At 36.0% G+C, this 144,179-nt stretch overlaps 1 protein-coding gene across 1 annotated transcript; it reads right to left on the minus strand.

Moving 5' to 3' along the window:
* Window positions 1-56,608: 56,608 nt before the first annotated feature.
* On the minus strand, window positions 56,609-56,917 carry LOC148947859 (uncharacterized). The gene has a single exon (XM_089096025.1). It carries the CDS (start codon window positions 56,915-56,917, stop codon window positions 56,609-56,611), a length of 309 nt encoding a protein of 102 aa, XP_088952151.1.
* Between the last annotated feature and the right edge of the window lie 87,262 nt (window positions 56,918-144,179).

Here is a 144,179-nt window from a genome sequence, read left to right on the forward strand (position 1 = left end):
TTGTAAAAATATTTGTGTGTTATTTTGATGGGGTCACTTGTAAATACATTTTTAAGCAAAGTGATGGTTTTCAATACCGAAATAATATGAATAATATTGCTTACCTATTATTTGAGCGAATCAGAAGAGTAGTTAAATAGCTTTGTGGAACAATCAATAAGAAAAAGTCGACGAAAGTATGTTATCGGTTGATTTGGAAAGTACCTAAATCAACTTTTGGAATATATCCAAGTATTATACAGCTTAATTAAATAGTTCAGTATTGATATGTTCTGTTTTGACACAAAAGCAATAAGTATTTTTGTAAAAATTATTTTTGTGTTATTTTAATGGGGCACTTGTAAATACAATTTTTAGCAAATTGATGGTTTCATTACCGAAATAATATAAATAATATTGCTTACCTATTATTTGAGCGAATCAGAAGCCTATTGTATAAATATTTTTTTTGCTTTTGATTTTAGAGGCATCAATTGTAAATTTATCTTCTAAGTAAAGTGATGACATTCAATACCTAATTAATACGAATAATCTTTTTTACCTGTTATTTGAGCGACTCAGAAGTCAAATAACTAAGCTTAAAGTACGGCAAGAAAAAATCGATTCTACCGGTTGATGTTGTTAAGTACCTATCAAGCTATGGAAAATAGGCTAAGGGTTTTGTAGTGTGCAAACACATTTCAGTAGTGGTATGTTCAGTTTTGATGCGACAGCTATAAGTATGTTTGTAAAAATACTTTTTTATGTTATTTTAGTGGCCTCAGTTGTAAATATTTTTTATAAGTGAAGTGATGATTTGTAATAGCCTACCGTATTGACACGAACAAGCTAAGACAAATAACTTTGCGGAACGATCGATAATAATAAATCGATGAAGGTGTGTTATCGTTTGATATTGAGAAGTACCTATCAGCACGTGGAAAGCATGATCAGGATTTTAAGGCTGCTTAAATATGTTAGTATTGATATGTTAGTTTTGATACAAAAGCTATAAGTAGGCTTTCCTTGCAAAAATAGTTTTGTATTATTTAATTGGCCTTAATTGCAAACATATCTTATAGGTAAAGTTATTTATTAGATAAACCAAATTGGTGCGAACAATCTTGCTTACCTATTATTTGAGTAATATAAGAAGCCAACTCAAATAACTTTGTAGAATGATCAGTCAGAAAAAAACATGAAGGTATGTTACAAGTTGATATATTAAAGTACTTATAATCTGGAGAAAAAATATGAAGATTTTACAGTTCTTTTATATGTTTCCGTATGGTTGTACACTCGACCACATTCTAGTGCATCGAAAGCAAAATGGTCACTTTTCCGTGCTCCATCTTTTCGTACTTCATGTGTAGTCAGTGCGGTCTAAGAACCTATTTATGATGACCCGTTTTTGTTTTCTTCCTAGATTTTTTTTTTGTTTTTGGCAGAAAGTCTTCGCTCGTTAAATTTAATTTTCGTTTAATTCAATTCAATTCAATGGGTTTATTTACAAAGACTAAAAGTAAATCGCACATAATACAAAATACTCGGTCCATTTCTGGACGCCGAGAACCACAATCAATATCATTTCAACATAATACGCAAGTAGTAAGGGTGTGCACAGTATCACGGGTGATTGCGTAATATGACTTACCACGGGGCAGTCACCTATGCACTATCACGAGTGATTGCGTAATATCACTTACCACGGGCCATTTCATTTGCCTATTACAATGAACTCTACATGGGTTGGCAGACGGGTTTTCTATTATGAAATTCATTTTTTGGAGGTCAAACTCATGGATACATGTTTATTTTTTTTTTTTTTAAACTGGTATTTTTTCAATGAAGCCCATAACGCTTTGCAGAAACCCGTGAATGTAGGAGTGAAAGTCCATTCATAGTATATCTGAATCCAATTACTAATCAAGTTAGTGTGACCGCCATTTTTTGATCTGGTTAAGTGGGTATAATCTGGTTTGGTTCGTTATTGCGAGAGGATTACTCAATTTACATCTTAGTGTTAACTGGGCGATGACTTAGTCTAATTGCGTAGGTACTAAAGGAATATTTGAAGGTGGAGAAAAAAATGGGTAATTAGTGATTGGATCATTTTAACAAGAAATGACTGAAAAGTGTTTTGGAGGAGATGGAATGAATGTGTACTGTATAATACACAAGTGATGATTTGCACAATGTTGTCAATTTTAAATAGTTTAGAAATAAAAAATATTAACAAGAAATGGCTGAAAAGTGTTTTGAGGGAGTTGAGTTGCACGAGGGATGACTTGCACGAGGGTTCAGTTACATGCGGATTCAATTACACGGGGATTAGTTAAATGGGGTCGAGTTGCACGAGGATTCAGTAGCACGGAGGTTCAGTTGTACGGGGTTTCGGTTATACAGGGGTTCAGTTACATGGGGGGTTCAGGTGCAAGGGGGGTATCTGCTATAAAAAACACTTCTTTCTAAACAAATACGAACATTTTGAAAAGCAGACAAAAAATTGCACACTATAATCAGAATTATTTGATTAACATTTAAAAAGGGCTAATGAGATATGTGATCTGTATAATACACAAGTGATGTTTGATAAGTATTGTTCATTTAAAATAGGATCTAACGTTCCCTTCGCTCCCCCATTTCAGAGGGCAGGGTGGGGTGGGGTAAATTTTGAAGGGACAGCATCTGCATCAAGGGGAAGGCTCAGATACCCTTCGGTCCCACATTTCCGAGGGCAGAGGAGGGGGAGACGGTGATAGTATTCCAATGCAATAATTCAAGCATAATAGAATTTATGCTCCTAGTGGAAGCTCGTAAAACCCTTCCCCCTCCCCGCACTAGGATTATTGCCTGGCTGTACCTCTAAATACAGAGAATTAAGGTGATAGTATTCCGATACAATCAGTCAACTATACTAGTATTGCTGCTGCTCGTGGAAGCTCGTATAACCCTTCCCCCTCCCCGCTCTAGGATTATTGCATTGCTGTGACAATGGATATTACCTCTAAATACATAGAATTAAGGTGATAGTATTCCGATACAATAAGTCAAGTATACTAGAATTGATGCTCCTAGTGTAACCTCGTAAAACCCTTCCCCCTCCACGTGCTAGGGTTATTGCCTGGCTGTGACAATGGATATAACCTCTAAATACAGAGAATGAAGGTGATAGTACTCCAATAAAATAAGTCAAGCATACTAGAATTTATGTTCCTAGTGGGATCTCCTAAAACCCTTCCCCCTCCCCGAGCTAGGGGTATTGCCTGCCTGTGACAATGGCTATTATCTCTAAATACAGATAATTAAGGTGATAGTATTCCGATACAATAAGTCAAGTATAATAGAATTTATGCTCCTAGTGGAAACTCGTAAAACCCTTCCCCCTCCCCACGCTAGGATTATTGCCTAGCTGTGACAATGGATATTACCTCTAAATACAGAGAATTAAGGTGATAGTATTCCGATACAATAAGTCAAGTGTAATAGAATTTATGCTCCTAGTGGAAACTCATAAAACCCTTCCCCCACCCCACGCTAGGGTTATTGCCTGGCTGTGACAATGGTTATTACCTCTAAATACAGAGAATTAAGGTGATAGTATTCCGATAAAATAAGTCAAGTATAATAGAATTTATGCTCCTAGTGGAAGCTCGTAAAACCCTTTCCCCTCCCCGCGCGAGGACTAGTGCCTAGCTGTGACAATGGATATTTTCTTTAAATACAGAGAATTAAGGTGATAGTATTCCGATACAATAATTCAAGTATAATAGAATTTATGCTCCTAGTGGAAACTCGTAAAACCCTTCCCCCTCCCCGCGCTAGGATTATTGCCTGGCTGTGACAATGGATATCATCTCTAAATACAGAGAATTAAGGTGATAGTATTCCGATACAATAAGTCAAGTATAATAGAATTCATGCTCCTAGTGGAAGCTCGTAAAACCCTTCCCCCTCCCCGCGCTAGGATTATTGCCTAGCTCTGACAATGGATATAACCTCTGTATACAGAGAATTAAGGTGATAGAATTGATGCTCCTACTGGAACCTCGTAAATCCCGCCCCCCCCCCCCCTATAGGTTTATTGCCTAGCTGTGACACTTGATATTACCTCTAAATACCGATAAGTATGGTGATAGTAGTCCGATACGATACGTTCAGTATACTACCATTTATGCTCCTAGTGTAATCTTGTAAAACCCGTCCACCTACCACCTCGAGGATTATTGCATAGCTATGACACTGGATATTACCTCTAAATACCGAGAATTAAGGTGATTGTATTCCGATAAAATAAGTCTAGTAAAATAGAATTTTTGCTCCTAGTGGAATCTCGTAAAACCCTTCCGCCTCCCCGCTCTAGGATTCTTGCCTAGCTGTGACCATTGATATTAACTCTAAATACATAGAATTAATGTGATAGTATTCCGATAGAATAACTCAAGTATAATAGAATTTATGCTCCTCGTGGAATCTCGTAAAACCCTTCCCCCTCGCCCGCGCTAGTGTTATTGCCTATGTGTGACAATCGATATTACCTCTAAATACAGAGAATTAAGGTGATAGTATTCCGATACAATAATTCAAGTATACTAGAGTTTATGCTCCTAGTGGAAGATCGTAAAAACCTTCCACCTCCCTGCTCTAGGATTATTGCCTAGCTATGACAATGGAAATTACCTGTAAATACATAGAAATAAGGTGGTAGTAGTCCGATACAATAAGTCAAGTATAAGAGAATTGACGCTCCTACTGGAAGCTCGTAAAATCCATCCCCCTGAAAAATCTGAGCTAATAAGATTTTTTGACTGTAAACTCTAGTTTGTTGAAAGAAAATTATGGAAAATACAATTTTCTCGTTGAAATGTGAAACTTAAGTCCTTTTTTGGATTGAAAAATAAAACTATATCTGTAAAATCTGAATTAATAATTCAATATTTTTTTCATAAAAACAAACTATTTTTTTTTTTTTAAACTTCGAAATTTTTCAACTTTATTTATTGTTTTCTTTTTGTATCTATCTTAAAATGTCAAAGTATGCTTACGGTTCTAGCAATTGCGCTCTATGATTGGTCAGAGACACGATGTGGCTTTTCCACTGGTATTCTATGACCGCCTATCGTCACTAGCTAGTCTACTGCATGTATTAAATCCGTATTTTTTACACAGTAGAACGATAAACACATAAGTCATATCTTTAAAAACAAAAAAGTGAAGATGGAACATTTTAATAGAGTTTTTTCACATAACAAGGTTATTGTAGCATTGAATGCCAATAAGAAGAAGTATTTAACCTATGAAACAAGTACAATTGGTAGCACTATTGGAAATGTATGCATGCATTGTCATGACAGTAAGGAATTAAATTTCTTTGGGATACCGATAAAATTCAACTCTTATGATGGTGGTTATGCGAGATTGAGATCTCCAGAGATGGTTACACTCAAAAAGAATTCCAGCATAAAAAAAGTGTCGTTGATAGAAGAAAACTCCTTGCTACTTCTGTGGGTAGCACATTACGTGCAGATACATTCAATCATCAGATTTCGAGTAGTAGCAATCAATAGAAGACTCATAAAAAAAATACCTACATTGCAACTAATATCGTAAGCAATATCTTGTTTACGTGCCGAAACTTCTACCTGTGTAAAAATAATGTGTTAATAGACAGTGAAATTGCAAGAAAAATAAAAATGGCATTGTCAAAAAATATCACTACGGAATATAAAGATGAAGCGATGAAGAACAAACCCCAGCAAACATTACTGGCATTGATCAAACAGTCAATGAATCAAATAATAGCAAAGACGAAAAGCATATTGAGCCTGTTCATGAGACACCAGTAAAAATTGTGTATGATTCAAAATGGAATAATGATTATTCTACTGATTACGAACTAAGAGACGACAATAACTACAATAGCAAGAGAGAACATGGTGAACTATTTTATGGAACAGATTCAAAATGTCCAAAGTTAATCATTGATATTAATAATGTATCATAATATATTTTTGTATTAATATTCTACATAGCATTATTTCATTAAAAATATTACATTGTTACATTTTCATTATTTTTTAGAGTAAGCTAGCGTATCAAGCGTTTAGAATGTATATTAAAACATCGGAGATGTAGGAAAAGGAATTTGCGTACATCTATTGTCAGACACACTATTTGTGTAAAATCTTAGCTATAAAGGGTTTTTGACCGTAAACTCTAGTTTTTTTTTTGTAAGAAAATTATGGAAATACAATTCTCTGGTTCAAATGCGGAACTTAAGTCTATTTTTTTATCGAAAAATAAAACTATTTCCTTAAAATCTGAGCTAATAAGGCTTTTTCGACCGTAAACTCTAGTTTCTTGTAAGAAAATTATTTAAAATAAATTTTTGTAAGTATCTTAAAATGACAAAATATCATTCTTGAATTCACCTCTTGGATACACAATACAGAAATTAAAAAAAAAACTGTATTACTTCCCCCAAAACTCAAATTTTCTAAAATTCTACTATAGAAGCTTTTAAAATATTTTTAAAGCACTAATAGATAGAGTGCTAAAACATCAGAATCGACTTCAGAGGACACGTTATATCACGGAAAGAGGTTTTGAAAATCCCCTTCCCCCCAAACTCATAATTTTCCAGAATTCTACTTTAGAAGCTTTTAAAATATTTCTAAAGCACTAGTAGATAGAGTGCAAAAAAAATCAGAGTCGACTTCAGAGAACATGTTATATCACGGGAAGAGGTTTTGAAAATCTCCCTCCCCCCCAACCACAAAATTTTCCAGAATTCTACTTTAGAAGCTTTTAAAATATTTATAAAGCACTAATAGATACAGTGCTAAAACATCAGAATCTACTTCAGAGGAAAAATTATATCACGGGGAGAAGTTTTGAAAATCCCCATTCCCCCCAAACTCAAAATTTTCCAAAATTTTACTTTAGAAGCTTGTGTGTGTCTCTTTGGGCTTTTTGTGTCTCTCTTCGGACTGTGTGCATGTCTCTACAAATGTAGAAAAACCCGTGTGGGTGAGTTGAAATAAAAAAAAATTAACAAAAAATGACTGAAAAGTGTTATTCTTTGGTTCAAATGTAGAAAAAACCCGTGTGAGTTGAAATAAAATTTTTTTTTAACAAGAAATGACTGAAAAGTGTTTTGGAGGAGATGGCTTGATTGACAGAAGGATGTATTAGCGAAGTTATAGCGGAGGGCGACAATGTCTTCAAAGTCAAGGCTATAAGAAAAAAAAGTTCCAAATATTTTTGTCGGTTTGTAGTTTACGCACTAATATCAATATCAGTAATGATTCTATTTGAACTTTCTCCAAGTTGATCAAATTGGTCTCTAAACGGTTCATGATAAAAAAAATAGTTTGGGACAACAAAAAAAAAAATAAAATAATGTCATTAAATCATTTTAAACAATCAGAGAAGTTTTTTTTTTTTTTTGTAAGTTTTTATGTGGTTTTGTTTTAGTTGTGTGTGTGTGTGTGTATTGTTTTTTGTGTGTTTGTAAGTGGTTGTTTGTGTGTGTGTGTAATTTTTCTTTTGTGTGTGTGTGTTTATTTTTTGATGGGTTTTTATGTTTTTTTTTTTGTGTGTTTGTAAGTTTTTGTGTGTGTGTAAGTTTTTTTTTTTTTTTTAAATTTTTTTTTTTTGTTTAATTTTTTGTGTGCGTTTAAAGTTCTGTGTGTGTGTGTAAGTTTTTGTGGGTGTGTAAGTTTTTTTGTGTGTGTAAGTTTTTGTGTGTGTGTGTGTAAGTTTGTGTGTGTGTGTGTGTGTGTGTGTGTAAGTTTTTATGTGTATGTGTGTAAGTTTCTGTGTGTGTGTGTGTGATTTTTGACCATAAACTCTAGTTTCCTATAAGAAAATTATGGGAAATACAATTCTATCGTTCAAATGTGAAACTTAATTCCATTCTCTGGTTCAAATGCAGAAAAACCCGTGTGGGTGAGTTGAAATAAAAAAAAATTAACAAGAAATGACTGAAAAGCGTTTTGGGGGAGATGGTTTGATTGGCAGAAGGATGTATTAGTGAAGTTATAGTGGAGGACGACAAAGTCTTCAAAGTCAAGACTATAAGAAAAAAAAAGTTCTCTATATTTTTGTAAGTTTGTAGTTTACGCACTAATATCATATCAGTAACGATTCGAGGATATTTCCCCATTTATCAATAATCAGGCAATTTTCTCAAGCTCTTGGTCAGAAATAGAGGCTGTTTCCAAAGATTTAGAATAAGAAAAAAAAATTGTCAGGTGTGGGACTCGAACCTACGACCCCATTTGGGGTTGATGCTAGTGTTGTCAGTCAAAAGCTATGACCTTGAGAAAATTTCCTGATTATCGAAAAATGGGGGAAACATCCTCGAAAAGTCGACAGGAATGCTCCCCTCCAGCGCTTTCTCGGATATGTTGAATAAAATATGCAAAGTCGACATAGCTTTATTTCATTTTTTAAGGTTAATTTAGTTTATTGATAATCAGGCAATTTTCTCAAGCTCTTGGTCAGAAATAGAGGCTGTTTCCAAAGATTTAGAATAAGAAAAAAATTGTCAGGTGTGGGACTCGAACCCACGACCCCATATGGGGTTGATGCTTGTGTTGTCAGTCAAAAGCTATGACCTTGAGAAAAGAGCTTTATCAAATTATCTGATTATCGAAAAATGGGGGAAAAATCCTCCAAACGTCGACAGGAATGCCCCCCTCCAGCGCTTTCTCGGATATGTTGAATAAAATATGCAAAGTCGACATAGCTTTATTTCATTTTTTTAAGGTTAATTTAGACGAGATGACGTGCACGCACGTAACCTCGTCTAAATTAACCTTAAAAAATGAAATAAATCTATGTCTATGTTTATTTTATGTCTATGTAATAAAGCTATAAGCTATGTTTATTTTTCAATCCAAAGAAGGACTTAAGTTTCACATTTGAACCACAGAATTGTATTTTCCATAATTTTCTTTCAACAAACTAGAGTTTACAGTCAAAAACCCTTATTTGCTCAGATTTTACAGGGGGAAGGTTTTACGAGCTTCCACTAGGAGCATAAATTCTAGTATACTTGACTTATTGTATCGGAATACTATCACCTTAATTCTCTGTATTTAGAGGTAATATCCATTGTCACAGCTATGCAATAATCCTAGCGTGGTGAGTGGGAAGGGTTTTACGAGCTTCCACTAGGAGCATCAATTCTAGTATACTTGACTTATTGTATCGTAATTCTAACATCTTAAGTCTATTTATTAAGAATTAATATCCATTGTCATAGCCAGGCAATAATGCTCGCGCGGGGAGGGGGAAGGGTTTTACAAGCTTCCACTAGGAGCATAAATTCTATTATACTTGACTTATTGTATCGGAATACTATCACCTTAATTCTCTGTATTTAGAGGTAATATCCATTGTCAAAGCTAGGCAATAATCCTAGTGCGGGAGAGGGGGAAGGTTCTTACGAGCTTCAACTAGGAGCATAAATTCTATTATACTTGACTTATTGTATCGGAATACTATCACCTTAATTCTCTGTATTTAGAGGTAATATACATTGTCATAGCAAGGCAATAATCCTAGCGCGGGGAGGGGGATGGGTCTTACGAGCTTCCACTAGGAGCATCAATTCTATTATACTTGACTTATTGTATCGGAATACTACCACCTTAATTCTCTGTATTTAGAGGTAATATCCATTGTCAGAGCTAGGCAATAGTCCTAGTGCGGGGAGGGGGACGGCTTTTACGAGGTTCCACTAGGAGCGTGAATTCTATTATACTTGAATTATTGTATCGGAATACTACCACCTTAATTCTCTGCATTTAGAGATAATATCCATTGTCACAGCCAGGCAATAATCCTAGCTCGGAGGGGGGGAGGGGTTTCATGAGTTTCCACTAGGAGCGTCAGTTCTATTATGCTTGAATTATTCTATCGGAATACTATCACCTTAATTCTCTGTATTTAGTGGTAATATCCATTGTCACAGCTAGGCAATTATCCTAGCGCGGGGAGGGGGAAGGGTTTTACGAGTTTCCACTAGGATCATCAATTCTATTATACTTGAATTATTGTATCGGAATACTATCACCTTAATTCTCTTTATTTAGAGGTAATATTCATTGTCACATCAAGGCAATAACCTGTGCTTTTGGTGGTTGAATTGTTTTACGAGGATCCACTAGGAGCATCCATTCTACTATACTTGACCTATAGTAAATGAATACAGAATGCATACGAATCTGAATTTATATGTATTATACTGGGTCACAGATAGGAACTCATGATCTCGTGAGAGAGTGGGGAGTTTGTAACGATCTACCACAAGGAGCATCAATACTAGAATAATTTAATACAATACAAGGACAACTATAGCAAAAATTCTCTGTCTTTAGAGGAAAGATCCATTGTCAGAGCGAGGCAATAAACCTAGCGAGGGGAGGGGGAAGGGTTTTACGAGATTCCACTAGGAGCATAAATTCTATTATACTTGACTTATTGTATCGGAATACTATCACCTTAATTCTCTGTATTTAGAGATAATATCCATTGTCACAGCCAGGCAATAACCCTAGCACGTGGAGGGGGAAGGGTTTTACGAGCTTCCACTAGGAGCATCAATTCTAGTATACTTGACTTATTGTATCGGAGTACTATCACCTTAATTCTCTGTATTTAGAGGTAATATCCATTGTCACAGCTAGGCAATAATCCTAGCGCGGGGAGTGGGAAGGGTTTTACGAGCTTCCACTATGAGCATAAATTCTAGTATACTTGACTTATTGTATCGGAATACTATCACCTTAATTCTCTGTATTTAGAGGTACAGCCAGGCAATAATCCTAGTGCGGGGAGGGGGAAGGGTTTTACGAGCTTCCACTAGGAGCATAAATTCTATTATGCTTGAATTATTGTATTGGAATACTATCACCTTCTCCCCCTCCCCTGCCCTCGGAAATGTGGGAACGAAGGGTCTCTGAGCCTTCCCCTTGATGCAGATGTTTTCCCTCCAAAATTGACCCCTCCCCACCCAGCCCGCAGAAATGGGGGAACGAAGGGAACGTTAGATCCTATTTTAAATGAACAATACTTATCAAACATCACTTGTGTATTATACAGATCACATATCTCATTACCCCTTTTTAAATGTTAATCAAATAATTCTGATTATAGTGTGCAATTTGTTGTCTGCTTTTCAAAATGTTCGTATTTGTTTAGAAAGAAGTGTTTTTTATAGCAGATACCCCCGTGCAACTGAACCCCCCATGTAACTGAACCCCTGTATAACCGAAACCCCGTACAACTGAACCTCCGTGCTACTGAATCCTCGTGCAACTCGACCCCATTTAACTAATCCCCGTGTAACTGAATCCGCATGTAACTGAACCCTCATGCAAGTCATCCCTCGTGCAACTCAACTCCCTCAAAACACTTTTCAGCCATTTCTTGTTAATTTTTTTTATTTCTAAACTATTTAAAATTGACAACACTGTGCAAATCAACACTTGTGTATTATACAGTTCACAATCATTCCATCTCCTCCAAAACACTTTTCAGTCATTTCTTGTTAAAATTATCCAATCACTAATTACCCCTTTTTTTCTCCACCTTCAAATAGACTAAGTCATCGCCCAGTTAACACTAAGATGTAAATTGAGTAATCCTCTCGCAATAACGAACCAAACCAGATTATACCCACCTAATCAGATCAAAAAATGGCGGTCACACTAACTTGATTAGTAATTGGATTCAGATATACTATGAATGGACTTTCACTCCTACATTCACGGGTTTCTGCAAAGCGTTATGGGCTTCATTGAAAAAATACCAGTTTAAAAAAAAAAAAAAAAAACATGTATCCATGAGTTTGACCTCGAAAAAATGAATGTCATAATAGAAAACCCGTCTGCCAACCCATGTAGAGTTCATTGTAATAGGCAAATGAAATGGCCCGTGGTAAGTCATATTACGCAATCACTCGTGATAGTGCATAGGTGACTGCCCCGTGGTAAGTCATATTACGCAGTCACTCGTGATACTGTGCATACCCTTACTACTTACGCAGAGTGGTCACAGCTCATACTCCCAGATACAACATTACCTCTCATTAATCAAAAAAACAAATAACAATTACCTTCCTGCTCCTTTCTTTGGGGGAAGCCACCCCATCATAAATATAAAAAAATATACTTTAGTTATTTATATTTTAATCTTAAACTTTTTATTTATCATACTTTAAATTATTTATCACACTCTACTTTAACTTTTCTTTTGTAATGCCAATAAATTATTTTTACTCTTTTTTTAAATGACGCAAGGGAGCTCCTACCTTTCAGCTCTTTCGGGATTAGATTCCATATCTTTGTGCATGTTGTATTTGGAGCAAAATCCGATCGTACAGTCGGGGTGAAGAGTATGTGCCGGTTTCATGACGATCGAGTAGGCAAATCATGTTGGTCCGGGATAGGCCGGAATAATGTTTTAAATGAAAATGGCAGCTCACCAGCTAGAAACTTAAACACGAAGCTCAAGCATGACAGTTGATGCAGCGACTCTAGTGACAAGTTGAATTTATATGACATCCACCACATGACTAATATGGGAGTAAAGCTCATTCCTGATGCAAATGGATGTTATATTTAGATTGAGGATGCAATTCTAGGTATATATTTGCACATTAGAGGGGTGGGGGGATATATTCTGTGAATAGGCCTACAGGTTCTAAGAAATTTGTAAATTTCTTAGAAAAACTGGAAAAACAAGGAAAGAAGTGAAGATAACGACTGTCCTCCTGCAAAATGTGTTAACTAGGATTACAATTGTTTTCTTAATATGTTTCCTTATGTCCAGCTGAACTCCTAGGCTTAAAATACTGGTTGGTCAGTTGGCTAATTCAAAGATTTGTGTATATATACACTGTCAAATTAGCCATCTGGTGGTATCCCCTATTTATACTACCGTTGCGAAATAAAATGCAACTCCTCCCTTTCGAGCAAAAGGGGCAAATCAACTGATATCCCTCAATCTATCTAATTTCTGTCTTCATTTTGATTTAGTACTCCCTGCTTGAGGTTTCAAGGCTGGGCACAAGTTTTCCATGTTAAGATGGATAACGCATATCAGAAATTTGACGAATAACCGTTATATTTTTCTAGTTGAGCTTCGGTTAGTTATAAGCAGCCTCTCCACGAGCAAATTTTTCATAAGAAAACGAGCAGATATCTTACAATAAATGTAAATTCTCTTTATATTTTTTTTTTCTTATTCGTCTCATTTTTGTTATTTCTAAGCAAGCTAGAATAGTAATGAAAACTTTAACGATTTGATATTTTTTTTCCAAACTGAGATTTGTTTGGTCGGATAATATTTTTTTATTTTTTATTATTCAATAACCTTGTCCGTTCAAAAAATAAAAAAAAAATAAAATGCGTAACAGTAGCAAGCCGTTTAACAGAAGGTGACGCTTTTGCAGAACGAATAGAAGTTTTAAATCCACACAAGGGAACATTTCCGTATATTGACAAATTACCAAAAAGGGAAATCTTGAACTTCAGGGGAACTGACGTTGACATTTTCCTCGAAAGTTTTCAAAGAAATCTGTTTTGAAATTATGGGTGCCTTACGACACAAAAAAGGAGGAAAAAAGAAAACATGGAAAAAAGTACTTAACTATTGATATTTTTTATCTATCATTTCTAGTTGTCATTACTTAAAAAGTGTCGATACGTGACATTTTTTAAATGTCATATATATGACATTTAAAAAGGATTTTGTAAAGGAATTCTGGCAAATTCTCCCAGTGTAAAATTTCCCTGAAAATTTCAACCCCTGAAAACTTTTCTCCCCATGAAAAATCCTCCAAGAAGAAAATTCCCCCCCCCCCAACCGAAAAATGTATGCATACTTCTCAATACATATATATATATATATATATATATATATATATATATATATATATATATATATATATATATATATATATATATATATATATATATATATATATATATATATATATATATATATATATATATATATATATATATATATATATATATATATATATATATAACCTAAATGTTTGACACTAAAAGCTTGTTTTAAGAATACACCATTCAGACATATTTTATTATTTAAAATGATGCGAGTACCAATTCTACAAAAAGTGATATAATTCATCCTAAAAACATTAACAGATAGACAGCTACAGCTCGTAAGACCAGGGGCGGGTATAGGATTTTCTTAGGGGGGGGGGTAAAATAGGTTGATCCGATAAACTTGCGTTAGAAGATGAGATGAGATTGGTTTTATTTTCAACTAATAATTACATCATACTTAACTGACACTTACCACATTTTTTAAATAACATTATCAACCAAGCTTAGAAATGGTAAGAACGTGTGACGTTTTATTAAGCCACTATTGTGGCTTGAGTAGCGTAACACAATCTTTCATCATAAACCAAACTCCTTCACTGTTCCTACTCTTTTCGTACCATTCAATACTCTCAATATTCAAAACTCTCTTGAAAAAAAAGAAAAAAAAAAACCATAAAACAACCCCCCCCCCCCAAAAAAAAATATAACAAACAACAATCAAAAATATTTAATTCCCACCCAACAAAGACTTTTTTAATCTAATTTTAAACTGAAATTGGTCTTCTGACTCCCTAATGCTCTCCGGGAAATCCTTCCACAGATTAACTGCATAATTTATAATTACAAAACTATATCGACTCGTACTCCTTACTTCTGAGACTAAGCTTCCACGACCTCTAGTCCTATGATGATGATAATCTGAATTAAACTTAAAAAAATATCTAAAATATTCAGGAGATAATCTATTAAGCACTTGGTAAGTAAACACTCCCACCTGATGGCCCCTGATCTAATGAACATTTAAAATTATGAAACTCATAAAACATTCACGCGTGTGCTCATACTGAACAAACTCGCCCAGTACTTGGAAGTGCCTTATTCTGAAGAATCTGCAGTCTTATAAAATTTGAAGAAAAATTAGACGCATAAATACAGCAACCATAAACAATAAAAGGATGAAAAACAGTATGATATATATATTTCTTAAAACAGTTCAAGGTAACACGTGTTTTAAACGCCGCATCACTTTAAGACCTCGTGCAAGTAGAAGAAATCATATTAATGTGTTTCTCTCAACTAAAATTATTATCAACATAAAATCCCAAATATGTATTTTCAAAAACCGGCGAAAGCGACAAATTTTCAAATACTATAGAAGCACTATTTACAATTTTTCCTATCCTACTAAAAATCATATAATTTGTCTTAGAAGTATTAACATCAAGGTAATTCGAGGAGGTAAACACCAAAAGGTTTTCCAGCGTTCGGCTTGCTTTATCCATTAGTTCTTCCAATGACCGTGCGAAAATCGTCAAAGATGTATCTTCTGCAAAGGCTGTAACAGTGGTTTCAGGCATGTAGAACCTCAGAGTATCGACGTATACGAGAAATAGTAACGGACTCAGGACTGAGCCTTGTGGAACTCTACATTTTAAGGATAGACTCCACTAACGATGTCATCTTTGTTGACCTTCCATACAAATATGATTTAAACCAATCCAAACAAACATCTTGTATCCCCAGACAAGACAGGCGACACAGTAACAACACAAAATCCACAGTCGAAGGCTTTTTTGAAGTCGACAAAGATCGTTAAAGGAATAATACCTTTTTCTAGTGCTCCATTGACTACATCCAGAAGATGGTGAACAGCATGGCTAGTAGAATGTTTACTGCGGAATCCAAATTGGCTGTCACAAAATATTCCTAGTTTATCCAAATATTCATACAGAGTAGGAGCAAATTTAATTAACGCAAACTTGCGTTAATTAGGTAAATTACACTACTTTAGACTACGTTTGCAGAGGGAGCGTGCCCCCCTCATCCCCTTGATCCGCCATCGCGTAAAACTTGCCAGTTCCTTTAGGGCCTTATTTGCCTTTTCAATCAAAAGATTTTCGCAAGATGATGTTACTGTAAATGTAATTTCATCAGCAAAGGACGTTATTAAATGCTCAGGAATAGAAAATCGCATGATATCTACATAAATTAGGTAAAGTAGGGGCACAAGAACTAAGCCTTATGGAACTCCGCAGTGGACTCTATAACTTCTTGATTTGCTGCCATCAAGATTCACTTTAAGTGTTCTCCTTCTAAGATAAAACTCAAACTAATTCAAAGGTGCGTCCTAAACACCTAAAAAACGTAGCCTGATCAATAAGACCTTAAAAAGAGCAGTGTCCAAAGCTTTGCTAAAATCAATGAAAATTGTAAGCACTAACTCACCACGTTTATGTGCAGAGTTAACCAAATCTGTGAGATGGTGGACTGCATATATTGTAGAATGGCCTTTCCTGAATCCAAACTGTGTTTCTGCGAGAAATCGATATAGATTCAGATGGTAATACAGTCTTCTATGCATGATCTTTTCATATAGCTTTGAAAACAAAGACAACATCAAAATCAGTCTCCAGTTCAGAAGATCTGTCTTCAGACATCCTTTATGCAAAGGGATAACCGCGGCCTCTTTTAATCGTGAAGGAAACTCACCCTTTTTCAGCGATAAGTTAATCAAATATACAAGGCAGGGCAACAAATATCCCGTTACTAACTTAAATGTTTGCAGATTGAATCCATCACTCCCAGACGAATTTAACTTCATCAGTCCTATTATTTGCTTCATCTCCTGAAGATTAGTTTCAGTTATGTTCATGTTTACCCCCAAACCTATTTCATATTTAAGAGGTTCGGCAATTTTACTGCTATCATTATATGAAATTTCACTTACTGATTCACCTATTTTTGAAACATACTCACCCAAAACATCAGTAATTTTCTCCCTTACAACAACTATTCTATAGTCAACTTTTAGACTAGCTGGAATTCCATTCTTCTTGCCACCATTTAATAATTCATTAATAGTTTTCCATGTACCTTTCATGTTCCCTTTATTATTTTAAAATTTCATCCCATAATATTTTTGAAGACAAAATCGACGAAGCCGTAAGTTTCATTACGAAGTATTTTGAAGTGATTGAACAACTCCTGTGACTCTGAATTCAAATAAAGTACGTACAAATCATTTCTTTTCTGGATTAGTCGAAGAAGCTCCTCGGTTACCCATGGTTTTCTAGGAGTAGATTTCTTCAGCTTGACAGTTCTCATTGGACATGTTGATTCAAATATCGGTTGAACAATACCTATAAACTTATCAAATGCAGCGGATGGGCTTTCATATTCATCATAAGCCTCTTGCCGCGAAAGAACGCTCAGTTCTTGCCTAGATTTGTGAATATTCTCTTTTTTCAGTTGTTTTTTCTTTATTCTCTTTATTTTTGGCTTTTCTGTACGCAGGACGGAAGTAACTACCACCGCAGGAAAATGGTCTGCAGACTCACTAAATATTACATCAGCATAAGAAGTAGCAAGTAGGCGAGATCGAATAAATAGGTTGATTAATGTTGCGGAACGTTGAGTAACGCGCGTTGGAATTCCCACTAGAGGATGTAGATCATGTCTAACCATAAGGGTAAAAAGCTCTAAATTATCATTATTCAAACACAAAAGATAAAAACTAAAGTAACCCATGCAAATAAACTCGGAAGTACTCAACTGGATCTCCTCATCCAAAACTCAACCCAAACCAAGTGCAAACTGTTCCCATTGAGTACTCGGTGGCTTATATACTTCACTTATCAGAATCTGATTCCTGCCAATTTCCAGCTCAAAAGTAAGAGTTTCAACCTTGCCTTCTATCCAAATGGAATAATCCTCCATCACATTAGTCGCAAGATGCTCCTTAAACTAGAAATGCTAAGCCTCCACGTGCCATTGCCTTTCTATTTTTAACAATAAGCTGGTATCATGGAAAACTAAAAAGGGACAAAGAATGTTCTGGCATTCAAAAATTCTTACATAGGCCTATAATTTCAAATCTGCGATTTGTACTATCAAGCATCTACAGAGTTTCACGATACGATGACGTAACGTGACAATTCCAATGACCAAGACAAAACGAATTTTCATCAGCATTAATTCCCGAAGAAAGCAGATTTAGATAACAGCTATCTCTATTCGGTCAAAATGTGATAGAAGAGCGTCCCTGCGCAATATCAGCATTAAGAATATCTTCAACTTGGAACGGATTATTTTCAAAGGTCTTTAGTTTCTCACCACAACGATAAGATAACTTGGCGCAATACAACTTCTAAAAAAAACAAAAAAACAAACAAAAAACAAGTAGTGAAAATATAACGACTTTTAACTATTAGCACACACTATTAAGGAATATTGTCTATAGACCATAAACGACGTGGAAACGAATCATTAGCGAGACGTACATAAATCTGACCTTGGTTAGACCACACTTGCTTATTTCCCATATTTATCCCGTGCTAAGTTCAGAACATCGTGTCTTCGTTTCGTCAGATTTTCGGACACAAAAATACCAGTCCGAGCTAATTTTGACTTTTCTTTAAAAACTTTAGAAGCAAGGTCTTTAGACTTGAATGTTACAACTACAGGAGCAGTTGCATCATGTTTACTATTGCCTTTGCTTAGATTTAATCTTTTCATTTCGATCACATCTTGATTTGATATTTCTAGCTCCATTCTGTTTGTCACTTTATCTAGAAGTACCGACTTCAAGTCACTATTGGAAGTTTGTTTAACCCCGTTGAACATGAGACTATTTAATGTCTTTTCTTGTTCACACTCATCAAGCTTTAGCTCTGCAACTTTAATCAGTTCCTCATAGATGAACATTGATTTTTTGAATGTTTTAAATCATTGGATAATACAACAAATTTCGGCTCGAATTCAACAACTAATGCTCTGTAAATTTCACTTGAAATCGACGAGCTTTGCGCTTTGATTGCACTAACTGTAACTTAGAACATGACTGTTTGCCTCCAACAGCTGCTAATTTTTCATCTAATCTCTGATCTATTTTCTGAACAAGGTTTTCCATGACATACCGTTTTCTTGTTCCGTCGCTGTAATCTTGGTAATATGAGCGGTTGATCCCGAAAGGTTATGTAAATTGATATTTTCAGACGCTTGTCCCTTAAGCTTGTCTATGCAAATGTCTTTGTAGATGTCTGGTTTCAGCGCAAGTTCTTCAAACGCTCCTCTTACACCTTTTCTAGAGTTTTTAAGAAAAGCTGCATTTGAAAACGGTCCAAAAGAGAAAGCTCAAACTATTATAACAAATGTTCTTCAGTTGACTAAATAAAAAAGATCAAACGTTTTTGATGGAAATGCCAAATAAAACCTAGTTTGTTAGGTTGTGTTTAATGGATTTTTGTGTAATCATTTTTAAAAATCTTTTTTCTTCTTAGGTTACCCTAAGCCTCCATATTTTCTTTTAGCCACTATCAGCTCTCTACATACGAGTACATGACGGGCAAAGGGAGGGATAGGATCAAAAATTCGTCTTGGTGGATGTGACTTATTTTGGATAAAGGCTCAAATGTTCCTCGGGTCAAAATTCAAAGAAAGTCGTATTTCAGTTAGGACTAGCAGATCATCTTTTTTCTCTTATTTCTTCCATAAATGATAGAAGCCTAATGGATAGTCATTTGGGTAATTTTGTTGTCTATTTGTTTTTCATTAAGTCAGAGGGAGAGCTTTAAGAAAAAAGTGCCATATGACACGATAAATGATAAACTTTGGTGCCTATCTCATTTTTTCACCAGGACTAGCAGCCTGCAGGATGGTCAGAGGCGTGTAATTAAATTCTCATTTGGTATATATTTTATATTTTTATTGGATTTCTCATAGAAGCACTGTTGTAGAAGCAGAAGGAATTACATATGGTACACAAAATATCAACTGTCGGTGCCATTTTTTTCTCCAACACTAGCAGTTGTATTTAGGATGTATGAAGATTAGGATTATTTTTTCGGTATATCGAGTTTTTATAAGATCGCTATGGCGGCAGCTCAAAAATTGCCCAGTGGCGTAAAACAAAGTATGTTTTTGCTATCTTCAAAATTGATGACACTGACTGGGGCCAAAAAGCTGATTAGACAATCCGTAGAATCATCTTGTCAAGAAGATTCCTCAATCGATTGGTCTCTTAGGCACCGTTCGAAATGTAACGTTGTCATACGAATTGATCATATTTTATACTTAAATTAGGAAAATACTTGAGGTCTAGAAAAATGCTTTTGTTATCATTTAGATACTGATCAACAAGGCCGTATCCGTGTAAGGCTAGGGGGTTTGAGCCCCCTCTCCCTCAAAATTTTTGTCCAATTCGTAAAGACAATGCAAAATTGAACATAAACAAATTTTGATGCGTTTTTAATGTTATTTTGTACCCCCCCCCCCCCACAAAAAAGAAAACACTCCCCCCTCCTCAACAAAAATCTTTGATATGGTCCTGGTGATCAATTAACTTATGCAAAGATCTCTCTATACTACTCACCTATTTTAGTACGAGATTAGTGCGGGAACTAATGTTCCTCGGGTCAAAATTCAAAGAATACCATCTGCAGGGTGTATAAAACTCCAAGCTTAGTTAGACCTTCTTAGGATTGGTATTATAAAAAGTATTTCTTCATGTGAACCCAGGTCCTGCAGATTCACAGTGGGTTTGATTTTAGATAGGCAACAGGGGATCCATAGTTTGAATTTAGCAGCAGCAGCCACACACTTCAGGGCCTGGAATTTGATTCCGGTGCTGAGATTATGCTAAAGCGTATCAATATTAATCTAAACAACAAGAAGAAATGAATTTCCAAGTAAGCCAATTTTGAGATCTTTGCTTCTTGATTTAGGGGGTCATTCCTTTTTTAGGATTCTTTTCTCTGATCAAGAGTCATTGTTTTGTCGCTTGAATAGCAACAAACATATTCAAACGTCATTGCCTGATACAAGTTGTTTTTTTCCTCTATGATACACGGTGCAGAAGACGTTGCAACAGTAGTGGCAGCTGCTATTTGTAATCCTAAAATCACGCATGGCAACAGGTTTGAAAGTATAACTTGACATCAAAGGAAATATTTCACAGAGATTAGAAGAGTTATAGAAGTGAATGAGCTTTTCTAGTCTGGATTCATTTCTATAAATCTCTTCCGGAATGGGATTTTCCACCACTAATCATAGCCTATAAGATTTCTGAAGATTGGTTCTATTTGGGAGACTAAATCTTATTTCGCTCAGCTTATATATATGACCTATTACACCCAACCTCTAATCCAATATTTATTGACGATATTATTAATAGCTATTTCAAAACTGGGGATCAGAATTTAGGGGATAGTGTCTAATTTAAGTACTTCATATCTATCTGGTAAATCACACAATAACGATTAATTGCGTATTTTGTCTCTCATGTCTATTTGGTAAATCATAATAGATCGGCAATGTAAAACAAGCAATCCAGGGAAATCACAAGGGGCCTTAGCTCCTAATCCAAATCCTAAATTTTCTTAAATTTCTTGAAACTTATAATTCAAATTATCAGATAATCCTTTTTATTAAAATTACGCCACCTCCAAAGTTTTTTATTTTGTTACTTAGTCTTCCCCAATGCCAACAATAACTCCTGTGTATGTTTTTGGCCTAATTGTATTTTAATTTAGCATTAATTATCTCAAATCTTTAGATAAATGTTCTAGTGCATATTAGCATGGCTGTATTTGAAAGCCTACCTACCTTTCGTAAGATCCACGTATTTTCCGATAGGAAACACAAATCCCCTCCCAAGTCCCTTTTAAGAGTCCTTTATAGGGTTTTCACCCGCAGGATAAATTTGTAGAGGCATTAACATAAATGCGTATTATTGTATGTCTGACACATTTGCCTCTAATACACTGAGTAAATAAAAAAAAAAAAAAAAAAAATTCAATTGAAAGTAAGGAGCAGTATTAACACTTATAACTAACAGAAATTGTTCTGTATACGAGGGGGGACTGCTTCTTCCTCAACCCTCGCTGTTTACGCTAAAATATTAAAGTTATTTAAGAACAATTCTCATCCAAAGTTAACGGCCCTTCGGTTTGAGTAGTCTTTCTTAAAGAATCAGGACGAAGACTCAAACTTGAGCGCGAAGAGTGAGGGCTAGAGAAGGGGTAGCCCCTCCTCTAGGGGGATGCTATATTTATTATATATATATATATATATATATATATATATATATATATATATATATATATATATATATATATATATATATATATATATATATATATATATATATATATATATATATATATATATATATATATATATATATATATATATATATATATATATATATATATATTTATATATATATTATGTTTTAGAGGTAATTACTTGGCAAGAAAAAAAAAAAAAAAAAAAAAAAAAAAAAAAAACTGTCATACTAATCCAGCAATTGAGACAAACGTGCACTTGAACGAGGTTTTAACCTTACTCTACCTAGGACCAAATAGTATAACCGCACCATCAACAAATTAGAAATTTCCAAATCCATGCAAAGTCGTCATCAATAAATATAAGTCGTTGTAAATTTACGAACAAAAGAACCTTAATTTTAGCGAAATATTTCCAAGTAGAACCTTCCGTTGGGGATCATCACAAGAAATACAACCTGCCTCAATGGATTTCGAAGCTGTACTTTTTTTACCTGGCACAGTGGAACCTCTACCCTAAAATCTGTATGGTATCTCTACGCTAGGCAAAACTTGGGAAATACATACATGCTAGCAAATCTATTCAAAACTACATACAAACTAAATCCCATTCTTTCATTAGTAAAGTCCCAGAGATCACTGTGAAAAAACCATTCCGTATCAAATTTAGATGTATCAATATATAAGTTATAAAAAAAGTCTTTTATTGCTATCCAGAAATTCCAGAACCAGTTACAGATTTAAAGTTTTTTAAGCTTGTTAGATAACATTCTACAAATTCAAAAATCCAAAAAAGAAAAGCAAAAGAGAGATTACATTAAAATACTATTCTATATTTCTTTATAATTTTTTGTATATTTACCCAAAAGCTCAGGATACACAAAACTAATTTTTTTGAATTGCCAACTAATTTTTTTGGCAGAAAGACCTCTTAACATCAGTTTTTCGCTCAGCTGTTTACATCTATTTTTTAAATCTGTGTAATTACTGCATATTTTTGCATACCAAAATAATTGGGAATAATAAGCTGAATAAGTAATATTTGAATGTATATTACTTTCAAGGAATGGAAAATTAATTACTTCAAAATTAAAATCATCCGTTTTATTATATATTTTAAAAACCAATTTATTATTATCTGAAATATGCATCTGTAAATATAAGATATGGTCTGAGTGTCTTTTACATGGCTAGGCTCCAGAATTAACTCTTGTGGATAAATATTTTTTTAAATCTCAATAAACTCTGCACAATTTATTACTAAGAGATCGTCCAGATATCTTTTATTATTTGAAAGGTTATATTTTACATTGCTGGGGGTGTTTTTATGTGTCATATACTCGTATTCTAATTGACTTAAGAACAAGTCCGCTATGAATGGACTCGCATTCATGCCCATAGGAATGCCAACAGTTTGTTTATATAAATTACCATTAAATCTTATAAAAGTATTAAATAGAACAAATTCCAATACATCACATGCCTTATCCAAGCTATAACATATTGAATTAATAATACTTCTAAAGAAATTCGTCCATCGGGCTTTTTTATTAAAAGTATCAATTTTCAAAAATCCGATATTAGACAAAATAAAAGATTTCTTTATGGCCATATATATATATATATATATATATATATATATATATATATATATATATACTCATATATATATATATATATATATATATATATATATATATATATATATATATATACTCATATATATATATATATATATATATATATATATATACTCATATATATATATATATATATATATATATATATATATATATATATATATATATATATATATATATATATATATATATATATATATATATATATATATATATATATATATATATATATATATATATATATATATATATATATATATATATATATATATATATATATATATATATATATATATATATATATATATATATATATATAGGCTATTAATTTATATCTACCTTTCCCATGTACCCATTTAGAGCTGGGCCGCTCTAAATAGGTTCTAGCCAAAGGACCGTAAAAAGGAGATAAGCACCGCCAGTTTGGACAATGAAACTTGGTAAAGCGTATTTTACTTTTTTCTTATGTCCAAAGTTTGAAAAGGAATTAAGAATCTTAATAAAATAGTCACAGCTTTTTTCTTTGTGTTTTGAAAACGAAAGAGGTTGTTTTACAACATTACCTCATTGATCCATATGCTTAAAGACTCCGCACATAAACTCCTTCAATCAAGGTACCCTGCCTTTTGCCCCTAAAACTTTTAACACCACTCATATAACTTGGACTAAAACTTTAATCATTAGAAAAGCTCAAAAGTTGTCTCTATTCGTCCTACATGTTCAACAAGTTTGAATTGTTGCCAGCAGACTAAAACAATATTAACCGTTTGGAAAGTTTGGTTTGTTACAGTTCTTCTGGAAATTTTCCTATTTAAAACAGACAGTAGATCTAGTTAACTCAAACTGTCAGATGGTTTTTTGTTTCAAATGTTAGGACCAGAAGTTAGAAACTGTGTGTTTAGCTTTTATTAAGCATGTTTTTTGAAAAGTAAGCATATTTTCACTGTCGTAAAAAAATTAATGAAACAAGCATTCATTTTCCAAGAATATTTTTCCCACATCTCCAAATATTTTATAGTGGAACGATATTGTCTGAAACCTGGACTAAGTTTTTTTTCCAAATCTGTCTAGCTACCTTTTTTTTCTCAAACACTTTCACGAAGATAGCAGTAAAGTTGACGATAGCAGTAAAATGATAGCAGTAAAATCCACGGCAAAAAATTCCTAGTATCCACGACAAACTTCGTAACCTTAACCATACTTTTTTGTTAACCATACCTTTACCATCAACCTTATATATTTGTTAACCTTAACCATATCTTTTTAACCTTAACCATACCAGCTTTTTTGTTCCTGATCCAATATCTAAACAATTCCTGGACATTTTCCATCAACAATATGTAATTTTGATCGGTTTAATGTTTATAAGGTATAAATGCAGAGTGAGGCTAGGCTTGAAAGACTGCCTATGCTTTTCATTGTTGTCGATACATATTACAATTCCTGAAGAATCCCAAGACATCTTCTGCCTATTATAATGTCAACGCCAAAATGTTTTAATGTTATTTTTACCCAAATTTGTGTCGTTCAATATAAATGAATTTTAATTCGGAGATTTAATACACAAGAAAAACATCATGGTGGAATTCAGATTTTTTTTTTTCATTTTCAGAGATTTAGCAATTTATAACTTTAATTACAATTTTTGGCAGAATTTCCACTTTTGAAGCTACTCACCTTATTCAAAAAGATTTTCTATTCTTGGCCTTTGTATTTTGACGAACAGTTCCTATTTAAATTGTATTTTTTTTTTCAAGATTAATTTTATGTTTCAAATTATAGTGAGATGCATAGTTGGTAACAACAATGAGGTAACTAAACGCTGCAAAATTTAAGAACCCAACCACTTAAGGGTTTGGTTCTTAAGAAAAAGAATCTTAAAAACTCGACATGATGACATAACTGTGCATACCCCTGCTACGCTCCTATTTATTTCGTATTTTATTTTTGTCTATATATTTCTTAGAGTAATTATACCTCAGCCTAGTTAAGAACAATGCTGGAAGAAACTGTGTGTATTTTCCAAATGATGGACATCTATGACTGATATTTCTAAATAGGCACGTTTCTAGTGCCTATTTATTTTAGTGTAAGGTAAAGATATGCTACTTTCTATATTGCTTAATATTGTCCAGTATTAACGCTAATACATATTGAAAAAGTAAAACTACTTCTAGCATATTTTGTTCTCTAAAAAAGCCTGAATATTTTTTTTTCTCTTTTCAAGTGTAATTATAAATGATAACTATATTTCCTCCTAACCCTAACATTTTATTCCTATGACTTAATAGGGAAATCCTTTCTTTACTCTATTTTTAAGGATTAATGATAGCCTAGCTATTCCCAAGACACCTAAGACATATATAAGTCTCTCCACCCATCATTTTAATTACCTCCAGTAAAATATTTTTTTTCAAACCTAAATTTAAGGAACAATTATACTTCACCCTCCCCTACCTTCTAAAGACCCCTCAGTAAAACCTAAAAAAAGGGTTGTTTTTCAAAAAGAATCCTGTTTTTCAGCCAAAGGTTCAGTATGTGTCTATTTTATGCCTATTTTATATGCCAGTATGTGCCCACAATACTTGCCTATTTTGCGGATCTGTCAATGAGGACCTGCCCATATTTTCTCTTGGTGCAATACAAGTCATCTTAGGGACAAGGGCGAACTAGCTAACCAGATTCCATCCCCTCCCCTACATTTTCACTTAATGTGGAACTTTTATGCTCTTTAAAAATTCGACGCTATACTAAAAGGGTAAATGGAGGCTAACAGGCTGCTAATAACAAAAAGTGAGTTTTCACTGGGAATGTTTGTCTAATCATCATGTTTTGAATGGCCACCATTGCTCTGGATGCGTAAAAGGTTTTTTGGCTCCGTTCCTTATCCAATGAATGCAATTGCCCTTGGATCTTGTAGCCTTTGTTGGCCTAACCGCCCGAAAGGCGTTTTTTACCCGGCTATAGTTTATAAAATAGGCGTCGCACCAATCTGACATCTCGTCAACGACTTATGGTACGCTCACAAACGATGAATTCTGAAGTATTTGCGGTAGGCCAGTGCGATGTGCGAGGCCTCAGAACTACACCTGACCAGTAGTTGTATTAGGTGAACTCTGTCAAACCATCTAATATGTGCATTACTGAAGCCTATCCCAACAACAAGATACCAACAAGAGCAGTGAGGTTGCCAAACAGGGGTTCACACTCCTTAGGCGGGACCAGGAATGCACAGCCGGTGAAAAACATGGCCGTCGCCTATCATCTTCCACTGGGATTTCAACAGCCATAATAGCGTATGGCTCCGTAAAACTCTTATAATGAGGTGTCAGACTTTTATGATGTTTCTCTTTTGAATGGGCTTGAACAACTGGTTAATTTTGACACCTACCATGGTCCAAACAGAATCACCTTATCTTGATCTATTCCTTCCGTATTATTCATATTCCTTTTATGATAACACTCACGCTTTCAGAGGTGACCATGTTGCCGTTATTGCACGTGGACATTTTCGTATCCCTCCTCCAATAAAGCACAAGCGACATACCTGGCATTTCAAAAAGGGAGATTGGGTTGGCTTAATAAACGAACTAGTTTTTTAGCAATTGATGGCCTTCCTCCCTGAAGGGCCTGAGAAAGCTGCGGAAAGTACCAGCAGGCCTTAGTCGATTGTTTCGCAAGCTATATCCCGTCAAAGCGGATCCAGTATGCAAAAAGGACGAACTTAAGGTCAACATCCACAGCCAAAAGGTTATCCGAACAAAATAAAAGTCGCACAAGCGATGGCTATTCTCAAATATCTAAAATGAAAGATTTATTTTCTTAAAAGCCTGTACAGATACAGTGCGCATGATTCAGCAATCACGACTTTAGTAAAAAGAGAAATTCGCTGCCAAGATCCAAATGCTTCTGCTATGAGATGGCGAGGAAGGGTTAAAGAAGCTTTACTGTCATCTAAAGAAACTTCAGTTCTGTTCCTAAGAACTAGTGACGGGACATCCCTTAAGCCTCACAGGCAAGGACCAAAGTTCTTGCCAAGGTGTTTGCCGAATTCTCAAATCTGGAAGACGACGGTAAAGAAGTTTTGGATTTCGATACTATCCGTGATCTTGTGAACTATTATACTCCTAAAGTCCTTTGTATTCTGAAGAGTCTTGATGTGACCAAATCCACGGGTCCTGACAATATAGCCTACCTAATATTGTCTTGAAGACCTGCAATGTCAAATTGACCTCTGTCATCTCTTTTTCAGCTGTGTTTATCCTTTAAAGCCTTTCCACGCACATAGAAATCTGCCAATATCATTCCTATACCTAAGTCAGATAACAATCAAATGAGCGTGGGCTCATATAGGCCTACCAGATACCTCTTCTGCATAGAGAAAGTTTACGAAAATATTTCAAATCATTAACTTTATCAATACCTGGAGTCAAAGAAACTTTTAACTGACCACCAATACGGATTCCACCGGAAGCGTACAGCACTTGAATGTTTAATGGCCCAAACACCAGTAGTAGATCAAACTTCTGGCAAAAGTATATGATATCGGTTTAATGTCATTCGACATTGCTAAGCTTTCGACAGAGTATGGTGTCATGGTCCACTAATGAATTTTTACAGTGTTAGAGGATGTCAACTAAAGGTGATTGATAGCCTTCCTAATGATCATTCACTGCGTGTTGTTCTTCACGGGTTCATTGTTCTCGGATATCCAATAAAGGTAGGTGTACCCCAGGGTAGCAAATTGAGACCGGCACCTTTCATTCTTTACATAAACGACATGGAAGAAAGCCTTGCGAGCCCTCTGCATCAGTTTGCTGATGACATCACAGCACATTTAGTCATCCCAACACGTGAAAAACGAACCGAAAATTGGTCAGATGCCTAGATAGTCAGTTTCAATGCAACAAAAACAAAAGAGCTGATGATCTCCCGATCAAAGTACCTAGCATACACCACAACTTTATCTTTTTGAATGAAATTATAAGAAAATTTGCGGAGATTTGTCTCCTCGTAATCCACTTTTCCACATATCTCTCTTGGGAAAAACTACCTCTACCGAGTGAGAGCATTCTTCGGAAGAAAGCTGGGGATCACCCTTCGGTGCAAAAACCTTTTACCGCATAGCTTGATCATCCCGCTTTAGAAGTCTAGCATCAGAGGCATCACTGAGTATGGGTGCCCGCTGTATGCCGGTGCTCCGAAAACATTGTTAGTAACACTCCAAAGGCTCCAGAACAGTGCTAATATGGCAGGTGTAGTCACTCCCCACAACTTTCCCCAATCTGTTGGTAAAATATTTGATGTAGCGTCAAGGGCTGTCTTCTACAAGTACTTAAATCCACCCTCTTTTCTAGAGTTTTATCGTATTCTGCCACGAAATGTCCAACCAACAAGACAGATACGAAAGCGTGCAGCTCGATTCAATTATCTTCTGGTTAGCAAGCCGAGAAGAGAATATTCAAAGAAGAGCTTCGTTTGACGTTAAACTTGGATCCGGAATGATATTCCTTGGGAAGCTACGTTGACTCTTTCAAAAGAAGGTACGACAGTCATCTAAAACTAGATAAAAGACTAGTGGGAAATCAGATATTTATTTATACCTGAGGCCGCAAATTTAGAAGTAAAAAATAATTGTCACTTCCGTTTAATTTACTTCAAACAGAAACTGTAAATGATTTTTTTTTTTATACAGACATCACCTTAAATAGGGCTGGAAGTTAGATGACAAAGATCATAAAAGTAATTACGGTGGAAAAAAAATACAGATTAAGCTAAACATATAAGCATAGTAACAACTTCCTTCGAGATACAAGAAAAAGACAATAAATCACAAGAGGGGTGTTGTTCATTTTATCTTTCTTCTTGCTAAGCTTTATCAAAAACTTAATATACTTTCACCTTCTTTTTATAATAATTTAGTGACTCAGTTGCTGAATTGCTTTAAATTTTCTTAGTCGGGTCTCATTTTGGAGATAGAAGATATTTTATCGCCCCGTGGTGGCGAAAGGTTCTATAGTCCTTTTATATTTCACTATGTTGCAATAAAAAATAGTATTCCTTATTAAGCAGGAATTCAATCCTTTGGTTTCGCACAGCTTAGAAAGTTTTATCACTTAAGGGCTTGCCAGACGAAACATTTTCTTCCGGTGTTTTAAAAGCGTACGTGTGTGAACGATTGGCTAGCTTTTTCATAGAAGAGATAACGAATTTTTCGCAAATTAACTTAAATTTCTAATATATGGACACTTAACAAAGTAAATCTACTTAGGCAAACCATCAAGTAGCATTTTAAGTGAACAACTAACAAGTCCATTACTTTTATACTGAAAACATTCCGACACACTAAGACAGTCTCTCAAATTTAAATAAGGTCAGTCTAGAAACTGTTGAAACCAAGCGGTAGTCTAGAAAGGAATCCTAGTTTAACGCAGATACAGCCCTATTAGATAATTATGACTGTTTTAATCTTTAAAATGTTCGTCTTGCCAGAAGGTGTAACGACAGTTTGGCGATGACAATTCAAAACACTATACAATTTTTTTTGCGATACTAAGATTTTAAATGGTTTTTACCATTGGAGGCCTAGAGCATTGTTTTTTTAATTTTGATCATCAAACCAATTGTTAAAGGATTTAAAAGACCCAAATTATTATTTTGTTTTTTGGTAAATTTATTGTTCTTTTCTATACCACCTGTCAAAGCTACGTACCTGAGTTGCTACTATTTATTTTTCTGGTTTTCCTTATTATCCTTGATGGTATTGGTCTGAGAATATAAATATTTAAAACAACATGAAAATATGATATAAATGACACGATATAACAGAAAACAGAATGAAAGCAAGAAAGACTTGATTGTGCAAAGGTCTGAGTCTAAAAATCTCCTTAAGCTAAATGTAATTCAGGGCTTAAGGGGCTCCAGAAATTTTAGAAATTCCAGAAATTTTATAGAATCTTTACAACCACATATCCCACAACTAAGAAAATGTGACTGAATAAGCAATAGACATAAATTTAATCAGAAATATACTAGTTTAGTTTACTGTCATACCCAATAGATATAATAATGTAAACCAAGAAAAATTTGAACAATAAATATAATAAATAAATATAAATACGTGTGGAGAGATGGATGAGTCTTTGCATCATTTTTAAGGGAATGTAAGGAATTGGGGGAATTATGGCTGGAAATATTTGGTAGGGAGGTCGGGGAGAGAGATCGGAATTTCGGAAATTTTGAAAAGAAGGTGTTATTTAGATATAAATAATAATTGAAGGATCGTCCAGTTAGGTATTAGGCATCATGAAGATTTTCTTGAATAATCAGTTTTAGTGTTTTGTTAGTATTTCGCTGCTTGTCTGTTGCGTGTCACCATAGCCCGATAGAGCTTTCGCGTGATTAAATATATCCATCAATCTATCTATATATTTTTTCAGGGAATTGGCCTGGATGCTCTTGTCATTATGTAAGTGAATAAAATCGTGTGACCTTGAAACTTCACTTTTTTCCTATTATGTTACATTTCGTTCACTTTTAGACAAAATTATCTATGGTATATAGGTCAATTTTAACTGATAGTTTTTATTCTAAAAAAGAGTCTGCTCTTAAAGTCTCTACCTTTTTTGTACATTAAGAGACGTAAAATTATCTTCTTTTATTTTTCTTTATTCTATCTTATTTTGCTTGATATTCTTTATTCCACTCTTTATGGAAACCATTTGAAACGTCAATTACACTCTCTTTTTCTTGTACCAAAAATAATCAACGCCTTCACATTTAAAAAAAAAATTAAAGCAAAAAATACAATTCCCATATTTTACTCGGTCAATAGGCCTACTGTTAAATATTTATTTCAAGTCCTTATTGCACCATTTCTCGATCAATACTTTTTTCTTGTGGATCCTGGTGACAAGTCTTTTTCCTTTATCGGGTAAATGACTACTTACTTTACTTTTATCATTGTTTATCCTTTTCATTTACTTTAATAATTCTTTATTTCGTAAGCCCCCTTATGTCTTTGGCCAATACTTTTTTTATTTTTCTATTTTCTTCTTTCCACTGATCCTCTTGTTTGTTCTTCTTTTTCCCTTTATCCCACCTCCATGCCCTTTAAGATGTGTTTTTTATTTGTATCGGAAAGTTAAACATTAACAATGTATCCATTAAAAATTCTATACACCTAAAAATCAAATGCTAAAAATCCTAAAGATTAAAATTCTAAAGACCTAAAACACCTAACAATCCGGCCAAAAACATTTAACAAGCCCTGAACAGTTTGTTTATCCGTACTACGAAATATATCGGTAATCCAGAAAAGAGAAATAAAACGCTTGACTAGCTAATAAGTTTACTCTTTGATGCAGCGTTGACAAGTATGCTCAGAGCCAACACGAAGATAATTATTCAGAAGTCAATATTGTCTAAGCTTACGAAATAGGCTTCAGCTTGAGATAGGTCTTTTTTAGCGGTATTCTCTAAACTGAAGTTGCGATTTCATCATGTTTCACCTTCAAAGCTCAATCTATTAATTATGGCATCATTCCATAAACAACTTAAACGTATGTGAAGCTACTTAACTGCTACTTAAGCAATAGCTTAACGTATGTGAGCTAAGCTACTACTTAAATAGTAGGCCTAGCTAAATGTATGTGAAGCTACATACGTTAAGCTACTTAATGTATTTGAAGTACGTTAACGTGCAATTAAAGAATTTGTTCAATTTGAATGTCCTCCCGCTTGAAGAAGATTAAACATTTTTTATTCAATGTAAAAAAAAAAGAAAAAAAAATCAAAATCAATGCAAAGAATATTATTCTGGAATCTATATCATCCAACGTCATTAAAGAAATTGCAACTCAGACAGATCTTCAGTTAGTTCAGTAGCAACACTTTTTAAGATAAAGTTACAGTTTCTTCTAAGCTTTATCTCCAAGCCCAAATATAACTCTGGCTTCAACCCCTAAACATTTAAAAATGTTTGAAGTTACTTAATTGGCTAACTGTTAAGTATCTTCAAAGCATTACCTAAAATATGACAAAATAACAAAGAATGAAAAGAAAAGAAGAAATAGACAAAACCAAACGAGGGTGATTTCTGACCGTTAAATAAAACAAACCGATAAAGCAAATATTTCGGCAAAACTTTCGCTAAGCTTTTCTCAGAGTAAAAGAAATAAAGTAACCCTTTTAGGTAACCTGAACAGAAGAAATAAAATGACTGCCGTTAAATAAAACAAATCGATAAAATGCATATTTCGGCTATGCTTTTCTCAGTGTAAAATAAAAAAAGTAGCCCTTAGAGGTAACCTGAACAGAAGAAATAAAATCACTGCCGTTAAATAAAACAAATCGATAAAACGGATATTTCGACAAAACGTCCACTAAGCTTTTCTCAGTGTAAAAGAATAAAAAAGTAACCCTTTGAGGTAACCTGAGCGGAAGAAATAAAATGACTGCCGTTAAATAAAACAAATCGATAAGACAGATATTTCGACAAAACGTCCGCTAAGCTTTTCTCAGAGTAAAAGAAAAACAAAATAGCCCTTTGAGATAACCTGAACAGAAGAAATAAAATGACTGAAGAAATTTTTCACCAACGACGGATTAGCGAAAGTCCTTGTCGAAATATCTAATTCATCTTTCTTTTTAATGACTGACGGAAAATCACCCTGGTATGCTATTTCTTTTTTCTTAATTATAGTTTTGTTCTCCGTTTTTATGCACGTCATGCATAGCCAGTGTGGTCTCAGAACGTATTTTCATCCTGTTAAAGACCTTGAATCGTATTGCAAGAAATATCAAAGAACTTACAAGACAATACGGAGGTAGTTAATCAGAGGTTAATATCACTGAAGCTAACAAAATAGGCTGCAGCTTACACAAGCTTATCGTTTTTGCTTCTTTTATGCTTTATCTTCAAGGCCAAATCTATTAAACGTGGATTCTTAACCACCTCACATAATTGTCATACTGCGCTATATTTCATCATTTTGTCTTCAAGAAGCATTATACTCCTTTTTCTCCATCCCAAGAGATGGAGCTTTCTTCATCCGTTATGCTAACTTTATGTCTAACATCTACTGACATTTCAAAAAGAATCTCTTTTCTGCTGTTTAAGAATTCTTGTCCAGTACCATGTTCCATGACTGTTTTATTAAGTGGGGAGATTCTGTATTATCGGACCCAGGAGGGGGGATCTTCTTGAATTAACAGGTAGTTGGTATGTATGACTGCTTTTTATGTGTTTCGAGTTTAGTCTAATAAATTATCAGGTGGTTAAGCTTTATAGGAAAAAATAATTTTTCCTTTGACAAAGGTTATGATTTGTCATAATTTTGTAGGTGACTCGAGAATGCAAGGTCAACGCTGTTTGAAAGACTTTTTAGAATTAAATTCACCCTCTGACAAAATGAGCAAGCAATGATAGGAAGATTGAGGAGTTAAAATAATTCAAAAGGAAAGAAGACAGGACAAAAAGGCAAACAAATTGATTGTTTTATTTTGCTGCTATTTTTCTCTTGTTACGTTTATTTTCAATCTGAAATGCCCAGAAGGACCATTAAGGCTTGTGTTATCCTTTTTTTGAAATTAACATATCATCTAAGTAATTGCCTATAGTATTATAATATAAGTCAAAAGTCGTGGGGCCTCAGAGGTTTCTATGAGAGCCCACCCCCTGTTTCTATGAGAGCCCTGTCCCTTTTCCTGTGAGAGCCCTCTGACGTCACAACAACCTTGGCAAGATTCTTATGAGAGCCCTGGCAAAATTCGCATGAGAGCCTTGTTTTTAGGCAAAATTCTCGTCCTTGGCAAGAGTTCAAAGGTTAGGTCAGGTGGTACACACCCCCTTTGTTTTTCTGCAACATGCCCTCCCTTTTCCATTGAATTTCTATAACATGCCCTCTGACGTCATGCGGCACACCTGTACAAGGCGGTCAGCTGTTATTAGGTGACGGCTGTGGTCCGTATAATACAAAGGTTTAAATAATAAGGTCCTAACCCCTCACCCCTGTTTCAAGCGCATGCCCTCTAACGTCACCGTGCATACCCCCGTTTCAGACGTATGTTATACCACGCGACACACCCTCGCCTCTATATAAGTGGACCTACCAGCCCCTCGCACCTGCACAGTGTAGTCACTTCTTCTATTAAAGGGAACACACTTGGCAAGACTCCATGAAACACCCTTCTGGAGTCCATTGACGTTATACAACTTACCCCATTTCAAACGGAAAGGTCTAATATACTTGAAGTAATTTTACGTAACCCTACCACAGGAAGCCCTGGGGGAACCCCCGATTGTAACGTAACGATACCCGAAACCCCCAAACCCTTCACCCGGAATCCCTTCAAGTGGTACTGCGCCCCAGGCAAGACGTCTATGAAACCTTTGTCAATATTTTGTATCTTGAACCATATTCTAAAAATAAACTATTGCATGACGCCTGAGATTCCCCATTTTTTTGGCAATCTTTAGAACAGCGGGTTTACTGCCAAATTTGATACACTCCGGGGGGTATTTGCTTTCAAGATATTAATAAAGGGGAAAAACGTGTCTTACTCGTCCCAAACAATAAATCTTAAAAACACAGATGCAGTTTAAACCATATTAAGAGCTTTTAAGGAAATACACCTTTTTCATTATATTAAGTTTATGAATATTAAAAAATATCCTAACAATAGCTTCCACCTCCTGACTTATCTTTAAGCTCTAGAGTATATTAATCAATGACAATGCATACCGCATTGGTAAATTATGAATAATATTAAACACCACCACGACATCGCTACATCTCCCCCAATAAATCTTTCAGGCATTTCTTAGTAAAAATTATGGTTCTGAATCCCGTGATTCACGTTTTTTACACTCCAAGCCAATCATAACGCCGCACAAAATACCCCAGACTACTAGAGCTTTTCACCCGTGTGACACCCCCCTCCCCCATCCCATGGGTGATCTGATATTAGTGAGATTTTCCGTTTTTTAACAGTCGTTAGAACAGCGTGTTTACTGCCAAATATAATACACTCCGGGGGAGTATCTTAAAAACACAGACAATGAAAATAACAACGAATTGACGAGCAATAAAACATAAGAAAAACAAAAAATAAACAAAAAATAAAAGATGAAAATTTCATATTATAATATACGCGAAAAAAGAACCATCTATTATAGAAAACGGGGGGATTCTAGCCTACAACCCCCTAGGGGCGAGCAATATTAGATGCAATTTAAACCATATTAAGAGCTTTTAAGGAAATACCCCTTTTTCATTAAGATAAATTTATGAATATTAAAAAATATCCTAACAATAGGTTCCACCTCCTGACTTATCTTTAAGCTCTAGAGTATATTAATCAATGACAATGCATACCACATTGGTAAATTAAATGGGGATCTTGATATTAAAGACCCCCATGACATCGCTACATATCCTCCATGAAATCTTTCAGGCATTTCCTAATAAAAAATACGGTACTGAATCCCGCTATTCATGTTTTTGCACCCCAAGCCATTAATAACGCCCAGAAAAATACCTCAGACTACCAGATAATTTCACCAATGAGACACCACCCCCTTCCCCATCACACGGGTGACCTAATATTAGTAAGATTTCTAATTATTTGGCAGTCGTTAGAACAGCGTGTTTACTGCCAAATTTGATACACTCCGGTGGGGGAGGGGGTATTTTCTTTCAAGATATTAATAAAGGGGAAATGCGTGGCTTACTGCCAAATTTGATACATTCCGGGGGGTATTTGATTTCAAGGTATTAATAAAGGAGAAATGCGTGTCTTACTCGTCCCAAACAATAAATATGAAGAATACAGATACTGTAAATGTACACAAATCGATAAGCAATAAAACATGAAAAAGACAGCTAAAAAACACGACAAAAAATAAAAGATGAAAATATCATATTATAATAAACCCAAAAGAACCATCTATTATAGAAAATCGGGACTTCTAGCCTGCAACATCCCAGAAAGTAGGGAGGAGTGATATTAGATGCAATTTAAACCATACTAAGAGATTTTAAAGAAATGCCCCTTTTTCATTAAGATAAATTCATGGTTATTTCACAATATCCTAACAATAGCTTCCACCTCGTACCTAGTAGCCTTAATTTTCAGAGGATGCATTGATAGTAGATGTAATTTTAGGTGTTATTGCACCTTCAAAAGGATAAAGAATAACATTCCTAATTCAAGGAAAGACAGGGGGGAGGACTCCAGGAGAGCGGGACCGTATTCTCCATCACCAGCTCAACACTGTTTTATTTTTTTTATCGTTACGCAAGGCACTAATTTTCAGGCGTACATTTACAATTATCTGCCCCCCCCACTAAGGTACCAACCTGCTCGCTGGTCTCCTCCGAGGAAGTGTCCAGTCCCCCCCGAAAAGTTTCTCTTAGCTCAGGGTACATTTTTCACTAAAATATCAAAACACGCAAAGGAGGGGAAATTCTATTTCTAGAAATTCTTGTTACAATCCACCCCGTATGCTGTGGGGGAGTTTGGTCTGTGTCTACTCTTTTTCGGGGACGGATTCCGGCCATCCTACGTGCAGTGGGAGAGTTTGGTCTGTGTCTACTCATACCTGGGTTGGAATCCGGGCTTCGGCTAGGCTATAAAAGAGGCTAAAAACAGTCTTGCTCGAGATAATTTAAAGGTAGTAATAATAGTCAAATTATCGCTGAGTTTCTACAGCAACCCTCTAACGTCAGACGACCCCTCTGCGAGAAGAGTAGATTTCCAAACCGATAAAAAGTATACTTATGGTCCAGAGCGGAATGGTGAAACGACACAGTTTTCACACCGGCACCAACCCTCCAAATGACCCTCACCCCCTACCCTTACCTCCACCCCTCACCCCCTAGGACATTTTCAACCTATTTCACCTCGAAATAAGCTAAAGAATTCCATTAAACAACCGCTTTATTTCTTTTTTTTTCACTGGAACTGCGGGGACTAAATATGTCATTGCTAGAACATGTTACTCCGATGTAATTTACACCACAGAGTATTTAAAACACTTCTCGAGCTTTCTTTGTCTTGGTAATGAATTTACAGGTTGACCGCAATTTCTACACTTTGCCCTTGATTTCTACGCTGGTACTGATATCTGGAATTACACGTGATTTCTATACTTCGCTCTATTTTTTATGTAACTGCCAGGGTTTCATTGTTATGCTAATGATTGCATAGAAATTGACCATGATTTCTACCCTTTGATCTCAATTTCCTTGCTAGGCTCTTGATTTGTATTACTTCGTCCGGAGTTTTAGTGTGGTATCTATTATCAAGATAAGTACCTTATGATTTTTCCTGGAATACACTCTCTTTTTGGGCTTTAATATTTCATAGCGATAAGACACAATCGTTTCTCAGTTGATGCTTTTAATACAGTTAGAGAATATAATTTTTTCCTGGAACACCAAGCATTCTAGGGTTTAATGTTTCTTGACAAAAGGCAATAATAACGCTCTGCTGCCGCTATGACACAGATCATCATCAGTGTAAGAATCTTCTAACATTTGATACATACAAACAGCCACACTTTCTTAGAAATAGTATTTTTCATAATGATGACAACTTATCTGCTAGAAGTAACAATCTTTCTGTCATACATACACAATTTTTCTTAGAAATAACATTTTTCCTTATGATAACAAGTTTCTGCCAGAAGTAGCAAGTTTTCCTTAACACTAATAAATTTTCCCTTCGAAGTATCGACTTTTTCCTTAAAACTAACATACTTGTGCTTAACACACTCAAATTTCTCTTAGAAGTAACATTTTTCATCAGTGATACCACGTTTTCTGTTCGAAATAGCAAGTTTTCTGACAGAGATGCCAAATTCTTGTCTTAGAAGTAACAATTTTTCGTTATGACAACAACTTTTCTGTCAGAATTAGCATGTTTCCTTAATACTAACAAAATGTCTCATCGAAGTAACAACATTCTTCCTTAAAACTAACATACTTCTACTTAACGTACTCAAATTTCTCTTAGAAGTAACATTTTTCATCAGTGATAACACGTTTTCTGTTCGAACTAGCAAGTTTTCAGACAGAGATGCCAGTTTTTTTCTTAAAAGTATGATTTTTCGTTATGACAACAACTTTTCTGTCAGAAGTAGCATGTTTTCCTTAATACTAACAAATTGCCTCATCAAAGTAACACAGTTTTTCCTTAATACTAACAAACTTTTGCTTAACACTAACCGATTTTCTCAAGGTAGTATCAACTTTTTGTTTCCTTAATACTAACATTATTTTACTTAAAACACTCAAATTTCTCTTAGAAAGAACATTTTTCGTCAGTGATAACACGTTTTCTGTTCGAACTTCCAAGTTTTCGGTCAAAGATACAAAATTTTTCTTAGAAGAAACAATTTTTTGATCGTGATATCACACACACACAGACACACACAAACAGACATAAACACTCACACACACACACACACACACACACACACACACACACACACACACACACACACACACACACACACACACACACACACACACACACACACACACACACACACACACACACACACACACACACACACACACACACACACACACACACACACACACACACACACACACACACACACACACACACACACACACACACACACACACACACACACACACACACACACACACACACACACACACACACACACACACACACACACACACACACACACACACACACACACACACACACACACACACACACACACACACACACACACACACACACACACACACACACACACACACACACACACACACACACACACACACACACACACACACACACACACACACACACACACACACACACACACACACACACACACACACACACACACACACACACACACACACACACACACACACACACACACACACACACACACACACACACACACACACACACACACACACACACACACACACACACACACACACACACACACACACACACACACACACACACACACACACACACACACACACACACACACACACACACACACACACACACACACACACACACACACACACACACACACACACACACACACACACACACACACACACACACACACACACACACACACACACACACACACACACACACACACACACACACACACACACACACACACACACACACAAACACACACGAATTTCAAACTGTAACTATCCGCCTTTAAATTACTCGATCAGAAAATGTCTATGAAAATAGATGTTTTTGTTTTGTCTTAATTTTATAGTGACGAAAGTTTCTATTAATATGGACTTTACTGGTGGATGTTTGCATGAATAGCTGATGCGCTAAGGTTCGTAAATAGAAAATTCATAATGAGAAAACATTTTAGGCCACGGAGGGACTTTTAAAAAAAAGGTTAACATTCTAAATGACATATTTGATAATGTTAGGTAAAAAGTAACAAAAGCATCTGCTTTTCTAAGTGTTCGAAGCATCTGCTTGTCTAAATAACAAAAGATTAGGCCAGAGATGAAGTTCCGTAAACTTTTTTCTAACATATCTTTAACTCTTAATGGCGCCTCTATAATGAAAATTGGGGGTGTCAAAAAAAAGTTAGAATGTAGGGAAGGGGTCTTGGAGGATGGGGAGAGGCACTAGTTGATTTCTAAGGATTGTTCTGAATTTCTATATTAAAATTGCTTTCTTGGCATCTAAATCTTTATTAAAATCAGTTTTTTAAAATGACAACACTGCTTGAATGGTACTTGTGCATTATATAGAGCACAATCGAGAAACACCAAAAAATAAATAATATGCTGCGCTTGCTAAGACCTCTTGGAGCTATTGTGCGAATCCAATGCTGAAATTCTCAGAAGTCTGCTCCGATGTCACCTTGGTATCCCAGTATTTCTAACTGGTGATTGGCCTAGAAGGAGGCACGTAATATTTTACCGGTTGTATTCAAAGGACATTGCACTCCCCTTCAAAATGACAATTGAATTGTAACGTCCTCACTCTAAGTAGGTCAATGCCCATATATCGTGTACGCCCTGTGGTATAAGGGCTTCTTCTACTAATGTTTATCTCAAAATTTTGATCAGGTGATTTTGGGGGGAAAATGAGTGAGGGAAGGGGGCCTAGTTGACCTCCAATTTTTTCGTCACTTAAAAAGGCACTAGAGCTTTTAATTTGCGTTCAAATGAGCCCTCTCGCAATAATATAGGACCACTGGGTCGCTGAAAAAAAATAGACACGAATCTGTGATCTTTCTTCTGGCTAAAAATACAAAATTGCACATTTTTGCAGATAGGAGCTTGAACCCTTCTTTTGATGTATCTATTGGTATCAAAATTCCGTTTTTTAGAGTTTCGGTTACTATTGAGCCGGGTCGCTCCTTACTTACAGTTCGTTACCACGAACTGTTTGATGCAAATTATCATATGGATATTTATCAAATATCTTTCTGCATTTATAAATTCAGCATAAACAAAACTGTGGCATATAAATTTACTAAGAAATCAAAATGCTAAAAAAATTCAAAAATTTTTTGCTTTTTCTGGACGGGGTCATACGCCCTGTTGACAATCCTAGTTTCATATCTAGGTTTTCAAAGGAATAAGTGTTCTAGAAAAAATCTTTAAATAATAAAACAAATGAGTGACAGAAGTAGATACACACACTGAAATTTTTTTTCTCCAGTCCTTTGTTGAACTTCGTTGCAGAGTGGCCAGATTTTTGCCGTTTTCGGCACCATTTTGGCGCTTTTTTGAGGCGGTTGCGCATTGGATTTTTCCAACCGGTGCATTTTGGGGGAGAAATCCTTCAGTTGGTGCATTTCTACTAGATCATGGAGCCTTCGATGCATTTTAAGATGATGCTAGGACCGGTTTAATTTTAGTTTTAAATTTTATTGTAAGTCATATTTTGTATATATCTGCGCTTTGCTGACGACCGCTTTTAGATATACAAGCGGAATATTTATTTAGAAAAAATGTTTCATCGCTCTGAAATAATTCCTCGCTGTTTTACTTTTTGTTATTTGTATTATGAAAAGGCAGTGAAGTCTTCTTTATTTAGAAAAAAAGATATCATTTACATTTGAACCAGGGTGTTGAATCATTCTAATCGTCCAGAAATAACATTTGGTCATAAATGAAATTTGGGAAACAAATTAAATTAAATAGTCATTTCCCTGTTATGATTATAGAAATACTAAATATATACCGTAAAAAGCGCCAATAATCATCTTTTTTTGTTAAATTATCCTGGGAGGGTAAAGACGAAATCTGATTGCTGGAACCGATCAAATAAAAACTTCAACTACTACTACTACTACTTCTAACAACTCACCGCAGCACCAAGCCGCCTGAGGCCAACTCAGCTGTGCACGCTTCTCCTCCATCCGAGTCTATTCAAAACCTCCCTCTTTACACCCTCCCAGGAAGTTTCCATTCCCTTTACGACATATATCTTTCTTTATAATATCCTCCCACCCCAATCGCGGACGACCTGCTGTCTGTTTAGCCCTAGATGGTTGGCTGAAAAGGAGAATATTTGGCAATTTGCCATCCTTCATCCGCAAAATATGCCCTAGCCATCTCAACCTTTCTCTCATTATAGCCCTAGAAAGCCGTATTGAACCACACTTCGTTCAGCCTATTGTTTGACTTACGGTCAGTCAGCCGGGTACCCAGAACAATCCGTAGGCAATTTATCTGGAAAACATCTTGCAAATCTTAATCCGCGTTTTGGAATGCCCATGCTTCACAGTCATATTTGACCACTGTCATCACAATAGCTTCCAATATTCTAATCTTGGTTTGCAGACTTATCTTCTCATTCTTCCAAACTTTCTGTAACTGTGAAAAAACACCGTGAGCCTTGGCTATTCTGCTTTTAACATCTTCACTGCTCCCACCGTCTTTATCTTTACTATTAATACTGCCAAGGTAAGTGAAGCTGTCCACCTGATCAGTCTTTTCCTTATTCAACGTCACCTTTTCATCTTCACTTATTCCTAGCCTTAGTGACTTAGTCTTCTTAACATTAATTTTTAAACCTATTCTAGCACCCTGAACTCGCAAAACCTCTAGAAGTTCATTCATTTTACTCACACTTTCATCTAGTATGCTTAAATCTAAGTCCTAATCTAAATCTAGGTCTAAGAAGAGTTTCTCCCCATTTGAATCCGTGGTTTCCTATTGCCTTTCCAGTGCTCCTTATGTCAAATTCCATCAAAATGATCCATATAAAGAGGGATAGAACACAACCCCGCTCAGCTCCTGATTTAATACTAAACCAACACTAACCACATTTCCTATCTTAGCCGCAGCAGTGTTATTCCCGTACATAGCGCTAAAACTTTAACATATTTGCCTGGTATATCATACAAGGATAAGACCTTCGCTAAAGCTCTTCTATTAACAGAATTGAACGATTGCTTATAATCTATAAAACTGAGGACCAAAGGTGTTTGATAGCTCAAACACGTCTTGACTATTAACCTAAGACAAATTTGATCGACAAATCCTCTAACTTTTCTAAAACTGCACTGTTCTTCTCTTAAAGCGGCTAGGCCTACAGCATCTCTCAGTATAAAAAGTATCATATTACTAAGTAATTGCTATCAATAGAGACCAGACTAATGCCTCGATAATTACTGTACCAAACTCTCTCTTATCAACTTCCTTATACAGTGGTTTAATTTAGGTTTTCCTAAAATCGCTAGGTACTTCCCCTTTTTCAAAATCATGTTCATATTCTTCAGTAACTTATTTTTAACCTCAGAGCCACCATATTTAAGCCACCATTTACCACACTATCACCACCAGGAGCCTTATTATTTTTTAATCCTTTTAGTACTGTCACTAATTCTTCCACACAAAACAAATCTTCCTTCACATTCAAGGTATCACACACTTTTTTCATTTTCCTCTATATTTTTACCAGCAACCGAATCTGCAACCTGCAAAACATATCTTCCTTCACATCTTAGCCATCACAAACTTTTTCGTTTTCCTCTGTATCTTTTCCTGCAACTCTATCTCGGTTTAGCACATTCTCAAAATGTTCTGTCCATCTCTCTTTAACAATTTCCTTATCGCTAATTGTAGCCCCAATCCTATCTTTGATCGGGACAAGTCCGGATTAACTACTCCCTCTCAATCTATTAACATGCCAGTCTGCAACCAAATATATTTAAAAAAATCGAAAAAATCGGGTACTTAATTTCTAACGAAAACCACTTCCATGCACAGTTATGTATTTTTTGTAGTAGCGGGAGCCCTGCTAAAACAAGAAATAGCCTATAAATGAAAAGTTAGCAAAATTTCTCAAAATAAACGACACCAAAAACCTTAATAAGCTACAATTTTCCTTTGAAGGTGTAGATATCTTTAGGAATTAATGGATTCTTAATGTTTCAATTTTCATGGACGTAAGCTGTAGTTGACTTTATCCACTTGGTTTGCCTATTTATTTTCACGGTTCAACGAGCCAACACTGACAAAAATGTGATACTTCCCTAAAAACTTCATAATTTTGGAACAAAAAATCTTAATCCTAGAAGATCTCAATTTTCAGGTATCAATTTTTAGGGTACCAAAAATTGGCTTTCAGGTTTCAAGACTTAGATGGTGTTATTTTGACAGCCAAAATAGTCGCGGGTATCGATAGGACTAACATTGATGTAAAATTGATATAAAAAAACATAATTAAATCTCATCAGCCCTTTATATTTAGTCTTCCATCTTTAATAATTCTACGGTTAGGCAGCGGCTCCCTGAAGTCCGTTTATGTACATATTGAAAAATTACTAGTACTGAAAGCTGTTTTCAGTCACATAATTGAAGTTTTTTCATCCTTAGAAATTCTACCTAGACTATTTCGGCTCCGTCAATTAAAAGAGAGACAAATGCAATTTCCTAAACTTTTCAAGAAAGCAAAAAAAAAAGGTTTTGCCGAGCGGCATAGCTTGAGCGACATATGTTTCTTTTGTATATCTGGAACAGTGATAGATACAAAATTTCTGTCTCGATCAATCGATTCCTCAAGCTGAGTGTATCCAGGCTGCATAAATAGCTAAATATCGAATAAAGTGGCATTGGCCTCTTTTATGATTATGCTACCCGATTTTCTATGGTATTATTAGTGGCTAATTGACGTATGCTTTGGCATAGTGTACAGCGTACTGTATTAACGTATTTACGCGTACTGGGAAAATGTGGTTAATTAATGCGGATTAAAATCACATTCAGAACTTGGAGTTGTATTTTAAGTTCTTCTTTTAGTTATTTTAATGTGTGGTTTTGTCATCTGGAACTGTTTAAAGCTTAAAATCATTTGGATTTTGCTATTCAGATATTATCATTTTTATGGGTGTTTACTCTCAAAACGGCTCTACCCAGGAGAGAAAATTTCTATTCAAAGTGTTCCTGCTCAATATGCTTATTACAATTGATTACAATTGATTTTTAATCATTTCGAGCTTTCAATAGGCAATTGCAAGTACTAAATTGGGTTCAAAAGCAGTGGCGTAATTTAGTCAAAATCTGGACGGGGGGGGGACAATGTTGGAGCCAATTTTCCCGAATAATGTCAAAATGACAGTGAAGGAAAAAAAATGAGCCGTATAGTACAAAGAGGCAAAGATATATTACAGAAAACTGACCTGTTTCTCTGGATGCTGGAATTCTAAAGGTTAATCTTAGTTTTCAGAGTAAAACTAAGATTAGTAAATTACAGTCCTGTTTAAAAGAGCTTATTGAAACCTTTTAAATTTACTGTTTTCTTATTATGCGTCTTCTAAAATGTCTTAGAAGAAGAAAAATCTCAAATTTGTTGCTGATTCAGGAATTATAATTATTAGTTAGATTTATTTTAATAGTAAAATGTTATTACGTGGAAAATTTATAAGAACTCCAAAACAGAGTCGGAAATTACTTAATAATGGCACCAGATAGAAACAAAATGTGCACCATGGGAATTGCCATTACCGAAAACCCAAATCAGAAGAATTGTCATTATTGAAAACCACAATCAGAAGAATTACAGCCCCCCCCCCCGCACCCTGAGCAACAAGGAAACCACTTTTTGCATGGGTGGCAATGAATCGTATTTTTTATTCTCCTCCCCCCCCCCCAGTTATTAATGGGGCACAGTAACATGATAAAGTTCAGGTTAAGAGCTCATTTGAAAAACAATTACGATTTGAACAATTTCGAAAATCTGAGTAATATTTAGGAACTCGGGGGGGGGGGGGGGCTCCCCTCCTGTTTAAATTCCTGGTAAGTAGCGTGCCAATGAGAGTATTGAGGAAAAAGTTGCATAGTAGTAACAGTTATACTATCTGTTGCCAATATGTTTTTTGTCTTCGCTTGATACTTTATCATTTTCACCTGATTTCCTCTCGGTCTCTAGAATTCACTTCAAATTACTAATTATCTACGTTACTTTTTTTTCTTGATGCTTAATTGCTCTGAAGACCTTCTTCGAATCATTTTTTTGAACTTAATCCTTAATTTCAAATTTTAATTTTGAAGGGGGCCTTATAAGATTTTGTTCCAGAAATGGATGTTTCTAGCCAGTTAAAGAGTAGCCTACTTATTTTTAATTTTATTGCTTTGTTGCATAGTAGTGGCTATATGCTTTCCGTAAAAAGTTTATTTCTACTAAATAGCGTGCTTTCTAAAAGAAGCATCATGTTATACTTTGATTGTTGATAACTTTCTTTTGTCCAAATCTGGTGATCTATCAAATATAACTACCATTTTCCACTACAAGAATCCTTATTCGTTTCCGTTTTCACATGCAACACTGACTGAAATTATTTGGAAATGCCTTGTCTGACCTCGAAGAACTTGTCTTCACTGAAGATTGATTTCAATGGCTAACAGTTCTTGCATGCCGGATAACTGTCTGGCTTTGTTTCAAGGTGATTGAAGAGACGATGGCTGCGTGAGAAACATCTGAAATTTAAAAACCGGGTTTCTACGGTAGAAGTTTTTGATTTAAGCCAAAGGAGCATTTTTTGTGTTCCAAAAACTAAAGAATTATTTTCTACATTTTAAAATTTAATTTTGTGGATGCTAAGGGCATATCCAAATGTTTCTTTTGGGGGGAGAGGTTCTTTTTGGGAGAGGGGGGGGGGGTATAAAAAGCTTTAAAAACATCAAAATATGTTTATATTATTTTTGTTACGCTTTTACACGTCGGAAATTTTTTTTTGGGGGTGATGCAAACCCAAACCCCCCCCCCCCCCTCTTGGACAAGGTCTTGATGGATGCATACCAAATAGAAACAAGATGATTATGTTTTTCCAAATAGAGAATGCTATAAGAAATCCATTTTAATAAAGATAAGAGAAAATTAGATTTTGCTTCTGATCATTCTGGAAGGGTATAACTAAAGTCAGTTCTTCGACACCTAGGTCAGGCTTATGTGGATCTCAAATCGAGATTGCAGCTCGTAAATTTCGGTAACATATAAAGGTTCTTAGAAAAGAGGATGCGGGTTGCTAGTATTTGTCCTAAGGGAGATCAATGAAATATTGGAGATGATATGAAATTGTCACCATATATGCAGGGAAACAGCGGGATCATTAGTAGCTAAAAATCGTTACAATCGGAAAAAAGTAGGAAATATCAGATTGAAAAAAGGGGAGACATCTCTGTTTGTGTATTACTCATGCAACTCTACGCAAAAACCTAAATTCCAATGTCGTAAGAGTGCAGTACTGAGTTCTGAGTTAACAAGCCACTTATCTAGTCTCCAAGTGGTTTTGGTTCTCGACATTAGCAAGCTACCGAGTAGAGTTTAGATCCAACGGAGCACCCCTAGGGTAGCGAATGCCTGAATTTAGTGACAATTGTTCTGGCACTATTAAGGCCATAATTTAAAAAGGACGTTTTTGCGCTTTATACCTAATGGTGTTAGAATAACGCATGACAAACAAAATTTTACCCAATAAGTGCTATACATTTTTTAATATTACACACAGTTCATTTTTAATTTAATTTTACCAGCAGGGGGGGGGGGGGAGCAGCTGTCCAGTTTGACGGTGAAGCTAATGTATCAGTGCTTTCTATCCTTCATTATTGTAATTATTATGGTTTACAATAGTGTTTGGCTTTTGTTGCGTTTTTTTTGCTTTTATTATTCTGTTTTCATTATTTGTCAAGCTAAAAGGCCAATGGGACAGAGGCTAAGAAACGCATAAGAACAAAAAGTGGTATTTTAATATTTCACGTTAGCTCTATATTTCTCATTAGTACGCTTTCATATTTGTTTTCAACATTCCGGTTTAGTTGTGGTATTATTAAAGGCAGCTTTTATGAAGAACCGATCATTTTATAAAGAAGTCCTTAACATAATTTTTTTTTATTTATAAGCGGGTTACAATAAATAAATAAACAAACTTCTCATTTAAAAAACACTATCCAATGCATTACTGCATGCCGGACAAAAGCTAGAAAAAAACACTTAAAGAGAAAAAAATATAACAATTATTTTCTTTTATTTCCTCGGACCCTAACCTATATATATATAGGTTATCTTCGCTCGCTTTACTCTCCCACCCGTCCAATAATGAAATCAAAAAGTGGGAACTTGAAAATCATCTATACAAACAAACCAAAACACCTCACAACAATCACAAAAAAACTCCTCCATTCAAAACCCAAACAATCATCTCACCAACAACATTCAACCAATACTTCTCTACACACAACCCCTAAAATCTTACATATTAAGAAAAACAACCAACCCTGAGGGAATTTGGAAATTTAACCAGATCTGTCTTGTTTTTTATCTCCTCTGGAAGTTTGTTCCAGACAGCTGGGCCACAAAAAAGGATAGAAAATGTAGACCTTGTTCTTACAGGGAACGTGGTTCGTATTGAATGGGCATTCCTTGTCTCAAACCAATGTTAGGCTTCAGTAAATCCAATCGAGAAACATACAGGTAGCAGGTAATTAAAGCTTTTAAACATGCCGTGCAAAACTTAACTAGGCCGAACAGTGGCAGAATCTTAATACCGTTGTAATGCGTTCGAACCGAGTCAGAGCCACGCATTCCAGATAAAACACAAACAGCTTTATTTTATAGAATTCTCAGTGGCAGTAGATAAGTATTAAATGTCGCTGACCATGTACTTACACATTATAACAGATATGGGTGGACTAGCAAGAAATACAGAATTCTCAAAATTTGAGGAGGGAAAAAATGTTTCAGTTTCCGCAGTATTCCTACATTCCTGGCGATTAGTACACCTCATTCAATGTGAGGTTTAAACGCAAGACACTCATCGACTTGGACACCAAGATATTGGACATATCTATGTCTCTGGAGATATTCACATTCTAGTTGAATACCATGGATCCAAGGATAATAATTAGCACTTCTTCCATATAGAATAAATTTACTTTTACTATGATTCCAACATAATTTATTTACACGCAATCCAACTCATTCTTGTATTTAACAGCATAAATAAATCTGCCTCAGTCACAGCTGCCACTGAATACTGTGTGTCATCATTGAAGCTAGGCGATATCATCTTTGACCGTTTAGATGCAGGTCCCACATGACTCAATCTGCATTCAGATCATTAATATTGATTAAAAACAACAAGGGACCAAGCACAGAACCCTGTGGTACTCCACTCACATTCATATAATCAGAATGAACACTTTCAACTTCAGAATGCACACTGTTTCCTTCCACTCAAAAAAGAAAAAATCAAATTGTGAATATTACCACAAATAATTTTTGATAATAATATACTATGGTCAACGGAGTCGAATGCTTTCATAATATCCAGAAATATAGATGCAACTTTCAACCCAGTATCCAGAGAATCATTGAGAAATATTGTTAAGAAAAGCAATGCTTGCTCTGTTGACATCCCATATCGAAAAGGAAACACAGCAGGTTGAAAATACGAATTTCTATTTAAAAAATCCACCGTTCTTACATAAATCAGTTTTTCAAACAGGCGCATTATTATTGGGAGCATTGATATTGGTCTCTAATTATTCATATCATTCTTATCACCATTTTTAAACATCGGTACCCCATGAGCACTTTACAAACAATCCGGGTAAACTCCACTCTTAAAACATGAATTAATCAAATACAACAGATGACCTGAAATTGTAGAGAAAACTGAACGAAGAATTTTAGCACTAAAAAATCCGACCCAGCTGCCGAATTCTTCATTGACTTCAGGGTCGTCTCAAACTCTGCAAGAGCCATTGGTCCTAAAAATATAGAGACTTCAGCTGCCTCACCAAAAGAGTCATTATAAGAGCCATCACTCGGTGGCTGTACAACACTATCAGATACACTCTTACCAATATCTGTAAAATTTGCACACATATCATTAGCAACTTGGTTATCCAATTGAGAATCTGGAATGTCAGGGATATTCGAAGCAGCTCATGGGTTCACTACCAACTTGATGATTCTCAACATTTTTACAGGGTTTCCCTCTACTTCTTGAAATGTAATTTCAAAGTAGAGCTTTATAGCCTGTCTTAAAAGATTTCTGTTATAACTTTTATAAATATCTTTATCTGATTAGGATCCATTTTTAGTAGACTTTTCATATAGCACTTGTCTTTTATCCATCGATTTAAGTAGCGCTTTAGATATCCATGGTTTCTTAGCAACATCATAACGTGTACGCTTTTGTTTAAACTCTAGACTTTCATAGTAGATCTGAATCAGTTTATCATACCATTTGCCAAATTTATCATTAATACAATCAGTGCCATTAAGACATTCAGATGGTTCATTCCCAAGTCTAGTCCTATATTTATCTATAGTTTTCTTAACAATTATAGGTTGTTTAACTCCAGTCGTACCATCTCCTTGAAGACAACAACTCAAAGCTGCACGGACTGCAGTAGCATAGTGATCGGGAACTTCGTTCACTAGCACTCGCGACAGGTCGCAACTAACATTCAGAAACATATTATCAATAACAGATGTAGAAGCTCCATATATTCTAGTTGAAATATTAACAGAAGGACAAAGACCATAACAAAACATAAGATTCAAAAAACTTCTTGCGTTCGAATTCAAATCTTGCACATTATTTAAATCAATATTAAAATCAATTATAAGGCAATCGCAAATCCGGTATTCTAACCAACACATTATTTATCAGATCCAAAAACTCATCCACATTTCCTGAGGGGGCCTATAAACAACAACAAGAAATATTTTTGCCCAGACAACGAAACCTCTAACACCATTGATTCAAAAATAATTTCTCGATATACAGCAATACCCGGCCTTGGCTTAACATTATGTCCATTTTTCACATAAATTGCAAGGCCACCATGCTGTCTTTCCACTCGATTCCGAAGAAACAACCTATAGCCTGGTATATCCAATAATGAAGAGTTAGGGTCACTTAACCAAGTTTCTGTCAAAGCCATTACATCAGGTTCAAGCCTAGATGAAACTTCATTAGGATAATTAAACGCACTATTTAAACCACGACAATTCATACCAAACATTTTCAGCTCCTGCTTACCTTTCCATTCATTCAACTCATTCAGGCAGAAATATTTTAAATAAGCATACTCGACATTTCATTCCACTCTCAACCTGGTCTTCATTCATTATACCCTCACTCATCTGAGAAAAAAAAACACGACGACTCTCAAGTTCCCTCAATCTATTCAAATTTAACTCAACCATTATCAAAAATCGAAGAAGGGCAAGAGAACGAAGCGAGAAAAACAAAACTATTTAACTTACCCCAAATTTCCGTTCTACCTTCAAGGTCGAGGAAATAATGGGGCCATAACCGAGCACCAAAAACACAAATACCAAAAAAAAATTAAGTAAACTAAAATAAGAACTAATGAACGATAATAGCCTTATATAAGGCCACATCCAAATCACTTTAAACTCATATAACTAAGGGCTACTAGCCAAACTCTATCATACACAAAAAAAAATTTACTTAACAAAAACATCTCTCTTTTTATCAGAGATAACTCTTCCAATAACAAAAAAAATCCTTCTTACATAAATAAATATACAGAAAAAATATAAAGAGAAAAACAAACAACAACATCAACACGCAGAATTCATAGCAAATTGGTCTTGATATCCCGCAGTTTTAATCTTTGTGGGACCTCTTCTTTTACCAGTCTATTGATGTAACTCCTGCATGCACTTATATCTTCTGCGAGGCAGAGAAGGTGCGGTAATAAAAGTGACGAGAAGTAGTCCGTCCATCTCTTCTTTTTTTAGGGGGAGGGGTGCCCTCTATACTCAGAACCATGTACTCGGCCCTCAAATGCTATCTTCGGGAGACGAGAGCTATTCATAGGTTGTGTGTGCCCTAAGCTGATGTAGTTTTATTCTGTCGGATGGTTAGTTTGACCTTGAGATAACGGAGAAGCTTGATGTTGAAAATTCTATCATGAGAAGCGATACCGGCAATGCGTCGCAGTGATTTTGTTTTAAAGGCAACAATACGATACTTATTTTCTGTTTGTAGAGTCCAGGATTCATAGGCATAAATGGTGATAGGGGTGATAAGCGAGTTAAATAGCCTCACTTTAAGCGTTTTTGATAAGTTCTTATACTTCCAGTTGGGCATCAGACTCTTATAGTTGGAATTCGCAAGTGTCAGGTGTCTCTTGATATATTTGGAGCGGGTATAGTCGGAGGTGAGTAAGCTACTAAGCACTAAGGTAGATAAATTCTTCGACCCACTCTATAATTTCGTCTTCATGCTGGAGTTCACCCACCGGCAGATCTAGAGGAAAATCTTGGGGGGGGGGGGCCGCGCCGGACACATGGCGCCAAAAACTGATTATACAGGACTAATTTGATAGCTCTTTATTTATATGAAAACACTGCCAAATATGCTCATAAAGGTAAAATGTAGCAAAAGAAAATAAAAACAGTACCACACTACCCAACTAAACTCAATCGGCGAGCTTTTCTGAGAGCGAACATATCGATAGCATCGTCTGTTTTCGGCAGTTCGTCTCTGTAAGTCTGCATGAGTAGTAGAGCCTCCAACCTCTCTTCAGTCATCGTGCTTCGTATTGATGAACATGTCCTGTCAACCTTTGAAAACATTCGTTCTGCTTCACAGGTTGACACAGGAAGCGTCGCGAGAATTGTCAACAATGCGAAGATGTTGGGAAATACATTTTCCTGACAACTGTTCAGCGCTGAAATAGCTGTTTTCGGTTTTTGCACGGTTTCCTTAGACCAATACTTGTTCCAAGTCTCGAACTCGGTTTTAACGTCTATCTCCGTACCCACGAGCAGCTCCTTGTACTTTTCGTACCCTGGCTGAACGTCCTCCCAGCGTTTGCCATTAACCACAGCCGGGATCAAAGCTGAAAGTTTTGCAGCATTCGTAAAATGGCAGCTGAACCGCTCCGTAAAATCAAGCAGCATGGCGTCCAGGGCTGGAATAAATGCCGCCATCCTATAATGACTTTCTGGATCCATCTTGGGTACCCCTGCCCGGTATGTAGAACGTGAAGCTATGCGTGGCTGCGTTACCTTGATGGTAGCATCAATCTTTTCGGCCATTTTCAGAAGATCTTCGTAAAGCAGTCTGAATTTGGTTTCGGCATGTGATCGCATATCTTCCAGCATTGCCTTCACGCTGCTAATGAGGGACAAGGCTCCCACGAGGTCACCATCCTTCTGTTGTAGTGACTCGGCCAAAGGTTTCATGATCGACGAAAACGAATTCAGGCAAACCAGTCCTACGAGTGTATCTGATTTTTCAATGCAGGATCGTAATGCATAAGCTCTGCTACTTGCCTCTCGATCGTGCCATCCTTCCATCTCCTGCAGAGCAGAAACGATCGACGGAAGGGAGTCCCAAAACCTGCTGATTGCTTCGTGTCTCTCTACAAATCTCGTGGTACAAAGACTGACGAGTGTCTCTGTTTTAGCTTTGTCCGCGATAAGATGCTTTTTTAGAAGTCTTGTTCTCTTGGCACTTGAGCTGAAGTTAGAAATTGTGTCTCGAACAACGTCTTGGGCATTGCGCAGAATGGGAACTGAAACTATCTTTGAACATGAGAGATTTGTGGCATGGCTCACACAGTGGAAGTAATCTGCCAGTTCACACTGGCGTTTAACTTCAGCAGCAGCACCATTTGTCAAGCTTGCCATGCTAGCAGCTTTGCCGTATCCTTGACCAACGCACTTTGACAAATCCAGATTTGACTTCCTGACCTCACTCAACAGCAGCTTCCCGAGGCTCTTGCCGTCTAGCTTCTCTTCGATGCTTCTACCGTCGTCACTTTCCTCATCTCCAGCGAGTCTTGACAGGGTTTGAAAGGCATCGACAACTGCAAAAGGATCTTCTCGAATCACGTATCCCTGCTCGGTTTTACACACATAACGACAAACAATGACCATCAGCTCCCTGGTCTGCCTGTCTGTTAACTCGTCCGCAAGAAGACACCAAACTGTTGCTTTGTTTGCTTTTCTCACTACTTTGGTTTTTATCATTTCCCCAATTGTTGCAATCAGTTCATTCTGGATCTGTTTACTCGTATATTTGGCGTTGCTCGGTGCATTTTCAAGTAAATTTTTAAGTTGCGAGTCTCCACTCTGAATCCGATGCCGAAGTAGGTGGCGGAAATTCCCGTCGTTTACTGCTGTAATGACATCAGAGTCTTGGATATCAAGTTTGCCATCATCACGGTGGCCACGAAGGTGGATATTCTGTGACCCGCAAAGCTTGACAGTTTCAACAACGATTCTCAAGAGTGCACGGTTCTGCTGTATTTGCTTGACCCTTTCACAGTCCAGAGCATTCCTGATATCTTGATCTTGACTACCGCGCTGAAACGTTGTTAGCAGCGCGGCAGCTTTTTCCTGGCAGTATTTGTGAAACTGTGCTTCAGCATGGTTTGTCAGCGCACCATCTTTCCCGGTAAGTTTCGAATAGTCTTTTAGCGGTTTCAAGACCAACTTTCCCATTTTTTGCCCTCCGCCGCCTCCAGATAAAGCCGACCATCCTCCTCCGCTTTCGTTGGTCCTCATCAAAACACAAACACTGCACCAAAGGCCTTCGTGGTCTGGATGACGACTCACTGCGAGCCAAGGATACCGGGCAAGATGTTCGGTATTCAAGCGACGCTTGACTTCGCCACCTTTTCTCTTTTGTGTCGAGACTGGAAGATCAGATTGGTTCTTCGGCTTCCACCTTTCGTTAAAAAAAAACATAATTTCGCCAGAAGACAACTGATTTCGCTCTTTCAGCGCTACTGCAATACCAAAGTCATTCGACAGCGTGAAGTCAGTTTCAGGCGAAAAAATAGCGCTTTGATTCTGCTGCGGGTGCGGGGACTGTGAAATCAGTGTTGGGCTATGTACCACCAAGGTTTGAGTACTGCTTCTTGATCCTTCAGTCAGCTGATCAGTGTGTGTCGTTTCCCCGAAGTTTGTTATGAAGGCCGTCTGTGAAGTGGACGGAGTTGTTGGTGACAGTTCGTTCTCCTGGCTGAATGCGTTTTTGTGCATTCCGACCGTCGACTCAGAGTGGGCATCAGAAGTTGCCGTCGTTTCAACATCTAACAAAAAAGTTTCTCTTTTAAAGTTTGCACAAGACATTTATTGTAAACGTATATACACTTTGTATAATGGCTTGCTTTAGTAGATTTAACTCTCAACATGGTGAAGGCAGAATTGGAACTAAATTTGAAAATAAACTGAATCAGCAACATTAACTTTAAACTCCCCCAACAATCTTGAACTTTCATACCCCAAAACTATTTCTAGGAAACCCGGACTTTAAAATAAAATACCACCCTAAACATCACTAATTTAATTTGCAACCCCAAGAACCGATCCCCGACATATGCTAACAAATATTTTTCAAGAGCTGAAACCCGAAACAATTATCACCGAAGTTTACAAGGCTAAAGAGAGAGCTTTAACTGCAAGAATTTGAAAGATAATTTCAGAGCTGACACGGTGTGTCGGTAAAAATACTGATTTAAGCCAATATCATAACCGTCAGGCGAGACGAGTGGGCTGGTAAAAATCAGGTCAAACGCTTCGGACAAATTGCATACGAAGAACACTGTACAAGAGGGACCGTATGCAATATATAACAACAAAAGCAGCTGGTACGCGATGATGCTTGACGAATGAGCCTTATCAGGAAAGCTATCCGACAATGGGCTAAAGCTATAAATTAGAAGTGTTGATACCCACTTTAAACGACACTCCTTCCTTATTGTTCTATCTTTAAAAGCTTACCTTTAATCTGATCTTTCTTGGCAAAATAATCAGAGATGTCCCTCGATCCTTTACGGCTTTCCGCCATCATTCTTTGTTTCTTCTCTGTTCTATATTCATGCCCTGATTTTTTTTTTTCCGATCCATTTTAAATGCGTTTCCGTCTAACTGGTCTAACACACGGAGCAAAAACACTCCGAAGGCAGTGGCAGGGTCGCTCGCGCCTAGCCTCCCGCCGGTTGGATCTAACCACCCACGCAACTCCCCAAAGACATGCGTTTCTCGTAAGCATTCACAAAATGTTTTGCTCGTTTAGCACGTCCCAAAAATAAACCCAATAATCATGATTCGTGCAGTGTCGGATTTGAACTTTAGATAATGTGATAAAAAGAAAGTTAAAAATGACGGCGTATCCGATTTTTTTTTTTTAGCGTCGGCCTTAGTTGAATCATTCGCAAAAAGGGGTCGTTTGCACGATGGATGCGAGGGCGCCAGAAAATCTGGGGGGGGGGGGGCCGCGGGCCCCCCGGCCCCCTGGATCCGCCGCTGAGCTCACCCGGGGATCAGGTCTACGTTAGCAGCGCATGGCCATCGTTTTCAAGGCATTGAGGTCGGTGGTCCTGTGAATGTTGTCGGTCCAGGATAAAAGATCACGGTGGGACTCAGAAACTAGGGCTGTATCGTCGGCATAAGCAAGTTTATCGATCATTACCCTTCCTATGAGGGCACCAGATGGGCTATCAGTGACTGAAAAGACAGCAGTAAAAAACAGATTGAAGAGATTTGGTGATAGGATTAAACCTTGTAGAACACCAATTGATATTGCAAACCCAACGGTAAGGCCTTCTCCAGTCATAACACGGCATCTGAACTTCGTGCACATGTTCATTAATAGGGAGACCATATTAGGTGTAATTCTAAAGTTAAGCAAAATGCCCCATAGACCTTCTGTACAGACGAGGTCAAAAGCCTGTTTGACATCTATGAAGAGCTGATAGATACTATGTCCTCACTAAAGATATATTTCCATGATATAACGGGCTGTGAAAATATGATCAACCAGTAACCTATTCACTTAGAACCCATTTGGTGTTCTGGGATGACTGCTAAGCACATTGCTCGGATGCGCCCTATCATAACTTTTGTGATTATTTTAGCAACATGGCTGGTCAGACTGATAGGCTGGTTGTTGTCACAGACTGATTTTGAGGCTTTCATAGGCAGCGCGACAGCGCTGCCTAAGTAAAGAACGGTGTGGACACAATGTATTATTTGTTTTCTTCTTTCTCCATATCTGGGCACTTCGTATCGAAGGAGTTGTCGTAGAAACTTCAAAAAGGGCTCATTCGATTGGAAATTGGAGTGGATAGTGCCCTTTTTAATAGTCGAAAGTGATTGGACTGCAACTAGCCTCCCCCACGCCCATCATTCCCCCAAACACATCCAATCAAAATTTTTAGATAACCATTTTGTTCAGCGTAGTTTATTTCCAGATAGAAGATATATGTTTTTGAGGAGGATACTCCCCCGCAACCCCCGGGCAAGGGTTTGAAATTATGCCCTGAGGGCATATAAGAACGATATTGGCAGAATGTATCATTTATTATTTTTTCCTTATCGAAGAAGTTTTCGTAGAAACTTCGGAAAGGGCTCATTCAATTGGAAATTGGAGGGATTTGTGCCCTTTTTAATATTCGAAAGTGATTGTAAGGCAACTAACACCCCTTCCATGCCCACCACTTCCCGAAACAGATCCAATCAAAATTTTAAGATAGACATTTTGTTCAGCGTAGTTGACTTCCAGATAGAAATTATGTTTTTGAGGAGAACACTCCCCCATGGCCTTCAGGGCAAGGGTTGTAAGTTATGCCCTGGGGGATATTAGGTTTTTGTAGAACGTGTTGTCGTAGAAACTTCAAAAAGGGCTCATTCGATTGGAAATTGAAATGGCTAGTGTCCTTTTTAATAGTCAAAAGGCATTGGAACGCAACTAACACCCCTTTCACGCTCACCATTTCCCCAAACACATGCAATAAAAATTGTGAGATAGCCAATTTGTCCCACGACGTTCAAAGTTCAGGAAATTATACCCTTGAGCAGGACACTCCCCCCACAATCTTCATGGCAAGGGTTGTAAGTTATGCCCTCGGAGCATATAAGGCTTTTATTGAAATCTTTGTCCTAGAAATTTGAAAAAGGGCTCAATCAATTTGAAATTCAAAGGGCTAGTACCCTTTTTTAATAGTCGAAAGTGATTTGAGGGCAACAAACCCCCCTCTCACGCCCACCTTTACCCAAAACACATCCAATCAAAATTTTTATATATACATTTTATTCAACGTAGTTGAAATTTTGGAAATTAGGTCTTTAAGCGTGACAACCCCTCTCCCCCCCCCCCCACAGCCCTCAGGGCAAGGGTTTTAAGTTATGCCCTGAGGGCATATAAAATTTTTATTGAAAGCGTTATCGTAGAAACTTCAAAAGGGCTCTTTCAACTGGAAATTGAAAGGGCTAGTGCCTTTTTTAATAGTTGAAAGTGATTGGAGAGCGACTAACGCCCCTCTCACGCCCACCATTTTCCAAAACATATCCAATAAAAATTCTGAGATATCCATTTTGTTCAACATAGTTGAAAGTTCTGGAAATTTGGTCTTTTAGGATCTTTACCCCCCTCAGAGCCCTCAGTGCAAGGGTTTGCCCTGGGGGCAAGTGTTTGTTTTGCCCTGGGGGCATATAAGGTTTATATAGAACGTTGTCGTATACATCATAGGCAGCACGATTGCGCTGCCTAAGTAAAAATCGTTGGCACAATGTATTATTTTTTTTCATACCAGGGCACTTCGTATCGAGGGAGTTGTCATAGAAATTTTGAAAAGAGCTCATTCGATTGGAAATTGGAGTGACTAGTGCCCTTTTTAATAGTTGAAAGTGATTGGAGGGCAATTAGCCCCCGACGCCCATCATTCTCCCAAATACATCCAATCTAAATTTTTAGATAGCCATTTTATTCAGATATAAAATATGTTTTTGAGGAGGACACTCCCCCACAACCCTCAGGGCAAGGGTTTAAGTTATGCCCTGGGGGCATGTAAGAACGATGTTCGCATAATGTATTATTTATTAATTTTTTCCTTTAGAGCAGGGCACTTCGTATCGAAGAAGTTGTCGTAGAAACTTCGAAAAGGGCTCATTCAGTTGGAAATTGGAGTGGCTGGTGCCTTTTTTAATAGTCGAAAGTGATTGGAAGGCGACTACACCCCTTCCATGCCCACCATTTCCCGAAACACACCCAATCAAAATTTTGAGATAGCCATTCTGTTCAGCGTAGTTGATTTCTACATAGAAATTATGTTTTAGCAGAGGACAGTCCCCCACAGCCCTTAGGGCAACGGTTGTAAGTTATGCCCTGGGGGCATAAAAGTTTTTTTTATAGAAGGTGTTGTTGTAGAAATTTCTAAAAAGGCTCATTCGATTGGAAATATAAAAGGCTAGTGTCCTTTTTAATAGTCGTAAGTGATTAGAGGGCAACTAACCCGCCTCTCACGCCCACCTTTTCCCCAAACACATTTAATCGAAACATTGAGATAGCCATTTTATTCAACGTAGTTTTAAGTTCTGGAAATTAGGTCTTTGAGGATGACAACCCCGTCACAGTCCTCAGGGCAAGGGTGTAAGTTTTTGTGTGTGTAAGTTTTTGTGTGTGTGTAAGTTTTTGTTTGTGTGTAAGTTTTTGTGTGTGTGTAAGTTTTTGTGTGTGTGTAAGTTTGTGTGTTTGTGTTAGTTTTTTTGTTTGTGTGTTTTTTTTTTTGTGTGTTTTTATGTTTTTGTGTGTGTTTTAGTTTTTGTTTGTGTGTAATTTTTTGTGTGTGTGTGTTAGTTTTTGTATGTGTGTGTAAGTTTTTGTGTGTGTGTAAGTTTTTGTGTGTGTGTGTAAGTTTTTGTGTGTGTGTGTGTGTGTAAATTTGTGAGTGTGTGTAAGTTTTTGTGTGTGTGTAAGTTTTTTTGTGTGTGTAAGTTTTTGTGTGTGTGTGTGTGTAAGTTTTTGTGTGTGTGTGTAAGTTTTTGTGTGTGTGTAAGTTTTTGTGTGTGTGTAATTTTTTGTGTGTGTGTGTCATTTTTTGTGTGTGTGTAAGTTTTTTTGTTTGTGTAAGTTTTTGTGTGTGTGTATGTTTTTGTGTGTTTGTATTAGTTTTTGTGTGTGTGTGTTAGTTTTTGTGTGTGTGTGTAAGTTTTTGTGTGTGTGTGTGTGTAAGTATTTGTGTGTGTGTGTAAGTTTGTGTGTGTTTGTAAGTTTGTGTGTGTGTGTGTAAGTTTGTGTGTTTGTGTAAGTTTTTGTATGTGTGTGTTGGTTTTTGTGTGTGTGTATGTTTGTGTGTGTGTGTTAGTTTGTGTGTGTGTGTAAGTTTTTGTGTGTTTGTGTAAGTTTCTTTGTGTTTGTGTTTGTTTTAGTGTTTGTGTGTTAGTTTCTTTGTGTGTGTGTGTGTGTTATTTTTTTTGTGTGTGTTTTATTTTGTGTGTGTGTGTTATTTTGTGTGTGTGTGTGTAGGTTTGTGTGTGTGTGTGTGTATGTTTTTGTGTGTGTGTGTAAGTTTGTGTGTGTGTGTGTGTAAGTTTTTGTGTGTGTGTGTAAGTTTTTATATGTGTGTAAGTTTTTGTGTGTGTGTAAGTTTTTGTGTGTGTGTGTAAGTTTCCTTGTGTATGTGTTAGTTTTTGTGTGTGTGTGTAAGTTTTTATGTGTGTGTTATTTTTTTTTTGTGTGTTAGTTTTAGTGTGTGTGTGTGAGTTTTTATTTGTGTGTAAGTTTTTGTTTGTGTGTCAGTTTGTTTTTTGGTTTGTTTTTGTTTTTTTGTGTGTGTTAGTGTTTGTGTGTGTGTGTGTGTAAGTTTTTGTGTTTGTGTGTAAGTTTATTTTTGTATGTTTATGTTTTTGTGTGTGTGTAAGTTTTTGTATTTGTATAATTTTTTGTGTGTGTGTATGTTTTTATGTGTGTGTGGGTTAGTTTTTGTGGGTGTGTAATTTTATGTGTGTGTGTGTAAGTTTTTATGTGTGTGTGTGTAAGTTTTTGTGTGTGTTTTTTTGTGTTTGTGCGTGTGTGTGTGTAAGTTTTTGTGAGTGTGTGTAAGTTTTTGTGTGTGGGTGTAAGTTTTTTTGTGCATGTAAATTTTTTTGTGTGTGTGTAAGTTTTTGTGTCTGTGTAAGTTTTTGTGTGTGTTTGAGTTTTTTTGTGTGTGTAAATTTGTGTGTGTGTTAGTGTGTTTGTGTGTGTGTAAGTGTTTGTGTGTGTGTAAATTTTTGTGTGTGTGTAAGTTTTTTTGTTTGTGTAAGTTTTTGTGCGTGTGTGTAAGTTTTTGTGTGTGTGTGTAAGTTTTTTTGTGTGTGTGTAATTTTGTGTGTGTGTGTGTGTTTAAGTTTGTGTGTGTGTGTGTGTAAGTTTTTGTGTGTAGATGTAAGTTTTTGTGTGTGTAAGTTTGTGTGTGTGTGTTAGTTTTTGTGTGTGTGTGTAAGTTTTTGTGTGTGTGTGTAAGTTTTTATGTGTGTTTGTGTGTAAGTTTTTGTGCGTGTGTGTAAGTTTTTGTGTGTGTGTGTAAGTTTTTGTGCGTGAGTGTAAGTTTTTGTGTGTGGGTGTAAGTTTTTTTGTGTATGTAAGTTTTTTTGTGTGTGTGTAAGTTTTTGTGTGTGTGTAAGTTTTTGTGTGTGTTTAATTTTTTGTTTGTGTGTTAGTTTTTTTGTTTTTTTTAGTTTGTGTGTGTGTGTAAGATTTTGTTTGTGTGTGTAAGTTTTTTTGTGTGTGTAAGTTTTTGTGTGTGTAAGTTTTTTTTTTGTGTGTAAGTTTTTGTGTGTGTGTGTAAGTTTGTGTGTGTGTGTGTAAGTTTTTTTGTGTGTGTGTGTTAGTTTTTTTGTTTTTGTTTAAGTTTGTTTGTGTGTGTTTTCTTTTTTTTTTGTGTGTTAGTTTTTGTGTGTGTGTGTGTAAGTTTTTGTGTGTGTAAGTTTGTGTGTGTGTGTGTGTAAGTGTTTGCGCGTGAGTAAGTTTTTGTGTGTGTGTGGAAGTTTTTGTGTGTGTTTGTAAGTTTTTTTGTGTGTAAGTTTTTTTGTGTGTGTAAGTTATTTTGTGTGTGTGTATGTTTGTGTGTGTGTGTAAGTTTGTGTTTGTGTGTGTGTGTGGGTGTAAGTATTGTGTGTGTGTGTGTTAGTTTTTGTGTGTGTGTAAGTTTTTGTGTGTGTGTGTAAGTTTTTGTGTGCGTGTAAGTTTTTGTGTGTGTGTATGTGTAAGTTTTTGTGTGTGTGTGTAAGTGTTTGTGTGTGTAAGTTTTTGTGTGCGTGTAATTTTGTTTGTGTAATTTAGTTTTTTTTGTTTGTTTAAGTTTATGTTTTTTTTTATTGGTTTTTGTTTTTTTTTTTTTTTGTGTGTTTGTGTAAGTTTGTGTGTGTGTGAGTGTAAGTTTGTGTGTGTGTGTATAAGTTTTTGTGTGTGTGTGTAAGTTTTTGTGTGTGTGTAAGTGTAAGTTTGTGTGTGTAAGTTTTTGTGTGTGTAAGTTTTTGTGTTTGCCCATTTTGAAGTTGGAAAATATTTATATTATTTGGAAAAATAGAAATGATCAATAACTAATTTATTTTTCATTGAGAAAATTTAGAATATAACTTGAACTTTTTTTCACTTCGTTGAGAAAATTAAAAATTGAACTAGAACTTTTTATCTTCCGGGAAAATATTCACAAGTATGCTATAGCTTTTTCTATCTACTATTGAAAAATTTAGAATAGAACTTTAAATTTTTTTATGTCTTTGGTGAACTTAAAACTGAAGTGGAAGATTTTTATATTCTCTGGAGAAATTACAATTGGAGTGTGTTCTTTGGTAAAATTCAGAAGAGAACTTGAACTTTTCTATCTTCCATGAAAAATTAGGAGCAGTATTTAAAATTTTTCATCTCTTTGGAAAAATCTGATCCGAAGTGAAAATTTTTTATATTATTTGGAAAAATAGAATTGATTAATAAACAATTTCTTTTTCATTGAGAAAATTCAGAAGAGAACTTGAACTTTTCTACACTTCATTGAGAAAATTTAAATTGAAATAGCACTGCGTATCTTCCTAGAAAATATTCGCAAATATGAAGCAGCTTTTTCTATCTACTAAGGAAAAATTTGGAATTTGTAAAATTGGTTTAAGAAGGATATTAAGAAAGGAACTTGTTCTGAAAAGATATAATAAAGCCTTTTGAAAAGTATTGCTTGATCTATGGGGTGTGCAAAAAGTCGTAAAATAAAATTGTAGTAAAATATTTGACTACTTCTACATGTAAATTTGGTTTAGGAAGGACATTAAGAAAAAAATTTGATCTGAAAAGATATAATAAAGCCTTTTGAAAAGTATTGCTTGATGTTTGGGTGTGCAAAAAAGTCGTAAATTAAAGTTGTGGGGAAAAAGATAAGTACTTCAACTTGTAAAATGGGTTTAGGAAGAAAATTACGTAAAGAACTTGTTCTGAAAAGATATAATAAAGCCTTTTGAAAAGTATTGTTTGATGTCGGGGTATTCGAAAAGCCTTATAGTAAAGTTGTGGGGGAAAAGATGAGTACTTCAACTTGTAAAATTGGTTTAGGTAGGACATTAAGTAAATAACTTGTTCTGAAAAGATATAATCAAGCCTTTTCAAAAGTATTGCTTGATGTTGGGGTATGCAAAAAGTCGTAAAGTAAAGTTGTGGTGAAAAAGATGAGTACTTCAACCTGTAAAATTGGTTTAGGAAGGATATTAAGAAAATAACTTGTTCTGAAATGCCTTTTAAAAGTATTGCTTGATGTTGGGGTGTGCAAAAAGTCGTAAAGTAAAGTTATGGGGGAAAGGATGGGTACTTCAACTTGTAAAATGGGTTTAGGAGGGACATTAAGAAAGGAACTTGTTCTGAGATGCGTTTTGAAAAGTACTGCTTGGTTTTGGGGCGTTCAAAAAGCTGTAAAGTAAAGTTGTGGGTGAAAAGGATGGATACTTCAACTTGTAAAATGGGTTTAGGAATGACATTAAGAAAGGAACTTGTTCTGAAAAGATATAATGAAGCCTTTTGAAATGTGGGGTCCCTTCTGTGTCTCAAGTGCACAAAAAAGTATTAAAAAAAATGGGGAAGGGGCTCTTTGGGGGCCCGGGGGGCCTTTGGGGGCCTTCGGGGGGCCGGGTGGTACTTTGGGAGCCCGGGGGACCTTTGGGGGCGGGGGGCTTCCTTCGGGGTTGGGGTAGGGGGATCGGAGCCCTTTGGGGCTGGGGTAGAGGACCTCACAAAACTGTTCAAATAGAACTTGTGTATTATAACGACCATAGAGTTTCACCCTCAAATCCTCTTCTAAATCATCTTCTAAAATCATCTTCTAAAATGCTTCAATCGGTTTCGCTTAAATCATCTTCTAAAATGTCTCAAAACGGTTTCGCCCAAATAATCCCTAAACGTAATTTCTGCGTGTTCCTTTTGTTTTGACATCCCTGCGCTGTCACATTTGAAATTCCTAGGAAACTCTTTCCCGCGTTAATCTCTTCATCTCTAAGATCAAAACATTCGCCCGGAGATAATTCTCCTGGATGAACACCAACAAATCAATCAACCTTGACATCATCCGTCAGACATTAATAAACTTCACCCGGAAACAATTCTCCTGGACGAACACCAACAAATCAATCAACCTTGACATTCCCCGTCAGACATTAATAAACTTTGCCCGGAAACAATTCTCCTGGACGAGCACGAATTTCTCGGAAGCGTGTTCTCCCTGGGGATTCCATGCCCATATATGGTGCCCCGTCGGACTGACAGCACAGGTGTTCTCACTAGGGACTCTATGCCCATATATGGTGTGGGATCAGAGTCAGACTCAATTGTAGATGGCAGCAGGGGTGAGCAATGGGAGTACTATGGTCCTCCCTACTTGCTCTAAGGAAAATAAAAATAGATTAAGCAAACTTCATTCTTATATGCCTCAGGACATAACTTAAAACCCTTGCCCCAAGGGTTGTGGGGGAGTGTCCTCCTCAAAAACATATTTTCTATCTGGAAATCAACTACGCTGAACAAAATGACAATCTTGAAATTTTAATTGGACGTGTTTGTGGGAATGATCGCCGTGGGGGGGGGGCTAGGTTCCCTCTAATAACTTTTGACTATTAAAAAGGGTTCTAGCCCTTTGAATTTCCAATCAAATGAGCCCGTTTTAAAGTTTCTACGACAACCCTTTCTATAAAAACCTTATATGCCCCCAGGGCATAACTTAAACGCTTGTCGTGAAGACTGTGGGGGAGTTTCCTCCTCAAAAACATAATTTCTATCTGGAAATCAACTACGCTAAACAAAATGGCTATCTCAAAAATTTGATTGGATGTGTTTCGGGAAATGGTGGGCGTGGAAGGGGTGGTAGTTGCTTTCCAATCACTTTCGACTATTAATAAGGGCGCAAGCCACTCCAATGTCTAATTGAAAGATCCCTTTTCGAAGTTTCTACGACAACTTCTTCGATACGAAGTACCCTGCTCTGAAGAAAAAAAAATAGTACTTTGTGCCAACATCGTTTATATGCCCTCAAGGCATAACTTAAAACCCTTGCCCCGAGGGTTGTGGGGGAGTGTCCTCCTCAAAAATCTATTTTCTATCTGGAAATAAACTACGCTGAACAAAATTGCTATCTCAAAATTTTGATTGGACGTGTTTGGAGAAATGATGGGCGTGGGGAAGACTAGTTGCCCTCCAATCACTTTCGACTATTAAAAAGGGCACTAGCTCTTTAAATTTCCAATCGAATGAGCCTTTTTGAAGTTTCTACGACAACGCCTTCTATAAAAACCTTATATGCCCCCATTGTATAACTTAAAACCCTTGACCTGAAGGATGTGGAGGAGTGTCCTCCTCAAAAATATAATTTCCATTTTGAAATCAACTACGCTGAACAAAATGGCTATCTCAAAATTTTGATTTGATGTGTTTCTGGAAATAATGGGCGTGGAAGGGGTGTTTGTTGCCTTCAAATCACTTTCGACTATTAAAAAGGGCACAAGCCACTCCAATTTCCAATTGAATGAGCCCTTTTCGAAGTTTCAACGACAACTTCTTCGATAAGAAGTGCCCTGCTCTAAAGGAAAAAAATAATAATAAATAGTACATTGTGCCAACATCGTTCTTATATGCCCTCAGGGCATAACTCCAAACCCTTGCCCCTTGGGTTGTGGAGGATTTTCAGCCTCCAAAACATATTTTTTATCTGGAAATCAACTACGCTGAACAAAATGGCTATCTCAAAATCTTGATTGGATGTGTTTGGAGGAATAATGTACATGGGGGGGGGGACTAGTTGCCCTCCAATCACTTTCAACTATAAAAAGGGCACTAGCTCTTTGAATTTCCAATCGAATGAGCCTTTTTGAAGTTTCTATGACATCGCCTTCTATAAAAACCTTATATGCCCCCATTGTATAACTTAAAACCCTTGCTCTGATGGCTCTGGGGGAGTGTCCTCCTCAAAAACATAAGTTCTATCCGGAAATCAACTACGCTGAACAAAATGACTTTCTCAAAATTTTGATTGGATGTGTTTCGAGAAATGGTGGGCGTGGAAGGTGTGTTAGTTGCCTTACAATCACTTTCGACTATTAAAAAGGGTACAAGCCACTCCAATTTCCCAATTGAATGAGCCCTTTTCGAAGTTTTTACGACAACTTTTTCGATACGAAGTGCCCTGCTCTAAAGGAAAAAAATAATAAATGACACTTTGTGCCAACATCGTTCTTATATGCCCTCAGGGCATAACCTAAAACCCTTGCCCTGGGGGCTGTGGGGGAGTGTCGTCCTCAAAAACATATTTTCCATCTGGAAATCAACTATGAGTGTCGTCCTCAAAAATATATTTTCCATCTGGAAATCAACTACGCTGAACAAAAGGGCTATCCCAAAATTTTGATTGGATGTATTTGGGAGACTGATTGGCGTTTGGTGGATGCGATGTATTTTCCATGGGCTTTCGACTACTAAAAAGGGCATTAGCCACTCCGTCTTTTCATTGAATGGGGCCTTTTCGACGCCGTTACAACAACTCTTTCGATTCAGAGTTTCCTGGTATGGAAGATAAAAAATAATACATTGTGCCAACATCGTTCGCTACTTAGACCGTGCTTGTGCACTGCCTATGATTCATAAAGATAATTAGAAATCTGGTAGAAACGAAATGGCTGTGGCATCTCAAAACCCTTGCATAATAGTTGAAGTATCTGTTAGCTATTTATTCTTAACATAAACAATTACAAATGGCTCACAGAAATTACCACATTTCCAAATGCTCACAAAAATTACCACCTTGATAATATACCGTCTCTGCTTTAAATTAAAAAAAAAATAATTAACTTTTTGGCATCTCTGCTTTCAATAGAAAAATTCGAGATATTGTTATTTAAATGTAATACCCCTCCCCCCTCTGGAAACCACCTTGATAGGATACCGTCTCACTTTTACATTAAAAAATAATTAATTTAATAATTAAGTAGGTCACTATATGGTTCAAACAAACACGCGAAATAGCGTTAAACAGCTTAGTGTTTCTTGAAAAAAAAAATTGAGGGTATGGGTAAAGGGGAACAATGACAACAGCAAAAATGTCGAAATTATTCAGATGTATCTCAAATTATTGGAAAACTGAGTCATAGATTAGCTGTGGCATTCAATAAGATCCAAAGAATCTAATTAAAAGGAAATACACACAAAAGCCAAATTATGGCAGTAGCCTAAGAGAAATCGCAAAATACCCAAGCCAATGAAAAAGTCCCAATATGGGGCCCTGGGTCTGTCAAAATATTTCAATGGGTTATTTTTCTTCCGTCTCCACTTTAAATGAAAAAACTATTATCTTTTTGGCATACCTTCTTTCAATAAAAAAAAGAATTATTATCATTTAAAAATGATAGCCCCCTACCCCCCCCCCTATAGGCAATAATTTACAATTTTTTTATGAATATATTTTTGGGGTAACTTTCTTTTCAATCCTTAATTCCCCAACCTTGTAAATAGTTTAGTCTATGGCTAAATTTTGTCTCAATATATGGGTTTTTTAGGGGGGAGAGGGGGGGGTAAAATTTTCATAAAGAAGATTGTGTTTTCTTTGATCTATCAGGCGTTCAACAATTGTTCATTAAACATTGAGAAAATCATATCTAAAGAAATCAAAAGAAAACAAAATTCTGCAAACATACGATTCAGCTGTAGAAACAATCCGTCGACTATCAATTTCCAAATCCAACTGAAGCTGTATAGTAGGGAATGCGTTCTATTCAACTTAAAAATAAAATTTTTGACTACGAATCATATAAGAAATAGCAATTGGGAAGCTGCATTCGAAATGATTTAATCTTATTTCATAAAGACGATACTTTTTTTGTCAACATATGAAGAACTGTGTATATTGCAATTGCATCTGTCTGGGTCTTATGCAAAGTAACAAAAGAGACGAAAATTAAACAAAAAGAGAGTAGTGAAGAATTTTGACATGCAAAGTAATATTTGGCAGAGAAAGTCACTGATGATAAATCGCTAGGGTTGGCACCGTGATTAAGTGATTGTTGGGGATTCGGGGAAATCAAATTTTTTTCGGGGTGACGCATAGAATTTTGGGGAAATACCCGAAAATTCGGGGATAGTGCAAGCCCTGCTTGATTTCTAATCAGGAAAATTGAAATACTAAACCACACGAGAAAGAAAAGCTCTAACTTTGCGGTTGACGCAATAAAAAATTGCCGCAAAATTAATTCAAAGTCAGCCAAATGCCACCGCCTCTGCCGGCGGCGGCGCACCTGAGGCGTCCCGGTGGCGTAGCTACACTTCGGGTTGGTCAACCGGGCCTCTCGTTGGTGGCGTTCGGTCGATCCGCAGGCGCGGCGCCGGGGTCTTGTTAACGTGCCTAATATCCCTTAGGACGAAGCTGCTGGACCGTTCTACTATACTGAACAAAATGGCTGTCTGAAGATTTTGACTTGATGTGTTTGGAAAATGAATGGGCTTGAAAGAGAGATTACTTGACCTCCAATCTCTTTTTACTCTTAAAAAGGGCACCAGAACTTTTCATTTTGAATTGAATTAACTCCTTTAAAAATTTCACTGATATTTCTAGCTATTATAATGTGGTGGTACCTATGATTTTGCTTATATGCCTTTTTGAAAACCTGCATGCATACAGCCTTTTCCTTCAATTGAAACTCCTAACGTTCCCTAAGAGATTCATCTTAATATCTTTAGCGCCATTAGTTACTTTAACTTTAGAGGTAGTATTAGAAGTATACATATAGTGCCTTCTGGCTAGTTCAAAATCCACCAGAACTTACCCTTAAAGGTCTAATTTGATAGTATAACACTTTTCTTCAAATGTTGCTAAGTCACCTTTTAGAAAATCCACGTGCTTATAGTTTTTTTTATTTAGTTCAACATCCACCTCAATATTCCTCAAAAGCTTAACCTTAATACTCTTAGCTTGTGCAGTAGCAATAGTTGAAGGAGCATTAATAGCAGTATATGCATAGTACCTTTGGTTTTCGGTACCCTGATAGTTTCAACTTCACAGAACAAACTGTTCCTAAGATATTACTGTTACACCCTTTTGACAACCTGCATACAGAGGGCGTGTTCTGATTCAGTTCACCCTCCCCCTCAACATATCTTGAAAGTTTCACCTTCATGCTCTTAGACATAGTTGTGATAGTAGTTACAGGAGTAGTATTGGTATTACTAGTAATAGTTTTGAATATCAATAGCACGACTAGCAGCAGTAGCATTAACTTATTGCCTTTTGGTCAGTTGAACATCTCTCTAATCAAGTCCTGGAAGTTTCAAGTTAATATAATTAGCCATTGCTATGACATTGCTAATATGTCCTTTTGATAACATGTATGTCCTATACTTCTTGAAATTTTCATCTCAATTCTCTTAGCCCTACAAGGAGTTGCAATTGAAGCAGTGGTGGTAGTTGTAGTAGTAGAAGTAGTAAATGTAGCAGTAACAGTAGTATTAGCAATAGTTGAGCACATATTGTCTTTTGGTGAGATGATCTTCCTCTTTAAGTATTCTCAAAAAGCTTTAAATTAAGACCCAAGTCAATTCTTGAGATATGCTTTTTTGACAATCTGCACGCACATAGCGTCTTTTGATTTAGTTCAAATTTCCCGTTAATTGTCAGTGGAGTAGTGTGGTAGTAGTAGTGGTGGTAACCCTGTAACCCTTGTGCTAAGGGCTCTGGGGAGGGGGGGGTGTCATCCTCAAAGACATAATTTCCAGACCTTTCAACTACGCTGAACAAAGTGGCTATCTCAAAATGTTGATAATATATGTTTTGGGAATTGATGAGCATGGGGGGGGGGGGGGGGTTTGCCCTCCCATCACTTTTGGACTATTAAAAAAGACCCTTTCAATCTCCAATCGAATGAACTTTTTGAAGCTTCTAGGGCAAAAATGACCATATCAAAATTATTATCAGATACGTTTCGGGAAAATACGAGGCCTGGGGGGAGGGGTATTCGCCCTCCGATCAGTTTGAATCTTATAAGGGTACTAGAACTTCAACCATCCTTTGTGTATAAACCTTATATGCCCCCAGGGCATAACTTACAACCCTTGCCCTGAGAGCTCTGGCGGGGTAGTCATCCTTAAAGATATAATTTCCAGACTTTTAAACGACGTTGAACAAAAGGGTCATTTCAAATTTTGATTGGATGGGTCTGGGGAAATCGTGGGCCTGGGTGGGGCGTTAAATGCCCTGCAAACATTTTTGACAATTAAATAGGGCACTAGCTCTTTCAGTTTCCAATTGAATGAGGCTTTTTTGAAGTTTCTACGACGCCCCTTTGATAATAAGTGCCCTGGTCTAAAACCAAAAAACAATGAAATAAAATAAATAATACATTGTGCCCAAATCGCTCTTTATTTATGCAGCGCTATTGCAGTGCCTATGATAAATGCACTCTTTGTTCTTTAAGAAAAAAACAGTATTTTTAAAAGGAATTCACTATGATAATTTGCAATTTACAAGCCAGAAGTACCATTTCAAACTATATACCTTATCCAGCCCATATCACTTCGTTGGGACATTTTTCACCTATTTCATTTCCTATTTCCATGCAATGCACTGGACTATCATATTTTTGTCGCTCGAGACTTTTTCCTAGATCTCTTTCAGAAGTAAAAGTTGAAAGCAGTTCTATTTTTAATGGAGTTATATATCACTGCACAGAAACTCCAGTTTAAAAGGGGTCGTTTCCAAAAGTAAGAAAATATCCAGCATTTATCATGTATCACTGGAATTTATTACAAAACTGCTTTTCAGTTATGATTTAGGGCTAATAATATTGAGTATGCAAGGTCAAATTTGGAAAGGAAAAGTATCTATATTTTTAAAGGAGGGAAGGTTAGGCTATAATCATGGGGATTTTGGAATTCGGAACATCCTTCAAGTGAAATAAACTCATGAAAATTGTCATCCATTACTTGGATTTCCAGACACAAATATTAATAATCACAACTATTAAACAGCGACTGAAAGACAGGAGAAGATCAATTCAGAGGAATTGTCTACGGAATGTTTTGGTTACCCGTCTGACTGACCCTATTTCAAACTGTAAGCTGTGCAGAAAAATATGGTTCAATCCTACTTGCCGGGGCTATAATCAGAGAAAGGTTGAGATGACTAGGACACGTGGATTAAGGATGACAGATTTGGTGGATGAAATATAAGATATTGCAAAAGGTCTTCCTTTTTGGTCAAGAATCTAGGGCAAAAAAAAAACAGGTCGTCCCCAAATTGGTTGGGAGAAGGTCATAGGGAAGGACTTAAAGGGAATTAGAACTTCTTGGGAGGGCGTAAAGAGTTTTTCTTTAACAGATTGGGAATAGGAAGAGCGTGGGCCTCAGTCGGTTTGGTCCTGCAGTGAGCTGCTACTACTGGTACTAGTAGTAGTAGTAGTAGTACTACTAGTAGTAGTAGTAGTAGTAGTAGTACTACTGTAGTAGTATTAAATGAGCCCCCCCCCGTACAAATAGCTTGACCCCACTTGAAAGATGTAATATGGTTATAAATTAGCTAAGCTTGAAAAAAAAACATAGAAAATTGAAAAAAAAAATTTCTTCAAGAAATTTGTAGAGAATAAGGAAAGTAAGAAACATTTTTTTTGTTGTTGCAATTTTAAAGGCTCGTGAAACTAAAAAAGGTGGTGCTCCCTGACATTTCCATGAAAATAATACTTTAAATTTATATTATAAAGGTTTTACATAACTGCTTGACCACCTGCTGAAGAGGCTAATTCGATTGGAAATTGAAAGTTCTAGTGCCCTTTATAAGTGTAAAAAGTGATTGGAGGGCAAACATGCTATACCCTTTTTTCAAATCCCCTCTGTAGTACACCAAGACACGCAATCAAAGTTTTAGATAGCGATTTAGTTAAAATAGTTGAAAACCCCAATAAATATGTCTATGGGTAACAAACGACCCTCACAATCCCTGGGGGAAGGAGTGTAAATAATTCAAATTGCCAATTAGTTTTATAGTAAAAAAGGGTGTCTTGAGTGTGTGATTGGCTTGAAATTTCAGGGATCGTTCCCTAGGCTAAAAGGAAGACATTTTTTTGGAGGAGGAAGCTAGGAAACAAACTAATAATTTGATTTTCCTGATTAGTTTGAGCTTTACAACCGTAAGTCCTGTGACAAAGAGAAAGGTAGACCAAAATATATTTTGGGGCACACCCCGCAAAAAAAGGCCCAAAAAGGGTAAAAAGTTGTTTCATCCAATATCTCAAAATTTATATTCTTAAGCCCTTAGACTAAAAAGATAAAACTCAGTAGGAAAAACATCAATTCTCCTAAAAATGAGACTCAACAAAGGCTGAAATAGACTTTTCAATTGTGAATGCGTCATAACTTAAACCTGCTGGTTTCATGGCCAATTGAAACCAAATGCGTAAATGAAAATTGGTAGAACCAAAGATTGGGCAAAATACGTCTTCTCTCCGAATAGCTTGACCAAGCCCCCCCTCTACCCCCCAAAAAGGCGCAAGGAGGTATCTTTTTGATCGATTAAGAACTGTATCCAAATTCCTGGGCTCAAGTGGACGCCGATTTGCAAAATGAGAGACTATTGTTATGCCATAAAACGGGACCATAAAAACGAGTCAACAAACTTTATTTTTCTGAACGGTTTGAAACTTAAGACTTTAAGTCTGTGTGCCTAGTGCGTGTCATTTTATCTTTTGAGGGGGGGGGGGCAAGTTGGATTTTTTTTAGATGGAAGGCTAATAAAACTTTTTCTTTTTTGAGCCTTTCATTGGATAGGCTCTTCAGCTAGTCCATTCAACTTATGTGGTAGGGAAGTATCTTATAAAATTGAAAAATATCTCTTCTAATTTTGTTAAGAAAATATAGATTTTGAAAAATACCATTTTGTTCCTATATTTAAAAAAATCCTAGTCCCCCCATAACTTTTGTGAATTGGTGCCCCTAAAAGCTTGACCGTGCGATGTTGTTGAAGATTTTGATTCAATTCAGTGGGTGAAATAAAAAAGAAAAGGGAATGAAAATTGAAACAAATGACGTAGGTAATTTCGGAGACCACACTGCCTTTCCATGACGATAAAATAAAAGTTCAAAATAGGGATAAAATTCTTTTTAATAGAAAATAACCTACAAATAACAATAGATTTTTGTCTTACAGTTCCGGTCACGCTTGCCAAGTAAAAATTGGTTTGATCATTTCTTTAACTGACCGGATCTTTAGTATTTGTTCTCCAAAATTTTTTGAGGAGTTGTCTTTTCTAAGGAAAATACTAATAAGCAACATGTATCCAGAGTGGCTAATTAACCAGATTTTTTCAAAAAGAAGAAAAAGGTTTCTAGAGATTTCTAAGGAAGTCTTAGAGACAACTCGGGAGAACCCAGGCTAAGTGAAAAACTTAAAAGAATTTTACAGAGTAATGGTCTAAGGGTAGCTTTTAAGAGTAATAATACTTTGGGTAGTTTTCTAAATTCTGGGAAGGATCTAACTTCATTGGGGCAACAAAGTGGGGTTTATCAGATCTCATGTACTTGTGGAAGCTCATATGTGGGACGTACTATCCAGATTTTGGAAATGAGATTATTACAACATAAAAATACTTATTCTTCGGCTTTAAAGCAAGATTCTAAGTCATAAGATCTTAATTCAGCTCTTTCAGAACATATTTTCAATTTTCCAGGCCATTTTATTGTGCTCGAGAATGTCTCTTTGATTTCTAGGGATCGGGGTTTAAAGCCAAATTTTCGTGAAACTCTTGAAATAAAGAAAATCTTATTCAAGAATATTGCTTTGAATCGGGATACAGGTGAATTTTGGCTGAACTCTATCTATGATAATTTATTAAAACCTGACAGAGTAAAGTTCAATTCACCCAATGTAGTTAACCTCTGTCCAAATGTTAAACCATTGAACGCTAATGAACCGAATCCAAGAAGGTCAAAGAGGCTAGCTTCCGCCTTTGCTTTGAAAAGAATTAGAGAATTGAACAATATGTAGTTTTATTAGATTTCGTATGTAAACTATTGTTTTAAATTGTTTCTGCTTAGTTTTATTACTGATGACGGTCACTGTATATGTGACCGAAATATCTGGTATTTTTGTGAATTTCTATACACTGTCTATTAAAAAGAATTTTATCCCTATTTTGAACTTTTATTTTATCGTTTTGAAACAAATGAGGAATTTTTCAAAGGATTGGGTATGAATAAATTCTTGATGCTAAGGTTAAAAACCCTACCTTTCCCAGCAAATGTCTCGGAGATTAATTAGCTATCTTCAGTAGTATGTACATATGGAATTCCGGGGGTTTATGTTCCTTCCTATGCTATTCTGGGGGTTTATGTTCCTTCCTATGCTATTCTGGGGGTTTATGTTCCTTCCTATGCTATTCTGGGGGTTTATGTTCCTTCCTATGCTATTCTGGGGGTTTATGTTCCTTCCTATGCTATTCTGATGGAATATGTTCCTTCCTATGCTATTCTGGGGGTTTATGTTCCTTCCTGTGCTATTCTAAGGGCTTATGTTCCCTCCCATGTTATTCTAAGGTCTTATGTTCCGTCTCATGCTATTCTAAGGGCTTATGTTCCCTCCCATGTTATTCTAAGGGTTTCTGTTCCTTCCTATGATATTCTAAGGGCTTATGTCCCCTCCCATGCTATTCTATGTTTCCTCCCATATTATTCTAAGGGTTTTTGTTCCCTCCCATGCTATTCTAAGGGTTTATGTTCCCTCCCATGCTATTCTAAGGGCTTATGTTCCCTCCCATGTTATTCTAAGGGCTTATGTTCCCTCCCATGTTATTCTAAGGGCTTATGTTCCCTTCCATGCTATTCTATGTTCCCTCCCATGTTATTCTAAGGGCTTATGTTCCCTCCCATGTTATTCTAAGGGCTTATGTTCCCTTCCATGCTATTCTATGTTCCCTTCCATGTTATTCTAAGGGCTTATGTTCCCTCCCAATGCTATTCTATGTTCCTTCCATTGTTATTCTATGGGACCTCTACACGTGATTAAACACGTTATGAAACTATGTGCTATTTGCTTATGTCCCGTTGGTACCATTCCAAACAAGTGGGGATTCCCCGCCTGTTCCTAAACATTGCAAAAACGATAACAGTATGAACGGGGGATTCCCCGCACACATTTGTTTCAACTCCAAGTTGTTTTTTTTTCAACCAGAGTGGGGTTTTTTCTCAAGCTGACACCTGTTTATAGGCAGCCAATCAGAGACAACCGAGATTCAATTATTTTGTTTATATATTCAAGTTTCAGATTAGAATTTTCTACAGTTTGAATAGTTCATTCAATCTACTAGTATCAATATTTTTGCAATTCTTTACATAGATATGGAATGTTCTAAGCGACTTCTGGTGAGTAAAATTTTCTCGTTATTATAATAAAAAGAAATCTATTTTTTTTTTATCGTGATTAAGTTAGGGAATAATATCCTTTACCTACTTACCCTTTTTTTCACTGTGTTGATTGCTCTTTTTATAATCATTTCGCTAAATATTCAGAACAGAATCGGTCAGCTTCGCTATAATAAAAAGAAATCTTTTTTTTTGTCTCATCAGTAAGTTAGGGAAGAATTTACTTCCTTTCTTACGCTTTTTTTTCAACGTGTTGTTAGCTCTTTTAAAAAGCATTTCGCTAAATATTCAAAACAGGATCAGTCAGTTTAGCTATAATAATAAAAATAAATATATTTATTTTTGTCTCGTAATTAATTTAGTGACGAATTTCCTTTACTTTCATTTCTTACGCTTTTTTTTTCACTGTGTTGATAGCTCTTTTAAATAACATTTAGCTAAAAATTAAAAAAAGGATCAGTCAATTTTGCGATAATAAAAAAGAAATCTATTTTTTTTGTCTCGTCATTAAGTTAGGGAAGAATTTCATTCCTTTCTTACACTTTTTTTTCACCGTGTTTTTAGCTCTTTTAAAAAGCATTTCGCTAAATATTTAAAACTGGATCAGTCAGTTTCGCTATAATAAAAAGAAATCCATTTTTTTGTCTCGTCATTAAGTTAGGGAAGAATTTCCTTCCTTTCTTACGCTTTTTTTTTCACCGTGTTGTTAGCTCTTTTAAAAAGCATTTCGCTAAATATTCAAAACAGGGTCGGTCAGTTTCGCTATAATAAAAAGAAATCTATTTTTTTGTCTCGTCATTAAGTTATGTAAGAATTTCCTTTACCTTCCTTACTTACGCTTTTTTTTCACTGTGTTGTTAGCTCTTTTAAAAAGCATTTCGCTAAATATTCAAAACAGGGTCGGTCAGTTTCGCTATAATAAAAAAAGAAATCTATTTTTGTCTCGTCATTAAGTGGCTTTTTCAAAATTAAGTTATGAATTAACTTACGATCTATGCCTGAACTGGGCAATTTAATTGTTACGAACTGGGCACTTTAATTGTTGATATAGAAGGAGAAAAAAGTTCTTTATTTACAATTATTTATTTAGTCCGAGTTAACTGCTTTTGTCATTTTTTCAACTTTTGGGGGTTTAATACTGTGATATTCATACTTTAGGTATATAAGTTTTAAAATCTTTTCATAAAAAAATATATAATTGTCAAATTTTTGTGTTTGATAATATGTAATTGAAGGCTCAATTCCCACCGTTAATATTCTAAATAAGTAAGAATTGAGCTAGCTAAACAAATTGCGTCATTTTTTCAACTTCTGGGGTTTTGACAGTGATATTGAAGGGCAGTACCCTCCCGTAAGCTAAATAGTTTGAAAACTGAAAATGATTTTTTATTTTAGAATACTGTTGATCAATCATCGCAGCAAAAACGTGCAAAATTGAATGAAGCCCACGACAACGCTGAGACAGGAGTAATCGAACCATTAAATTCAATCAAGCCAAGTGCCAGCTCTGTACAAACCTCTATGCAACCTGGTAGAAAATTTAAGAGGGAATGGGTGCTTTCATATAATGCTTCAGTCTCATATGGTCAAGATCGGGAGGACATTCCTAGTCATGCTTTGCCAGGGACTTCAGATGTACAAGTGCAGTCAGAATTTGTAAATGTATATAATTTTTTTTCTTTCCGTATTTTAAAAAATAAGGCAAATGTTCTCAAGCGCGTAACTTTTGATGAGTAAAACTTAAATTTGTTTCTAAGCTATTCTATAATAATCCTATTTCATTTTCTTTCATTACCATTACCCAAATTAGCAGTATATAAAAGAGTGGTTATAACACAGAAGTAGCAAATAGCTTATCATACTTTTCTATAGATTTATAAAACCTTACATGTAATTTTTCTTTTAAGCGAGATGTTTTCTAATACAAAAATCCATTATTTCATTAAACAAACTCTATATATAAACAAATCACTATTTCACAGTTTACAGTTGAACAACCGTTCTTAAACTGGGATATGTTTTTGCAGTTAACTTTGCGCATATTTAATCCTTTATCAAAATAAGCCATCGAGAAGGTTGAATATTAATCCGACAGGTATAATTTGTATGTTAATCGCTCGTTACAAAGTGGGTTTCAAATAACCGGATGTTTTTATCTTAGATGAAGAGATATTAACACAGGAAAAGGAATTTTCAATAGTCTAAAATGTGACAACGTAGTGTTATCGAAATCAGTAATTGGGCGAGGCCATTTTGAACATTTTGATAAAACAGTAAGAGACATACTAAAGGATTATTTTAAAATTTGTTTTCCAAAAGTATTTAAGGCTGTAGCTTTAGAGTCGCTATAATAAACAATTTATATTTGAACAGTTCTGTGAAGTCCTCTACACCAACTCGAAAGGGCTCCGATCCTCCTACCCAAAAGGAAGCTCCAGGTCCCCAAAGGTCCTCCACGGGGCTCTAAAAAAGGACCATCCAGCTCTCATTCAGGTAAACATACAACTAAAATGAACATGATTTTTTCAACTTTAATGAAATAATGCTTATTTCACATAGAAAATAAGACCGGTTTTCTACAGATTAATGAAATAGCACTGCCGTTGGATGATGAAACATCAGAATTTACAGGACAAATACTATCACCGCCAATGGAGTTCAGAGACGAACCTAAATTAGTTGTAGATAATATGGAATGGCAATGGGGTTTTCTTAACGATGTTTTTTTTGGGGACATAGCTAGACGATTTAACTTGACGATTTAACTTGTTTTAACCCTAGACGATTTAACTTGTGATATTGATATGATAGAGGATCCGGACTGGGTAGATAGATTTATGCATGAACATTTAGGCGATTTTACTAGTGCAACCGAACCGGGTCCTCATAAAGAAATTACGTCGCAGGACAATACAGGCTGGCTTGATCAATTGTCCCCAAACACCTTGGAATATGTACTAGGGGACCTCATGTCATCTCCAACCATTGCAGTTGAACAGACGGGGGGTATTGACAATTCTATGTCACCCTCCACCATTCCGCTTAATGATACAACAATGCAAATTGTTGGGCCTAATTCTTCCGGGGACACTTTTGACGACAACTTTACTATTAGTGAATTGAGTCCTGTACAATTAGGTGCAGGACATGAAAATAGTGTCATATCCTCGGAAATACGTGAATTGTATTTGTTAGAGTCTGATCTAAGTCACTTGCAAACTTACAGGGTAAATTTTAACCCCCCCCCCCCCGAGGAAAACGTGGTTGACGGGAGCATTATTTTAACTGACCCTGTGAATGTTCTCCATAGCTACATCGACAGAATTTGAGCGCAAATTGAGATTCAGATTCAGAAATGGGGGGGGGGAGGTCAAGGGGAAGTTAAAGCATTAGTGAATCAAAAAGTTTATTTACAAAAGGGAACATCCGGGGATATTTTTTATTTTCATTTTTCAACTGGCAGCCAAACTTTTTACCCAGGTCTAAACGAATTTGAAGACAACTTTTTCAACAGGGTAAATAAATTAATATCAACTTTGGAAACGTTTAATGAGAGGTAAAGGGGGTCCACAATTTTATGCATTGAATACATGGATCTGAATCCTAGTAGATTAAAAAAAAACTTCATTTTAAGGGGTGAGCGGTGTAGAAAAATAAAATGCCACTCTGATTTGTCGGCGACAGGAGGAGTTCAGGGTTTCAATTTTGAAACGGGGTTGCAATGCTTTAAATACGCATTTTTAGCAGCAGCCCATAAAACATTAAACGAAGGAGTCATGAATAAAAAATATAAAAAGCCTTGCTTGTAACGACGGAGAAAATGTCCGTAAAGTAAATTTTGACTATTAAGAGGGGAAATATCCAGTGTCGTTGAAAGAAATAGCCATATTTGAAAAAGCAAATGAAAATCTTGGGTTGGGGGTGGTTGTTCTCCAGTATGACACGGAATTTGTAGATGGGGGAAAGCAACCACATAAAAAAAAGGTTTTGTATTCAGTTAGGATTCAGTTTGTATTCAGTGGATAATGTTAAAAATTGGGTTTGGGTTATTTACGAGCCTCCCAAAGATGTAAATTCCTATGGTCATTTTTTCCCCGTTACAGCAATAAGTCGACTCCTATCCCAAGGCACGAAGAAAGGAGAATGTCTCTATTGCCCCATGTGCCTTTCCTTATTTAGATCTGAGCGAACATTCTCAGATCACATGGGGCATTGCAAAATTCATGGGAATCAACGAATTGAAATGCCGGCAGAAGGCAAAGATACTTTACAATTTAAAAATTTCCAAAATTCCCAGCTGCAAGTTGATAAAGTGTCTTTAGATTGTGAATCAAGACTGGTTGAGGTATCAGACCCATCAAGACCAAATATAGTCAAGGAACACAAACTAGTTACGTGTTCCTATGCGCACGCCCGTCGTGATTCCAACAATAAAATGCAGTCGGAAGAGTTTTTTTGGCTATGAATGAGGACGGTAGCATGGAAAAGTTATTGGTATCTTTAATAAAAACAGCAAACAGTGCAATTTCACTATTACGTCACACCAACTAGCCAATGACATTGTCAGATGAAGAGCAACTGGCATTAGAAAAGGGGAAGATTTTTTAGGTATTGCTGGATACTCTTTCTCCAAAAGACACTGTGAAGGACCACGACCAACTTATTGATCCCATTTCAATTGTGCAAGGAAAATTCTAGGGATGGACTCAAAATTCATGTAATTTAAAAATTAAACAAAAACTTTTTCTTCCGGTTTTTATAAATAACTCTAACTACAATCTGAAGTATGTGCTACCAGCATTGCCACATCTTCAAAGAAATGGAACAGTAGATGATGCATGGGTGATAGACAGCTTTTCCTACAAAATCATACCTAAATCATCGGAAAAGTTGCTTGTTTTGGAATTTATGTGGAAATTTGTTGAAGCCGACGTTGAGTACACGAATAAAATTTGCTTTTTAGATTCCTACAGTTTTTTCTCCAAATCATTGAGTGAATTAATTCAGGTACAGAAAAACGATGACGGCTGCAATGCTTTCCCCCTTCTCAAGCGACAATTTCCAAATGACTTATATGATTTGTTGACGGTCAAGGGCGTATATCTTGATGATTATTATTGTTCCATGTCGAGATTTCCCGAGGCAACTATTCCTTCGATTGAATCGTTTTACGATAGTCTTCACGATCGTAGTTGCACCCCCGATGAATACAGTTTTGCCAAAAAAGTTTGGGCAGAGGGAGGGTGTAAAAATGGATTTGACTATTGCAAGCTGTATTTGTCGAGTGACGTGTTAACTCTGTTAGACATTATGTGTAAAAATACGGACAAAATCTATGAGGAATTTAATCTTGATTTGGGCTATTATTTTTCATCTTCTCATCTAGTGATGGACCTCATCCTAAAAATTAGTGGGGAAAAAATTGGGCTAATCACAGATATTGATCAGCACCTGTTCATAGAAAGATCAATGAGGGGTGGATTTGTTTTTCACGGGGATCGTATCTTGGAAACTGATCAAACTGGAGAGAAGACGGGGATAAAATCGGATACAGTGTTTTTTGATATGAATTCTCTCTACCCCTCGGCCATGTCTTATTATGTGCTACCTTGAGGTGACTATAAATGGCTCAATGACCCTCAAGCTCCCCATTTCCCCAACATTGACGACGACAGTGTTGAGGAGAATGGGCCGGTTGGATGATTTTTTGAAATTGATGGAGAGATACTAGTTGAGCTTCACAATTCCGTAAAAGATTTTGTTTTCCCGTGTATCGATAGACCTGTGACTAAGGACTTTTTGAGTCCTCGCAATATGCGTTTCGTTGAGGTGGCAGGATTGCATTGGACACCTTCAAAACAAAAACTTTTTGCTCATCTTCTGCCAAAAAAAACATAGTTGTAGATCATGTAGCTTTAAAATGGATGTGCAACAACAGTTTCACCGTCACAAAGGTTCACATAACACTCCAGTTTAGTCAAAACCCTATCTGAAAACGTTTGTTGACACTTTTGTCAACAAACGTTCTGAAGCGCAGACGAAAGCCGAAAAAGAAATTTATAAACTCATTTTGAATTCGGCTTTCGGCAAAATTTGTGAGTGTTTGCAATAAGAACCGTTGTGACATTGTATTAGATCCCGAACAATGTGCTCGAATTATTGCTGATCCAAATTACACATCCTTTACAATCATTGGCCCGGACATGGTACTATTTAATAGGAAAAAAAAGACGTATTATCCTGAATAAAAATATTGCTGCAGGCTGTGCGATCTTGGAGATCTCTAAATAGTTCATGTTGGAATTCTACTACAATGTGGCTAGGGTACAATGGCCGAAAAAGGTGCAAGTAGAGGTCTGCTACGGGGACACGGATTCTCTACTGTTAAAAGTAAAAACTTCAAATCTAATTGATGATTTGGCGCACGGTGAAATTATCAGCTCACAGATGGACTACACCAATTGGGGTGGTCTTTACCCAGAAGTAGTGAAACGTCGGGCACCAAATCAGCTTTTATTTTTTAAATCAGAAACGGGAAGCGACATGATTTCCCGTGGTACGTTTGTAAGTCCGAAGGTGTACTTTATACAGACACATGACGAGGAAATCAAGAAACGTTGCAAATGAGTGCCCACGCCGCCAGCGGGGGGGGGGGGCGCACCGCCACTATCAAAGCTATCTTTATTTTTTACTTAGAGCAAATTTTTTTTTGTAAATGTTTCATTAAAAAAAAAAGTGATATTTTTTCAAGTGCTTTAATCTAATGTTGTATTTTTTCTCTATAAATAAACAAAAAAAAGTGAATTTATTTAAGTGTCTTTTCTCTGTGTGCCTATGTAAATTTTGTATTTTTATTATAAATAAATTTAAAAAGAAGTGTATTTTTTCATGTTTAATGTGCTTTTTTTCAATGTAGTATTTTTTTTTAAGTATTGTTAATTTTTTATGAATATAATAAAAGAAAATATGATTTTTTTATTCGTCTTCTTATTATTATTATTCTTGAACGGAGTAGTAGGGAAATTATTTAGTCATTAGACAATTATGGTCTACAGTTAGTTGTTCGGGTGAACTATTGAAGGGAACATGTATCAATTTAAAACACCATTCAGATCGTTTCTGTTTGGACCCTCAATGTCGGGCAAAACAAAACTCTTAACTAAAATAATTAAAAATTGCGATAAAATGTTTGTGAAAAAGCCGAAAAAATCTACTATTGTTACAGTATTTGGCAGGAGTCATATGATAAAATAAAAGCAATTGCTGCCACCACCATGGGATTGGTGCAGATACAATTCATACAGGGACTTGATGTTTCCAGCATTATTGAACCAAACTCTTGGCTGATCATTGACGATCTGGCTGAATCTATTGAACAATGGTCCCAGGAAATGCTACAATTGTTCACCGTTCACTCTCATCATGAACAGATTTCCATTATTCTGGCTCTATACAACCTCTTTCATTAGAGCAAATGTATGCAAAGACTTGCATTGAACTGCACCTACTATATCATCTACAGAGTTGTTCGTGATTCTAGCTCGCTAATAACTCTCAATAAACAAATCTATCCAGGTGCCCCTAAATTTCTGCTCTCAGCATACAATCAGGCAACTAATAAACCCCAAGGCTATATTTTATTGGATCTTAATCAAAATACACCTGAGGATCTGCGTGTAGTCACAGATATTTTCGACAATGAAATTACAGTATATCTCCCTGTGAACACTAAAAAGACCTATTAGTCGGTATCATGACACTGAAGAAACTACAATAAGATAGACATCTGTTTTCAGTTCTAGGTACTTCAAAACCATTGCTTAGGAAAGCCATGCTCAAGCTTCGCATGGATTATGATTTGATTGATCTAATGCCTGAACTTTGTTTAAAATTGAACAAGAGTAATGCTCATCTGCCTAAATTAGTGGAGCAGTAGGCAAAGCAACATCATTCCATTGTACATGCAGGGGCCTCCAAAAAGAAAGGGGAGAGTTTTAAAAAGAAACGACTTCTTCAGGCGGGCGGTAGCTTTTTCACACTTTTATTGCCTATAATTGCAGGACTGGTAAACAGTTTTCTCTAGAGAATGGCAAAACCCTATAAATTGACTCCAATAGAACTCGCCCTCTCACCCGTGGAACACTTTGAGAACAATCTGAGTAAATTCCTTGACAACTAGAATGTTGTGGATGATAAAAAACTGCTTTTACTTCAAGATATATTTCTGCAAGTTGACAAACATAACTGCTATCATGTGAAAGCCACTGCTGCTGCTATTGATCCAATAAAATAATAATCTTCTCAAGATTCTGCTGGAACACAATTAATTATGATATATTTGTTTTCATTTGTTTTGAAATTTTGAATTATATTCCCCCAATCTTATGTTTAAAAAAGTACACGACTCCTAACCTATCTCTTGGAAAGTGGTCAAGATCATATTCAGGTTGAGAGCAATGGGAAAGGGATTATAATTCAGGGCAAGAGCTATAATCTACTTGATTTAATCTATGATATGGTTACAAATCGTAAAGGACTATTATCATTTATTCAATTCCATTACGATCAAAGAGAGGCGTTGAAGTTGCTCAGGCCATTGAAAGTATTCTCGAACAGGATTCATATAAAAAAATTCAAACGGATCGCAGTAGTGAATTTGTTAACCTTCATGTTGCAAAAGTACTAGACAAATTTAGTAGACTGCATTATCACGGTCATGGTCCTATAAAGGCTGCATTGGCCATACGATTGATAAGAACTATTTGACTTTGAATTTCAAGATATTGCACATTGAAAAACACACCGGCTTTGATTGAAAATTTAGATAAAATCATATTGATTTATAATCAATAAGCTCATCGACCATTGTCTAACTCAACTCCAACAGAAGTTAATCATTCTGATCATGATTCAATTGACACCTTTCTTAATGAATATTCCACTGAATCGGTTGTTAAGAACAAAAATAAATTCAATTTTGGTGATACTGTTCGAATTAATATAACAACTAATGTTTTTGAAAATGTGATTTACTTGTGGTCCACAGAACTTTTTCAAGTTGCAAAAATCCTAGACACTAAATCCATAACTTATCGTTTGCGCGATACCTAAGATGAAGAGATTCTCGGCGGCTTTTATGACTATGAACTACAAAAAGTTAAAAATAATAGTGAAATCTATCAAATTGAAAAGATATTAAAGACTCATACTCGCAGGGTAAGAAACAGTTACTTGTTCGGTGGCTAGGATACAACTCTGATTTTGATTCCTGGATCGGTGTGTAAGATATTTACAATGCTCCATGATTTCTATTTAACTGTAATGTTCAATGTTTCCGATCCTCTTTACAATGACTTGAGTACGACAATTAATTTTTGGGAGAAACTCTCCCGCGCCATCAAGTTTGACGGTGCATATGACGTGGCTCTAGTATATTATATACTCAAAAAAACCTACGATATCCTTAGAATAGATCGTGTATGATATAAAAGTTACACTACTCGAATCGACTTTAGCAGTGTTGAGCTTATTCGACTACGACTTTGTGGTAGCGTTAAACCCTGGCGACTATACACGTGCCAAATTGAAATACATTAAGCTGTACAATATAATAGATTCCTGGCGCACAATAGATAGAAAAATCTCAGACAGAAGGAATTGAAAATTATATTTTAATTACTCATTGTAACACGAAAGGATTTACATTACCTCACCTGTTGACACCGAAATAATTATTCTCAATGATAATATGAGAGATGGTCTTGGCTTTAAACAGAATATGATCAATGGGAAAAATGCTGGCACCGTTTACGGGATGAATCAAGTTATTTTTGCTGATTATCCACCTGGTTTTGCCTCGGACTCTTGCATATTTCTCTATGCATCCTTTGTGGAAACATCGAAAGTTATTAATTCAAATGTACCCCTCCTACGTGTTCTTGAACGAAAAACAACTCATGAACTTGTTCATCACTATAATATAAAGCATCTTCAGTATGTTCCTGTAAACACTTCGTATTTGGAACTCTATCAGTCAACACTAAGAAGTGAATTGGGCGGTCCTCTAGCAATAACAAAAGGCTTGGCAGTGATTACTTGTCATTTTCGACCCATTGTTGGCGATAGCACAATCACCTAAAATGAACAATAGGAGAATTCCATTTGTCTGTCCCGATATCGATTGCTATGTTGGTGCTTTCAGTCCACGTCAAATAGGCAATTGATTGGACTACTACAAAGGGCGTACTACAATGTCTGGCTATGGTCTTGGTAGCTGGTTTGCTAGGCTATTTCGTTCTGCACTACCCCTTGCCAGAAAATATCTTGTACCTGCTGCATCAAATTTTGCTGCCTCCACACTACAGGACTGGGGGTTGGGCAAGAATTTCAAGGAGAGTGTTAAGGAAAATATTAGATCTTCAGCAAGAGCCGTTGGTGAGCAACTAAAAACTTGGACAAAATGGGGAGGGATTGAAAATCATGCGCGCACGTCATTCACTCATCAGTCTCCACCGAGGCGCGAAGCGAAGGACGTCAACAAGGACTTTGAGGAATAAAACAAGGAAGAGCAAAAAGCAGAAGAAGAAAAAGAAGAAAAAGATAGTTAGATCAAAGAAGGAGTTCTTCTCTTAAGATGACTTATCTCCCCCACAAGGAATCATATCCATCAATCAGTTCCTCATTGAATCTATTCAATGCTGAAAATGTTGATATCAGTGTCAAGTATGGCTACTATGAACAATATCACCCCCAACAACCCCTCTCGGAAAATATACACTTTCAAATATTTTCCAATGAAGACTATTTCATTGATTTGTCATCAACTTTTATTGATTTAAATGTTGCGGTGAAGAAAAAGTCAGATAATACAACCCGAAATGCCGGCGATGGTCTATCCTGCGAGAACTGTATTCTACACAATATATTCAAACAAATCAATGTATTTATTAATGGAACATTGGTGAGCACTAGCAATAATTTATCAAACTATGCAAGCTACATACAATTTATGATGATGACAGCAAAGGCATACAATGAGTGGAGAGGAAAATCATTAGGCTATGAATATCGATCAGGTATTGATACTGATGGTGAGTTGACTACTGCAGTGACCCAAGAGTATCATCTGGTTGGAAAATTAAATCATGAGATATTCAATATATCACAATGGCTACCCCCTAATGTCAAGATTGACATAAAGTTACAGATGGCCCCATCGAATTTCATTTTGAGAAAAACACTTCCTGTAGCACCCGATGCAAATGTCATTATCACATCAGCAATTCTCCACGTCCGAAAACAACAAGTTATGAGCTCTGTTGCATTGGCAGTGGAAAAGCTAAGAGCCAATGGCAACAACATTAAACTTTTTGTCCCCCATACGATCACCAATCAACGTCACATTGCCACCGGCTCTCGTAGCTATAGCGATTCATCATTTATCAATGGAGAAATCCCATCAAAATTGGCTTTAGTCTTTGTGAAGAGTGGCAGTGCCGTTGGATCCTGGACTGAATCCCCCCATTATTTTAATTTTCTCGGTCTATCTAGCCTTGTGTTCAAAGTGAATGGTATTCCACTGTACACTCTATCGTTTGAAAAAAAATCCTACAGAATTCTATACGAGTTGACAATGCAATCCCTAGATCATGACTCTCAACTATTTGAAAATGGAATAACCGATTCAATGTTTTCAAAAAATCATGGGGTAATTGTTTTGGACTTGTCAGGCACAAAGGATATGAGCATAGTACGAACAGGGAATGTACGTTTAGAGTGTACATTTGCCGATGCTTTGACTGAGATTATCACACTAATATCACTGAGTCAATTTGAAACCTATTGGGAAATCACCCCCCACGGCAGTGTTCTACTAGACTTAGCACCATGAACACAAACCAAATAATCAACGTATTTAGTATGGATCCATACATGTCCCAGTACAAGTCCTATTGCATACCATCGGACTTCATTGAAAAAATTCAAAGTGTTAACAATACCCTAATCATTGTTAATAGCAGTCCATCGACTTTGAAGACCGGTCATTGGCTATGCAAATTTCAAACAGCGAAGAATATTGAATTTTTTGATCCTCTTGGCCTATCGTATAAACTCTACACTCCATACATCAGCAACTTCATTGAAAGCAGTGGGAAAACTATTATTCAAAATCAACGAAGAGTACAAGATTTAACGACTAAGACATGTGGTTTTCATGCACTACTGTTTTTCATGTTCAGATGTCGTGGCTATACCTACAAGCAGTTTTTCGACATCTACGTTGACTTACCTCGATTGAACGACTTTCTAGTGGAAAATATACTTACAAGCGTATTTAATATTGATTTTAGTACCCTAAGAATAAAATTTTCTAAAGATGTATGAGAAATCGTTTATTAATAAAAATTTATATACATGATAAAACGACTTTTCTACTCTTTAGATTTCATCCACTACTAGGTATTTGTCTACAACAACTAGTGCAGGTAGATTATCTGAATTCACAGTGTACTGATCCTGATGTAGTGCAATGTCAGGGTCATATTTTCAACGGTAGAGTGTAACTTCACTCTTGTCATATCTCTTTGTATAGTCAATGATACTATTCTCACTCTTTCTATAGAATTCACTTTTTCCAATTTGTTAATTTGAAATAATCTCACAAATAGTGTCCTCAAGCAGCGAATCACATTCCGTCACAGCCAAGTAAAAATCAGTGGGCTTATAATCATTGTAGTCATTGTCTTCACAACGATGACGTAGAAACCAAATTATTTTGTTGTTCCAGCAGTTGAATCGTTGACCCGTTTCCTCCTCCCAGAACAATCTAAAACCACGACGATACCAATCTCTTAGCAATAAACTAAAATCACGCTTAGGATTCTTTCCAATCATACCGGAATATGTATTCTCCCACTGATTACATTTATCATAATGGCAATTGGAGCATAGGTGGCCTCTAGGATGAGAGTCATACACCTCTTCATGACAGGAATTACAACCTTTAATTTGTACAGCATATCCTCTATGCAATTTACACGGGTTGCATAATCTACACTTTTCATCATACTCATCAATCATTGTGCAATTCTCACATGATGACCAGCTACCCAGTGTGTAAATACATAGTGGACATGTATTGAACATTTTTTCATGTGTTAACACTCTCACTGCCACAATGAAACTGAGCTAGCAACAACTACAAAAATTGTCTGAGAGAGAGAGAGAGAGGAGTAAATATCTCCGTTGTCTCTTACTGTTTGACTAATAAACTGGTGTCAGCTTGAAAAAAAACCACTCTTGTTGAAAAAAAAACTTGGAGTTGAAACAAATGTCTGAGGAGAATCCCCCGTTCATACTGTTATCTGTTTTGCAATGTTTAGGAACAGGCGGGGAATCCCCACTCGTTTGGAATGGTACCAACGGGACATAAGCAATTAGCACATAGTTTCATAACGTGTCTAATCACGTGTAAAGGTCCCATAGAATAACAATGGAAGGAACATAGAATATTATGGAAGGGAACATAAACCCTTAAAATAACATGGGAGGGAAGATAAACTCTTAAAATAACATGGGAGCGAACATAGAATAGCATGGAAGGGAACATAAGCCCTTAGAATAACATGGGAGGGAACGTAAGCCCTTAGAATAATATGGGAGGGAACATAAACCCTTAGAATAGCACAGGAAGGAACATAAACCCCCAGAATAGCATAGGAAGGAACATAAACCACCAGAATAGCATTGGAAAGAACATAAACCCCCAGAATAGCATAGGAAGGAACATAAACCCCCATAATAGCATAGGAAGGAACATAAACCCCCAGAATAGCACAGGAAGGAGCATAAACCCTCAGAATAGCACAGGAAGGAACATAAACCCCCAGAATAGCATAGGAAGGAACATAAACCACCGGAATTCCATATGTACATACTACTATCTTCTCCTTGAATACTCAATTTTGTTGCAGTAGAAACAAAGGGGTTGTCTGTCTCCAAACAGGGATCCCGATCTGTCATCTCGGCTTTATCTTTAACAATGATGATCTCTCAGATGCAGAATTCAATTGACTTTGTCTGATGGATGTTTACTGTACGACACTAAATGGCGTTCTATGAAGTAAATTATTTTGGAAAAATTCAGTCTAATTTTTAAAACTAAACAAGACGTATTGATTACCTCTTTTTATTTTCTCCTGCCTCATTTGGTACTCAAGGATTTTAGACATTCCAGATTTTTGAAAATACACCATAGTAGTGTAGGGGTCCCAGTTTGAAACACAGCACCCTAGCAGCAATTTCTGAGTCCTTAGCAACCAGCAGGTGTTATTGATTGATTACGCGCACCTGTATGTTACATAATACTGTAGGGAGTTGCATGTAATTGAGGATAACGTAATCTCGCGTCTTTTGTTAGAGTGCACGGCCCGCCAGTCAATTGGAGAACCCCTCTTTGTAACTGAGGACGGAACAAACTTGGGAGTTACGTAACACTTTAGGAGCTATTCTTTTATTCAATACTTTTCTATTTTCAAGGTGTTTTGTATTTCTTAAAGGTTTTTTTTTTCTTCAAGGTTTTCTTTCTTCAAGATTTTTTTTTCAAGATTTGTTTTTTTAAGATTTTTTTTTGCTTTGAGTTGTTTTCTTTAATTCAAGACATTTTCTTCCAGATATTCTTTTCTTTAAATTTTTTCCCCTCAGTGAACCCTTATAATCTGATGACAACAATGGTTTTTGTACTCTGTAGGAAACGAACGTAAGACCAGAGATTTCGCCAACGGAATGGTGCCTTAACCACCTGTGCCAACAAGTCCTTCCTAACTTTATGTTGCTAGAAATAAATTATCTATGATAAGCTGTTTCTCCTCTCCGAGAGTTTACTGCCCATTTTCTACATCAATAAAGCTATGGATTACGTATTTTTTTTCTCCAGAAATATTTCACATGGAAGAGAGAAAATCAATTTGTGGAAATATTTTTACTGGTTATTATTGTTATACATTTAACACACACACATGGATATTACATCATAGCTATGAAAATGCTCGGATCCATAACCTCTCTTTTGCTTTACCGTGTTACTAAGGCTACGCAAGCAACACAATTAAATCATTACGCAGACATAATAATGAAAAGAGTTTAAACAAAGGTATTGCTGAAGATCAATGAACTCAGATCAAACCCGGACAAGGCAGCTTTACTTTTCTTGGCGATATGGTCCTGGAGTTTTGAGGGGGGGGGGGTCTTTGGCTTGAAACAGTGCATTCTACTTCTACTAGCAAAAATGAGAAAATACAGAAATAAACACAGAAAAACAGAGCATAAAAAAATGGAAGGAACACAGAAAAATGCAAGAATGAAAAAAATAACTTGTCGTCTTTAATTTATATTTACTTATTGTTCAAAAAGTATATAGAATTTGAAATATTTTATTGAATGAGCTTTCTCCTTATTTCTAGTAATTTCGTAAAATTGGCTGCCTGGTGGCACCCTGCGGAAACCGTCATTATCACTTAAACGTTTCTGACATTTGAATATCCTGATAGATATTTTTTATTTGAACAGTGAGAACAAACCATTTAATTACTAGATCTTAATGCCCCCCCCCAAGTGAGTTCCAGCCACCGGGGCTATATGTGGATTGCCCATGACATCCCTTTGATACATATTATCATTCCTAAGGCATTATTAAATATTTTCTTGATAAAAATTATGCTTAAAAATCCATTGGTTCCTGTTTTCGCAGGCCAATCCTTTGTGATACCTCCATGGCAGATCGTGCCACAGTGGCACACCTTGGCTGGCCCGTGGCACCCTCCAGCACAAAATATCATGCATTTTCAATTATTTTCCTATCAAAATAACCCTATATATTAAATTAACCATTGTTTTTATTTTAAAAGTGGGACTCTCCATTTCGTTGTTAGAATGTGATACTCCAAGTCAGTTCAAACCACCAAGAAACATTTTGGCTGGCCCATGGCACCCATATGATACATATTATCATTCCTAAGGCATTTTAAACAATTTTCATACAAAAATAACCCCTTTGCAAAAGTGAAATATATTGACGATTCATTGTGGAACAACAAATCTAAAAGATGAAGACAAAGGCTTTTGTTGTATATACCAGTTTTATTAATAAACAAATTTAAAAACATTATTAAAATGATTTATTCTTAGGGCACTGAAACAAATGTTATACAGGTAGGAAAGGAATATTTTTGACTATAAATTTGCTCCATCGAGGATTGTCTGCATAAATACTGTGAAATTCACTGTAAGTATACGCACAACATCAAAAATACAATACTGGATGAAAACCTCAACTTTTAACCTATAAATATTGAACGCGCTTCCTATTTGATTTGAAAACATTTGTAATCCGATGATAACGAGTAAAAACCTCACAAGGTATTTAGCATTTTCTTGAATAGTCCTGTTCCCCATCCGCTTCAACTATTGGTTGGCATATTTCCACCTGTAAAATTAAAAAGAACTAAAACCCACAGAAACTACCTTCTAGAAACAGGGCAACCCCCTCCTTACATTTTAGATATGGCACTTAAGTTTTAACATCGCTCCTTACCCTTAAAAAAACATTTGATCTATTTTTATATCTTTTCGTTTTCTATTTTATATTTCATTATTGTTAAAAAAAGTATTGAATTTAAAATATTTTCTTGAATGAACCTTCTACCTATTTCCTGTTATTTTGTAAAATATTACTGCACGATGGCACCCTGTGGCACGTATCATCGTCACTTAAGCGTGATATTTTATTGAAATTCCCAGCCAATGACGCTCTGAGGCTGGCTCCTGGAATCCTCCTACATACACTATCATTCCTAAAGCATTTTCAACTCTTTTTTTACAAAAAATAATCGCACAAAGTGTATACACTAAAATCGATTCGTTAAACTTAAAGAAAAATTCCCAATAACATTTATTCTGATGAGTCATGGCAATTCACGCCAGCATGGCAGAATGTGGCTGCCTGGTTGTAGTCTTCAGCACCCGGCACTTGCTGAAAAATTATTAATTATTCTTACGAGATACAAAATACTTTATACAAATCCAAAATACTTCTAACTAAATAAAAATAGTCACTGCAAAATGAAAAAGCAGGTTATAAAACACAGATAGTTAAAACAAAATCCAAAAAAGTACTTTCAAAAAAATAATTCTTACAGAATACAAAAAGTTTTAATAAAATCCAAAATAGTTTTTACAAAACAAAGTATTCTTACAAAATACAAAATACTTTGCACAAATCCAAAATAGTTCTTACAAAACCAAATTATTCTTAAAAAATAAAAGATACTTTACACATATTCAAATAGTTCTAAGAGACTAAAAAATAGTTGCTACAAAAACACAAAATATTTGTTTTAAAACACAAAAAGACTAACAACATCGAATATAGTTCTTACAGAAGACATAGAGTTCAAAGAAAATAAAAATAGTTCTTACAAAACAAAAACATTTCTTACTAAATACAAAAACCTCTAATAAAATCCAAAATAGTTGGTACAAAACAAAAATTATTCTTATAAAATACAAAAATACTTTGCACAAATCTAAAATAGTTCAAACAAATGATAAGCAGTTGGTGCAAAATCCAAAGTACTTGCTTCAAAACACAAAAATTATAACAGCATTCCAAATACCTCTTATAGAATACAAAAAGTTCAAATATATTCCAAGTAATTTCTACAAATCAGAAATAATTCTTACAAAATACAAAAAGTTCCAACGAAATCCAAAATAGTTCTTACAAAACAAAAGTTATTCTTACAAAAAAAAAACTTAACATAAATCCAAAATAGTTCTAACAGAATAAAACATAGTTGCTGCAAAATATGAAATACTTGTTAAAAAACACAAAAATTCTAACAACATCGAAAATAGATCCGATAGAATAAAAAAGTTCAAACCAAATACAAAACAGATCTTACGAAACAAAAATTATTCGTACAAAATACAAAAATACTTTGCACAAGTCAAAAATAGTTCTAAGAGAATAAAAAATAGTTGCTGAAAAATACGAAATACTTAATATAAGACAAAAAGAATTCTAAAAACATCAAAAACAGTTCTTACATAATATATAAAGTTCAAACAAAATCCAAAATAGTTATTACAAAACAAAATAATTCTTACAAAATACAAAAAGTTTGAAACAAATCTAAATAGTTCTTACAAAACAAAAATTATTCTTACAGACTGGAAAATGTTCTAACAAAATCCAAGATAGTTCCTACAAAACTAAAAATATTCTTTCAAGATACAAAAATACTCTGCACAAATGTAAAATAGTTCTAAAAGAATAAAAATAAGCAGTGTAAAGCACAAAATACTTGCTACAAAACACAAAAATTCTAACAACACCCCAAACGCTTCTTATAGAACATAAAAAGTTCAAACATAATCCAAAATAATTCTTACAAAACAGAAATAATTCTTACAAAATACAAACAATTATAACAAAATCCAAAATAGTTCTTACAAAATAAAAATAAAATACTTACACAAATCCGAAATACTTCTAACAGAATATAAAATAGTTACTGCAAATACAAAAAACTTTTACAAAACCAACACCGGGTACCTGCAGCCAACCAGCCATACCCTGGGTATCTGGAGTCTATCTACAGCTGCCCCAGGTATTTCAAGCCAGCCTACAGCTGTCCCGGATACTTATAGCCAACCTACAGCTACCCCGGGTACCTGCAGTCAACCTACCACAGCTGGCGTACCTGCCGCCAACCTAATTTTTTACCTTGGTTAATTTATTTCAACTGATTTTTAGCTAAGTTCATTAGGGTTCAGCAGACGGCCACTCAGGTACGAACTTTTTTCGTTAGATCTGTTTCTGTTTTGTAAGAATAATTTTTGTGTTTTAAGAACTACTTTGGATTTTGTTTGAACTTTTTCTGTTCTGTAAGAAGAATTTGGGATATTGTTAGAAATTTTGTATTTTTTAACAATTGTTTTGTATTTTGCATAAATAGTTTCTTATTCTGTTAGAAGTATTTTGGATTTGTGTAAATTGTTTTTGTTTTGTAAGAATAATTTTCTATTGTAAGAACTATTTGAATTCGTTTATATCTTTTTGTATTTTGTAAGAATTATTTTTTTTGTAAAAACTATTTTGGATTTGTTTGGAACTTTTTGTATCTTCTAAGAATCGTTTCTGTTTTGTAGGAATTATTTGGCATATATTTGAACTTTGTGTATTCTATAAGAGCTATTTGGGATATTGTTAGAGTTTTTGTGGTTTGAAGCAAGTATTCTAGATTTTGCACCAACGATTTTTCATTCTGTTAGAACTATTTTAGATATGTGAAAAGTATTTTCGTATTTCGTAAGAATGATTTTTGTGGTTTAGCAACAATTTTGTATTTTATTAGAAGTTTTTGTATTGTGGAAGAAATGTGTTTGTTTTGTAAGAACTGTTTTGGATTATCTTTGAACGTTATGTTTTATGCAGGAACTTTGTTCGATGCTGATAGCATTTCTTGTGTTTTGAAACAAGTATTTTGTATTTTCGCAGCAACTATATTTTATTCTATCAGAACTATTTGGAATAGCTTAAAGTATTTTTACTTTTTCAGAATAATTTTGTTTTGTAAGAAATATTTCGGATTTGTGTAAAGTTTGTATGTATTTTGTAAGAATAATTTAGTTTTTTAAGAACTAATCAGGATTTCATTGGAACATTTTGTATTTTGTAAGAATTATTTTTTTTCTAAGAACTATTTTGGTTTTGTTTGAACTTCTTTGTTTTCTGTAAGAAGTATTTTGAAAGTTTTTAGATTTTTTTTGTTTCGTATCAAGTATTATATTTTGCAGCAATTATTTTTTATTCTGTTTGAACTATTTTGTATTTGTGTATAAAATATTTTTTTATTTTATTAGTATGATTTTATTTGGAAAAAATGTTTTGGATTTGTATAAAGTATGCTTGTATTTTGTAAGAATAATTTTGTTTTGTAAGAGCCATTTTGGATTTTTATTTGAACTTTTTGTTTTTTGTACGGATTGTTTTTGTTTTGTAAGAACTATTTTGGATTTGTGTAAAGTACTTCTTTGTATTGTGTATGAATACTTTTAGTTTTGTAAGAAATATTTGGGTTTTGTAACAACTTTTGTTATTTTGTAAGAATTATTTCTGTTTTTAGAAGCACTTTTTTGGATTTTGTTTGAACTTTTTGTGTTTTGTAACAAGTATTTGTGTTTTGCAGCAATTATTTTTTACTCTGTTTGAACTCTTTCGGATTTGTGTCTAAAGTATTTTAATTTTGTAAGAATAATTTTTGTTCTGTAAAAACTATTTTGGATTTTTTTGAACTTTTTGTATTTTGTAAGAAGTATTCCTGTTTCATAAGAACTATTTTGGATTTTGTTTGAACTTTTTGTGTTTTGTAACAAGTATTTGTATTTTGCAGCAACTATTTTTATTCTGTTAAAAATATTTGCAATTTGTCTAAAATATTTTGTATTTTGTAAGAATAAGTTTTGTTTTGTACCAATGGACAGGTGTCATAGGGTGCCACTGGGCAGCAAAATTGTGCCACGCTCGAGTGAATTGCTACAAGTCATTATAATAATTGCTATTGCGACTTTTCCTTTAAGTTTAAAGGATGTATTTTAGTGTATACGGTTTGTATGTTTATTTCTTGTAACAAAATGTTGTAGGATGCATTAGGAATTATAATGTTTACCGAAGGGTGCTGGGCTTCTGCCACAGTGTGCCACAGGCCGAGAATTGCCATAAAGTATCACGGTCAAAAAATGAAAAGGTATGTCCCGACTGTTCAAATAAAATTATATATCGGCATATTCAAACACTAAAAAACAGTTAATTGAAGATGAGGGGTGCCAAAGGAGGCCGAAGTGCAGAAAATGTCAACAAAATCACTGGAAAAAAGGAAAAGGATCATTCAAGAAAATGTTTTAAATTCAATACCCTTTTGAACAATAAGGAAACATAAATTTAAAGACGAAAAGATATTGAAAAGATCAAATGTTGTGCTAAAAGTTAGGACTGATATTAAAACCTAAGTGTCATATCTAAACTGTAAAAAGAGGGTTGCCCTGTTTTTAGAAGGTAATTTCTGTATGTTTTAAATGGTTTTAATTTTACAGGGGGAAATATACAAAACTACTGGTTAAAGGGGATTAAGAAAAGGCTTTTTCAAGAAAACGTTAAATACATTGTGGGTTTCTAGGCAGTCTCGTCTGATTACAAAGGTTTTCGAATCAAACTGGGAGCGAGTGCAAAGTTTATTGATTAAAAGGTGAGGTTTTCATGCAGTATTATAGTTTTGATATCATGGGCATACTTACAGCGAATTTCTCAGCATTTATATAGACAATCCCCAATTGAACGACTTTAGAGTGGATAATATCCCTTTCCTACCGGTATAATATTGATGTCAGTGCCCTAAGAATAAAGTGTTGTAATAATGTTTGTAAACTTGCTTGTTAATGAAACTTGTATATCCAATAAAAGCCTTCGTCTTCATCTTTTAGATTTCTTGTTTTGCGATGAATCTTCAATTTATTTCAGTCTGGCAATTGGGTTATTTTTGTAAGGAAATTGTTGAAAATGTATTAGGAATGATAGTATGTATCACAGGAATGCCATAGGTTAGCCATAGTGTGTCACGGTGCTGTGAATGCCTTGGAGTATCACATTCTAACAACAAAATGGAAAGTCCCACTGTTCAAACAAAAACATTGGTCAATTTAGTTTATAGGGTTATTTTCGAAGGCAGAAAATTGAAAAGGCCTTAGGAGTAATAGTGTGTGCCAGAGGGTGCCAGGGGCCAGCCATTTTGTGCCATTGTGGCGTGATCTGTCTTGGGGGCATCACGAATGTTTGGCATGCGTAAACACGAACCATTGGATTTAAAGCATAATTTTTTATCAAGAAAATATCTGAAAAACGCCCTAGGAATGGTAATATGTGTTGCAAGGATGTCCTGGGCCAGCCATGTATTGTCACGGTTGCGTGAACTGGCATAGGGGGCATTACGATCGCCTAGTGAAATGAGATGTTCCCACTGTTCAATTAGAAATATATATATATTGGGATATTCAAACATCAGAAAACGCTTAAGTGATTATGACGGGTGCCGCAGGGTGCCAACACGCAGCAAGTTTTGCAAATCCCTGGAAATAAAGAGTAGGCTCATTAAAATTTGTTTTTATATTGTACATCCTTTTTAAACAATAATGAAATATAAAATTAAAGACGAAACAATATTGAAATAGATCAAATGTTTTGCTAAAAGTAAAGGGCGATGTTAAAATTTGAGAAACATTTCTAAAATTCAACGAGGGGTTTGTTCTTTCTTAGGAGATAATTTCAGTAAGTTTTATACTGAATTATACTGAATTGATGATTTCAGCACTTATGTAAACAATCCTCGATTGAACGATCTTCTAGTTAAAAATACCCTCTCCTACTAGTATAATATTTATTTCAGTTCCCTAAGAATAAAGTGCTTCACTAATGTTTGTAAATTCGTTTATTTATAAAACTTGTATGTAAAATAAGAAGTCTTCATCTCTTAGATTTCTTGTTCCAGGATGAATCTTCAATATATAATACTATTGTTTCTTTTTTATCTGTCATTCCTGCATTTTTTCCGTGTTTCTTCCGTTTTTCATATTCTGTTTTTCTGGGTTTATTTCTGTTTTTCCTTATTTTTACTAGTATAAGTATAACTTGCTGTCTGAAGCTGAAGTACCCAACCCCCCCCCCCCTCTCCATAGAAATGCCAGGACCATATTGCTAAGAAGCGTAAAATTGCCTTGTTTGGGTTTGTTCAGAGTTCGTTGATCCTCAGCAATTCCTTTATTAAAACTCTTTTCGCCATTCTGTCTGCGTAATAATTTACTTGTATTGTTTGCGCAGTCTTGGTAATACGGGAAAGCGAAAGTGAGGTTATCGATCCGAGCGTTTACATAACTATAATGCAACATCCATGCTTGTGAGTTAAATGTATAACAATAATAACTTTTAAACCCAATCTCCACTAATTGATTGTCTTTCTTCCAAGCGAATTTTATATTAATATAAAATTTTATATATTATAGATAGGAAATACGCAAACCATCGCTTTATTGGTCTAAAAACTGTGGAGTGGATTCTCCGATCGGGGAAACTGCTTATCACGTAGAATATATTTCTAGGAACATAATATTAGGAAGGATTTGTTGGCACAGGTGGTTAAGGTACTATTCTGTTAGGGAAATCTCTGGTCCTACGTTCGACTCCAATAGCGGACAAAAACCTTTGTTGTCATCGGATTAAAAAAGGTTTCTTGAGGAAAAAGCCTTGTAGAAAGAAGGTCTCAAAGAATATGTCTTGAAGAAGAAAATATTTCGAAACAAAAAAAAATCATGAAAAAAAAATAAATCTCAAAGAAAAAAAACAAAGAAAAAAAACACCCTGAAAGAGAAAAAAATAAAAGAAAAAAAACGCCTTGAAAGAAAAAATAATCTCGAAGAAAAAAAACATATCCTGAAGTATTACGTTACATCGACGTGTGTTCCGTCCTCAGTTACTACCGGGGGTTCCCCACCTAACTGGCGGGCCCTGAGATCTAACAAGTCACGCAAGATCACGTTATCCTCAGCTACGAGCATCTTCCTATAGTATTACGAAACATACAGGTTAACTATAGTATTACGTAACATACAGGTGCGCAAATAAATTAATAGTACCTGCTGGCTGCTAGGGACTCAGAGCTCGTTACTAGGGGGCTGTGCTTAAAACTGAAACCCCTGCACTACACACCATATCCTTTTTCCCACTCCCAAAACAGTCTGCAATAAACTTGTAATATCAACATTTTATCTTTATTTTCATTTTTTTCTGCCTCTTAGATGCGTGCAACATCATATTGTCAAAAATAAACTGGGTCTTGAGAAAGTCAAAACAGACCTATTTTTCAGTTTTTCCTCTCCTATGTAGATGTAAAACGCACAAATATCCCGTCTTTAAATTCTATAGCCTATCTGTATCAGCACGCCCTTTTCATAGATACAAAAATACTGTAATTTTTTTTAGAATCGAAAATTAATTAATTATAAAGGAAAGCTTATGTATATTTTTTTAACAATAAAATAGGGTTTTTTAGACATAATTTATTGTTTACCTTTGTGCTCACAAAGGTTTTGCTTCATTTATAAATATTATTTTAAAGTATAAAAAGATTCAGATGAGACTTCTGACGAATTTAAATTCTGAGAACCATGCTAGGTTTATCCACCTCTAACCTTGGGAAAATCGACAGCGAAGCGGCAAAAATAGTGACAGATCTGTATCAGTTTATTCTTGCATGCTACAGATCTAACTTTTACATTAGCCTGATTTTGGGACTAAATGTGAATAGGGAATTAATCGGACTTTCAGACCCCCCTCGCCTTGCTTCACTTTCCAGGCAACAGCCTGTAGGATAATCTCCAAAATTCTCATGAAGGTCCTTAGAGGATTTACAACATTTTAAAAAGGGGTGGGATAAAAGAAGAATCCTGTTAGAATCCCCTCACCTTATATAAAAATCTCTAAAAATTATATTAAAATAGCAAAATGACAGTTGTCTCAAAAACAATTTTGGGACAAGAAACTGATTAATTTTAAAATATCAAACTTTGTTGTGAATAGTTTCCAAAGCTGTTTTTGATAAACATGATATAAGAAAAAGAACTTTGAACAAATAAACGAGGGCAAACTCGGGAGTACTCTTATCAGCACTCATTTGGGTCAACCCCGGGGTAGCGGCCTTCTAGTTTTGGCACTTTTTAAAAACTAACGAACGCAAGAGATGGTACGACAGTATTGTTTTGTGTCTTGTATGACGAGAGTAGACATTAATAATTTCTAGAGAAATAAGTGTTTAATTCTTGTGACTTAACGTTTTTTACTCTTGAGGGGGGGACGCATGCTGGAAGTAAGACATTAATATTTATTTCCTCTTATGTTCTTTCATATATATTATTGACTGTTTTCCTTACATAACAGTTTTAAAAAATAATGATCACATGGAGACATTAGATGCCCATATATAAATAGCTTTTTAGATTATTCTGTTCGCCGAATTTAGAAAATGGTAACTCCGACTCCTTATTTTTAGGTATTATTAAAAAATACTTTTTCCAAAAAACGATTTTTTCAAAGAAAAGTAAAGAGCTCCATCAAACCAAAAATGAGCAAAAATTAAGTCAAATAGTTTTACAAGCGTAAAACTACCATACAGCGTAATTTCGTCAAAATCCTGGGGGTGGGGGAATTTGGAGCCAATTTTCCCCAATCAAGTAAAAATGATAGTGAAAACTGAAAAATGAGCCATGTATTACCGTAAAGAAAAAGATACACGAAATAAAACTGACCTGTTTCAGAAACTGCTGTTTCTTGCAAGATTTTTTGCAGAAAATATATTTCAACTGGGGGGGGAGGTCAAACTGAGGTCTGGAGTGAAGATAAACTTGGGTCTGGAGGGGGAAGCTGTCCCCCCTGTTCCATAGTAAATTATGCTCTTGCACGTATAGTGTGGTTAAATTTTCTTTTCGATTTGTCGAATTTCTTCATAGCTGTAGTTTCTACCCCGTCTAATAGTTCAACTCAACTTTTAGTCAAAGAAAATCACCTAAAATTTGTTTCTAAATTCTTTTACGTTCGAGAACCCTTCGGGAAAGATAAGGCCCATTTACCTGAGGAGCACTACCACCCGTGGTAGGGCACATCTAGGATTTTTGTTTGGGGTCTGGGTTACAATAAAAAGAAACCTTAAAAGACACATCAAAAATTTGTTTACATGCATGTTTGTTACGTTTTTAAGAGTCGAACAAATATTTTGTGGAAGAGTGGGGGTCAAACCTCATAGATTCCCCCGCCCTAGATACGACCTTGACCATCTGAGTCCTTACATCAGTGATGGAAGTAACTCCTAAACTCATTGATGAAGATCTGTGCTGGTTTTATTTGCATCAGCTGTGGCAGTTCTGTGACATGTGATCTATGTGGCATATGGCATGTGTCTATATAACCATGTGACCATGCGACATGTGACATCTATGCATGCTGTCAGTATGCATAGAACTTGTTATATTTTTAGCTTTCTGATTCAAATCCGACGTATAAATAAGGAACAGAAGAGTACTAACCGTGGCCCTTTGAGTCTTTATGATAAATCACTTTTTAAACAGCTGAAAAAAGGCCTGAGGAAAATTAATTTTTTCAGTTAACAAGTACAAGGTAATCTGCAATATAGTTATAAGCACTTTCAAAAATAAACAGCAAGGCTAGAGCGATCTCAATTTTGTCAGGTGTAATGTTCCAATATCAAGAGTACGTCTGCTGTCAAATATATTTTTTGAGCACTTGTTAAGAATCCAGAAACAAGTGAGAAGTGAATTTTTGTTAATGCTAATGAAACAAAACAAAGTAGGATGAAAATATGATAGTTTAGAAACAAATTTGGGCTATATATTTGCACATTGGGGGGGGGGAGAAGCAAAGCATATATTAAACACTCAACCTAACTTAACCTAGGTGCCTTTTTTTGCCCCTTTAACCCCAAAAAACTAAAGTTGTAGTGAGCAACACTTCACAAGCAGCGGAAACATGTTTTTCATTTAGCATATTGGTCTTTCTCGATGCAGTCTTTCTCACGTGTTTCTGGATTCTTAAAAAGTACCATTTTTGTTTAAAACGATTTTCTTAAGGCAAGAAAGAGGAGTTTATCCCCAGCAGCCATTCTCCCCTACAATATACAGATCTTTCAAAAACTTCACCCAAACACACATGCATGAAATAGGTCTTTATGCATAGGTCCTTGCGGTTGGTGCTAAGCTCAGATTTAGGTTAAATTACGGTCATATTCTATTAGCAGAAGGCTGGTTTTTCTGCCAAGCGAAATTAAAATATACATAAGGTTGTTTCTAAATTTGGGCGATTCTTTAATCGATGAATGATGCATCGAGTAATGAGCAGGAGCAGATTTATCGCTAATAGATAGTATTGCTTCTTCCATTTCATCCATTTGAGGAGGAAGAGAGGAGGCTGAGAAGGTCCTTAGGTCCTTTAATTGTTTTTCTTGCTTCACTTTTTCTTAACTTGACCAACCTTTCATCTTTCGGCTCTATTAGTGTTTTTTTACTGCCTTTCTTTTCAGCTTTATAGCTTTTTTCCATTAGTAATTCTATCAATTCAACGGCACTTGCATCCTTTTCTGTAAAATTTGTGTAACTTTATTTGGCTTGTCACATGTTTTGATCTGTGATAATCAGTCAAGTCTAAGTAATGTCTGAATCAATCAGAGCTGGTTTTTCCATACATGTAAAGCACTGGTATTTCAGATTTAATATTTTAATAATTTAACCTACTTTAGAATATTCTAAGCCTGTGAGTCAGTGATTATAAGCCTGTGATTCAATGGTCTATGAGTAGGGAGGACCAAACAAATTGTCAACTTCCTATTTCAAAATCATTTATCGAGCCGAGATTATTTCTTGAACAGTAATAAGTATATATATTTCCCACTGCTAAAGTAAGGGTATTATATGTTCTGCTTAAAAGACAGTCAATGGATATTCTAAATGTACTGTAAATCCTATGTTCTTAAAGAGGACCATGAGCATTAAAATCCCAATCACAAAAAGTAAAAATAAAGATCATCCACAACCAATACTGGCGCATAAGGCACCAAACCGATGTTTCAGTTACTTGTCCTTTCTAGGGACAAGTAGCTACCTTGTCGTCCAAAGCTTGTTGTGTCGCCGCAGCCAATTCCTTTCATATCTTAAGACCTTACCTTAGACCTTAGATATGCCTGTGCCTCCAGAGGCACTCAGGACATCAAGAAGGAGCCGCCAATCTTCCCGCAGGTTTGCTGCTGCAAGTGTGTCCTCCCACTGAGGTTGGATTGATGTGTGCAGGTTACGGAGATCTGTCTGGTACGTTCGACGCAGGGTGTCACTGGGTCTGCCCCTTGTGGCGTGGACCCGATGGCTGCCAATGGAGCGCTGCATTTGGTAGTCGGAGATTGTCCATACGTAGTACGTGGCCAAGGTATCTCCATTGGCGGACTCTTTTGATATAATTCACAAGATGCTCGCCAGTCTTTTCACGGATGGATTGGTTTGTTATTTTCTGCTGCCGACGGATGTTGAGAATTCTTCTGAGACATGTGTTTTTGAAAGCAAGTATTCTTCTCTCTTGTTCCTGGTTCCGGTGCCAGGTGTCGGCTGCGTAAAGCAGCACCGGCATAACATTGGTATTGAAGAGTCGTAGCTTTAGCCGTATAGAGATGCTGTGGGACCACCATACCTTCCGTAATATATTGAAGGCCCCATTGGCTTGGCCGATTCTTGTGAGCACTTCTTTTGTGGTCGATCTGGTGCTTTTTATTATACTTCCCAAGTATTTCAAATGAATGACTTGCTCTTTGTGTTGGTCTCCGCAAGTGATGCTCAGGGGTGAATCTGCGGTAGCCGTGCATTTTGTTTCCTCATTATTTATTTTCAGGCCGACCTGGCCACCCCTCTCCCTCACTTTGTAAAGGAGTTCTTGGAGTCTTCGCTTGCATGATTCTAGGACGGTGATGTCGTCAGCAAAGTCTACATCACTGAGGCGTGTTTCTGGATAGCGTCTGTGCTTGTACTTCGCAGTATGTAATCAATGACGATTACGAAAAGTATCGGTGACAAGACGCAACCTTGCTTAGCTCCTGACAGAATGCGGAAGAAACGAGTTTGGCCATCTGGTGTCTTTGCACAGCACTCACTGTCTTCATAAAACGTAACGATCAGCGAAACTATCTTTTCAGGGATTCCGTAATGCAGTAGGATCTTCCACAGACTTTGGCATTCTACTGAGTCAAATGCCTTTTCAAAATCGATGAATATCATATAGATTTTGGAGCGCCATTCTCTGCTCTCTTCCATAAATAGCCGTAGAGTAAATATCAGCTCTGCACATGAACGGTTCGGTCTGAATCCATGTTGCTCGTCGCGAAGGTGTCTGTCGGGCTGTGACCTGATTCTCTGCAGTAAAATGTGCGTCAGCAATATGCTAGGTGTGGAAAGCATGCAGATTGCTCGCCAGTTGCCTGGGAAGGACGCATCACCTTTCTTAAGGATCCTCAGAAGGGTGCTGCGCTTCCAATCTGAAGGTATTTTGGCGGTCGTCCAGATTACTGCGAACAGCGCTGTCCAGAACTTGATGCAGGTCATAACAGTCGCTTTGATCATTTCCACGGATATCCTGTCCCCGCCAGGCGCCTTCCCATTTTTCAGCTTCTTTGCTGCTGCTATAATTCAGTGGATGACGGCGGATCCGTGCTGATATCTAAGGAAAACAGTGTTGGTGCTGAGATCTCTGGGGGATCGTCTGGGGGAGGTCTATTCAACAGCTTCTCAAAGTGACTGGCCCAAACTTCGTTTACATCAGACTGCTTTGTTATCAGGATGCCCGAGGGGGTCTGTTACTGGTCCATGTTGAATAGAGGATTTCTTTCCAATAATCTCATTAGTGTTTTTATAGACGGCTCTTGAATCACCTCTCTTCGCTGCCTCTTCTGCCTGCGCTGCTTTTTGCTCCAGCAGAATTCTCTTGTCTTTTCTGGCACTCTTCTTTACCTTTTTATCCGCGGCTCTGTATTTATCGTTTCTGAGGTTCTGTTGGTCGGGGGTTTGTCTTTGGATAAGTGATTTTACTTTTTTCCTTGTCTCTATGAGTTCCCACGTTTGGTCAGATAGCCACTGGTATTTTGGGCTCTTGCGGTACCCAATGGTGGCTTTCACGGCATCATGAAAGCACAAATTTATGCTTTCCCAGTATTGATTGCTATCAGCATCATCTAGTGAAGACAAGGCTTCAAATCTATTCCGCATCTCTAGTTTAAAGGCTTGGTTGAATTCTTTCAACCTCAGCTTCTCCGAGTCAAAGACTGGGTTTAAGGGAGCCTTTTTTGCGTTTCTACTTCTTTGAATTTGAGGTGGATTTTTGCTGCGATCAGATTATGATCTGAGCCAACGTCAGCTCCCCTATATCCCCTTATATCAAGTAGGCTTGATCTCCACTTCCTGCTCCAAAGATAATGGTCAATCTGATTTCGGGTGTGGCCATCAGGAGATATCCAAGAATATTTATGTACATCCCGATGAGAAAATAGGGTGCCTCCGATTACTAGGTCGTTAAGGAGCGCAAAGTCAATAAGTAGTTCTCCGTTTTCGTTTCGCTGGCCCAGGCCATGCTCGCCGAGAATCTCTAGGGAAAACGATCTGTCGTCCCCTACTTTTGCGCTAAAGTCTCTTAGAAAACATGATATGTCATGCCGTGGTATGTAGTTTGCTACGGATTTGAGAGCTCTATAAAATTCGCCTTTTGATTCGTCGGTGGCGTCAATGGTGGGTGTGTAGCATACTATTACTGACAATTTCGCATGCGCGCCGATGAATCGGGGTTTCAGGGTTCTAGGTGACACCGGTGTCCACTGTAGTAGAGCTTGGGAAGCCTGTTATGTCATCATTAGAGCTACTCCGTATTCACGCTTTTGCTGCGATCCACTGTGTATAATGGTCACATCTCCATCCAGTTTGTTTGATCCAGATCCTAGCCATCGAACTTCCGACAGAGTCAGAAGGTCTAGGTGGTAATCTTCCAGTGCTCTTAGCACTTGTTCAGTCTTGGTGTCTTGAGACATTGTGCGGACGTTCCAGAAACCAAAATTGGAGGTGTTGTTTTGCATTCATAAATCTTGTCTGTGGGCATGCAGACGTCGTCATCAAAAGGGGGTTCGAAAATCCGAGGCTCAAACTTGATGTTTCGGTTGCACTTAAGGTTTCCCCCGGGAGCAGGCCCTTGAGGTTCCCGGTGTGGGTCGCAAGGCCACAGCCCATGCCTCTCTCTTTATCCTGGCTTGGGACAGGCTGCATACCCAGGCGAGGTTTATCATAAGACTCAACATAATTATCTTTGTAATTATTATTACTCTTCATGTTGTAATATGAGTACATTCTTATACAATCATCTTTTTCCAAATGAAAATTTACTCCAACCGTGTTATTATTATCTTTTAACCCTATAATATCCAATGCATTGTGAACAATGTCTTTCTTTGCTAGAATGGCTACGCCTCTACTTCGTATTTCTGAGCTTCTGTTTTTTTTTCCGTAGGTTTTATATCCGGTAAAAGAAATATTTTTAATTTGTTCGATCTAGTTTCTTGCACACAAGTTAAATCAATAGACTTAATTTCAAAAAGTTAGCAAGAATTTGGATTTCCTTTGAATTGAATTCGAATTTAACGAATTCATGTTCCCCCGAGCTTTCATAGTATGTTACTCTGATTCTTGATGTTTGGCATTCTGATTATTTAATACTGAAGTTGTCAGTATCCTAGTCATCCTGGGAGGGTGTTTTTTGCAGCTGTTTGTGGCTGACTTTGACTCCGTCGCAAGGAATTGCTTGAGAACAAGAGCGTTTAAAATTTCAGGGGTCACAAATTTTGACCACAGGAAATTGGAATGTTCTGAAGGTGCGGAGAATATTACTGGCAAAAACAAGAAAAAATAACTTTTGTTTTCATCTGAGATGTTAGGCGTGTGATAAAATTGCCTCACCCTGATAAATTACTCTATATTCTGCCCATCACACTTATGAGAATACACAGAAAAATATAATAATCCACTTATAAAAAAATAAATATTTGAAACAGTCATTTCCATCTGTTACACAGAAGCAAAAATATTGTGTCATCATTGTTCAATGGCTAATATTTGGAAAACCGGACTCTTCAAAGCACTAGTTTACAAGTTAATGTAAAACGAAAATACTATTATAAACAAATTATAATTATTAATTTATTAAATTGCAGCTATTCCGGTAATTATTTTTGTAATTTTTTATGACTTTCTTTCGATAATCATGAAAATTCTCTTTTGCAAGGGATGTCAGTTCCAAAAATTTTTGCTGATAAACAGGACAAGGTATTGGGTCATTCGTGTATCTTTCTTCTGATATGGTTTGAGGTGTTGTATCTGGTGATGTTTGATTCTGGCTGCTGAACTGATATTTACAGGTTTTATGTGGAATTTAGGCCAATTGACTCGATGATGGGAATGGGATAATCTGTCTGATTTTCTTCCTGTTTGATTTTCTATTCGAGGTTATCATAGGCAGCGCAATCGCGCTGCCTAAGTAAAGAATAATGTTGGCACAATGTATTAATTTTTTTTTTTTGGTTTTAGACCAGGGCACTTTGTATCGAAGGAGTTGTCGTAGAAACTTCGAAAAGATCTCATTCGATTGGAAATGGGAGTGGCTAGTGCCCTTTTTAATAGTCGAAAGTGATTGGAAGGCACCTAACACCCCTTCCACGCCCACCATTTTCCCAAACACATCCAGTAAAAATTTTTATGTAGCCATTTTGTTCAGCGTAGTTGATTTCCAGATAGAAATTACGTTTTTGAGAAGGACACTCCCCCACAGCCCTTAGGGCAAGGATTGTAAGTTAAGCCCTGGGGGTACATAAGATTTGTCTTGAAAGCGTTGTCATAGAAACTTCAAAAAACGCTCTTTCGATTGGAAATTGAAAGGGTTGGTGCCCTTTTTAATAGTCGAAAGTGATTGGAGAGCAACTAACTCCCCTCTCACGCCCACCATTTCCCCAAACACATCCAATCAGAATTTTGAGATAGCTATTTTTTCAACGTAGTTCAAAGTTCTGAAAATTAGGTCTTTGTTAATAACCCCCCCCCCAAAACCCTCAGGGCAAGGGTTATAAATTATGTCCTGGGGGCACATAAAGTTTTCATAGAAAGCGTTGTCGTAGAAACTTCAAAACGGGCTCAATCGATTGGAAATTGAAATGGCTAGTGCCCTTTTTAATAGTCGAAAGTGATTGGAAGGCAACTAACACCCCTTCTACGCCCACCATTTATCCAAACACATCCAATTAAAATTTTGAGATAGCCATTTTGTTCAACGTAGTTGAAAGTTCTGGAAATCAGGTCTTTGAGAATGATAACCCCCTCAGAGCCCTCAGGGCAAGGGTTATAATTTATACCCTGGGGGTATATAAGGTTTTATTGAAAGTTTTGTCGTAGAAACTTGAAAAAGGGTGTATTCGATTGGAAATTCTAAGGTCTAGTGTCCTTTTTAATAGTCGAAAGGGATTGGAGGGCAACTAGGCAGCCCCTCACGCCCACCTTTTCTCCAAACACATAGAAATCAAAATTTTTAGATAGCATTTTGTTCAACGTAGTTGAAAGTTTTAGTAATTAGGTGTTTATGGATGACACCCTCCCCCAAACCCTTAGGGCAAGGGTTGTAAGTTATGCCCTGGGGGCAGATAAGGTTTTTATAGAAAGCGTTGTCGTAGAAACTTCAAAAAGGGTTCATTCCATTGGAAATTAAAATGGCTAGTGGCCTTTCTAACAGTCGAAAGTAATTTGAAGGCAACTAACCCCCCTCTCACGCCCACCATTTTCTCAAACATATAAAATCAAAATTTTGAGTTAGCCATTTTTTCAACGTAGTTGAAAGCTCTGGAAATTATGTCTTTGAGGATGACAAACACCCACAGTCCTCAGGGCAAGGGTTGTAAGTTATTCACAGGGGGCATATGAGGTTCTTATAGAAAGTGTTGCCGGAAAAGTTCAAAAAGAGCTCATTTGATTGAAAATTGAAAGGGCCAGTGCCCTTTTTAATATTTGAAAGTAATTGGAGGGCCCCCCCTCTCACACCCACCATTTTCCCAAACACATCCAATTAAAATTTGGAGATAGCAGGTTTGTTCAACGCAGTTGAAAAATCTGAAAATTAGGTCTTTTAGGATGACAACCCCTTCAGAGCCTTCAGGGCAAGGGTTGTAATTTATACCCTGGGGGCATGTAAGGTTTTTTATAGAAATTGTTGTCTTAGGAACTTCAAAATGGGCTAATTTGATTGGAAATTCAAAGGGCTTGTGCCCTTTTTAATAGTCGAAAGGGAATTGAGAGCAAATAAACCCCCTCTCACGCCCACCATTTTCCCAAACACATTCAATTAAATTTTTGAGATAGGAATTTTGTTCAACTAGTTGAAAATTCTGGAAATTATGATTTATAGGATGACAAACCCCCTAAGCCCCTCAGGGCAAGGGTTGTAACTTATGCCCTGGGGACATAGAAGGTTTTTAAAGAGAGCGTTTTCGCAGAGACTTCGAAAATGGCTGATTCGATTGGAAATTGAAAGTGCTAGTGCCCTTTTTTATAGTCGAAAGTGGTTGGAGGGCAACTAGCCCCCCTCTCAAGCTCACCATTTCCCAAACACATCCAATCAAAATCTTGAGATAGCGATTTTGTTCAACTTAGATGAAGGTTACGGAAATTAGGTCTTTGAGGATAACACTCCCCCCAGAGCCCTCAAGGCCATGGTTGTAAGTTATGCCCTAGGGGCATATGAGGTTTTTTATAAAAAAAAATGTTGTCGTAAAAACCTCAAAAAAGGCTCATTCAATTGGAAAATAAAAGGGCTAGTGCCCTTTTTAATAGGCTAGACGAAACTGATATGAGGGCAATTAACCTCCCGCTCACGCCCACCATTTCCCCAAACATATCAAATCAAAATTTTGAGATAGCCGTTTTTTCAGCGTAGTTGAAAGTTCTGGATATTAAGTCTTTGAGGATGATCAACCCCCCCCCCGCCACACACCCCTCAAGTCAAGGGTTGTAAGTTATGCTCTGTGGGTATATAAGGTTTTTATAAAGCGTTGTATTAGAAATTTCGAAAACTTAGAAGGGACTAGAGCTCTTTTTAATAGTCAAAAGTAATTGGAGGAAAACTAACACACCTCCCACGCCCACCATTTGCCCAAGAACATCCAATAAAAATTTTGATATAGCCATTTTGTTCAACGTAGTTTAAAAGTGCGGGAATAATGTCTTTGAGGATGGCACTCCCCCCACTGCTCTCAGTGCAAGGGTTGTAAGTTTTGCCCTGGGGGCAAATAAGGTTTTTATTGAAAGCTTTGTTTTAGAAACTAGAAAAATGGCACATTCCATTGTAAATTCAAAGGGCTAGTGCCCCTTTTAATAGTCGAAAGTGATTGGAGGGCATCTAGCCCCCTCCCACACCCATCTTTTCCCCAAACACATCCAATCAAAATTTTGAGATAGCCATTTTGTTCAACTTAGTTGAAAGTTCTGGAAATTAGGTCTTTGAGCATGACAACCCCCAAAGTCCTCAGGGCAAGGGTTATAAGTTATGCTCTGGGGGCATATAAGGTTTTCATAGAAAGCGTTGTCGAAGAAACTTAAAAGGGGGCTAATTCGATTGGAAAGTGAAATGGTTAGTGCCCTTTTTAATAGTCAAAAGGGATTGAAAGGCAACTAACACCCCTTCCACGGCCATCATTTGTCCAAACCCATCCAATCAAAATCTTGAGATAGCCACTTGGTTCAACGTAGTTGAAAGTTCTGGAAATTATGTCTTTGAGGATGATAAACCTCTCAGAGCCCTCAGGGCAAGGGTTATACCCTGGGGGCATATAAGGTTTTTATTGAAAGCTTTGTCTTAGAAACTTGAAAAAGGGCGCATTTGATTGGAAATTCAAAGGACTAGTGCCCTTTTTAATAGTCAAAAGTGATTGGAGGGCAACTAACCCCCCTCTTACGCCCACCTTTTCCACAAACACATACAATCAAAATTTTATATAGCCATTTTGTTCAACGTAGTTGAAAGGTTTGGGAATTAGGTGTTTAAGGATGACAACCCCCCCCCCCCACAGTCCTCAAGGCAAGGGTTGGAAGTTATGCCCTGGGGGCATATAAGGTTCTTATAGAAAACGTTGGCGTAGAAACTTCAAAAAGCACTCATTCTATTGGAAATTGAAATGAATAGTGGCCTTTCTAATAGTCAAAAGTAATTGAAGGGCAACTTACCCCTCTCTCACACCCAGTATTTTCATACAATCACACATACAATCAATATTTTGAGATAGACATTTTTTCAACGTAATTGAAAGTTCCGGAAATTATGTCCTTGAGGATGACAACCCCCGATAGCCCTCAGGGTAGAGGTTTTAATTTATGCACATGGGGTATATGAAGTTTTTATAGAAAGTGTTGTCGTAAAAGTTCAAAAAAGGCTCATTCGATTGAAAATTGAGAAGGACCAGTGCCCTTTTTAATAGTTAAAAGTAATTGAAGGGCAACTAGCCCTCCTCTCACGCCCACCATTTCCCCCAACACATCCAATCAAAATTTCAAGATACCCATTTTGATTAACGTAATTGAAAGTTCTGGAAATTAGGTCTTTGAGGATGACAACCCCCCTCAGAGCCCTCAGGGAAAGGGATGTAAGTTATACCCTGGGCGCATGTAATGTTTTTATAGAAAGCGTTGTCGTAGAAACTTCAAATAGGGCTAATTTAATTGGAAATTAAAAGGCCCTATTTAATAGTCAAATGGCCCTTTTTAATCGTGTGAATGGAGCAACTAACCCCCCTCTCATGCCCACAATTTTCCCAAACACATTTAATTAAAATTTTGAGATAGGCATTTTGTTCAACGTAGTTGAAAGTTCTGGAAATTACAATTTTGAGGATGACAAACCCCAAAACTCGCAGTGCAAGGATTGTAAGTTTTGCCGTGGGTTTGATATAAGGTTTGATAGAAAGCGTTTTTTTACCGACTTCAAAAAGAGTTCATTCGAATGGGAATTGAAAGGGCTAGTGCCCTTTACAATAGTCGAAATGGATTGGAGGGCAACTAGCCCCCCTCTTAAGCTCACCATTTCCCCAAACACATCCAATTAAAATTTTGAGATACCTGTTTTGTTCAACGTAGATGAAAGTTCCGGAAAATGGGTCTTTGAGGATGACACTCTCCCAAGAGCCCTCAGGGCTAAGGTTGTAAGTTATGCCCTGGGGGCATATAAGGATTTTTATAGAAAATGTCGTAAAAACTTCAAAAAAGGCACATTCAATTGGAAATTAAAAGGGCTAGTAACCTTCTTAATAGCCTATCCCAGTCGGAACTGATTGGAGCCTCCCTATCAGGCCCACCATTTCCCCAAAAACATCAAATCAAAATTTTGAGATAGCTATTTTTTTTAACGTAGTTGAAAGTTCTGGATATTAAGTATAAGAGGATGATCAACCCAACCCCCCACACGCACACTTCTCAGGACAAGTGTTGTAAGTTATGCCCTGGGTTTATGTAATATTTTTATAGAATATTGTAATAGCCCTTCAAAAACTTTGAAGGGCTAGTGCCCTTTTTAATAGTCAAAAGGGACTGAAGGAAAACTAACACCCCTCCCAAGCCCACCCTTCGCCCAAAAACATCCAATGAAAATTTTGAGATAGTCATTTTGTTCAACGTAGTTGAAAAGTCCGGAAATTATGTTTTTGAGGATGACACTCCCCCCGCAGCACTCAGCGCAAAGGTTGTAAGTTATGCCCCGGGGGCATATAAGGTTTTTATTGAAAGCTTTGTCTTAGAAACTTGGAAAAGGGCGCATTCGATGGTAAATTCAAAGGGTAAGTGCCCTTTTTAATAGTCAAAAGTGATTGGAGGGCAACTAACCCCCCCCCCTCACACCCACCTTTTCAACTGACACATCCAATCAAAATTTTTTGATAGCCATTTTGGTCAACGTATTTGAAAATTCTGAAAATTAGGTCTTCGAGGATGACAACCCCCCAAAGCCCTCAGGGAAAGGGTTATAAGTTACTCCCTGGGGGCATATAAGGTTTTCATAGAGAGCTTTGTTGTAAAAACTTCGAAAGGGGCTTATTCGATTAGAAATTGAAATGGCTAGTCCCCTTATTTAAAGTCGAAAGGGATTGGAAGGCAACTAACACCCCTTCCACGGCCACCATTTATCCAAACACAACCAATCAAAAATCTGGAGATAGCTCTTTTGTTCAACGCAGTTGAAAGTTCTAGAAATTAGGTCTTTGAGGATGATAACCCTCTCTGAGCCCTCAAGGCAAGGGTTATAAGTTATACCCTGGGGGCATATAAGGTTCTTATTCAAAGCTTTGTGGTAGAAACTTTAAAAAGGGCACATTCGATTGGTAGTTCAAAGGGCTAGTGCCCTTTTTAATTGTCAAAAGCGATTTGAGCGCAACTAATCTCCCTCTCAAGCCCTCTCAAACACATACAATCAAAATTTTTAGATAGCCATTTTGTCCAACGTAGTTGAAAGTTTTGGAAATTAAGTTTTTAAGGATGACCCCCCCCCCCCCGCCCCACAGCCCTCAGGGCAAGGGTTTTAAGTTATACCCTGGGGTATATAAGGTTCTTATAGAAAGCCTTGTCGTAGAATTTTTTAAAAGGCCCTATTCCATTGGAAATTGAAATGGCTAGTGGCCTTTTTAATAGTCGAAAGTAATTGGAGGACAACTAACCCCCCTCTCACGCCCAGTATTTTCCCAAACACATACAATGAAAATTTTGAGATACCCATTTTTTTCAACGTAGTTGAAATTTCTGGAAATTATGTCTTTGAGGATGACAACCCCCACAACCCTTGGGGCAGGGGTTTTAAGTTATGCACAGGGGCATATGAGGTTTTTATAGAAAGCCTTGTTGTAAAAGTTCAAAAAAGGCTCATTCGATTTAAAATTGAAAATGGGTAGTGCCCTTTTTAATAGTTAAAAGTAATTGGAGGGCAACTAACCCCCCTCTCACGCCCAGTATTTTCCCAAACACATACAATCAAAATTTTGAGATACCCATTTTTTTCAACGTAGTTGAAATTTCTGGAAATTATGTCTTTGAGGATGACAACACCCCACAGCCCTTGGGGCAGGGGTTTTAAGTTATGCACAGGGGCATATGAGGTTTTTATAGAAAGTGTTGACGTAGAAACTTCAAAAAGGGCTCATTTGATATGAAATTAAAAGGTCCTTTTTAATAGTGGAGAGTGAGTGGAGAGCAACTAACTCCCCTCTCAGTCCCACCATTTCCCCACACACTTTGAGGATGATTTTGAGGATGACAAAAACCCAAACCCCCCAGGGCAAGGGTTGTAAGTTATGCCGTGGGGGCATATAAGGTTTTTATAGAAAGCGTCTTTATAGAGAATTCAAAAAGGGCTTTGTCGATAGGAAATTGAAATGGCTAGTGCGCTTTACAGTAGTCAAAAGTGATTGGAGGGCAACTCGCCCCCATCTCAAGCTCACCGTGTCCCGAAACACATCCAATTAAAATTTTGAGATAGCCATTTTGTTTAACGTAGATGAAAGTTCCGGAAATTAGGTCTTTCAGGATGACACTCTCCTAAGAGCCCTCAGGCTAAGGTTGTAAGTCATGCCTTGGGGTATATAAGGCTTTATAGAAAGTGTAGTCGTAAAAACTTCAAAAAAGGCACATTCAATTTAAAACTAAAAGGGCTAGTTCCCCTTTTAACAGCCTAGTCGGAAATGATTGGAGGGCAACTAACCTCCCTCTCACGCCCACCATTTCCCCGTGTTATGCCCTGGGTTTCATATAAGGCTCTTATAGAACGATGTAACAGAAACTTGAAAAACACCAAAAGGCTAGTGCCCTTTTTAATAGTCAAAAGTGATTGAAGGTAAACTAACACCCCTCCCACGTCCACCATTTGCCCAAAAATATAAATTTGGAGACAGCCATTTTGTTCAACGTAGTTGAAAACTCCGGAAATTATGTATTTGAGGATGACACTTCCCCCACAGCCTTCAGCTGAAGGTTTTAAGTTATGCCCTGGGGCCATATAAGGTTTCATACAAAGTGTTGTCGTAGAAACTTCAGAAAGGGCTCATTCGATTGGAAATTGAAAACACTAGTGCCCTATTTTTTAGGCGAAAGTGATCGGAGGGCAACTAACGCCCCTCTAAAGCCTACCATTTCCCCAAACACATCCAATAGAAATTTCGAAGTGGAAACTTTTGTTCAACGTAGTTGAAAGTTCTGGAAATTATGATTTTGAGGATGAATAACCCCCAAGCCTCCCAGGGCATGGGTTATAAGTTATGCCGTGGGGGCAAATAAGCTTTTTATAGAAAGCGTTTTCGTAGTAACTTCAAAAAGGGCTCATTTGATTGGAAATTGAAAGGGCTAGGGCCCTTTACAATAGTCGAAAGTGATTGGAGGGCAACTAGCCCCCCTCTCAAGCTCACCTTTTCCCCAAACACATCCAATCATATTTTGAGATAGCCATTTTGTTCAACGTAGATGAAAGTTCCGGAAATAAGGTCTTTGAGGATTACACTCCCACATGAGCCCTCAGGGCTAAGGTTGCAAGGCTAAGGTTGCAAGTTATGCCCTGGGGAATATAAGGTTCTTATAGAAAATGTTGTCGTAAAAACTTCAAAAAAGGCACATTCAATTTGAAATTAAAAAGGCTAGTGCCCTTTTTATTAGCCTAGTCAGAACTAATTGGAGGGAAACTAACCTCCCTCTCACGCCTGCCATTTCCCCAAACACATCCAATCAAAATTTTGAGATAGCCATTTTTTTCAACGTAGTTGAAAGTACTGGATATTAAGTATTTGAGCATGATCAGCCCCCTCACCCCCCCCCCCAGCAACTTCTCATGGCAAGGGTTTTAAGTTCTGCCCTGGGTTTCATAGAAGGTTTTTGTAGAACGATGTAATAGAAACTTCAAAAACATCAAAGGGCTAGTGCCCTTTTTAATAGTCAAAAGTGGTTGAAGGAAAACTAACACCCATCCCACACCAACCATTTGCCCAAAAACATCCAATAAAAATTTTGACTTAGCTATTTTATCCAACGTAGTCTAAAAGTCCAGAAATTATGTCTTTGAGGATGAAACTCCCCCCACAGCCCTCAGCGCAAGGGTTGTAAGTTATGTCCTGGGGACATATAAGGTTTTATAGAAAGCGTTGTAGTAGAAACTTCAAAAAGGGCTCATTCGATTGGAAATTGAAAGTGCTAGTGCCCTGTTAATTAGGCGAAAGGGATTGGAGGGCAACTAACGCCCCTTTAAAGCCTACCATTTCCCTAAACAAATCCAATCAAATTTTTGAGGTGGACATTTTGTTCAACATAGTTTATAGTTCTGGAAATTAGGTCTTTGCCAGCATTGTCGTAGAAACTTCAAAAAGGACTCATTCAATTGGGAATTGAGAAGACTAGTGCCTTTATTAATAGTCAAAAGCTATCGGAAGGCGAACAAACAGAAATTCAAATAAGTCAAACTCAGAACAAGCAGAAATTAATCTGAGTAGGGTTTTAAACCCAATGCTTTCTAAAAGCCAGAATATAATTTGTAGTTAACTGAATTTTTTTTTTAATGTTTTTACTTATAACTTTAAGAAAACATAAAAAAATTAAGATTTTAAGGAATAAATATCAGGATATGTATATTAAACTGACAATGGACACTTTTTTCAGTAAATTCATTTGAATTTAATTTTCAGTAAAGTACAAGTTATATTCTGGCTCTTAGAAAGCATAAGGTTTAGAACCCTACTCAGATTAATTTTTGCTTGTTTTGAGTTTGACTTATTTTAATTTCTGTTTGTTTTGGGTTTCATTTATTTATTGATACTGATTTATGGTTGTTGTATGCTTGGTAGATAATTTGCTTCTATTTTTGTTCATTTTTGGTTTAATGGAGTTATTTACTTTTTTTTAAACTTATTTTGTGCAAAAACTTTTTTTATTAATTTTAAGAAAAGCCTGTTTGACTTTAACCCGATAATATCTCAGACTACTTTTTTCAAGTTGCGGTGATGCGAGACCTTCAGAGACCCTTTTTGATAAATACATTCAGTGCATTCGTTCCTAAAATTTATTCTCGAAATGTGCTACCATGTCACAAAAAAGAAGAAAAGCTTGAAAACAACAACGAATCCAAAAAATAAAACAAATAAAAACAAAACAATCAAACAAAATTATTCAAAACTTCCAGAGGTATTCTTGTGAATCAAGAGGAATAATTCAAAATGGCTGGCGCTCAAAGGTGTATCCAGGATTTCTTAAAGGAGGGAGGGGGGTATAAAAGACTTAAATATGCACGAATTCTTTTTTATATGGTTTTTATTATGTTTTTATGAGTCGGACAAAAATTTCGGGGGATACGGCCTAGTAAAAATTCCCTCGATACGGTCTTACTGGAAATACCGAAGATTCGCTGTTTTTATCAATTTTTTTTTTAATATTTATTTGTGTCCTGTTTTCAGAAAATGAGTCTTTGAAGAAAATATAGTGTCACCTTTTATAATTACCTACTATGAACTGTTGAATAATCTACAACTCACGTCTGTTAGTATTGATTAATGGTTTCGCCTGTGTTTTTATTAATTCGCAAATCATGCATATTGACCATAAATTAACTATGCTATTACTATCAATTAGCTGCGTTAATAAGGGCCGTTGCTTTACATTTCTTCTGGCTTTGGCCAGATCGATAAACAAATAAAGGTGCAACAAGTCTTCTAAAAAAAGGAGAAAAGCCTTCGGCTAGTCATGCAATATTCGTATTTTGTGATATTAATTACATACAGAACAGTTGTTTATGAAAGGAAAAAAACAGGGTATTTTGTACTTATGGATATTCACGAATTAATAATATGGAATGGGAAATATGATTTCTACAGAATTTATTGTGAGATTAATAATCTGTACCTATTTGCATTTTATCTAGTTTGAAAAGTCCTGATTGTTTACATTGATTTTAGTATAGTCTATGGATTAACAATACTTCGTGACTAAAAGGTCCTTGCGTCGACCCCTGGGATTGAACCCTCGGCCCCTTATTGGCAAAAAAATATCTATACACTTTGCCATCAAAGTCCTGATACATTTCATCTTAACGAGTTGGAACGTCAAAAAATTGCAAAAACATGGCCATTTAAGAGCATTCTGAGTCTGTAGACAGGCAAGTTTCTACTATTACTAGCCTGCCAGTCAATTCAATCTAGACAACTGAGCACCAGTAACTCGAGATAGGACTGCCAAACACAGACCACGCAAGGTATGCAACCTAAGGCAGAATATACTAAAGCCCTGTCTTCATTATGACTTTTCAGGCTAAGTTGACCGTGTAGAAACTGCTTTTTGTTCGTCGAAAAAAAGGCTTTTCTGAAAAAGTGACTTCAAATTTGCCTGATTTGCCTTTTTTAGCCTTAAAAGTACCAGTGGAGACTGAGGCTGCATGAAGAAGTAAAGAGGCAGGGGCGACTTTGCCTAGAAAGGCCATAATGGAGACACGGCCTAACAGAGAGAATAGCGTAACAAATTGTTTTTTTTAACTTCTTTTCTTCAACACTAAGATGTATTTAAAACCTTCTTTAAAATTCTTCATTTTATTTAAGACAGAAGGTTTGTCTTGGACGTTTAAGGCTTTTCGTTAACATACATGGGCTTTAAATGGATGTGTCTTGTAGGGCAAACAACTCTTTTCCAGGGATTTTTTTTTAAGTAAGCTGTTGAGCTAGGTAAATGAAACTTTTGGGAATTTTCTCAAATTGAAATTTGAGTTCATCCCAAAAAGTTTACTCACAATGCTTTACCACCTTTGTGGTAAAGCTTTCTAATTTAGTTAATTATTAATTGAGTAAAAATATATTAAGACGCAAAAACAAAGTTTCAAAATACCACTTTTTAAGATAAAGATATAAATCGTGGAATGTGTGGGCTTGGAGGGAACTTGCTCAATAACCAATTTCCTGGCTAAATGCGTCAATGTACCGGAAGGACGTGGTTAGTTTTTCGTATATATACCCCGATTTTTGAGACTGGAGGCAGACCTTTTGACTTGCCGGGTGAACCTCTGCCCGTTTATCTTCTCATTAGAAATACCTTGGGATTTTGTCGGATCATTGTCAGTGTCTGTATCTTATTATATATTATTGTAGTTTTTGAGACTTGTGGTCTACTTGGGGGAGCCAGTCCCAGTAGCATATCTATATCTGTAATTACTATATGTAAATCAAATAAAAGTATTGTGTTTTAGACAACATCTCTACGATCTACCTTTAGCCCTCGAACAGAACCAGTTGGTACGCCTCATTAGTTGGGTAAGAGCCTAAGGCACGCTACCAAAGTTAAACTACCTTAGGGCCAGAGTTTATCTCCCCTATAAAGGGAGAATAAAGGCATATACGACCAAAACACCCAGATGCTATAAAATACACATTACAACAACTGGTGGTCGTTGGAAAAACTGGGTCAAGAAGGCTAGATAAAAATAGTAGATTGACATAAAAATGGCTATACCAGAGAAAAAAAATGACTTCCCTATCAACAGAACTGAAAATTGCAAAAATTATACCAGAATACGCGGGAAATTCAGATGTAGATGAGTTTATCGAAAAATTAAAAATTTTCGACGAACTAACTGAATCGTTTGAGGATAAGGTCAAAGAGCAATGCGTTGCAGCCAGATTAATGGGAAGCGCCCTTAAACCTTTTGAGGCAATTAAGGAAAAAGAGCCCAAGGACATCAGTACTCTAATTGAATCTTTTAAAACAAGATTCATAGAGACAAGCATCTCCGAGAGGCTAAGAACAGAGGTAGTGACATTAGATACCTCAACTTGTATCAGAAAATATGCCCACAAAATTTGAAGATCCATGTGTTTACAATTAGAAAAAGGAGGAAATGCCTAGACAGTACAGAATGTACAACTACATAATTGTATCCATGGGCTGCCAAAGAAGTTTTTAAGAGTAATATTGTCGCGGAAACCTGAAAATTTAGAGCAGGCTATAATACTAGTCGAAACAGAGGTAAAAAGTGACGAGGCTATGAAAAAGTTTGATCAGATATCAGTAAATAACATAGGAGCCCAACAAAGTATAAAATATAAAAGGGGACAGAAGAGGATGAACTTTGAGGAGCCGAATCGTGAACCAAAAAGGCATGAGGAAGGCCAATCCTTCCCACCATGGACTGACCCCTCCCCATTTGACGACCAATCCCATGGGATTAGATCCTTAATGACTTGGAATACCAAGTATTATGGACACCCACCTCCTCCTCCCGAGGAAAATTATAGAGCAAATGGTGGCAGGTCAAGAATATATAGAAATAGATATAGACCCCACGTGGAAGGATGAATTACCAAGCAATATAGGAAAAGATTCAATTGCTATAATTGTGGCAAACCAAATCACTATGCGGCAGATTGCTGGCATAGAATACGAAAAGAAGGCCAGACGTACAAGACAAGACACCAATTCAGAACGCAGGGGGACAGAAATTTAGGAAGACGGGAAACAAATAATACTTGGCAAACACCTAATAATATTCCTGAATTTAGACCTAAAAGGCAAACGGTTAACAATACCCAGGGTCAAAGTAGCAGCGCTGAAGAAAACTGGAATAATCCCAGACATTTTTGGCCAAACAGTGGGCATTTAAACGGAGAAACCACCCTGTAAGGGTCGACAGAGCTGTTTCCTTACAAAGACCCCTATATAGTTTAGAATGTTGTGATACAAATGCAAATAATAATAATCTACCGATTCTATGTTGTTTTAAAATTGAGTGTTTTCAAAATTTACCATGTTTACTAGATACAGGCGCATCTAAATCATTAATTCGAGAGGAAGTCTTTAATAGATTTCCTCCTAGTGTCAAAAATCGAGTAAGCAGATGCCAAAATACCCTAACAGCAGTGACAGGGCACAAGCTGACAATTTTGGGAGAATACCCTCTAAAATTTAGTGCAGGGGATAAAGAAATAACAGTAACAGTAATAATATGGAAGCAGCTACCATTTCTTTGTATTCTAGGAGTAGATGCCATCAGAAAATATGGGATTGTATAGGAACCCATATCCAATACAATCACAATAAACCAGGCAAATGAAAATAATAGGCAAATTTGCTTAACAACAAATAAAGAAAGTTAAGATTCGAATTATAACCTGAAAATAAGCATAAAAATCACATTAGAAGGGGAACTACAGCTCAAGTTCTAGCTACATTAAATGAAAAAGATGGAAAGGTTAAAACGATGGATACCGTGACAGTGGGGTACACCATAAAAGAATACCCAATGATTTTCGTGGAAAATCAAGTTATAAAAATTGAAAAGGGTATAACATACTTAAGAAAGTATAAAATGTGAAAGGGGACAGAAAAGGGTGAGCTTTGAGGAGCCGAATCGTTAACCAAAAAGGGGTGACGGAGGCCGAGGGTTACCGTCTAGGGAAATAGCTGACAGATTTCACGACCTTGAGAGATTAGCAGCTAATAATTATAGAAAATATGGGCACCCCCACCAAAGACAGATTGTTGCGGAACCAACAAGGACAGATCAAAAATATTTAGAAGTAACCAGGAAACAAACAAACAATTTAAGAGAAAATTTTATTGCTATTATTGTAGCAAACCAAACCACTATGCAGCAGATTGCTGGCATAGAATACGCAAAGAAGGCCAGACGTACAAGACAAGACACCAATTCAGAACGCAGGTGGACAGAAATTTAGGAAGGCAGGGAACAAATAATACTTGGCAAACACCTAATAATATTCCTGAATTTAGGCCTAGGAGGCAAACGGTTGACAATATCCAGGGTGAAAGTAGCAGCGCTGAAGAAAACTGGGATAATCCCAGAAATTTTTGGCCAAACAGTAGGCATTTAAACGGAGAAACCAGTCTGTAAGGGTCGACAGAGCTGTTTCCTTACAAAGACCCCTATATAGTTTAGAATGTTGTGATACAAATGCAAATAATAATAATCTACCGATTCTGCGTTGTTTTAAAATTGAGTGTTTTCAAATTTACCATGTTTACTAGATACAGGCGCATTTAAATCATTAATTCGAGAGGAAATTTTTAAGAGGTTTCCTCCTAGTGTCAAAAATCGCGTAAGCAGATGCCAGAAAACCCTCACATCAGTGACAGGGCAAAAATTGACAATATTGGGAGAATGTCCACTAAAATTTAGTGCAGGGGATAAAGAAATAACAGTAATAGTAATAATATGCAAGCAGCTACCATTTCCTTGTATTCTAGGAGTAGATGCCATCAGAAAATATGGGATTGTATGGGAACCCATATCCAATACAATAACAATAAACCAGGCAAATGAAAATAATAGGCAAATTTGCGTAACAACAAATAACGAAAGTGAAGATTCGAATTATAACCTAAAAATAAGCGGAAAATCACCATAGAAGGGGGAACGACAGCTCAAAGTCTAGCGACATTAAATGCAAAAGAAGGAAAGGTTAAAACAATGGATGCCGTGATAGGGGGACACACCATAAAAGAATACCCAATGATTTTCGTGGAAAATCAAGTTATAAAAATTAAAAATGGTATAACATACTTAAAACTATCGAATCTAAGTAATAATAAGATAAAACTGAACCAGGTAGAACTTGGATCAGTAGAAAAGATTTCAAATTCGGTAATAAAATCTCTAAACAGTCCAGAATTAAGCGTAAACTTCACTAGCCACGAACATTTATCCTCTTTAAAACCGCAACCACAAGAAGAGTATGGAATGTCGAAAACGGGTTTTTTGCAACAATTTGTTTTACAATTTGATTTAAAACATTTACCGGAAAACATAAAAACTAGGGTGGAAAATATTCTTTGGGATTTTAAATGGACTTTTGCAAGACACAAAGCAGATTACGGATTAACTCACTTAATCCCGCACAAGATATCAACAGAGGGCCCTCCAATCAAAAAGTCACAGTATAAAACACCTTATCATTTAAAACCATGGCTAGAAAGCCAAATAAAAGAAATAGAAGACCAGGGAATAATTAAAGAAAGTATTAGTGACTGGTGCTTTCCATTAGTAATAGTCAGAAAAAAGATAGTACCTGGAGATTATGTATAGACTTTAGATCACTAAATGCCGTCACGGTTAAAGACGTGATGAAGCTACCAAGAATTGATTCGATTTTAGCTTCGTTAGGGGGTTCAAAATATTACACTAGTTTTGATTTAATAGCAGGATATTGGCAAATTGATTTAGATGCAGAAACAAAGCATAAGGCTACAGTAATCTTAGACGATGGGAGAACGTTCACATTTGAACGTATGCCGTTTGGCTTATCATTTAGTCCAAATTGTTTTAGTCGGCTAATAGATTTGGTGTTAAAAGATATCGAACCAGGAAGGAAAAAAGATACCTTGGCTTATTTAGATGATGTAATTTTGTTTAATGAAAACTTGGAAGACCATTTGGTCGGACTTAGAAAAATACTGGAAAAGTTTGAAAAAGCAGGCTTAAAATTAAAACCAAAAAAGTTAAAAATAGTAGTACCAAACTATTTCTTGGACACCTGATAAACCAAGGTACTATTTCACCAAATCCAGAAAATTTACAGTCACAGAAAATGTACGGATTCCTAAAGATCAAAAAAGCCTCAGATCAGTTTATGGTTTGTTAAGCTATTTCAGACGATATAATAAAAATTATGCCACAACAGCACAACCTTTGACGAACCTTTTGAAAAAATCGGGTCAATTTGAATGTCCAGCGGAAGTAAAACAGGCGCTAAATGAAATAAAAAGGCAATTATTACTGGCACCAATACTAAAACTACCAGATTTGTCACAAGACTTCTGTTTGCAAACAGATGCTTCGGGGTACGATATAGGGGCCTTATTATTAAACATAAATTATGAAGGAGTAGAATCGATAGTCCAATACGCGAGCAGGTCTCTGTCGGAGGTGGAAAAAAATACTCGACAGTTGAAAGGGAGTGTTTAGCAGTAGTAGTATTTACAGAATATTTTCGACAATTTTTACTTGGAAAAAAATTTATTTTACGCGTAGACCAAAAATCATTAGTTTGGCTACATACGATGCAAAATACTTCAGCCCGGCTGACACGGTGGATACTACGTCTGCAAGCATATTCATATACCCCAATATACATAAAGGGCCGTACAAATATTTTACCAGACTATTTGTCACGAAATCTAGATACGGAATAAAATGTGATAGCAACCATCTAGAACGAACTGGAAGGGGTAGAAATACTGTCTAATGAAAATATTTCGAAGCATCAAAATAAAGATGATTTTTTTAGCAATGAAATCCTTTTTATCAAAAGGAACGGAACTGTCAGAGGACTTTAAACATTTTTTAAAGGACTTAGATAATTTTGATCTGGACGAAAGTAAAAATCTTTTAGTAAGATACCATAGACCATCGCAAGAATATAGAAAAAATGACTTAAAAATTATTCCAGTAATTCCAAAATCTCTGGAAGGAGAAGTTTTACAGATGGCACATGCAACGATTGGCTGTCACATGGGAGAAGCAAAAACTATGGGGAGACTGAAGGGAAATTTTTATTTCCCAAAATTGTACTCAAAAGTAAAAGCTTTTATACAAAGCTGCCAAGAGTGCGCCAAACAAAAGTCGCCACCAAAGACCCCTACTGCTGAATTAGGTCAATACCCCACCCCTTCAGGGGTAGGAGAAACAATGTCAATAGACATTTGGGGATCCGGGGGAAGTTTACCAGTTTCCAGGGAAGGAAACAGGTGCGTACTAACCATAGTAGACCATTTTAATTCATATTTATACGCTTTTCCAATTAAGGACGAAAAGACAAAAACCATTGCGGAAGTTTTGGTCTATCGCCTATTTCTGGAACACGGGATTTTCCCTAGAGTTTTACTTAGCGACAATGGGCCATGTTTTAGAGCAAAATTATTAGACGAAATTACAGAATATCTGCATGTTAGACAATGGTTTACCTCGTCTTACATGGCCGCAGCTAATGGGAAGGTTGAACGTAAGCATAGGAAATTAGCTTACATGCTGGGAATACATGCAAGAGAGGAAAATGAAAATTGGGATGAACATTTACCATTTGTAGTCTTTGCAAAAAATACAGTTTTTTTACGTACCTTAAAAGAATCACCATTTTTTTGCAAAATATAAGAGATCCCAGAATTTGTTTCGATGAAATACGAAATGAAATAATGTATTACAACCTAGACCAATATAAGCAAGAAATGGTGATGCGAATGAAAAAAGCTATGGAATAAGTTAAACACAATCTGGAAGATGCGAAAACAGAACAAAAAGAGAAATATGACAGAACAAGCAAAAATAAAACGAGTGACTGTTTAGGAGATTTGGTTTATGTTTACAAAATAAATCTGGAAGGAACAAAAAAGTTAAAACTAAAATGGGAGGAACCCTATAGGATTATAAAAATTTTACCAAATAACATAACATGTTCTAAAACATCAGCACAAGGAAAAGGAAGAAGTAATACACCATAATAGAATGAAAAAGCGATATTTTTCAAAACCGTAGAAAACAGAGTCTATACCGTCAGAAGAAGAAATAGAGGACACAATCTCACCAGTATTTATCAGAAGACCATATGAATTTTATGACCTTTTCAATGACCACAAAAGTTAGGAAGAGTGGAAGGTGTATTTAGCCCAATCTTGGAAACAAACTCTACACCACGAACAAGAGAAAAAGAGAAATATTCGATACTCTTCAGATACTATCGATGAAGAAAATCAAACAAAACATAAGGGTTTAAGATGTGACAAACCATGGGTAAAATTCACATAGGAAGAAATATTGGAAGAAACGCAATAATTATTTTATTTTCAGTTGTTAGACTCACTTACAGTCTTAACGCATAAACGGCTATCGGAAGAAGTGCCATGTACCGGACGCGAGATAACAGAGCGTGACCCTGAAAAATCTTCTATAGATACCGATATAGCTAAACCTGGGCCATCGTCAAGAAAACCTTCTTTGAGGGAAAAATTATGGAGAACAGTAAAGAAACCAAAGGGGCAGCAAGAAGTTCCTTTGTCAGCTGCACAAGTCGCTAAAACACTTATAAAAAAGGCCAAACATCATGAGAAACAAAGATTAAAGATATTTAACGAGGCAACAAAACAGCACTCGGACTCAGAGCCTTGTAAACCACACTATAGAGACCACGGGAAAACTTGCAAATATTATAAAGAAGAAAAGCAAAAATTTGGGGTTCAAAACTCGGACCAGGAAACGGAGAAAGGCAGAACAAGCGCAGCCCCCAGCAGATTAATATTTGAATAAAACAATTATAACAAAAAAAAATTAAATAAAAATAAAAGGAGTATAAAAGCCACTAAAGAAATATCTATATTTTCTTTTTTAATCAGTATATAGATAACATCAAGCTTTCCTTAAAATATATATCGCCATTAAAAATTATGACTGTCACGTTCTAACGGTAAATTATTAGCTCTGATCTGAAGTGACATCATAGGTTCCTGCAAAAATATTTTTTCCGATACGAGATAAGACTTCGCGAACGGTGTAATGTCAAGACTTGTCAAAACGAATTAGGCTTCGTTTCAAAAAAAAAAGATAATAAGTAAGGCCACGTAGCTTTTAAATGGGTGTAGTGAACCTAATTAAATTATACATATTTAGAATCAGCATTCAAAGGCGATTCTTTTGATATATACATTGGAAAAAAATATTTTGGGGGGATAGTAAAAAAAACAAAGGCCGTTAGTCTACCGAAATAGGGTCATTGGAAGCTAGCAAATTTGGAGTTGAGCTCAACCACTGCTGGCCTCTCGTTGTTAAGTAGATGCGAAGCATCTACGAACCTTTGACTCTTTGATGTGACACTTTCAGTCGAATTAAAAAAAAAAAATTTGTTTTGAAGAAATTTTAAAAATAATTATAATGAGGAAAACAGCAAGAGTTTACATTAAGTCGACTACATGTACAAGCTAGCTGTAATCTTGTTATAAATAGTAGAATATATAATAAATTTAAACACTTACCAATAAGGACGGTATATATAAATAAGAAGCCGTAGATAAAATAAGTCACAATTTAAAAAAAAAGTTAACACCGTGTAAAAGAAAGTTTTCTCGGGTATAATTAATTTCACATATTAAATAAATTCACAGCAAACCATTAACAGAAATAACAGGGCGACGACATTGCAGGTTAAAAACACAAATGACAGGACAATTGGCATTTAAAAACGAAACTGCTAAACGTCTTGTCATTGGGGGGATCCACCAAGCTAACCAAATATAGATCAGAAATAAAAATCAAACTCTGGAGGAGGTTTGAGCTGAGTTCTCGGCAGATTTGCTGAACCATGAGAAATGGCAAGGTCCAGCCAGTCTGCCAATGCACTAAACCCATACCCTAGTAGAACAGAGTAATAGACAAAATATCACAAAAGGGACAAACTACACTCAATGACTGTATAAAACTAAGGCGCAAATTAAACTGAGGATAATTCCAGACATGAATAATATAAAAAACAAATTATAGGGAAACCACAAAAGATAACCCCTATCTCTAAGCAACTTTTGGCACGACACAGGCACTAATTTTTGGTAAAAATACCACAGACAGAAATAAGTGTCTGCAATGAAAACCACACAATTTTGTGGGAATCAAGTATATCATAAAACGTACATTTTGATGAATAAATGATAATTAGAAAGTGCGAGGCAAAACATAAAAAAAAAAAAGTTCAAAAATCAGCGGAAAAAAATTCATGAATAAATAAATTTATTTATACGTGAATATATAAAATTCTAGGGCATGACGCATGAATTCTCAACACCAATAAGCGACAAAGAGGGTTTAAACAAATTCATTAAAGCTATTAGGTACAACACCGTAGTGACGGTAGACTTTTCAAAAGAATACATGCTAACCATTTTAATACGAATCCTCTCAGAGGTTAGAAAATATCCTAATATCAGTTTTTTGCAAAAGTTAAAAAGGGTGGTAAAAAGCAACACAAAAATAACGAAAGAAAACAAAGAATTGTTACAAGTTTTAAAAGAACAAGCAGATTCAAAGAAACTTATAGAGATGTTTCAAAAAAGTGATATAAAATGGATACTCAGGCTTTCAAATCACTCCTGTGAGGTGATATACAGTCTGGACCCGTGAAGGAAAACAGTATACAAAGATAAGGGGAAAATAGTAACCAATGAATTGTCAGGGCTATGAACTTATTTTCCAAATTTTTGTTTAGAACCCCTAATATGCTGGAGAGCCCTATAAAGTGTAAGACAGCATATTGGAAAAAAAACCTTTATAAGAATACGGAGGGACATAGGGTAATAGCAATTTCTTCTTGTAGACAATGTGGAAGTTTTACTGGTGGGCTATTTTATCTATATTTTTTTTGAGAGAAATGGCTAAGATGACAAAATAAAAACTAGAAGGCGAGAAAGTAAAAGTAGTTGACGGAGGAAATATAATACAAATACACCAGGTGAGAATTGTATAGAACTGCTGGCAAGTTATTTTTGAAATAGGTTTAGAACATTTACAAAAAATGCTAGATACCCTACGATTAAAAAAGGACTCTTATGAAAAGATAATCAAAACTTTTTTGTTGAAAACTAATAACTGAGAAGAAAAAATAATTTCGCGAAAAACCAGATATGAAAGAATTGCAAATATATCCCATAGCTTCGAGCAATCGGTGCTTGCAAAATTGTACGGAATAAACAGACACGTAGAAGCAATAATGCATGTGACGAAATACCGTACAAATGTTAATGTTCAATCACTAATAGAAGAACAAAATAAAACGTATATAGCTTTCGAAGATATACAAAAATATTATTTGGAAATAATGCATGAAAATATCCCGGAGTTAGAAAAGACAGAATTATCTAGCAAAACATGTTTCCATATCAAAAAAGACAACAAAACGTTAAGGCTAGCACAGAATGAAAAAATTTCCAGTTTAAATCGGACTCAAGGGGAAATTTACAATATATTTAATAGAATAGAGAATTTATTGATTAATGAAAGTAAAGATGATAAACCATGTTAGAGAAAATTTAGCCGCAAGTTCGATAGACCTAATGAAACATTTACAAATTTTAAGTGATTATAAAATAGAAGATCAGAGAGTATTGGGGTTATAACAGTTAGGACAGATTCCGAAACTTCTATTGCCTCCTAAGTAGTTAAAAGAGATATTGCAAAACATACAGTATTTTGTATGAAATAAAGGATACTATGGATTGCTTTCGGAGTTAGACCCGATACGGCCCTTGAGCTGGTATGCTAAGCTAGTAAAGGCATTTTATTATATATTAGCGGGAAACCTCAGAATAAATTTGAAAATACCCTTAGTTCGAGATAAATAGCGTATTGCAATGTATCAAACTTTTCCCATGGCAACAGGGGGCCTACAGGGAGTAGTAATCACCATGACATCAACTTCAGAGTACGTACTAGTAGAAAACAACCGAGAAAGAATAATTTCTCTAGAAAAAATTTGGAAAAACATAATTTTAGAAAATCGACAAGGCATTCAAAAAACATACCATTGGGAAGTTTCTAAACCTTCAGAAACAACTGAAGGAATTATAAAAATAAGCACATCAGAAGTATTGGTTTCAAATAATGTTACGCTAGATGGAACTTGTGTTCAAGACAGAGAAATACCAAATTTTCCACTAATTATATCGACAATGTCAGAATGTAATCTATGGCACAAAGATACAAATTTCATACTTAAAAGAGAAAATAGACTAAGATCAGAAGAAAACACTAATAAATTAACTCCATTAAAAATTAAAACGATCTTACCAGGCAAATTAGAAATTTTTTTCAAAGAAGGTAGTAAACATCTAGTAGAAATTTGGAAAAAGAATTTTAAAGAACCTATTAGTTGGGCCCAAATGCTGAAAGATATAAAACAAGAGCAAAATATAGCCCTCAGTCAAACAGAAGTTACACTGAGAGTAATAAGGGAAGAAAGCATTCAATTTAATGAATTATTTTTAGTAGGGTGCATAATGGGCACAGAATGTGTAAGTCTATTTACACTTATAACAATTTGGATTATTTATCAAAAGAGTAAAATGCAAAATGTCAGACGGGAAGTAACCGAATTACAAGAATTAACGATAACGCCAAGGCAATTGCAAATGATCCAAGAATATGCAGAATACGCAGTAATTACGCGTTAATTTTCAACAAGTTCAAATTTCTCCAGCTTATTGCGGCCGAATTTAGGGTTATAAAAGGAGTATCGTTTCGCAGAATGAATACAATCAAACCCCTGGAAGGCTACTGGCAAATTGCAATTAGGTTTGATGCTTCAGCCTTACATACCCTCCAGAGCCAACTAACGATACTTGCAAATATTCTGGAAATGACAAGAAGAGAATTACAAAAAACTTTTAACCCGCCTCCTTTCACACCCCCGCAGGTTTAGAAAAAGAAATAAAAGTATCATTATTTCAAACTCAGCCAACTTTGTTGTTCAATGTACTGAATAGCCAAATCAAAGGGGTTTTAGAAGATATAAAAAGAATGGTAATTACGCTTGAAAAACAAAAACAAAACAAAAACAAGCCAGACAATACATTGGACAGAACGAAAAGAAGCTTAATCTGTAATGTAGGGGAAAACTCAGAATATATATTCGGTATGGTATCTGAGACTACGTGGAAGGAAGCAAAAAAACAAATAGGGAAAGTCGAAGCAACAAATCAAAATCTTCTGCACTTGGTAGATAAAGAACTAACAATCTTAAAACATCACGAAACAAGGATATCCAAAATCGAAGAAAAAGTTAATCAAACAATCAATACGCTTTCCATTTTTAAAAAGGAGATAACCAATGCAGTATTCATAACTCTAAAAAGAATAATAGGAGACCAAAGTGAAATAATAGAAGATATAAATCTTCCGATGGCTCTACACTTATTATCTAGTGCCATCATGGAAATATTTCATGAATTTAATCAATTGGAGTTAGAGTTTCTAACCCTTTTGACAAAAAATTTACCAGCACGACTCCTAAGCCCGGGTCAATTAATAAAAGTACTCAAAACCATAGAAAGTCATTTACCTTATCAATTGAGAGCAGAACTAGAACTAAATTTCGAGAATATTCTATATTTTTATAGCTTGGCGGAAAACTATTTGCAAATTAAGCAAGGGGAGTTATGGATATTTTTAAAGGTACCACTAGTTAAAAATGAAGAATACGAACTGTTCCGAATAAATGCTTTCCCAACAAGGTTGACGAACACCCCAAGCTGGATTAAGATAAATAATTTGCCCCCATATATAGCCATTTTCAACTTAAAATATAGAATACCAGAGCAACAAGAAATAATCAAATGTCAAAACGATAAACTTCACTTTTGCATCTTAGGGACTATATCGCATCTACGCACAAGAAAAATCTGTGCTATTAAACTTTGGGAGGAAATGGATCACTCAAATCCCCAACCAAAAGAATGTGATGTTGATATAGTAAGCGCAATTAACCTGGAACTATGGAAAAAAATTAGTGAAAATGATTTCATATTCAGCGTTCCACAGCCCTATGTGGCACAGTTGAGATGAAAAATTTCTTCTCGGTTGAAGAATACAAGAGATATACGAATAGAAGGGATGGGGCTGGTTAATATTCCCCCATCCTGTCGTTTAACGACAAGAGAGACAATTATATCATCTACAATGATTGACATTACGGAGATAAATATGGACAAATGGGGTATAAAACCGATATAAAACATAAATATTTTTTAAGAAACAAATAGTGAACAAAATAATAAATAAATTAAGAAAGTAAAAAAGATATTGAAGAAATTAAATGATGTATGAATACCGTAAAAAATAAAAGGAGAAACACCCAGATTTCTGACAACCCTGGAAAATCTCAATAAAAATCTGGATATAAATTATCCCATTTGCCAAACAGAAATAGAAAGAACCACTTACTATAAAGGCTTATTACCCTATACTTGGGGATATTTCAAAACTACTATTGTGGTTCTGGGAATGTTTATATGGGGTCTTAAATTTTGGTATAATATGAAACATCAAGCCCTTTGGGAGAAGGATATAAGAAACCCTGTCGGCGCAAAACCATAATCAATCGTTAAAAAAAAAAAAAAAAAAAAAAAAAAAAAAAAAAAAAAAAAAAAGCTTATCTACAACCGCAGACAATTCGGTTGGCACTATGATTTCATGAATATGAAAGTAAAAGAGAACTCTATGATTGATATTGAAGCAACTTTATTACTGTGTCAGCAATAATACTTGTTACTAATGCAAATAAATTCGCAATTCGAGTGTTTACTGATGAAAAAAAAACAGTTATACCACTTTTTAAGTTGCTTTGCGAAAAATCGACGTAAAAAAAAATGCTTGATGCTTTAAAGTATTTTTGTTACTTAACATAATTGTGTAAGTTATTACACAATGCTTATATATATATATATGTACTATATTTTTATCAACTTTAATTTTTAACTGGTGATTTAATGTTTATGTAAATGTTTGACCTCGAGTCAACGTATTAAAAATTTTTATTGTGAAATAATCAGTTTAGTATTAAGTTTGAAAGAATAATCCAGCAAGAAACATAATGTTTCGATTTAAGCGGGATATTATTTTTGAATTAAGTAAAAAAGTGGAGAAAGTAATTAAAAGTAATTAACTTTCGAATGCATTGATATATACGAAAATTGAGTGTTTCATTCTACTATATATGTAAAAATATATGCTTTATATGTATACTAATGTGGATATTTATTTTAGATACAACATTAGCTATTTTTTTTAGAAATCAAATTTTTCGGAGCATCTTTTCAGATCCATTTTTCCTTCAATCATATTTTGACACATTTTTGGAAAGTAGCAAATTTCAAAGCCAGTTCAATTAGATCCAGATACTAACATCTCATACCATCAGACACCAAACCATACTTGATCAACGGATATTTAGAAACTACAGACTTTACAAAATCATCAAAAGTGAGATAAAATCAGAACTTAATTTAGGCCTAGCTATTGTGCTACATAGCCCAAATGGCTTATGTTATTGAAATATGTGAAAATGTTTTGTGCTGGAAAAATATGTGAAAATTAAAAAATCAATAATGTTATATGTAGTTTACCCAAGGCATTTCTAAAACAAAAAATAAACGGTATATTAACCACATCACACAGATAAATTAAATTATTAATGGGAATTAAATTTAAACTCAAAAGAATTTCATAAAACTTTTCTAATATAAATCTAATTTAAGCAAAACCACTAATATTATGTTTAAGCCGCTTGGGGTCAAGTAAAACAAAAGATGCATATGAAGAGGGTAAAAGAGTAATTGAAAGTCCTAGAGACAGAGAAAAAGAGAAACAAGGATGAATTTCAAATTGAAATCCTTTGACAAAAAAAGGAACATGGCCAATATTGGACCAAAAACATAACCCTAAGGAAACCCATTGAGGGTAGATGCACATAATGACCCAAAGATGGCAGCATAATAGCTGTAAACGAAATTAAGTTGTTTTAAAAGTAAAATATTGAGAATTGGGACAATTCTTCTTTAAATGGGGAGTATTGTGGTAAAGATTTCTAATTTAGTTAATTATTAATTGAATAAAAATATAATAAGACGCAAAAACAACGTTTCAAAATACCACTTTTTAAGATAAGGATAAAAATCGTGGAATGTGTGGGCTGGGAGGGAACTTGCTCAGTAGCCAATTTCCTGGCTAAATGCCTCAATGCACCGGAAGGAAGTGGTTAGTTTTTCGTATATATACCCCGAGTTTTGAGACTGGAGGGGACCTTTTGACATGCCGGGTGAACCTCGGCCCGTTTATTTTCTCATTAGAAATACCTTGGGATTTTGTCAGATCATTGTAAGTGTCTGTATCTTATTATATATTATTGTAGTTTTTGAGACTTGTGATCTACTTGGGGCAGCCAGTCCCAGTAACATATCTATATCTGTAATTAATATGCGTAAATTGAATAAAAGTATTGTGTTTTAGACAACATCTCTACGATCTACCTTTAGCCCTCGAACATACCCAGTCGGTACGCCTCATTAGTTCGGTCATAGCCTAAGGCACGCTACCAAAGTTTAATTACCTTAGGGCCAGAGTTTATCTCCCCTATAAAGGGAGAATAAAGGCATCTACAACTACAACCCCCCAATACCATAAAATACACATCACAACACCTTATTGTAAAAGCTAAAGAAAGTTTGTTCATAAAGCGATCCTCAAGATACCAAATTCAGCATAAAACCTCAAGAAAAAGATGCATTGGATACCAATCAATGGATTTTTTCTAAAAAGAACAATTAATTTCTAAGTTGATAAAATTTTCGTATCGTAATGCAGCTGCTTCTGTGTTCTTGCTCTACGGTGGGATATTCTCCTTCCGTGGTCTTTACATGAAGTAGTTGTTGCATATATTAGTTTGAATTTTGTTTATTCTCTTTTGATTTTAGATTTCTTCCTTTTCCTTTCTTTAAAGCTGGGGACACCTTTCTGTAAAACAGTGGCAGATCCAGGGGGTGCGCGCACCCTAGCGTAGTCTAAAGTAGTAGAATTTACTTAATTAACTAAAGTTTGCGTTAATTAAACTTGCTCATAACGCACGTTTATCGGATCAACCTATTTTGCACCCTCCCCCCACCTAAAAAAATCCTGGATCCACCCCTGCTGTAAAAAGTCGAAATACTCGTTTGAATGTTCTTCCTTTTCTTTTTCTTGCTATTTGATGTTGTTTTAAAGATATACCTCTTTTGTTCTGTCATGGTAGGCAAGTTCTACTTTAAATCTCTTAAGTGATTAAAACCCTTTGTCCATGTACACCTACGAAAAAAACTGTATAAAAACATGTTATTTCTGGCAAAATGACTATAAAAATATTAGGGGTGGTGCTGGACAACCTGCTTGTAGTGCCTCTGTTTGGAGTGAATGGCTGGAGGTACCATGTAAATGATCTGCTCAAGACCCATATATCGAGGCACCACTCCTAGTGCATTCCTTGGAAGGGGAACGGAGCTAAGGCATCTTTTACCCATCCTCAGCATTGGAGGTGATGCCTCCAATGTTGATGTGGTACTGCTCCTCAGAGGAGATCAAGTAGGAACTGACTGTCAAACTGACTTCTATGTGTTTTAATTTGCTGGTTTTAGGATATTGTGGAAAGTTTTACAAAAAATGAAGAAACCAGAAATGTGTGTGTTAGATTGTGTTTTGTGTTGGATTTAGAAGTTTTCTTGGATTATTCGTACCCAAAGGCTGAGTTTATTTTTTTTTCTTTTATATAATGGTGTAGCTCATCTTTATGTAAAATTTACTTGTAAATTTTAAATTTTGTAAAATGTTTTCTATAGTGTTTTATCATCATTTAAGTAATAATAATAAGAATACTGTTGACTGTTATAATAACATAATGCTTCTTAGCTGTATCATTTACCGGATGAAACTAATTTCTTTATTTTCATTCAGGGGCATTAATTGGGACGAAACTAAATGTAAAGAATTCTTTTTTTGGTTCTCATTAAACATGTAAAGAAAAACCAAATAGCTATCCCCTCCTCCTAGGTTGTGAAATACTTTTTTGCATCCTTATTTTTCAAATCGTAAATATGCTTGTCCCCCTCCCACATTTTCGTGAATTGAAACCGCTGGGAATTTCATTGAGTGTTTATGTTTGCCACGTGCACAATCTCTGAATCTGGTTTAGAGGAAAAAAATTGTATTTATTACTGTCGGTTGGGAGACAAGCTAATTAATTAGCTAATTAGCTAAATAAGCTAATTAATTAGGTTATTTGCGACTAACTTAGAAATTTAAGATATTTTGTTATGTTATCCAACAGTTACTGGTAACAAACTCTAAGTAAGTAGCAATCCAGGCTATTAACAACAAACTATAAAAAATTCAATTCTGATTCAAAAATAAGGAATCAAAAACAAATCCAAGAAAAAAATCACCGGTGTATGTTTTTTTATATTTTTGGATAATTTTTCTCCCTGCGAATGATCGTGTCGGACCATAAGGCCAAGAAAGTCGGGAGAGGGCTTACCAAAGGTAAAGTACCCTTTTTAAATAGCCTAAACGATTGTGCCTTGAGAAAGTGATGTTTTCTGCCATTTTTGGGCACCAAACTAAGATGTTTCCCAAAAGGGAACCAACATGCCGATAAGAAATTTTGAGATAGCCAATCAATTTAAAAGTATCAGAATACGTGAGATTCCTAGTTTCAGATGAAGCAATGCCGTGCGGTGGGGCATTTATTCCTAAAAAGTATTATAATCCATACATTATCAATAATTAAAATACCCATCTATTTCAAAGCTTAAATTTTATTGTCCGTATAGTGATGTATAATTGCGCATCCGCTATTATGAAAAAGGACCAGTGGGTCGTTGTGTAGATAGGGGGGGATACTTCAAAGAGTGAATTTTAATGTCCAAATTTTCAAACTATTCGTGAGCTTTCAGATATATATAGAAGAAGGTCAGCGAGGGGAGGGCTGCACTTAGGAATCAATATTTAATCACCCTCCTAAGGTCGAATAAAGGTCCTCTGGGGTGATAGCTCCCTTCTCACTATATAAAAATGTTTTCTTTTGTCACATCCGAGATTTTATTCATAATCTTACCGACACAGAAAATGAAGAAGTCAAGAAATTTATCGTGAGATGGAGTCAGGTGACACCAGAAACTTTGGTCTTATCGATGTTTAAATGAAAATTTGGTGTTCTACTTTTTTTACATTAGACAGTAAGAAAATATTGGTGATTCATGCTAATAATGCCCAAAACTCTGAAAAAGGAGTTTTTTATAATAGTTCTTATGCAAAAAAAACTGTACTAGTATTTTTATTATTATACCAAATACATAACATTTATTAAGTTTAAATCGCCCATCAAAAAATAAGAGCCTGAGAAAATTTGCCCAATTTTTTGAAAAAGGGGGGAACATCAGCAACACATCACGTGGATCTTTCCATTGAGGAATGTTTTATGGGAAAAGGGATTTTCCAAGGAGAGGGAGATGGATTTCCCGGTATTATTTAAAAAAAACGATCAGAAATTAATTCTTTATAAACAATTTTCTTCATCTGAAAGTAACGAGCTGCATTAAAAGTTAAAACGAACAGAAATTTTTACGTAGGCCTATATGAAGGAGTCATCCCGTCCTCAATACCTCGCTCTTTACGCTAAAGTGTGACGTCTTGTTGCAATTATTTAACAATGACTTTTGAAACTTTTTAATTAGTTTAATAAGCTTTTTTTTTTAATTATAAAACAAACGTTTGCGCAAAGAGCGTGGTATTGAGGAGACGCTGACCCCCTCATATACGTAATAATTTCTGTTCGTTTTAAGTTTTATTGTTGTTCTTTACTTTCAGTTGAAGAAACTTTTTCATTTTTAATTAATATTTGGAAAGGGGGGATAGCAGCCCAAAAAAGACGAGTGATTGTGTTGAAATTGACATCACCAATTCAGATAATTTTAGCCCAAAAGATGCCGAAAAGGCTTTGAGTAAAAACTTTAAGATACCAAATCGAATTGAATTTATCAAAAAACCATACTGAGACGTTTACAGAGATACCGGTTACAGATACAGAAATGTTTCACGCTGGTATATTCGTAGTCGAAATCGATCTCAAATGCCTCTTTATTCTGTGGAATGTGTTTGGTCTTGCCTTTAATGATGATGCTGGGGGGGGGTACTCCTCACCCATTTCGACACTCTTTAAACGAGACATGTATGCAAAAGATAATATTTACTTGCCTATTCGACACAGTGAAGGAAAAGTAGGGAGGAGCATCATGAGCGCCACCAGGAAAATTCTTCGGGGGGAGGGGGGGGGGGCAAGTGCCACTATGCACTTTGTTTTCCAAAAATTTTAAATGGTGCTAGTTATTTTTCCCTAGTTATGTACAATGTTGTTTCCCAGGGGGCGTCACTCCTACTGGTGTCTATTGGGAACATACGTATAAAATAGGTTAGTTAAAAAAATTTAAACGTCATTGTCGAAGTAATGTTCAGTTAACAAAATTATATAACACTTAAGATGAATCCAAGTGGCGTCGCAAAGAGAGACATGAAAGCCCTTGATACTGGACGACAGAATATACGTATAACAAACGCTTAAAAACTAAACCCCTAATAAAAAAGAACAAAACAAAAAACAAACAAAAATGAACAAAAGAGGAAAGAAAACAATCAGATTATGGACAATCTGTCTCGTGGAAATAAAAATTAATATGTAGAAAAGAACAATAATAACCAAGGAAAAAAAAACATATATGAACCAAGCCCCAAAAGAAATTTTTCATTTTACTCTTAAATAAACTAAAGCGCACCACCGCCCAAATGCTTTCTGGAATAGAATTTCAAAACTTAGGATCTAGATATCTGACAGAGAAACCTGCTCTAGTTCTACTTCTGTGTTCGGTGACTAGATTATCAGCATTGCAGATACTTTAACTATTAAGTGATTTATTTTCTCTATAAAAACCATGAAATACCTCAGGACAGACATAATTTTAACAATGATACGAGAAAATTCCTGCTTAATAATCCAGAAGTTACCCAACATTAAGCGCTTTGAGTTTGCTAAAACAAGCCGTAGTGTCGTTAACTTTCTCACATATCTACTGTATCACTTTGTTCCGAAAAATTTGCACTCATTTGAAATCTGAATTAAAGTTTCTAGACCACAGCTCAAATCCGTATCATAGGCAGCGCGCTAGCGCTGCATTAGTAAAGAACGATGTGGGCACAATGTGTTTTTTTTTCAACCGGGCACTTTGTATCGAAAGAGTTGTCGTAGAAACTTCAAAAAAAGGACTCATTCGATTGGAAATTGGAGTGGCTAGTGCCCTTTTTAATAGTCAAAAGTGATTGGAGGGCAACTAGCCCCTCCCCACGCCCATCATTCCCCAAACACATCTCATCAAAATTTTGAGATAGCCATTTTGTTCAGCGTAGTTGATTTTTAGATAGAAAATATGTTTTTGAGGAGGACACTCCCCCACAGCCCTTGGGTCAAGGTTTTTAAGTTATGCCTCGAGGGCATATAAGAACGATATTGGCACAATGTACTATGTATTATTTTTTTCATTTAGAGCAGGGCGCTTCATATGGAAGGGTCGTCGTAGAAACTTCAAAAGGGGCTCATTCGATTGGAAATTGAGAGTTCGAGTGCCCTTTTTCATAGTCGAAAGTCATTGGAGGGCAACTAGCCCCCTCCCCCCCGCGCCCAGCATTCCCCCAAACACATCCAATCAAAATTTTGAGATACCCATTTTGTTCAGCGTAGTTGATTTCTAGATAGAAAATATGTTTTTGAGGCGGACACTCCCCCACAACCCTCAGGGCAAGGGTTTTAAATTATGCCCTGGGGCCATATAAGGTTTTTATAGAAGGAGCTGTCTCCAAAACAGCCATTTATTGTTCAGCATAGTTGATTTCCCGATAGAAAATATGTTTTAGAGGTCACTCCCCCACAACCCTCGGGGCAAGGGTTTTAAGGTATGCCCTGAGGGCCTATAAGAACGATGTTGGCACAATGTACTATTTATTATTTTTTTTCCTTTAGAGCTGGGCACTTCATATGGAAGGGGTCGTCGTAGAAACTTCAAAAGGGGCTCATTCAATTGGAAATTGAGAGTTTTAGTGCCCTTTTTAATAGTCGAAGGACTAGCCCCCCCCCCACCCCACCCGATGCCCATCATTCCCCCAAGCACATTCCATCAAAATTTTGAGATAGCCATTTTGTTCAGCGTAGTTGATTTCCAGATAGAAAATATGTTTTTGGGGAGGATATTCCCCCAAAACCCTCAGGGCAAGGGTTTTAAGTTATGCCCTGGGGGTATATAAGGTTGTTATACAAGGCATTGTCGTAGAAACTTCAAAACAGGCTCATTCGATTGGAAATTCGAAGGGCTAGTACTCTTTTTAATAGTCGAAAGTGATTGGAGGGCAACAAGCCCCCCCACGCCCACCATTTCCCCAAACACATCCAATCAAAAATTTGAGATATCCATGTTGTCAGCGTAGTTGATTTCCTAATAGAAAATATGTTTTTGAGGAGGATACTCCCACACAGCACTCAGGGTAAGGGTTTTAAGTTATGCCCTGGGGGCATATTAGATTTTTATAGAAGGTGTTGTCGTAGAAACTTCAAAAAAGGCTCATTCGATTGGAAATTCAAATGGCTAGTGCCCTTTTTAATAGTCGAAAGTGATTGGAGGGCAACTAGCCCCCCTCCCACGCCGATCATTCCCCCAAACACATCCAATCAAAATTTTGATACAGTCATTTTGTTCAGCGTAGTTGATTTCCACATAAAAAATATGTTTTTGAGGAGGACACTCCCCCAAAGACCTCAGGGCATGGGTTTTAAGTTATGCAATGGGGGCATATAAGGTTTTTAAAGAAGGTGTCGTCGTAGAAACTTCAAAAAAAGCTTCGATTGAAAGTAGAAAGGGCTAGTGTCCTTTTTAATAGTCGAAAGTGATTGGAAGACAACTATCCCCCCCCCCCACGCCCATCATTCCCCAAAACACATGCAATAAAAATTTTTAAATAGCCTTTTGTTCAGCGTAGTTGATTTCCAAATAGAAAATATATTTTTATATATTTAAAATTATATTTTTGAGGAGCACACTCCCCCACAACCCTTAGGGCAAGAGTTTTAAGTTTTGCCCTGGGGGCATATAAGGTTTTTATAGAAGGCGTTGTCGTAGAAACTTAAAAAAAGGCACATTCAAGGCAATAATTATACGTTATGCCCTGGGGGCATATAAGGTTCTTATTGAAATCTTTGTCATAGAAACTTGAAAAAGGGTTCATTCGATTTGAAATTCAAAGGGATAGTACCCTTTTTAATAGTCAAAAGCGATTTGAGGGCAACTAACCCCTTGCACGCCCACATTTTCCCCTAACATATTCAATCAAAATTTTTAGATAGCTACTTTATTCAACGTAGTTGAAAGTTTTTGAAATTAGGTCTTTAAGGATGACAATCCCTCCCTCCACAGCCCTCAGGGCAAGGGTTGTAAGTTATGCTCTGGGGGCGTATAAGGTTTATATTGAAAATTGTTGTATAAATCATAGGCAGCACGATCGCGCTGCCTAAGTAAAGAACGGGGACACTCGAGAACGAGACAAGAAACGGGGACTAAGTAAAGAGGAGGAAACTCCCCCACAACCCTCAGGGCAAGGGTTTTAAATATGCCCTGGGGGCATACAAGAACGATGTTGGCACAATGTATTATTTATTATTTTTTTTTTCCTTTAGAGCAGGGCACTTCGTATCGAAGAAGTTGCCGTAGAAACTTCGAAAAGCGCTCATTCAATTGGAAATCGGAGTGGCTTGTGCCCTTTTTAATAGTCGAAAGTGATTGGAAGGCGACTAACACCCCTCTCACGCCCACCATTTCCCCAAAGATAACCAATCAAAATTTTGAGATAGCCATGTTGTTTAACGTAGTTGAAAGTTCTGGAAATTCGGTCTTACAGGATGACAACCACCCTAACAGACCTTAGGGTAGACCTTAGTTGTAATTTATGCCCTGGGGGCATACAAGGTGCTTATAGAAAGCGTTGTCGTTTCCAAAAGGGCTAATTCGATTGGAAATTGAAAGGCCTAGTGCCCTTTTAAATAGTCGAAAGTGATTGGAAGGCTTGACATTTTTATAGTAAAGATCGAAGTGGGTATAATGTATTATTTTTTGTTGTTGTTGTTGTTTAAACCAGGGCACTTTGTATCCAGGTGTTGTCGTGGGAACTTCGAAAAGGGCTCACTCGATTGAAAATAGAAAGGGCTGATGCCCTTTTTAATAGTCGAAAGTGATTTGAGGGCAAATAATCCCCCTTCCACTCCAACCCTCCCACGCCATCCCTCCCATTTCTGCTCTTAAAAGTAAAATTAAAAATTAAAATTAAAATCTTAAAATAAAAAGCTATCAAAGAAAGTAAACAGATTTTTTTTTTGCGAATGGTATCTAGTTTTCCATTTCAGGTCAACTAGAGGAGCTATGAAACTAAATTAAACAGTACTATTTGTGTCCAGATTTTTACAAGGGTGTATGTTGCTGAAAATTTTTCTCCAGCATACAAATACCAGGCCAAACTATAAAGTCTTTAAAAACGAAAAGATTTAAAGTACTATTTTCTATTTCCCTGGAAAGACTATGTCAACATAAAACGAACAGAAATTAATTTATAAAATTTTTCCTACAAAATAAGTTTCTCAAAGAAAAGTAAAGAACTCCATTAAACAAAAAATGAGCAAAAATAAAATTAAATAATATACCGAGCGTGAAACTACCAATAAATGAAACCCAAAACGAAGAGAAATTACAATAATTAACCGAGCCCAACTCAAAACGAGCAGAAATTAATATGCGCAGAACCCCTATGCCTTCCCAGGGACAGAAAAAAATTTGCACTTTATTGAAAAAATACAAATGAATGTGCATTGTCAGTTTAATATACATATACTGATATTTAATAATCTTTTAGTATATTTAGATATTTAGTAATTCTGAAATTTATACTGATATTTTAGCAAATTCATATTATTTGATTTATTAAAGTTATAAATGTAAAAACATTTATATTGTTTCAGTAAAGTGCAAATTTTCTTCTGGTCTTGAGAAGGCATAAGGGTTTTGCGCCCAACTTATGTTAATATCTGCTCTTTTTGAGTTTGACTCGGTTAATTATTTTAATTTCTGTTCGTTTTGGGTTTCATTTATTTATCGATGCCGATTTGTAGTAGTTTCACGCTTGTTAGATTATTTGATTTTATTTTTGATCATTTTTTGTTTAATAGAGTTCTTTACTTTTCTTTGAAAAACTTATTTTGTGGAAAAAGTTTTTTAAATTAATTATATACAAAAGTGGACAGAATCGTTTATAAAAGTAATAAAATTTAACTTAAACGTCGAATTGCTCCAAATACTAGTGCAATCATCGCTGCAACAATTTCACAATGTCGTTTTCACGAAAGACAGTAATCTAGGTAGAAGCAAAGGTATCATGTCTCGTGCACTTGATTAACTGGCTCATTCGTAAGCAAAATTTTTGCATTAATGTCCTGGGGCTCACATGCTCTTGAGTATAAAATAGAATTAAGCTTCGCTATATCAACATATAGTAAGCTAAAAGTAGTAAAAACTTGAAAACTATTTAAAACACGAGCCTTCAAAATCAAACTATGTACCACCGACTAGAAAACTATAAAGCAAAGTCATCAGAAGGCGATATACGATAGTAAATAATAATAAAAAAATAAGTAAAACAAGAGGAACAAAACAGCCAAACAACAAAACCAAACTGCTACAACAATATCATTTCCATATCGCACTCATACCACAACCCCCCTTTCATACCACCCAACTCCCTTTCAAACCGTCCAACTCCTCATCCAAATGTTGTGATGGTATCCGTGCAAATATGACTTTGAATTTT

Source organism: Artemia sp. Qi Xiang Cuo, chromosome 10 (assembly GCF_049724085.1).
Source record: "Artemia sp. Qi Xiang Cuo chromosome 10, ASM4972408v1, whole genome shotgun sequence".
Taxonomy (NCBI): Eukaryota; Metazoa; Arthropoda; class Branchiopoda; order Anostraca; family Artemiidae; genus Artemia; species Artemia sp. Qi Xiang Cuo.

Coding starts and splice junctions, on each gene's coding strand:
- LOC148947859 (XM_089096025.1), bottom strand. CDS start 56,917: ATGTGCACGAAGTTCAGATGCCGTGTTATGACTGGAGAAGGCCTTACC.